The sequence below is a fragment of the Lepus europaeus genome, chromosome 10 (assembly GCF_033115175.1).
Source record: "Lepus europaeus isolate LE1 chromosome 10, mLepTim1.pri, whole genome shotgun sequence".
Classification (NCBI taxonomy): domain Eukaryota; kingdom Metazoa; phylum Chordata; class Mammalia; order Lagomorpha; family Leporidae; genus Lepus; species Lepus europaeus.
In genome coordinates, this window is record NC_084836.1 from 103,138,325 (window position 1) to 103,245,391 (window position 107,067).

Below are 107,067 nucleotides of genomic sequence, written 5' to 3' on the forward strand. Positions count from 1 at the left end.
GCCAGCACTGCAGACAGCAACTTAACCCACTAGGCCACAACACTGGCCCCCACAAGTAATTTTTTTTAATTCTTTTTTTCTAGTGGTTAACTTTATTCCTCTAAATAATACTATGTGTATATGATGCTGGGAAGGGCCAGTATCTGGAACAAGAGGCTACAGTTTGGGGGTTCTTTGGTCTGGCACTGAGCTACCTCCTCTGTGGACACCCGGTGCACACACTGCGATGCCCTTGTCGGGGAGACATGGGGGGTGTGCTTGCAGTCTCATGAAGGGCGTTCTCGTTGCCTAGGTTATGTGTTGTTGGCAGCCAGAGGGGTGGAATGTTGCAGCCTCTGTATGTTTTAGATACCTAGCAATGGAGCTCACATTAACTCTTAAGGCTGTTCAGTTACCTTGAACTATTTCTACCAGAAAGGCTGGATAAATGTTCCCCTCACCGCACCTGCAATTGCCAGTTTTTACAGTGAGGGGCTGAGGTAATAGTCACCTCCAGTGAATGATTTCTTTCTGTGAGCATTGTTATATAGACTCAAGGATATTTTTTTGTATGTTCACTGTGATCCAGTCATGATAGTTGCTATTTTTGATGCTCAGATTATCCCAAGTGTGATGTCTAAGTTACTTGTCTTGTCCAGACCTGAAATCTTTTAGTGGAAAAAAGTACTTAGAAAACAAAACCTGGGGGCCAGGGCTGATCCCTGCTCCTGGGGTGGTATGGCTATTCAGAGGCAGAAAATGTATTCTGACAACGAGGGGTGGTTGTTCGGTGCGGCAGTTACGCTGCTGTTTGGAACACCCGCGTCCCATATCAGTGCCTGGGTGTGAGTCCTGGCTGTATTCCCGGTTCTTGCTTCCTGCTCCTGCATACCCTGGGTGGCCGCGGGTGATGGCTGAAGTAGTTGACTTTTGCCACCCATGTGGGAGATGTGGATTGAGTTCCTGGCTCCTGGATAGAGATCATATCTCCACCAGTGCCGCAGCTCAATAGGCTAACCTTCCGCCTGCAGCGCTGGCATACCAGGTTTTAGTCCCGGTCAGGGCACTGGATTCTGTCCTGGTTGCTCCTCTTCCAGTCCAGCTCTCTGCTGTGGCCTGGGAGTGCAGTGGAGGATGGCCCAAGTCCTTGGGCCCTGCACCAGGAGGAAACACCTGGCTCCTGGCTTCAGATCAGCGCTGTGTGCTGGCCGCAGCGGCCATTTGGGGGGTGAACCAACGGAAAAGGAAGATCTTTCTCTCCCTCTCTCTCTCTCTCTCTCTCTCTCTCTCTCACACTGTCCACTCTGCCTGTCAAAAAAAAAAATTCATATTTCTCCCTCTCCTTTTGAAATAAACAATTGATTAAATGATGAATATGGTATTTCCAGTTTGAATTTTATATCACAGGGCTTTTACTTTACCTGTCTGATTTTGTGTTTGGTTCCTAATAATAGTAATATAATTCCTTAGTTACTTTATTAAATGATATGTATTAAATAATATAAAAAATACAAGTTCTATAATAAGTGTACTGAATGAAGTTTAAATTTTCATAGTTGTTTTTGTCCACCGGAAAAAATGTCCTACACAAGTATATTGTGTAGGATGAAAGTGCAGAGTGTATTGAGTTCATGGGAGCTTGAAGTCCTTCTCCGGTGGTTATGTTATCCATCTGAGGTACAGACAGGTCCACTTGGTTGGTTTCCAACTTTCAGGTTTCCCTTTCTCCCCCGGTTGCATCCCACCTTACTCTTGGGAGACGCGGGATGACAGCCCTGTGGTGAGGTGTCTGCTGTGGGGCTCCGTTTCAGAAGGCAGCCCTTTGAGGCCCCCCGGAGTCCAGCGAGAGAAATAAGCTAGGGTTTTATTTGGTAGAGGAGTGGTCTCCGTCCAGGCTCTGCTTGACGCTCCGGGTCCTCTTGGACACTCCAAAGTCCTCTTGGCTAGCCGGGCGCCTCCTGGGGCTTCCGGTGGAGCCAGCTCAGTTGTAGACATTACTCTTCCTCTCACAGTGCCGCTGATGGATGACCTGGGGTTCTGCTGGGAAATTCTGTGCAGGCTTCTCAAAGGAGTAGTTACGGTCCCAGTGATGGGACCACCTTCTGAGATGACCTCCCCATAACCAAGTAAGGCTGCCTGGCAGATGGGAAGGACAGGAAACGGCCTGCACAGGCTGCATCCTGCTCTGCCCCCTGGCACACCTGCCATTCTTTCAACAAATACTCAACACCTAGCAGGCAGGCTTCCTCTTGGGACTGGGAGGAGAATGGAGCTCCCCTTCTCTGGGGAAGAGGCCCTCTAAGAGAGAGGTCCCTGGGGAGACAAGGACATTGCAGGCAGAGTGAGCAGCATATCAGAAAGCGTAAGGCGGCCCAGCACGGGAACCTGGGAGAGAGGAGAGGCAGCTCAAGTGCGGTCTCCAAAGTGAGGCCTGAAGTCCCTAGAACGTGGGAACTAGTAATGGCACAGGAATGAAGGTCTGTGGACTGCAGAAGTCCCTTACCTGGTCACAGGTGTGCAAGGCGTACAACAGAGCCACGAATCACAAGGATGGATATTGACCGTGTTTTCCCAGCCATCATTCCTGGATGTACTTGTGGAAGGAGAGACTGATCACCAGGACCCGCAAAGATGGAAGAGGGTGTCGACCTGAAGCCCATCCGTGACCACCCACAGCCACGTCCTCCTCGTCTCCCTTTTGCTTCCTGGTTCCCTCACCTTGTCTTTCTTCTCTTTGCTTCCACCAGCAAAATCTGAAAAGGCATGAGGAATTGGATTTCAGTCATTTCACACAACAGCCTCCAAGCTTAAGTAAGCCTTGGGGTTTCCCTTATATTAAGCAAAAAGCTCTTTGGAGTCCTCACTGTCATCCTCCTATGCTGGCCACCCTCAGTGACATACCCAGGGTTTCTTGGCTTCTGGACCAAGTTCTGTTCATGCAGTGCTTGCCTGAACCACTCCAGACTGGATGGATTCAGTGGGAGCAGCAGCAGCTGGGTGCCAGGCTCCTGAGCACCGGCAGTCTCAGGGTACCGAATGCGTATGCTGGTCCTGTTTCCCACATCTGTCTCAAAACCTAGGACAGGAACCTGATTCGTCTTGGAAAGGAGAGTGGCTTCGTCGTTAGGAAAAGGAAGAGGATTTGGCCTGATCTTCCTCATCTCCGCTTCCTACCCTGCACCCACCTCAGGACCATGTCATGTTGGTTAATTCTAAAGCCGAGGCCGGAGCCCTGCAGTGAGCTTGAGTTTCCCACCACTGCACAGGTCAGACAACGGAACACGACACGACCCAGGGGGTGTCTTGGAGATGCATCGTTCAGCTGCTGCGTCTCAACCTCCTGCTCTGACTGGACTCTACGAAGTTCCTAGACGACCAGGAAGACTAAATGTAGCGGCTTAGCCCAGCTGCCTGTAGAATAAGGTTAGAGGCCGGCGCCGGGGCTCACTAGGCTAATCCTCCGCCTGCGGCTCCGGCACCCCGGGTTCTAGTCCTGGTCGGGGTGCCGGATTCTGTCCTGGTTGCTCCTCTTCCAGTCCAGCTCTCTGCTGTGGCCTGGGAGTGCAGTGGAGGATGGCCCAAGTGCTTGGCCCCTGCACCCCATGGGAGACCAGGAGAAGCACCTGGCTCCAGGCTTCAGATCAGCGCGGTGTGCCAGCCACAGCGTGCCAGCCACAGTGGCCATTGGAGGGTGAACCAATGGTAAAAGGAAGACCTTTCTCTCTGTCTCTCTGTCTGTCTCTCACTGTCTACTCTGCCTGTCAAAAAAAAAAAAAAAAAGAATAAGGTTAGAGCCCAATGCCATGAGAGAGAGAGAGAGAGAGAGAGAGAGATGGCCAAGCTATGGGGCTGGGGCATGGACTGGACAGAGCCCAAGAATGTGCACTGACCAGCCACGATATCAGAGCTTCAGGGGACATGGAGTCTTCTCACTGCAGGGGCTCAATAGCCCTTTCATAACGGCTGTCAAACCGCTTGGGCTCGCCAGGCATGTGGAGGCAGGCAGAGCACAGGCAGAGGCCGGGAAGGCAACCACACTCTTCTCCGGAACAGGGGCAGCGTGCTGGGGATATTCTGTCTGTGTCACGGAGACTGCTGAGGCTGGGTTTCTGGGCCAGGAGGGAGATCGTCAGCCACAACAATCACACAAGCAGAACCAGGCCCGGATTCCAGCGCTGAGTCTTCATCTCGGGCCCCGACGATAGTGGATAGTAGATCAGCTCTGACATTTAGCACTGGAATGAGGAGAGGCTGCAGCCACAGACACCCCGCACACCCTCCCTTGTGCCAGTGGCTTCCATCCCTCTCCTATCCCTCAACACCTCATCTCTGGCCTCCCTACTGAGCTACAGAATGCAAGGAAGGGAGAGGCGACACTTCTCGTGTCCTGTGGTCTCCTCGAGGAGAGAGGTGCCCAATGGGGCCTACTGCAGCAGGTGTATCAGGGCCCTCATCACAGAGCCTGCACGGTGACCTCCTGCACGCAGGCTTGCAGGCAGGGCCCCCTGCATCACTTTGGCAATCAGCTCAGAGCCCAGAGGACAAGGGAGGCTTGGAAGTCCATCAAGGGGACAGGAGGGCGAGGAGGGACAGGACATGTGAGCAGAAGGCAGAGAGGACCAAGGAGAGACCACATGAAACATCTTGGGTCAGAGAGAATTTCTCATATTAATGCAAGTGAAGAGTTGATACATTCAACCCTTAACACCTCCCAGGGGCCAGTGCTGTGGTGCAGCGGGTTAAAGCCCCAGCCTGCAACATTGGCATCCCATATGGGCACCGGTTCAAGTCCCAGCTGCTCCACTTCCGATCCAGCTCTCTGCTGTGGCCTGGGAAAGCAGTAGAGGATGGCCCAAGTCCTTGTGCCCCTGCACCCATGTAGGAGACCCGGAGGAGGCTCCTGCCCCTGGCTTCGGATCGGCCCAGCTCTGACTGTTGTGGCCATTTGGGGAGTGAACCAGTGGATGGAAGACCTTTCTCTATCTGTCACTCTGTCTTTCAAAATAAATAAAAATAAATTAAAAAAAAAAAAAAACTCCCAGAGTTTGACCTTCTTTTCTTTTTGAGAATTGTTACCAAACTGATTGTGTAAAGTTTTTTAAATTTATTTATTTTTGACAGGCAGAGTGGACAGTGAGAGAAAGAGACAGAGAGAAAGGTTTTCCTTTTCCGTTAGTTCACCCCCCAATGGCCACTGCGGCCGGCGTGCTACGGCCGGTGCACCACGCTGATCCAAAGCCAGGAGCCAGGTGCTTCTCCTGGTCTCCCATGCGGGTGCAGGGGCCAAGCACTTGGGCCATCCTCCACTGCACTCCCTGGCCACAGCAGAGAGCTGGCCTGGAAGAGGAGCAACAGGGACAGAATCCGGCACCCCGACCTGTACTAGAACCCTGGGTGCCAGCACTGCAGGCAGAGGATTAGCCTAGGGAGCCACGGCACCGGCCATAAATTGTTTTTTAAATCATGTAGTTCAGATATAGTTTTGTTGTTTAATAGGAATTTTCTTTTTTAAATTTTTAGTTATTTTATTTATTTGAAAGGCAAACACACACCAGAGAAGAGAGGGAGAGCAATAGACAGATCTCTCATCTTCTCGTTCATTCCCCTAGAGCCTGCAACAGTTGGAACTGGGCTAGGCTGAAGCCAGGAGCTGGAAACTCCATCGAGGTCTCCCACATGGATGTCAGAGACCCCAGTACCTAGTCCATCATCTGCGGCCTCCCACGGTGTACATCAGCAGGAAGTTAGAATTGGGTGCAGAATTTCAACTCAAAGCCAGGCTCTCCAATATGGATGGGAGTATCCCAAGCAGGGTTTTAACTACTAGACCAAATGTCTGCCAAAGGCATTTTTTTTAAAAAGATTTATTTATTTATTTATTTATTTATTTGAATGGCAGAATTACAGCGAGGCAGAGGCAGAGGGAGAAAGAGGTCTTCCATCCGCTGGTTCGCTCCCCAGACGGCCACAACAGCTGAAGCTGCACCAATCTGAAGCCAGGAGCCAGGAGCTTCTTTCGGGTCTCCCACATGGGTGCAGGGGCCCAAGGACTTGGGCCATCCTCCACTGCCTTCCCAGGCCATAGCAGAAAGCTGGCCTGGAAGAGGGGCAACCGGGATAGAATCCGGCGCCCCAACCAGGACTAGAACCCAGTGTGCCAGCGCCGCAAGGCAGAGGATTAGCCTGTTGAGCCAAGGCACCGGCCCAAAGGCATTCTTTAAGTTTCTTTTTTTCTTTAAAGATTTTATTTATTTGAAAGGTAGAATTACGGAGTGGGAGAGGGGGATCTTCCATCATCTGGTTCACTCCCCAAGTGCCTGCAATTTCTAGGAACTGGGCCAGGCTGAAGCCAGGAGCCTGGAACTCCATCCAGATATCTCTCATGGGTGGCAGGGGCCAAGTGCTTGGGCCCCCTTCAGCTGCTTTCCCAGGTGCATTAGCAAAGAGCTGGATTGGAAGTGGAGCAGCCAAGATTTATGGGATGCTGGCATTGCAGGTGGTGGCTGTGCCACAGAGCCAGCCCCAATAAAATAAATGTTTAAAATAAGAAAATGGTTCTTGGGGCTCACCTAACCTTAATCCTAAACCTAACTCTGAACCTAGGTGGGAGACCTGGAAGAAGCTCCTGGCTCCTGGCTTCAGATTGGCACAGCTCCAGTCATTGCGGCCATCTGGGGAGTAAACCAGTGGATGGAAGACCTCTCTCTCTGTCTCTGTCTCTGAATCTGTCTCTCTTTCTCTGTCTCTCTCTCCAAGCCTCTGTCTCTGTGTAAATCTGCCATTCAAATAAATAAAATAAATCTGTTAAAGAAAAAGAAAAAAATCACCATCCAGCATGGGGGAAAGGAGAAGGCTTTCCTGTCTCATCTGAGAGGAAAAGAGCTCCCCCCGGGTTATGCATGGAGTTGGGTCTACATTTACACCTCCTGCACGACCCAAGGGAGTCAAGCACAGACGTTAAGGTAAAGATTGTCCTGAGACCTGGAAGTCAAGTCTGGCCCTTCCTTCCCATACACTGTGCTCAACAAAGAGAATGAGGCCAGGATTTTATTCAGTAGCAGGTGGATCTCCATACAATTTCCTCGTGCCCTCAAAGGCTTCACATCCTGCTGCTGCTGGTGGTGCAATGCCAAGACTCTCCTTCCTCCAGGCCCAGACGACAAGGGCCTGTGTAGACTCCGCCGGGCATTGTGTGTGGATGCTGAGTCTGCCTGCACACTCTCGCTTACGGGTGCCGTTCGCTTCTGCTCCATCCTACGCGTGGACCAAGTCTCCTTGGAGCTGTAAGTCGGATTATCATCCTCTCAGTAATGGGACCACTTTCTTTGCTGCACTGGTCTAGATCTAGAGGGGGCAAGGGAGCAACCTGGTAGATGAGAGAGGGATATTTGTGTCTGTAAGCCGAATCCTGTCGTCACCCCACCTCGCCACCTCATTCTACATCTGGTGTGACAGGTTGCTGCACAGAGCTGGGAGAATGGAGCTCACCCTCTCCAGGGAAGATGGGAGTCACCCTGGAGCCCATCACCTAGCTGTTCACTGTATTTGGGATAAGAGAGGATTCCCCCCAAGAGACAAGAGAAAGGAATTCCAGGCAGACCAAAGAGCCCATGAGAGGCATGAGGCAGCTGCCGTGTTTGGGGAACCCCGAGGAGCCCCCGCGAATGGGAGCTTGGGAGAGGGAAGCTGAGGGAGGGGTCAGATCATGCAAGGTCTTGAATGCCAGGCAGAGAATGTCAGGCTCTGCTGAAGGCACCGGGGAACAGAAGTTTTAAAGGAGGGAGGTACAAGAATCGTTCCTGCTCGGGCACAGGTATGCAAGGCACAGAGCACAGCTGGGAGCCCGGGGGTAGACGCTGGCGCTGTGTATCCAGCCAGCTGCTCTGGTTGTACCTGGGAAGAGGGAAGAGGGCTGCTGTGGGGCCCTTGCCGAAGTAGCCCCAGCCGCATCCTGTCCCTCCCCCACCCCGCACCTAGTCGTAGCTCACTTCCCCTCCACTAGGGAGCCAGACCGTCTTCCAAAACCTACGAAAGCAGGGCAGGGACACCAGGGAACTAGCACAGGTCTCCCTGGAGCCCCTGCTGACTTCGCCTGCAGTGACCTCACCTCACCCCCACCCTGAGTCTGCGTGAGGACACATCTGTCACTTCGTCACTCAGAGCATCTGAAATCCACACCAGAGGGGACCGCTCCAGCAGCTGCAGTGCCGGCTGCCCCCAGGAACCCTGGTCACTGGCATTGCAGGGACAATGAGCAGTCCTGTGGTTTGGGTCCTCACATCTGACTCAAAACCCTGGGCAGGAGTCACTTTAAACAGCAGCTCCATGCCGTCCCAGGCTCGCTGGCTGAATTATTGCCCTGGAAACAGCAGGAGGGAGTTTAGCCCAGGTATCTGTCCTGGGTAGGGGAGACCTGCAGCCAGGGGGTCAGGGGCTGAGAGGCAAGATGGGTGGTGCACTAAGCCAGGGCAGAGGGTAGAGGTTTGGGCTGTAACGCGGGAAACGAACAAGACTCGCGGAGTCTGGGGGATGGGAGTGGGCCCAGTGCTGACCCCTGATCAGCCACCAGACCACAGGGTCAGAGGTCGTATGCTCGTTTGTCCTTATCAGGTACCCCATAGTCTTCTTGTAGCAGCCATCAAACCAGTTCCATTCTCCGACTGTGTGGCAGCAGGAGGAGCAGTTTAAGGTCCCGGGAGGGCAGCCGCACTTCACTTCCCAAATTTGGACCAAGAGCAGTTGCAACGCCAGGGTACCAAGTCCATTTGTTTTTTCTGGAGTGTTGATTCAGGTGACAGATCCAGGTAAGGGGCCATTATCCACAAGGTAAGCACCCAAAAGACCCAGAGGACAAAAAGCTGCCAGCGCTTCATGTGTGGCCCAGGTAGCAGAATGGTTTCTCTGTCTGGAAGGACGAGGGGCTGAGGCCACAGAGTGTACTAGCCACCTCCTGTCCTGTTGGCCTCCTTGGCCCCACAGCCTTGCACTCCACACCTCTTCCTGGCCCCTCGGCTCCTGCTCCCTGTCCCTTTGCTCCCCTCCAAGGAGGGCCCTGGGTAAGCCCGTGATGGAAGATGCTAGATAGCCTGTGGGGGAAGGGTGTCCTGTGTCCTCCCTGCAGGAAGGCGGGCTCACAGTCCCTGGGGTCCTTGGTGTCATCCCAGTTGTATCACAGATGGCATCACAAGGCACATTGTGACCTCCCTCCTTGAGCCTGCCCACCAGCCTGTCCTCCACTGAACGTAAGATCCACGAGGTCGAGGACCAACCTCGTCCCACTTCTGTTGCTCTGCACCCCCAGCCTTAGCGTCATTACATGGGTATTTATGGACTAAACGAGCAGGGGCAGAGAGGGAACTTAGATGTGGGTTACCCTTCTCTGGTTGCACACCTTCAGTTCAGTCCTCTTCGGTTCTATTGGGCTGCGACTTGGATCTGAGGCACCGCACCTGAACAAGCCTGAGAGTGAACTCGCAGTTTTCCCCAGAAACTGATCCCTTCTCCGGACTTCCCTATCTCAGTCCTGGTCCCACCATTCCCCAGTTGCTAAAGCATAGTCTACATGTTGGTTCTGATTCTTCCTTCTCCTCTGATACCCACATCCATTTTTAAGTCCATTTGTTTCTCACATGGGATGCCAGTGTTATGGCGGCGGCTCAACGACTGTGCCACAACACCAGCCCTGATAATTATATTGTTTCTGGTCTACCCTGGAGCTGCCCTGGGAACTTAGGGTATAGTCCATCAAGATCCCTCTTGGAATAGAGATCTGTAGGAGCCGTCTCTCTCCCTCTATTACCCAAAGAATACATGAATCCACCCTCTGTTTTGACAAGAATCATAAGGCAGGTACTCTGTGGTCACGGGGGAGTTTGAGCTATCTTGATCTAAAAATACACCGTGAAACCACTTACTTCCTATTTATTTGATTGCAATAAAAAGTCACTTCCTTCCAAAGCCCATGTGGCATCTTACAAAATCATAGCACCCAGTACATGTTATTTTCTGGTATATTTCTAGTATATTTGGTATTCATAATCTACAAATGTATTTATATGGATTATGATGTGGCTAAAAAAAAAAGAAATAGAAAAAACAAGCCAGTAGATCACAGACACACGAGGTCCAATCCCCATCTCCCCACCCCAGCCCCAGCCCCACAAGGTTACAGCTCTTTTCAATGCCTTTACTTTCAACACCTGGAGATTCCTCACACTTTCTGAGTCCACTCTACATTTAACCGGGTACTTGCTATTCATTTCAAGATGTTTCTCAGAAGATTCCAGCATTGTCTGGGACTTGCTGGAATTACAACCTTCATCATTAATTTTTTCACTGGTCACTTTTTTTTTTTTAAGATTTATTTGAAAGTCAGACTTTTTTTTTAAATTTTTTTTGGACAGGGAGAGTGGACAGTGAGAGAGAGAGAGAGAGAGAGAGAGAGAGAAAGGTCTTCCTTTTCTGTTGGTTCACCCTCCAATGGCCGCCGCGGCCAACACACCACACTGATCCGAAGACAGGAGCCAGGCGCTTATCCTGGTCTCCATGGGGTGCAGGGCCCAAGCACTTGGGCCATCCTCCACTGCACTCCCGGGCCACAGCAGAGAGCTGGCCTGGAAGAGGGGCAACCAGGACAGAATCCGGCACCCCAACCGGGACTAAAACCCAGTGTTCCGGTGCCGCAAGGCGGAGGATTAGCCTGTTGAGCCACGGCGCCGGCTGAAAGTCAGACTTACACAGAAAAGGAATGAGAGGCAGAGAGGGAGAGAGGTCTTCCATCTGCTGGTTCACCCCCTAATTGGCCACAACAGCAGGAGCTGCGCCAATCTGAAGCCAGGAGCCAGAAGCTTCCCCAGGTCTCCTACATGGGTGCAGGGGCCCAAGAACTTAGGCCATATTCCATTGCCCTCCCAGGCAATAGCAGAGAGCTGGATTGGAAGTGGAGCATCCCATATAGGATGCTGGCACTGCAGGTGGCGCCCTTACCCGCTAAGCTGCAGCACCGGTCACTGGTCACTAGTCTATGATTTTAAAAATTATCTAAATGGCCAGTGCCACAGCTCACTAGGCTTATCCTCTACCTGTGGTGCCAGCACCCTGGGGTTCTAGTCCCGGATGGGGTGCCAGATTCTGTCCTGGTTGCTCCTCTTCCAGTCCAGCTCTCTGCTGTGGCCCAGGAAGGCAGTGAGTGGAGGATGGCCCAAGTGCTTGGGCCCTGCACCCCATGGGAGACCAGGAGAAGCACCTGGCTCCTGCCTTCGGATCAGCACCGTTTGCCGGCCACAGCGCGCCGGCCGCAGTGGCCATTGAGGAAGACTTTCTCTCTCTCTCTCTCTCTCTCTCTCTCTCTCTCTTTCTCTCTCACTGTCCACTCTGCCTGTCAAAAAAAAAATTATCTGAATGATGTCCTACAAATATTAAAGTTTTCTTTCTTGAATGCATTTTACCATGGTACAAGTTGAAAAATATTCAGCTGCCATTTGCAACACTGGCATCCCGTATCAAAGCACTGGCTCAAGTCTTGGCTACTCCACTTCCAACCAGCTTCCTGCTAATGAGCCTGGGAAGACAGCAGAAGATGGCCCAAGTGCTTGGACCCTGACACCCACGCAGGAGACTAGGAGGGAGTTCCTGGTTCCTGGTTCCCAGCTGGCCCACCCCTGGCTTTTGTGGCCATTTGGGGAATGAACCAGCAGGTAGAAGATTTCTCTCTCTCCCTCTGCCTTTCAAATAAAATGAAAATGAACATTTTTAAAAACTTGCCTGATTTTCTTCTTAACCCAGCGCTTCTCAAACTTGATATGAGATGCAGGTGTCCTAACTGTATCTTAACCATTGTGCCAAAAGCCTGTTTCTAAAGGATAATTTTAATTCAAAAATGAAATCATCAGAAACATAGAATTTTACATTTTTTTAAAAACTTATTTATTGCTTTATTTGAAAGGTAGAGTTAGAGAGAGAATCTTTCATCTGCTGGTTCACTCCCCAAATGGCTGCACTAGCGAGGGCTGGGCCAAGCTGAAGCCAGGAGCTTCTTCTGAGTCTCCCACGTGGGTGCAGGGATCCAAGCTCTTGGACCATCTTTCCTTGCTTTCCCAGGCACATTAACAGGGAGCTGGATTGGAAGTGGAGCAGCTGGACCTTGAACCAGCACCCATACGGGATGCCGGCGCTGCAGGCAGGGTTTAACTGGCTGTGCCACACCACAGGCCCTGCATCTTGTTTCTCACCCTTATAAATACATTCTTAATGTACCTGCAGGAGAAACCCTTCCCTGTCCTTCTGAAAAGTGCACAGTATTCCGCAAACGGTTGTACCCTGATTTATTCAACAGTTCCCTTGTCAGGGGGCATTCAGTTTGGTTCCAGGTGTTTTGGCTTGTTTTTTGTTTTTTGTTTTTTTTTTGCCATTGAACAATCTCATGCATACATCTTTATGATCTGGTATGCCTTAAAAAATAAATCTTTACACAGATGGGAGATTCAAAACTGTGGAGTGCAACAACCCCCCGGCAACCTCAAGTGAGATTTACTTCATTTCCTAAAGCAGGATTCACGAACCAAAGAGTCTGATCGTTTTATTTAAAGTCACTGCAGCTGCCCCACAACGGAAAGCGCTCCCCCACGGCAGGTGCAGGGAGAGCCGGCCCCACAGCTCTGGAGTGTGGGCCTGGAGGGGTGGAGTCAGGAGCCGCTGGGAGAAGCGGTGGGGCGCGAGTTTGAGTAAAATCAGCCACAAAGGCCCTGGTGGGGCAGAATCGCCGAACCTGGGGGTCCTGCTGTTAACTGGCTGCGACCGCCAGCAAGTTACTGGACTGCTCCAGGCCTTTGGCCTTCAACCAACAGAGGTAAAGCCCGCGCGGCCTGTGCGGGGCGGGGATTCGCACGCTGCACCTGCCGGAGTTTCGGGGTCACAGGTGGGCACCAGTCACCGGCGCTTCCAACCAGTGCCCCGGGGCTGAAGGCGTGGCCGGCCTCGAGCTCAGAAAACACAGCTCCAGGGCGCACGGGAGCCTGCTCTGAAACGCCGGGCGCAGTTCCCGGCTCGGGGCAAGCGACCGGGGCCGCCACGGCGCCTTCGCCGTCCACTCCCGCCCGACGGCACACGCGGGCGCACCTGCGGCCCCGAAAACGCGGCTGCGGGGCGGGCCCAGACATGCGCACTGCTGTGCCCGCGCGAGGCGAGAGGGGGCGTGGCCCGACTCCGGACCGGAAGCGGGAGGCTGCAGGGGCGGGCCGGTGCTGTCCCCTTTCCGGCCGGTCCCCATGGAGGCGCTGGGGAAGCTGAAGCAGTTCGATGCCTATCCCAAGACTCTGGAGGACTTCCGGGTCAAGACCTGCGGGGGCGCCACGGGTAGGTGGCGGCGGGGTCGGGGTCGCGGGGAGGGGGGCTGCCCCGGAGCCCGGCGCGCGCGCCTGCTCTCCGACCGGCCTGCTGGAGTCGGAGGGAGCGGAACAGAGGCCGTCTGACCTCGCTCCCCGCCTTGCAGTGACCATTGTCAGTGGCCTTCTCATGCTGTTACTGTTTCTGTCCGAGCTGCAGTATTACCTCACCACGGAGGTAAGGGGCGTGGCGTTCCAGGGCTGGCAGCGGGGGAGGCGGGCGAGCGTGCAGGTCTCACTGAGGTAGCGCTGCCCCAGGTGCACCCGGAGCTCTACGTGGACAAGTCACGGGGAGACAAACTGAAGATCAACATCGACGTGCTTTTCCCGCACATGCCTTGTGCCTGTGAGTACCTCCCCAGGGGTGGAAGTTGCAAGCCCCAGGGTTCTCAGCTGGGCTGCCAGATTGGCATCGCCAGCCTTCGCTTCCGGTCTGGAGCCCGGGACCACCTCGGTCCCCTAAACAGTTCTCCCACCCTCTTGCCCTCCGGGACCCAGAGCCCCTGGCCGCTGCAGTCTTAGGTCCCTTAGCCCGACTTCCTGCTTCCAGATCTGAGCATCGATGCCATGGATGTGGCTGGGGAGCAGCAGCTGGACGTGGAACACAACCTGTTCAAGAAACGACTGGACAAGGATGGCGTCCCCGTGAGCTCCGAGGCCGAGCGGCATGGTAACCAGGGAAGGGGGCCAGGTCTCAGGTCCCAGAGCTGGGTGTGGCCGCCCTTCACAGGTGGGCCGTGCAGGGCTGTGATGTGCTAAACAAGTAGTGCCTAGAGAGGTCAGCTGGCTTGCCTGGGCTCCCCAGCTGTGAAGTCGGAGTGCGTGGGAACCCAGGCTTCTTGCATCTGTATGGTCAGTAGGGTACTCTACCTGCTTATCGTCCTCAGAGGTTGCCAGGCTCTGACCCTCACTGTTTCAGTAGCTAAAGTTTGAGGATGGCTCTTAGGTGTGGTTGGCTTGGTAGAACTGTGGTTGGAGCCACACTCCCCCACGTGTGTGTTTCTCCAGCTGGTGCTGCTTCTCTGCTCCGGAACGCGTTCAAGGTTAGGATAGGTTCTTGAGGCGGCTGCCTGGATTCAGATCTGCCTTTGTCACTTGTGGTCTGTGAGCCTCAGCTATAAGGTACCCGGCTCTTGGAATTGTAGGATGAAATCAGTATAGACGGTCCCCATTTTATGATGGTTGGACTCTGGATTTTTTGACTTTTGGTGGTGCAGAAGTGTACCTATGTAACTGTTTTTCACTTTCAGAATGGCATTCAACACATAAGATATCTAATACTTTATTTTTTTAAGATTTATTTTATTTATTTGACAGAGTTACAGAGAGAGGTTAGATACACAGAGAGAGAGAGAGAGAGGTCTTTCATCTGCCAGTTCACTCCCCAAATGGCGGCAATGACTAGAGCTGAGCGGATCCGAAGCCAGGAGCCAGGTGCTTCTTTGAAGTCTCCCACACGGATGCAGAGGCCCAAGGACTCAGGCTGTCCTCTACTGCTCTCCCAGGCCACAGCAGAGAGCTGGATTGGAAGTGGAGCAGCTGGGACTCGAACCAGCACCCACATGGGATGCCGGTGCTGCAGACTGGGCTTTTAACCTGCTGGACCACTGCACTGGCCCCAAATATTTTATTATTATTTAAAAATATTTATTTTATTTATTTGAGAGGCAGAGTTACAGAGAGAGGTATAGACAGAGAGGTCCTCCATGTGCTGGTTCACTCCCCAGATGGCTGCAATGGCCGGAGCTGTGCTGATCCGAAGCCAGGAGCTTCTTCCGGGTCTCCCACGTGGGCACAGGGGCTCAAAGACTTGAGCCATCTTCTGCTTTGGCAGGCCATAGCCAGAGGAGCAGCCAGGACTAGAACTGGTGCCCACATGGGATACTGGCACTTTAGGCCAAGGCTTTAACCCGCTGCGCCACAGCACTGGCTCCTACTTTATTATTATATAGGCTTTGTGTTGGATGATTTTGCCCCACTGTAGGCTAATGGAAGTGGTTTCAGAGCACATTAAAGGTAGGCAAAGCTAAGCTATGATGTTCCGTAGGTTAGGCTTATCAAGAACATGTTCAGCTTATAGTGGGCACAGAACACCATCGTAGACTGAGAAGCATCTATAATGTGTATAAAATACTGCGCAACGTGGGTGCTCACCGGTAGCTTCCCTTCTTTCCCTAAGCAGTGCTTCCGTGAACTCAGTTCTCACCTGCTGGAGCTTTCACACCTCAGGGATTTCTTTAGTGGTGAGCTTTATCATTCATTCAGAGTTATGCACTGCACACTAGAAGAACCAATAGAGGTTGCTGTAGTATTGGATGTCGGGTGTAAGAGGGCAGAGGCAGGGTTGATTCCAAGGCTTCCAGCTTGAGCAAGTCAGTGACTTGACATGGAGATGACCGGAGAGGAGGAGAACTTTCTGTGGTAGGGGTGGGGAACTATTAGACACCCGTTTCTATGAATCAAGCTGTCCCAGAACTTAGTGGCTTAATACAACAAGTGTTTGTCCGTTTCCAGTTGTGGGTCGGGTGTGGAGGTGCAGCTTGGCTGGGTGGTTCCAGCTTAGGGCCTTTCACAGACGGCAGTCACGCTGTTGCCCAGGGCTGCCGTCATTGGGAGGCATGACTGGGGCTGCAGGCTCAGTGTCTAACAGGGCTCGCTCGTACGGCGAGTGACAGGACACTGTGCCTTGCCGTGCAGGCCTCTCCATGGGGCTCCCTGAGCTCCCTCCGCACATGGCAGCTGGCTTCCCCCACTTGGTCTTGCGTGCAAGTGATCCAGGAGAGGACCAGGGAGGAGTGACAGCTCACTTGATGGCCTGGCCTCAGGAGCCGCACACCGTCGTCTCTGCCACGCGTTAGTGCGTTAGTGGTTCAGAGGTCAGCATGTCATCATGGAGGGGCTGCTTGAGGGTGTGGATACTGGAGGGAGGGGACCAGTGGGGACACCCCGGAGCCCAGCTCCCACAGGGCAAGATCAGGATTGGAGGGGTGCATGTTAAATTCGGGATGCCTGAGTTTACTGTGGTGATGCTAAGGAGGCAGTTAGGTATAGCAGTCTAGAATTTAGAGGAGGAGAGCTGCAGAAGTAAAGGTAGGGCTCATCAGCATGGAGATGGTAGTTAAAGCATTGGACTACAAGGGGACACCTTGGGTGTGAAGGTCGGCAGAGGAGAGGTGGATGGTAGGTACCCTGGGTCCCTCCTGGAAATGAGGATCCAGGAAGGAGGACTGACGGGGGTTAGCCATTGAGATAGAAAAGAGACAAGAAGTATTCCAAAGCCCAGGTGGAGAAAAAATTTCAAGAAGAGAGAATGAAGGACCGTGTTACAGTGTAGCGGGTAAAGCCACTACCTAAGACACCAGCATCATATGGGTGCTGATTTGTGTCCTGGCTGCTCCTTTCCAATCCAACTTCCTCCCAATGGTCTGGAAAATGGCTGCTGGTTCCCTCCCCAAATGGCAGCAATGGCTGGGGCTGTGCCAGGTCAAAGCCAGGATCCCAGAGCTTCTTCCAGGTCCCCCATGTAGGGGTAGGGGCCCAAGCACTTGGGCCATCCTCTGCTGCGTTTCCCAGACCATTAGCAGGGAGCTGGATTGGAAGTGGAGCAGCTGGGACATGCACTGGCACCTATTTGGGATGCCAGTGTCACAGGCAGTGGCTTAACCAGCCATGCCACGATGCCGTCCCCTCCAGAATTTTGGTGTCAGGAGAACGGAGATGGGAGGGGACTAAGGAGAAAGGGGTGAGTTACTGGCTTTGGTGGTGAGGTCCAGTGAAGTTCTGTGCTACTTTTTTCTTGGTGGAAGATGAAGTCTAGGATATTAGCTATTAGTTAAGAGTAAAGGAAGGGACAAAGGGTGTTGGAGGCCCACGGAGAGGGGAGAAGGTGTAGTCACTTCAGAGAGCAGGGAGCGGGCTGATGAGGGCGATGCCGGGATTGCCAGGCAGCCTTAAGGGAGGGAGAGGCTAGAAGGGGGCTCAGAGAGTTGAATCTGACTGGGCTTGGGTTTTGCTCGGGGGCTAGGCTTGTACAACAAAGGGAGAGAGGAGCAAAAGAACCGTGATGGTACGCAGGAGGATCAGTACAACACGGACCGCGGAACCTCAGACAGGAGGAGAGGACGTGACGAGGCGACTGAGTGGTGTCAAAGAGTTGGTGGATGCAGGGGCCAGAGAGAATGGACTGAAAGTTAGGGATAAAGGTAGTGAAGGCTCACATACCTGCTGTTGCGTTTTGGAAGGTTTGCAGTTTTTGGCGATGCCAAGGTCTACGGCTAAGCACGGAAGTGGGTAGCTGAGGTGGACTGACAAAATATATTACTGGAGATAAAAGGCCAAAGTATTGAATATTAAGACCAAATAATTGGCCGGCGCCGCGGCTCAATAGGCTAATCCTCCGCCTGCGGCACTGGCACACCGGGTTCTAGTCCCAGTTGGGGCGCCAGATTCTGTCCCGGTTGCCCCTCTTCCAGGCCAGCTCTCTGCTGTGGCCCGGGAAGGCAGTGGAGGATGGCCCAAGTCCTTGGGCCCTGCACCCGCATGGGAGACCAGGAGAAGCACCTGGCTCCTGGCTTCGGATCAGCGCGGTGCGCCAGCCGCAGCGGCCATTGGAGGGTGAACCAACGGAAAAGGAAGACCTTTCTCTCTGTCTCTCTCTTTCACTGTCCACTCTGCCTGTTTAAAAAAAAAAAAAAAAAGACCAAATAATTCTGACAGGGTAGTTGGGGGCAGGGAACCGGGTAGGAGGCAGAGATGTGGGAGCAGCAGCCAGGCCAAGTGGTTGCGGGTGTGAAATTAGAGCTGAAAGCTGCCGCTCCGTGGGTTGCCTTGGGCAGAGTCACTTCTCACGTGTGGGCCTCAGCATCCTCTCGGTAGTGACCTTTACCCTCACAGATCGTCACAGGCGTGCAGTGGGATGCAGAGTGCAGGTGACCCAGCTGGCGTTCAGTGGTGTTATTTTCTTACCATTAATTCTGTTAAAACAGTCACTCCAGGCCTGACTTGTAGACAGTGTCACTCTCAGTATTAGCTATTACAACTTTGATCATCCCCAAGCTGCTGGCCCAAGGGTGGGGTCAGGGACGTCCCTGTGTTGTCCACAGCTGTGCTTTACCCTCTCCCTAGAACTCGGCAAGGTCGAGGTGACGGTGTTCAACCCGGACTCCCTGGACCCTGACCGCTGTGAGAGCTGCTATGGTGCCGAGTCGGAAGACATCAAGTGAGCAGGACTCAGGGGAAAGGGGAATGTCCGTCAGCCTTGGCCTTGGGAGACTGTGCCAGGTTGGGGGGGTGGGGGTTGGACCGCACAGGGATTTAGAGGGCCTGGGACGTGTTCTTCAGCCGTGGAGCTGGTGCAGGCAGCAGGCTGTGTGACCAGGACCTGCCTAACAGCTGCAGGCCTAGGCCGAAGCTCAAGTGCTCCCTGCTTTTCAGCCCAGAGAAGTGGCTCCAGTGGGGTCTGCCTGGTGTGACCCTGGGTCATCAGACTGAGCCACACTTCTCTTAACTTCGTCTTTTTTTTTTTTTTTTTTAAGGGTTTATTTGAAAGGCAGCATTACAGAGAGGCGGAGGGGGGGAGGGTAAGAAGGAGAGAGAGAGGGACAGAGGTCTTCTGTCTGGTGGTTCACTCCCCAGATGGCCACAACGGCTGGAGCTGGGCCAGTCTGAACCCAGGAGCCAGGAGCTTCCTCCAGGTCTCCCAAGCGGGTGCAGCGACTCAAGGACTTGGGCCATCTTCCACTACTTTCCCAGGCCATAGCAGACATCTGGATTGGAAGTGGAGCAGCCGGGTCGTGAACTGGCACCCAAATGGGATGCCGGCACTTTAGGCGGCAGCTTTACCTGCTACACCACAGTGCTGGCACTATAACTTCCTCTTAAGAGGAAGCATAAGCATTAAATGTAAAAACACCGAGACAGCGGGCCCAGCCCAGGTTATCAAGCCCCCAGTATATTGTAATTGATGTGATGTTTCCTGAGCCCTGACCCCGAGCGGTGGATTCAGCAGCTGGGATAGGCCTTGGAAATATTTTATTTATTTATTTTTTAAAATTGATTGATTGATTTGAAAGTTGGAGTTACAGAGATTGAAAGAGAGGGACAGGCAGGGAGAGAGTCCTTCCCTCCGCTGGCTCACTCCCAGGTGGCCGCAGCGGCCGTGACTGGAAACCAGGAACCTGGAACTCCATCCAGGTTTCCTGTGTGGATGGCAGAGGCCCAAACACTTGGGCCATCTTCTCACTGCTTTTCCCAGGCCGTTAACAGGGAGCTGGATCAAAGTAGAGCAGCCGGGGCATGAGCCAGCACCCGTATGGGATGCCAGCATCGCAGGTGGCAGCTTTATCTGCTGTGCCGCGATGTCAGCCCCAGAAATACTTTGTTTTAAAAGGTTTTCATTAGGGTGAGCATTTGGGTAGCAGTTAAGACACCATGTGGGAGGGTCCAGCGCTGTGGTGTAACAGGTTAAGCCTCTTCCTGCAGCGCTGGCATCCCAGATGGGCGGCGGTTCATGTCCTGGTTGCTCCTCTTCCGATCCAGCTCTCTGCTAATGGCCTGGGAAGTCAGTGGGAGATGGCCTGAGTGCTTGGGCCCCTGCACCCATGTGGCAGACCTGGAAGAATTGCCTGGTTTCTGGCTTCAGATTGGTCCACCCCTGGCCATTGCAGCCATTTGGGGAGTAAACCAGTGGGTGGAAGACCTCTCTCTCTCTCTCTTGTCTCTTCCTGTCAGTAACTCTGCTTCTCAAATAAAGAAAAAAAAGACACTACATGGGATTCTTGCATCCCAGGTCAGAATGTCTGGCTTTGTATCCTCACTCTGCCCCTGCCCCTGATTCCAGCTTCCTGCTAAGCTGTGGGAGGCAGCAGGTGATGGCTGAAATGGGTGGTCCCTGCCACCCACGTGGTGATGGCTGAAATGGGTGGTCCCTGCCACCCACGTGGTGATGGCTGAAATAGGTGGGTCCCTGCCACCCACGTGGCCCATCTGAATTGAGTTCTTGCTCCTGGTTTTGGCCTGTCCCAGCCCCAGCAGAGCAGGCATTTGCAGAGTGAACCAGCAGATGGCAGATCTCAGTCTTTCTCTCCTTCTGCTTTCAAATAAATAATTTTTTAAAAAATTTTATTAAAAATAAAATGTTTTTATTGTGGTAACATAAATATGACATAAAATGTACCATGTTAAGAATTTCTTATTTTTTTAAAAGATTTATTTATTTATTTGAACGTCAAGAGTTACACAGAGAGAGAGAGGTCTTCCATCCGCTGGTTCACTCCCCAATTGGCCACAACGGCTGGAGCTGCGCCGATCTGAAGCCAGGAGTCAGGAGCTTCTTCCGGGTCTCCCATGCGGGTGCAGGGACCCAAGGACGTGGGCCATCTTCTACTGCTATCCCAGACCATAGCAAAGAGCTGGATCGGAAGTGGAGCAGCCGGGACTAGAACCGGCGCCCATATGGGATGCCGGCGCTTCAGACCAGGGCGTTAAGCTGCTTTGCCACAGCGCTGGCCCCAAGAATTTCCTATAATGCACATACCATTTACCACTCTAACCACCTGTGAGTAGCATTGCATACATTCACAGTGTTGCGCAGCTATCAGCACTTTCCCAGAACTTTCATCACTTCAAGTAGAAGGGGAATATATATGGTTTTTCTTTTAAATTTCTTCGGGAATTATGTATTTCTAAGAGTCTTCTTGCCCCTGAGGAAGCACAAGTGAACATTTGGTGGTCATGCATGAGACTGGCAGAGGCTTCATGTGCGGGCGGAATTCCTGGACTCGCTTTCCCAAGGCGCCTGCACTGGTCTCATGCCTCCTGGGCACTCGGCCTTGCCCCATTGGCTGCAGGTGCTGCAACACGTGCGAAGATGTGCGGGAGGCGTATCGCCGTCGAGGCTGGGCCTTCAAGAACCCAGACACAATTGAGCAGTGCCGGAGAGAGGGCTTCAGCCAGAAGATGCAGGAACAGAAGAATGAAGGCTGCCAAGTGTACGGCTTCTTGGAAGTCAACAAGGTATTGGGAGGGGCTGAGGCAGGGTAGGGCCAGCTGGGCTGAGCTGGACCAGGACAGCTCCAGGGAGAGCCGAGGGCCTGACCAGGCCCCGGAGCACAGGCAAGGCACAGCCGGCGAATGAGAGGGCTTATCCCTTACAGGTGGCCGGGAACTTCCACTTTGCCCCTGGGAAGAGCTTCCAGCAGTCCCATGTACACGGTGAGTGATCCTACTACAGCCGGGGAGTTTAGACCGTGGACACCTTGGCGGGTTGGAGTGCCTCTCCCTGCTTCCTAGGTTCTGTCTTGGCCCAGGACCGGCCTTTGTCTCAGGGCAGCCGTGGTTAAGAGCACAGGCTGAGGGGCAGACATCAGTTTCAAGCCTTACTGGCTGTTTGGGAAAGTTTCTCCATCATTTCTCACCAGGTTTTGTGCAAGTTAAAGATGATAGCCCGGGGCTGGCTTGTGGTAGGCGCCTGTTTAAATGGGAGCCCCATTACCAGATGACCTACGTGTGTGGCAGAGCTGGGTTGGGACACAGGTTCTGGGGCTCCTGGGCTCTGCTGTGTTTGAGAGTATTGAACCTACTCAGTTTCTCCCGTAAAATGGGGTTGATGCACTCATACTCGTTCATCCACTCTATGCATTCCCTAGACTCAGCAGTCACCCGCTCTGCCAGGTGCTGGTCTAGTGCCGAGAACACAGCAGTGAACCAGGTTGTGCTCTCAGAACACTCTGGTACAGACAGGGACAGTAACAAGGATGTGAAGTATACGGCCTATCAGATGCTATTAAGCAATGTGGGCCACAGCGAGGCAGGGGCTAGGAGGGGACGGTGACGTGTGCTGTGTTAATCAGGGTGGTCAGGGAAAGACTCTGCTGGGGTGGCATTTGAGCAGAGACCTGAAGGAAGCGAGGGGCCTGCCGTGGGTGTCTGGGCGAAGTTTCCGTGGAGAACAGTGCGTCCCTAAGGCAAGAACGTGCTTGCCGAGGTCGAGCCACAGCGGGAAAACCAGGCAGCTCAAGCAGAGGAAGCAGAGGAGCGTGCTTAGAAGGGCAGTGAGGGGGTGGCCGGGCCGTGTTCCGTAGGGCCTGGAAAGGCATCCGGGGCCTGGGCTTCCACGCTGTGTGAGATGGGAGGCCGTGGCAGGGCTGGAAGGACTGGTGTCTGACCTCACTTTTAAAAGGGAGGCAGTTGACCACTCTGAGCAGCCCAGGGAGGGAAAGGACAGGCCCCGAGAGGCTGGTGCAGGGGTCAGTGCAAGTGAGAGCAGCCGTGAGAGGAGCTGCCGATGGATGTGAGGGCCGAACGGAAGAGTTGTGTTCTGAGTAGTAAGAAGACGGAGTCGCCGTGTAATGAGGTGCGGGAGACTCCGAGGGGCAGGCTGGTGGAGGAGGCAGAGGGTGGGAAGCAGACACCAGGTCAGCTCAGCAGTCGGATACTCTGGCCTGGAGCTGGGGACAAAAGTGGTCTGGAGACAGAAATGTGGGAGCCAGGAGAATGTTTAAGCCAGGACTGGATGAAATCCCCCTGGAGGTGGGGGCTGGTGGGAAGAAGGGGGCTCAGGGGCTGCGCACGGGCCTCGTCCCCGAGGGGCCCAGGGCATCAGGAGGAGGACGAGGACGCTGGAGAGGCCGGAGTGCGTGCCAGGGGACTGGTGTCCTGCCGCCTGCGACAGGTGCTTCTGCGGGTCAAGAAAGACCGCAGCGTGGGTGATGGCGTGGTGAGCATTTGCGGGCGTGGCAGTGACAGGGACCACCGTAGAAGGGGTTCAGCAGGGGCTGGAGAGGAGTGGAGCGAGTATAGACAACTCTGCTGGGGAGTTTGCTCCTTAGGGAGGAGAGAGCAGGCCGTCCCTGGAGGGCAGTGTGGACCGAAGGGAGGCTTTTCTCAGGTGGGTGACGGCGCACAGTGGTAAATGCTGTCAGAATGATTGGCTAAAGAGTGCTGAGAGGGACCGCCACGGACTGAAGCCCTCGAGACAGCGGAAGCAGGCAGAGCCCTGTGCGCGGACGCGTGGGAAGACCAGCCTTGGCAGCGGGAGGAAGCAGGCCTGCAGTACAGCAGATGGGAGCGGGGGTGGTGGGCGCACATCGCCGGTCTCTTCCGAGTGTGTGTTTTCTCTGTGACGCTGAGAGAGGGAGGGGAGAAGGGGCTGCGGTGTGAGGGAGAAGACTGTGGATCTGGTGGGAGAGTGCGCACTGGGGAGCGGCGTGGGTTGCGGGTACCTTGAGGGCCTCCTGGAGTTGGTGACAGAGAGGGCAGGGGGAGCAGTCGGCGTGGCTCAGTGGGGATGGGCTCAGAGTGGACTGATTGGAGTTACCGAGGTTACGGGGTACCAGGTGCCTACTGAGCCAAGGGTGTTAAGGGGATATGTCAGGTGGTCCTGGTGCCAGGCCACGATGGTGAACGGGTAAAGAAGAGAGAGGATGTGGGGGTGGGGCAGGAAGCAGTGGGGCCTTGGTATAGTGGCAGAGCGGTATTAGGTTTGGAGGAAATGAGGAAGCTGGTGGTTGGAGCTCCAGGTGCTTGCAGTTGAACTAGCGAGGGGTGCACGTACTGTTAGGAAGGAGGGGCTGTCCCAGATGCCAGTATGTGGGAGGATTGTCAGGAGCCGTGGCCAACATTTGCTGAAGCCGCTGAAGAGTGAGGGAGAACCTTCCAAGGATCTGTGTGTACCTCTAGGTGACTAAAACAAGTAGGGGTGGCTGGGTGGGGGTTGCAGACTTGTTTATTTTTGTTGTTATTTTTAGATTTATTTTATTTGAAAGAGTTACAGGCGCCATTGCTGTGGCATAGTGGGTAAAGCTGCTGCCTGCAGTGCCAGCATCCCATATGGGCGCCAGTTCTAGTCCCGGCTGCTCCATTCCAGTCCAGCTCTCTGCTATGGCCTGGGAAAGCAGTAGAAGATGACCCAAGTCCTTGGGCCCCTGAACCTGCATAGGAGACCTGGAAGAAGTTCCTGGCTTTAGATTGGCGCAGCTCTGGCCATTGTGGCCAATTGGAGAGTGAACCAGTTGATGGAAGACCTCTCTCTCTGGCTCTCCCCAGTTGGCCACAATGGCCATAGCTGAGCTGATCAGGAGTCAGGAGCTTCTTCAGGATCTCCCACATGGGTAGGGGGCCCAAGGACTTGGGCCATCTTCTGCTTTCCCAGGCCATAGCAGAGAGCTGGATTGGAGGTGGAGCAGCCGGGACTCGAACCAGTGTCCATATGGGATGCCAGCGCTGCAGGCCAGAGCTTTAACGCGCTGCACCACAGCGCCAGCCCCAAGACCTGGGGGCTTTAGGGGGGCATGGGGACAGTGATCTGGAGGGGCAGGGAAGATCAGGAAGGGTGCCACTGTGGAATGGGAGTCGTCTCCCACCAGGGTGCACAGGGTTGAGGTCCTTGAAGGGAGATCCGAACCATGCTTAAAGCACAGGGTGGAGGGGATGTTCAGAGGCTGAAGATGGGGGTGTCACTGTGGACTGAGTGACAAGGGCCCAGCAGAAGGGCTCAGGAGAGACAGCAGTCGGAAGCCATGTAGCAGTGAGGGTCCAGGGGAGCCCCCTCTTCACTCTGGAGGTGGCTGAGGGGCAGGTGGTCTCGGTGGGATTGCAGGCAGATGAGCCATGTCACGCTGTCAGCCAGGCCCGTGTTGGCAGCGGCACCTCTGCTTGTGTGCCTGGGGCTGTTGTCAGACTCCGGGCCAGGAGTGCTGTGTGTTGGAAGCGTGTTCAGACACAAAGGTCGGGTTGCCCACAGGCGGATCTGGCTGAATTAGGCCTGGCAGCTCGTGTCTCACATCCTTGTGGATCGGGGCAGGGAGGGAGGCGGCGAGTCTGATCTCTTACCTGGTGAATGTCTCCAAGTGTCCTCCCATGTTAGGTCCTGCCTGTCTCCCAGGACACAGAGCCCAGAAAGGCCAAGTGCTTGGCTCAAGGGCACACAGCTGGGAAGCGGCTCTTGGTGCTCAGGTCGTCTTTCCAGGCCACCATAGTCTGTCTCCAAGCTCTCTCGCACTTTGCTGGCCCAGGAAGCGCTCCCGTGAGGAGGGGTCTGGGCAGAGGCGTGATGGGAGGCCAGAGCCTGTGGCTGGGCGGGATCCTTGCAGTGCCCTCCTGCCTCTCGCCTTGCTCCCCCGTTCCCCTTGTGACTGAACCTTGTTCTCTCCCTCCCTTCTCTCTCCTTGCCTCCCCCATGCTGCAGTACATGCTGTGGAGAGTAAGTGGACGGGGGCGGTTCGGATGGGTCTGTCCCTGGCACGGCTGCCGCCGGGCTGTAAAGGCACCGGGACGCGTTCCTCGCAGAAGGGCTTGGGGCGAGGGGCCAGGAAGAATGTGTTCTGGCACAGTTGGCACAGCGTCCCCGTGGGCTTTCCTTTTGGGGGCAGGTCGGGGGGCAGGGGAAGAGCTGGTGGCGGTCTCAGGCCCCACCTCTCTCTGGCGACAGTGACTTCCGTTGGCTTTAGTTAATGAGGCAGGCCTGAGTCCCTGTGTATGTCCGGGAGGAACAGGACCTGCGTGCTTACGACCCCCGTGAAGGGCCAGGGCTCACCCAGACCCCAAGGCAGGCCTTCTGGCTGTTCAGTGGGACCAGGGGGTCCCAGGCTGCAGGGGAATGGGGGTGTCACAGAAGAGCCAGGAAGGCTGCACTTCAGAGGGGGCAGCGAGGACTCTGGGCTAGCGCAGGTGGGCCTGCTCGCCTTGACGCCTTCTCCCTTTCCTCCTAGTCCACGACCTTCAGAGCTTCGGCCTCGACAACGTATGTACCGGTGGGAGCCGTGGGGGTGGGGGCACATGGAGAGACTGCCCCCTGTTCTGACAGGGGGTCCCGTCTGGGGCTGAGAGTGACTTTGGACTGGAGATCTGAGCAGGCTGGGGGCAGGGCTGGGGTTGGGGAGGAGCGTCCTAGATGAGGAAGGGCAGGGCGGCATCAGAGGGCAGGTGGCACCTAAGGACCGACAGGTCAGGTGAGGACAGGTGAGGCTGGAGGAGTTGGCAGGGATGGGAGCCCCAGGACACAGAGGCCATGCTGGGGAGTCGGGTCGTTCCTCTGGGAACAGTGGGAAGCTGTTGGCTGCCCCCAGCAGGATTGTGACACTGTCACGTTGGCACTTGTGAAAAGGCCCCTCAAGTGGCTGCCTTGGCTGTAAAGTGGAGCTGGGAGATCTGGGGTCCTCCAGCCTAGGCCTCTAGGAGTTGAGCCCTCCAGGCAAGGCTAGTTGCTGCCACACAGGATCCGTGCCCAGTCTGCATACCCAATGTGTGGACGAAGCCAGTGCCATCAGCTGTGCAGCCCAGGAGCCTACGGGCTGTGTCAGAGTGCCTAGGTAGGGAATGGCAGGTCCTCCTCTAAGGACAATGGCTTCTTCCAGACAGGGCCCCCCTGCCCCTTCCTTCTGCCCTGACTGCCCAGACAGGTCCAGGGGCCCCTGTGTGCCAGGGTCAGGCAGAGCCTGCGCTGGGAGGGCGGGCGCTGCAGGGCCTCAGGCTGTGGTGGTTGGTGCTTGCAGATCAACATGACCCACTACATCCAGCACCTGTCGTTCGGCGAGGACTACCCGGGCATTGTGAACCCCCTGGACCACACCAATGTCACGGCGCCACAAGGTACCAGCCCGGGAGGTGGCCCCCGCCATGGAGGCCCTGCCTGGCACCCTCGCCCAGCGCTGTCTTCTCCCTGCAGCCTCCATGATGTTCCAGTATTTTGTGAAGGTCGTCCCCACCGTGTACATGAAGGTGGACGGAGAGGTGAGTGGGGCCCGCTCGATGGCAGACGCTCCGACTGGGCCTCGCGCTGGAGTGCCTTCCAGCCGGGAGCCAAGTGCACCTGTGCTCCCGCGCGGCGGGGACAGCTGCGTCTCAGGCAGGTCTGGACAAGCAGCTGACCACTTGCAAAGTGCTTGCCCTTTCTGTTCTTTTCCCCTACGCGCCCTCCACCCCCCTCTGTCCCTGACTGGGGTCAGTCAGCCAGGACGGAGCTTCGCTGCTCCCCCTGGCTCTGGGCATCTCTGGGAGCATAGAGTGAGGCTCTGAGGGCTGCCGCCTTGTGGCTGCGGCCTTAGAGAGTTGCTTCCCGTCTCTGGGCCCCCACCAAACGTGGCCAGGACAGGCAAACTAAGGAGCCAGGATTGCACAGCTGGGAGGGGTCCCGGTGGTCCTCGGGTCTGCAGTGTTCGCTCCCAGCCTGGGCTCTCCCTCCACGGTGGGACCAGGGATTAGAGCGTAGGCACTGCCCAGCCTGCTCTCCCTCCCAGGTGCTCAGGACAAATCAGTTCTCTGTGACCAGACATGAGAAGGTCGCCAACGGGCTGCTGGGCGACCAGGGACTTCCTGGAGTCTTTGTACTGTACGAGCTCTCGCCCATGATGGTGAAGCTGACAGAGAAGCACAGGTGAGGGTGGCACATGGGTGTGGCCAGCGTCTGGGGGGAGGGGAGGGGATGCCCACTGAGCCCACCTGCTCCTCTGCCAGGTCGTTCACCCACTTCCTGACAGGCGTGTGCGCCATCATCGGGGGCATGTTCACAGGTAAGACGCCGCAGGACAGGGCAGTGAGGGTAGGCCCAGGCACCCCAGGTTTTGGATGGGGAAGAAGGGACCCCTTGAGGGCCAAGGGAAAATAGTGGCCCAGCTAGATGGGCGACAGGGCTCTCAGGGTCAAGACAGGGGCCCAGCTGGGCCACTGCCAGCTCTTGTCTCTCCCCCAGTGGCTGGACTTATCGATTCACTCATCTACCACTCGGCACGAGCCATCCAGAAGAAAATCGATCTAGGCAAGACGACGTAGTCACCCCTCCCCTCGGTCGGTCCCGCTCACCTGTTGCTCTCGGCCTGTGGTTGTGTCCCCAGCCTCCTCCATCACACCCCTCACTTCCTCGGAGACTCAGTCCCACCCCAGGTTGATAAATCTATGGATTGTGATAGTACCTGCTGTCCTCTGGTTCTTGGGTCTGGCTGGCGTCTGGCACCGACCCCCTCAGCTCAGTCACTTGCTGAAGCATGGCTGACGGGCCCGGGTGGCCTCTGGAGCCTCCTGCGGGCCTCCCCTGGCGACCAGACAGACATCCGCCCCACAGCCCTGTCCTCGTCCTGCCTCTGCTCTGGTCTTCAGGCCTTTCGGGGTCAGCCTCAGGTCTCAGATGGACCTTCCTAGGGGGAGCTTTCTGGAGCCACCATGGCCCCCAGGGCCAGCACCCTAAGTACCGGTTGGGGCTTGTCACCTCTTTAGGGACAGCTCAAGCTCAGGTTGCTCCCTGCCACCCTGGGCCACCTGAGCCTCCTGCTTGCTGACCCTGCCCGGTGCGAAGCCCCAGGCTGGCTCCCGGTAGAGTCCATGCAGGGCCTTGGAGTATCTTTGACAGAAGCAGAAACCACAAGCAGTGGCCACCCTGGAGCAGAGCCACCAGCAGACCCCTGCTCGGGACCTCCCATGAGAGCCCCCCCTGCTGGGGGGAACCAAGGCCCAGAGGCCTCTCCGCTGCCCGGGGATCCAGGGACTGTAGCAGCCGCTCAGGTGGCCAGATCCTGCCGCAGGGCATTCCCATGTAAGGCCACAAGGGGGCAGCAGCGGGGACAGAAGCCAAGGATAACAAAACCTCTGCAGTGCAACCTGAGGTCCAGTCACACAGGAGCCAAGTGGCCTTGGCCATGTGATATAATCTCCTCCGAGGATCTCAGGATCCCGAACTTCCTCTGGGGCCCCCCTGTCCACCCACAGGCCACGTGGGGGTAGGCCCCACCCTGGCCACGTGAGCCAGTGCAAGCCAGGCTCTGAGAGGAGCAGGCAGGCTCCCTTCCCGTGTGGCTGTGGTGGGGCGAGCTTGCTGCGGGTCCAAGGCCTGCAGGTGTCCCCGAGGGGACAGCAGGGCTGAACCAGAGGCAGCATTGCTGGTTTGGGTGGCAGTGTCTGAACCCTGAAGCCAGCGAGCCAGGCTCTGGGACTTGCAGGAGCACAAGCCAATAAATTCCCTTCTTGCTGCAGCCAACTTGGCTTGAGATTTGTTGTCACTTGGAACCCAAAGTGTCCTAACAGGTACGGCCACTCAGGTTGGTGAGGGACAAGTTGCAGTTCAGCGTGCTTAGCTGTCAGGGACAGTAGTGCCACCTGCCACCGGCAGGTGAGGTGAGAGGAACCCCCACGGCAGGAGCAGGGCTCCTCGGCCCTGGGCCTCCTGCACTGCCCCCTGCAGATCCCCCGCGCCCGAGGCCACCCGGGAACAGTGGGAACATCTGGGACCCGTACCACCTGCAGGAGGCGGAGTGTCGGGCAAGCGCCTGAGGTTTATTCAGAGAGCCCTGCTCTGGGCAGGCGCGGTGGGCGGCCGTGCAGGTCAGTTGGCGTCGGAGGCCCTGTGGAGGGGGCTGAAGATGGCCTGGCTGATCTGGCCGGGCATGGTGTAGAAGACGAGGAGGAGGAAGACGGTGACCAGCGCCAGCAGCAGCAGCAGCACCAGGACACGCCAGTAGCGGCGCCAGATGAAGAAGGCAAACGTCTTGAGCGGGTTCACAAACCAGTTGAAGGAGGTTTTGGGGCGGCTGTTGGGGGAGGGGTGTGAGATGAAGAGGAAGCCACCGCTGGCCGCTGCCCCTCCTCCCGCTCAGGCCCTGGCCAGCCCGGCCTCCCCACTGCACTCACTTGGGCTTCTCCAGGGGCTCCGGCTCCTTCCGCCCCTTCCCCACTGGCCGCTTCTCGGCCTCCTCCACGGTCAGCAGCTCAAACTCTGCCTCCACCTTGCCCTAAGGAAAGACCCTCCTGCGTCGCTGGGCAGAGGCCCTGCTCTGAGGCACTGGCCCGGCCCCGGCCCTCCTGGCTCCCTGGCACGGCAGCACCCACCGTGAGGATGTAGACGTTGCCGCCGGTGTCCGTGAACTCCAGGTCTTCGGGCCGGCCCTTCCTCCTCTTCCGCTTCCTTTTCTTGCCAGCCTGCGCCTCCCGCTCCTCCCGCTCCACGTCCTCGGCCTCCCGCAGCTTCACCACGGGCCACCAGCCCCGCAGCCGGCGGCAGCGGAACAGATTGCACCTGGGCACTGCCCCGTCGCGGGCCAGCCGCACCGAGCAGTGCTCGGCGTCCCGGGCCCCCCGCACCATGTCCGGAAGCTGCAGCTCCAGGGACCCTGCAGGGAGAGCTCGCTGGGTGAGGCTGGGGCGAGGAGGCAGCACACCAGCTTGGAAGCCAGAGCCTGCAAAATCAGCCTGTGCCGCGCAGGCCACAGCCCAGCCCCCAGCAGGTTGTCACGTCCCAGTGGGAGAGGGCCGAGGCCCGGGAACAGGTTCACAAAGCAAGTGGCCATGGGGTCAGGGTGCAGGGTGACGAGCTATCGTCACAAAGGTGCAATGAGGCAGGGACTCTGGGTGGAAATCAAGGTGACTGTGGTCAGGGCTCAGTAAACCCGGCAGGGCAGAGGGCAAAGGTGCAGGCCTGGTGCTGAAATCCCAGGATGCCAGCCATGCAGTAGAGTGGGGAACCAAGGACGAGGGTGGTGCGGGCCCGGGGCAGGGCAGGTGTGAGGTTGGGAAGGCTGAGCCGTACCCAGGAAGTCGTTGGCGGAGATGCGGTCGTAGTCCCAGACCTGCAAGACCAGCACAGCCGGCTGCCGGAACTCGGCCTCCTCCAGCGCGAAGGGTCCGGGCCGGCGCCGGACGCTCACCTCCCGCTCGGTGGGCAGGTAGTTGAAGCGGAACACGAAGCGCCAGTTGAAGTTCCCCTCCCCAGTCAGGGAGTTGAAGTGGACGTCGGTCTCCTGCTTGTCATGCTCCAGTCCCTTCACCCAGCTGTGGCCCGCGCAGGGGACAGGCCAGGGCGGGTGGGCATCAGGGCTGGAGCACGCCTGGTGCCCAGCTCCTCACCCAGCTCTAGACTCCACAGAAGGCATGGGGACAGGGCGCCGGCCTCAGCCCCCAGGCCTGAGCCTGTGTGCAGTGCCCCTGGGGCCACAGCCGTTGCGGCCTCACCGCAGCCCTACCTTTTGACATAGATGTCGCTTGACATCTCCCCGGTGAGCGGATTCACGTCGTCCAGAACCACGTCTTCTGTGTTCCAGATGACAACCCGGAGCTCGTAGCTGGGGGGTGGGTTAGGGTGGATCAGACTCTGGGAGGGGCTGCCAGCAGCAGGGACACTGACGTGCACTGGGCAGCGGTGACCAGGACGCCGTGGTCCCAGGAAGGTATCGCTGGCCTCCCCAGCCACGGAGCGTGGCACCAGCAGTAGTCTGCCGGGCCCACAGGGTTTGGAATTGGGACCCAGAGCTCGAGCCACTTTGAACCCCAGTGACGTGACGTGCAAGCTGAGGTTCTGGGGTGCAGGAAAGTGGGAGACTGGACATGTCTCAGGCACAGAGGGAGAGGCTGTGAAATTCTGGGTCCTGCCCTACATGGCCCCGCCCCTGGCTGGCATGGGGCAGCCGGGAGGCGCTCACTTCCTTGGACCCTGCATCAACTTCCACTGCTTTTCTGCTCATAACCCCCACTCCCAGGCTGGCCAGTCTGTGATTCTGGTGGGGCAGGTGCTACCTGGCCCCGGGAGGGTGGGGATTTCACCTAGGACTGGCCAGTCCAGGGGACTGCAGCCACTCCCCCACCCCCAACCACAAGGGGCACAGGAAGTCGCTCAGACGCCCGCAGGTCTGAGTCGGCCCTGAGGCTTCTGCTTGAATGGACCGGAGCAATCGTTTCTAAGAAGATGTGGACCGGGCGCTGTTAGAAGCCAGCGTGTCCCCACACTGCGAAGGCTCCCCGGGAGTGACACACAGGGCAGCAGGGCCCAGAGTCAGCATGTGGGCATCCAGCCCTGTTGGAAGTGGCTCCCCCGCTGCGGTGCGCCCCTCTGAACAGCTCACGTTGGAGGGGGCTTACTCAAAGGTGCTAGGACTCTCATGTCACAGGGGACAGACACCTGGCTCAGTGGCGGATGCCAAAGGGGAACCAAATGGCTCATCGACGAAGAAGCCGCAGCCCCCGGGGGTGCTGGGCCTTTGGGCGGGGCCCTCTCACCTGATGGGCTGCCGAGGCTTGATGTCAACTGGCGGCGGGGCAGGCACGTCTCGAGGAAAGATGTCAACCCACATGTGAAGGGATCCCTGGGGGCACAGGGCCAGCCCGGTCTCACCAGGGTCCTCACCTGCCCTGACAGCCCTGTGGGAGGGGAGCTGGGGCCACGGGGGCAGGTCCTGGGGGATGAGGGTGAAGGAGTCTGAAGTGGGGTCCCAGCGTCAGACTGAGGGTTCAAGGTCAAGGTCCCGGCAATGGAAGGTTGTCAGGTTGGATCCCTTCTGATTGGACCCAGATCTGAGCCTTAGTGGCTCAGGAGAGAGGCTTCCTGCAGGATAGGAGTCAGGCGTGGCTTCAGGGGTCCAGGATGCAGGTCCCAGGCTGGCACGGGGAGGCTGGGCACCAGCGACAGGAGCCAGCGATGTGAGCCGGTGCCAGTCTGGGGGAAAGGGTACCCTAGGGCCCAGGGTCCAGGCCACGTGGGGGTTCTGAGTCCTGGATTCCGCCCTGGGTGCGGACCCTCACCTGCAGCAGCCCTGGGCTGCGGGGATGGTAGAGGGGCCGCGTTTCCACGTGCTCGGGGACCAGCTGGAGCCCAAGCTCTGGCATCTCCTGCCAGCGCTGCAGCACCAGCAATGCCTGGGCCTCCTCCAGGGCGCTGCCGGCCCCGACACCTGAAACAGGAAGTGTGTGAGCGGGGGGTCCAGCACAGCTGCCACCTCTCGTGCCGCAAAAGGGCTAAGTGGAGGCAGCCTGCGTGGGCGGGCAAGGTCCCGCACACGCGGGGGCTGTGGTGGTAGCCAATTCACAGGGGCATGGGCCTTTGCATTGTCCCATCGTGGCCGGCAGAGCGCGAGACCGGCTGTGCCGGGTGCTCCATGCAGCGACCCTGGGTCCAGCGGCGTCACTGGGGCCCTCACGTTCCCCACCAGTTTCTCCACCACCCAAGAACCTAGTCACTGGAGGAAGCAGGCTCCAAGGGGGCCACTCTCCCTCCAGCCCGCCCAGCAGGGAGGGGCTGGTACCTTGGGGCAGGGTCTCAGGCGGCGTCAGGAAGACTTTGCTGCCCACCTTGACGGCCCCGGCTCGGAACTCGGGGGCGGGGAGGCCGCAGCGCTGGCACAGCCCTGCCAGGATCTGCGCCGGGCGGAAGGCATCCCGCCATGCGTTGTACCCCTCCCTGCAGGCAGGGAGGAGGTGGCTCAGCTGGGAATGCTCACAGCGGGGCCGGGGGTCCTAGGGGAGGCGGGCTAGTCCCCAGCCAGGGTAAGGAGGGACTTCAGAGATGCGTGCACATGCTTCTAGGAGACGCTGACATCACCTGAGAGGTCAGGTGACTCACTAGCGACTCAGGCAGCCCCAGCTGCCAAGCCCAGCTGGTGGCCACTGAGCTGTCACGTCTGGCCTGGAGAGGAGCCCCCTTCTAAGAAATCATGGGTTCTGCAGATGCACAGCTGGCCCTGCCCGACTCACACGTCGTACTGGGAGGCCAGCCCGCAGTTGGCCCGGTGGTGGCTGTAGAAGCGGTTTTCCACATCGATGTGGGTCTCTCCGATGAGGTCGTCAGAACCCACGAGGTCATGGTCAAACACAGCCACGGTCAGCTCGGGCTCAGCCGGGAGAGAGATGCTAAGCTCCAGGACCCTGGCCGGGAGGGGGAGTGGCTAAGGACACCTCCCTGCCCCAGGAGGCAGGCTGGGGTGAGGGGAGGGGTCGGCAGCCTCTTGTCCACCCCCACCCCCACCCTGGCCAGGCCAGCTGCCTAGGTGACAGCTCTTGGGCCACAGGGCTGGATGGTCAAGTTGCTCCCGCACCCCCAAGCCCCAGGGCCCAGCCTCACTCTCCAAAGATGGGGTTGAGCTGCTTGGGGATGTAGCGCTCCTTGGTGTCCTGCCGCTCCTGGCCGGCACTCACCACCACGTAGGGGTCCGCTTTGCCATTGGGGTCCGCGGGAGCCAGGTTGGTAGCCTAGGACAGGATGGAGTCGAATTGGGAGCAGCGTCATTGTCACAGCCCAAGGTTACCCTTGCTGGACCTGACCTCAGGTTAAGTGGAGGCCCGCTGAGAGGTGGGCAAATGACTTATTTCCCGTTCAGTTCCAGAGTCCTTAAGTCACAAATAAGTGTAAAAAAAGACAGAGTCGGCCAGCGCCCTGGCTCACTAGGCTAATCCTCCGCCTGCGGCGCCGGCACCCTGGGTTCTAGTCCCAGTCGGGGTGCTGGATTCTGTCCCTGTTGCTCCTCTTCCAGTCCAGCTCTCTGCTGTGGCCCGGGAAGGCAGTGGAGGATGGCCCAAGTGCTTGGGCCCTGTACCCCATGGGAGACCAGGAGGAAGCACCTGGCTCCTGGCTTCGGATTAGTGCAGCGCCGGCCCTAGAGGCCATTTGGGGGATGAACCAAAGGAAGGAAGACCTTTCTGTCTATCTAACTCTGCCTGGCAAAAAAAAAAAAAAAAAAGACACAGTGAAACCAGTGCCAAGGCACACTCCAAGCCTCTTCCTCTGGCTTGCTCGCTCCGTGCCCCAAGCCCAGAGTGTGTGCCACGTGCACAGCCCAGAACCCAGTACCCTGCCTTGCCTGGTTGTTCCCACAGTGCACAGGAAGGAGCCCTGACTCCCTCCGCTGGCTGCAGGCCTGGTGCTTGGTGGTGCGGCCCCTCCTCCTGGGAACTGGAGCAGGCCCCCAGGCGCGGTCAGCAGCTCCGTGAGCCTCCCCATCACGAATGAAACAAACCCAGGTATTTTAGGGCACTCTGGCCTTTGCCCCTCTACAACTCCTTACTCTCTTGGAAGCTCAGCACCACACTGAAGACGTTTCAGAATTTTCCACAGCATTTTTTGTGCCCAGGGAGTGAGGCAGACTCCAGCCCTCAGGAGTGGGCGTTCCCCTCCCCCAGGCCGGTGTCCCACCCTCACCCCTGCCTCCCTGGCCCTTGCCTTCACCCTCTGCCACTCACCCTGTGGAGAAGCTGCCTCTGGTTTCTGGTTGGCCTGCCTGCCTGCCTGTCACACACGTGCTTCCACCTTCTACACCACAAGCTGCAGGCGCCCCTGCCCTCGCTGTTTCTGGTTTCTAGCCCCTCCCTGCCCTCAGTTTCACAGCTGTGGTTGCACCGTGGTTCAGGAAGCCTTTCTTCCACGTGTGGGCGGTAGTAAGAGTTCACATTTAGTTGTCTTTCATTTTTAGGAATTATGTTTGTTTTTCCCCAAACTGCCCAATCGCTTTTGAGAGCCCTTGTGAAATGTTTGAAACAGCTAGTTTACATTCTAGTATTTGAAAGTTTTTTTTTTTTTTTTTTTTTTTGACAGGCAGAGTTAGAGAGAGAGAGACAGAGAGAAAAGCCTTCCTTTTTTCGTTGGTTCACCCCCAAAGTGGCCGTTACTGCCAGCGCGCTGCGGCCAGCACACTGTGCCGATCCGAAGCCAGGAGCCAGGTGCTTCCTCCTGGTCTCCCATGGGGTGCCATCCTCCACTGCACTCCCGGACCACAGCAGAGAGCTGGCCTGAAGAGGAGCAACTGGGACAGAATCCGGCACCCCGACTGGGACTAGAACCCAGGGTGCCGGCGCCGCAGGTGGAGGATTAGCCTAGTGATCCGCGGCGCCGGCCAGTATTTGAAAATTCTAACATCTGAAGTCCTCAGATACCTCCTTATGTTGTTTCTTTGGCTAATTTTCCCCCAACAGTTTATTTTCTGTGTAACTTTGAACCGTGAGCACACGTCCGCTTATTTACATCTTTGGAAATGGTGAGGCCCGGTCTGGGACCACTGTGCGCCCATCTCTCAGCTTTGAGCTTTCTGGATCTCTAAGCAGATCATAGCAATTCAAGCCTTAAATCAACGGGAAGGCCAAACGTGAACACCTGGTTCTCAGGACGACACCGCCTTCTGCCTCTTCCCCAGAACGGAGGCCGCTCTCCCTCGCCCACCGCTCCCGAACTCCTGCCGCACCCAGACCTACCCCCCAACCCCCCACCCCCGCAACTGGCACAGCCTGTAATGGCTGCGGCTCAGGCTCCAGGCAGCCTGAGCGCCAGGGCAAGTCTCCCGCCCGGGCTCCTGCTGCTCTTATTTGGAGCCTGTTGGGATTTCCCTTTCTTATGCGCTTAGCAGGCATTTCAGCCCCCACCCCCCACCATGTCTGCAGGGGTTCTATCCGGAGGTTATTAGAGACCGTCTGGGTGCCACACTGCTGGAAGTGTTTTTTTGCACTGAGGTTCTTAGACCGTGGTAGAGCAGTGCCAAAGGACGTTTCTTCAGCTGACGTCCTAGAATCCCTCCGTATAAAAGAGAGCCCAGCATCTGCTCTGATGGCGCAGGGCACAGCAACCCGCTCATGCCCCGGCGGCTGCGGTTCCTTTAGGGAAACTTCCAGGTGTGCCAAGCCCTGCAGGAAGACTGCAGCCGTGGAGGGGCTGGTGCCGAGGTCTTGGCGACAAGCACCGGAAGCTGGCGATTTGGAGCTACGCTCAGCCTGGAATGGTGCTCCCCCTCCACGGAACCGGAGCCACGGACAAGGGTCAGGGCACCTCCGCCCTAAATCCTGCTCCACCACGAGCTGCCCCAGGCCTCCCATTTCTGAAGAGGCAGAGAACGACTCTGCGGACCCTGCGGCTGTTTCCAGAGCCTCTACTCTGCGGGTCGCACGTCCGTCTGTCCGTCTGGTACCTTTGCTGGAGGCGGGGCTCACCTTCACGACGTACACTCTGACCAGGAGCTTGAGGGGCCGGTTCTGTGGGATCCCTCGAGAGATCTTGGGCTCAGAGGACACTGCCTGTGCCTCTGGGTAGATGAGGAAGGAGCCCTGGGGTGGGGACGACAGGAAAGCCCATGGTAAGAGTTTTCTCCCCAATCCCTGCTGTGAGGCCACACACACACACACACACACACACACACACACACGTACCTTGAACTTGCCCACAAGGCGCTCAGACCCTCCTTCTTCTGCATCTCCGTCCCCCTGACCCCCTTGGCCACGGTACAGGGGAAACACGTTCAGCCAGTCCTCGAAGTGATCAAACTCTTCCTCCAGGCACCTGTTGTAGATCTGGAGGGCCGGGGCCTCTGTGACAGCCACACGTGCCGGCTCCAAGAGCCCCACCCCCAGCACCCAGTTACCTTCAGGGTGGCAACAGCTTTCTTCCGGGGTGCCGAACCTTTGACTTCAGCCTCCCCCTGGTCTTGGGCCTCCCCTTCCACAGGAATGAGGTTGATCCCACCTGGAAGCAGCATAAATGCCCTGGTCCCAAATACCGGAGCGGGCAGCAGCCTGGACAGACGGAGCGAACGCAGGAAGGGGCGATCTCTGACCTGAGTCCCCCGGGTCGTCCATTTCATCCTCATCAACGCTGGGCTGAAATCAGAGGGCAGGTCAGAGTGCTCCCCCCCTTCCCCTCCACGGTGCACCTCCTGTCCGGGATGGGGGGGTGGGGACCCTAATTCATGCTCCAGCTCTGACAGGCCACGTGCATTGTCAAAGCTGAACCAGGACAGTACCCACGGGCTGCGTGTGGCTACTGAGTGTTTGCAGTGCACCTGAACTGAGACGTGCAGCGAGTGCGAAATACACAGCACATATGCGGACTTGGGATAAAATTAAAGTAAAACATCTCATTAATTTAGATAATGACTATTTGTTAAAAATATCATACTCTGGGGGGCCAGCGCTGTGGCGTAGCGGGTAAAGCCGCCGCCTGAAGTGCCAGCATCCCATATGGGCACCGGTTTGAGTCCTGGCTGCTCCACTTCTGATCCAGCTCTCTGCTATAGCCTGGGAAAGCAGGAAAAAAGATGGCCCAAGTCCTTGGGCCCCTGCACTCCCATGGGAGACCTGGAAGAAGCTCCTGGCTCTGGTTCTGCACAGCTCCAGCTGTTGCAAACAATTGGGGGGTGAACCAGCAGATGGAAGACCTCTCTCCCTCTCTCTCTCTGCCTCTCCTTCTCTGTGTAACTCTTTCAAATAAATCTTTAAAAAAAATCACTTTGAATAGGCTAAATAAAATATACTATTAAAATTAATTTCAATTGTTTTTAGTTTTTTTTGTTTTTTTAAAGGAGACTGAACCATCTACTGGTTCACTTCCCAAATGCCCACAACAGCCATGGTTGGGCCAGGCTGAAGCCAGGATCTCAATCCCGTGTGCAGCAGGGACCCAAGTACTTGGCCATCACCGTTGCCTCCCAGGGTGCACAGCAGCAGGAAGCTGAAATTGGACATGGAGCTGGGACTTGAACCCAGGTACTCCGGGACAGGTCGTGGGCATTCCCAGCCACATCTTCACCACGGCACTCAATGTCTGCCCCAGCCTTTTATGTTGTACGTGTGTGTGTGTTTTACATTGTGTCTGTCATTTTAACTTATTTGAAAGGTAGACAGAGATCTTCCATCTGCTGGTTCACTCCCCAGTTTCTTGCAACATTCAGGGCCAGGTGAAAGCCAGGCGCCCAGGAATTCAATGCAGTTCTCTCATGTGCATTCCAGGGACCCAACTCCTTGAGCCATCACCTGCTGCCTCCCAGGGTGAGGACTAGGGGGGAGCTGGAGTCGGAAGTGGAGCTGGTTCTCGAACCCAGGCAACTGCATGTGGGGTGCGGTGTCCCAAGCAGCATCTCAACTGCCTGCATCACACGCCTGCTCCCTTTTCTGTTTTTTTTTTTTTTAAATGTGGCTGCTACGAAAGTTGAAATGACACACGTGGCTCGCGTCCTGTGGCTGCCGGACAACAGGGCTCTGGATAACAGAGCGGACAGTTCTGAAGCTGAGAAGAGACGACCGCACTGAACAGCTCGGGGACAGCGCGGAGCTCTGGCTCCCGGAGGTCACCTCCTGGCCCTTCAGCCTCCACCCACCTGTCCCCGGAGCTCCTGCAGCGACGCGTAGTACTTGGACCACCAGTCAAGCTCCTCGGGGTCAGGGACGTCTTCCTCCAGCTCAGGGCCTTGGCTCAGGAGGCCTCCCAGCGGGAGCTTCTTCAGGGCAACAAGGGAGAAGACTCAGGGCTCCTGAGCCAGCACCGCCCCAGCCCCGGCTGGCCGCCCCTTCCCCACTCCCCCCCACACCTGTTACCTTCAGGAGCCGCCCGGATAGCCCTGCTTCAGCCAGCGGGGGATCTGGAGACTTGGATTCTGGGAAGGGCGAAAGGACAGCAGGTCGTCAGGCAAGCAGAAGGCAGACGCCTGACCCTGGGCACCTCTCTGCCGGGAAGCAGAGGGCTTCTATCTGGTGGTCCCTAGGGAGGAGGCCCCTAACCTTGAGGTCCTTTGGGCACCAGGTCCCCCGGGTCCTCCTCTTCTCCTTCCTCCTCAGGGGCATCGTCAGGACCCTGGAGTGTGAACCTCAGCATGTGGGGGACAATGTGGGAACCCACCAGGACCGTGCGGCCAAAGGCCCGGCGCTCGATCACCAGGATGCTGAGTGGGGGCTGCAGGTAAGGCTGCTCCGGCAAGTCCTGGGGGGCGGGGAGAGAGGAGGAGGAGGCGTGAGCAGCTGCAGGACTGGCAGGAGGAGGTGCATCCAGGCCTGCGTTCCAGGCCAGGCCAATCACCGGCTTCCGACCCTGTGTTCCAGCTAAGTGGAGGACACCATGCCGGACTCAAAAGACTGCTGCATCCAATGACGGAGCGGACAGAACAGCACTGCGGAGCCGACCAAGCGCTATCAGAATGGGGTGGGCGTGCTTATCCTTATGCAAAGAACCAATGTTCAACTTGCAAATATAAATTTAGACTCATAAAAATATGTATGGTCTTTAACACAGCAACTCTGTCTTTATCGATAGCTCCCAGCAGGGGGAAAAGCACTAACAATACTATTGTATTGCTGGGTTTATTTTTTCAAAGACTTGTTTTATCTATTTTATTTGAAAGGTGAAGTTACAGAGAGGGAGAGACAGAGAGAGAGAAAAGATCTTCCATCTTCAGGTTCGCTCCCCAAATGCCCACAATCATCGGACTAGGCCAGGGTGAAGCCAGGAGCCAGGAGCTTTTTCCAGGTCTCCCATGTGAGTGCAGGGGCCCAAGCACTTGGGCCATCTTCTGCTGCTTTCCCAGGCACATTAGCAGGGAACTGGATCAGAAGTGGAGCAGCTGGGACTTGAACTGGCGCCCATATGGGATGCCGGCATTCCAGTCAGCGCCTTAACCTGCTAAGCCACAATGCCAACCCCAGTTTATGTTTTTTATGTATGTGACACATAGGAGGTACTGGCCAGCAGTCGCAGCCACTGCGGCCTTTTGGGGAGAGAACCAGAGAATGGAAGCTCTCTCTCTCTCTCCCATCTCTCCCTCTGTCACTCTGCCTTTCAAGTAAATAAACAAATGCTTAAAACTAAAGGCACCGTCCATGAGGAACAGGTGCCCCACTAGACGTCTACCAAATCTGCTGGCACCTTGATCTTGAATCCCAGGCTCCAGACTGCGAGTGTCAATTCCTGTTCCTTACCACTTCCCAGGCCGTGGCGCACCCAGCCACAGCCCCGGGACTTCACGGAGCTTCCTGCTCCCTGTGCCCTCGGCTCACAGCACAGCCAGCATTCAGAGACGCACTGTGCATGGGACGGCGGGAAACAGCCCCGGGGTTCTGTGTTGTTGTCCCCCTGAGGTCTGGAGCCGCCATGCCTTGCCCCGGCCACCCCTCCGCGTGGGCTCTGCACTTCACCAAGGTCCTCCTCGTCCCTGGCTCCTCGCAGCACTCATCCTCCGAGGACCCCGGCCCTCCAGCCCCCTTTTTGTTTTGTTCCTTTTGTCACCTCCATTACACATATAGAAAAACTGAAGCTTGAATAAGGCAAGCGGCATTGCCAGACTTTGACTCCAACACCAAATAGAGTAATTGGAAATTACATAACGAATGTGTTGTTCGGGGCTGGTGCTGTGGCATAGTGGGTAAGGCCACTGCCTGCAGTGCCAGCATCCCATATGGGCGCCGGTTCTAGTCGCAGCTGTTCCACTTCAGATCCAGCTCTCTGCTATGGCCTGGGAAAGCAGTAGAAGATGGCCCAAGTGCTTGGGCCCCTGCACCCATGTGGGAGACCCAGAAGAAGCTCCTGGCTCCTGGCTTCAGATCAGCACAGCTCCAGCCATTGTGACCAACTGGGGAGTGAATCAGCGGATGGAAGACCTCTCTCTCTGTCTCTACCTCTGTCTCTCTATAACTCTGCCTTTCAAACAAACAAATAAATCTTAAAAAAAAAAAAAAAAAGAATGTGTTGTTCTTCTCAGACCCTGGCATTTCAGAGACTGAACAGATCCCTTGCAACTCACCCTTCACTTGAAAAACATCTTCATTCAGCAGAGCTGAGAGAGCACCCTCAGAGCACGGAGTAATTCAGGGACCCGCAAACTACAGCCCGTGGGCCTTGCCTGGCCCCACTGCCAGCTTTTGTAAGTGAAGTTTTACTGGGACACAGCCGTACGCCCACACACACCGTCTGTGGCTATGGTGGCATCTGAGACCACAGAGCCCACAAAACCTAAACTCATGCTGTGACCCTGAGCAATCCAAGAGGCCAGCAGGACCATCCTGGTGCTCCGCCCACCGGCCCCTCTGTGCAGCACTCCCTGCCCCACCCAGGCCCTCACCACCGTCAGATGCTTGACGAGCTCGGTGAAGTTGGGGCTCTCGCGGTAGCTGGCCAGGACCTCAGACTCCACCCGTCGCCCAGCCACCTCCAGCACAACCTGGGGCTGCTCCACCTCGAACAGGTGCACGCGCCCGAGGCCCCTCAGGCCCCAGAACAGCACCTACAGTCAGGAAGCATGGCTCTCAGGGGCCTGCATCTGACCGCCGGGCGCCCAGCGGCGGGGAGCGAGGGGGCCCTGAGGGCCTGGCGCTACCTCGACACGGAACTCCCTGAGCACTGGGCGCACGCTGGGTGGCAGGGACAGGCGTCCGGAGACGGGCTCCGCCAAGGGCGTCAGGTCCTGGGGCTCCACGTCACTGGGCACTGAGGGCTGAGGTGGGGAGGGGTTCAGAGGTCAAAGAGCAATCAGACTGAAGGAGGCGAGGGATGTGGAGCCGCTGGTGGGGCGTCGGCCAGGCGGGGTTGGGTGGGGGTAGGGGTGGGAGGATGGGGTGGTGTCAGGGAGCAGCCGTGAGCTGGACGGGAGGGCAGGTGTCTGAGGCATCGGGAACGGGTGGCTCCGGGTTGAGCCCACAGCCTGGGTGCCCTGGGTGGGAGGCCTGGCAAGGTGAGCCTAGAGTACAGGCACTGGTCATGTTCCCTGCAGTCAGGAGGTCCTAAGGGGTGACCCCAGGACAGGCCTGCAACCCGTGTTCTCAGGGGTGAGGCCCTGCAGGGACGTCCCCGGGACATGCCCACGCTGTCTTCCCAGGGCTGCGCAGCTGACCCGGGGGGTCAGACCTCAAATCGGCGGCTGTAGTCCAGTTCAATGAGTTCGAAGGTGGCGATGAGCTCTCCGGCCGCCCGGGGCCCCTTCCTCAGGGGAAAGAACTGCAGCTCGGGCCGCTGGTACGGGTCCTCCACCAGCTTTACCCTGGGCGCAGCCAGCGCCCTGCCCAGGAACACAGCAGGGCCCTGTGGGAAGCAGGGCGGTGGAGACGAAACAGGAAGAGGCTCAGGAGCCAGGGGAGGCGGAGGGACCCCCGGCCAGGGAGCCAGGTGGGGCCCAGGCCACACTCACAAACTTATTGTGGTCAAAGACATTGATGACCACCAAGGGAGGCTCCTCCTGCAGGTGCTCCCTCCGCCCGTCCACGATCAGCTGATCAAATACCAAGAGTTCATCCCACAGCGGGCTCAGCGTCTGCTCCAGGACCTGGGGGCAGGGGGCACGCAGGGAAGGGGTAGTTGTCAGAGGGCTCCGGACACAGGCCAGGTGAGCTCTCCTGCAGTACTGTGACACCTGACCTAGAGGTCGGCCCTAGGGAACGGGATGAAGGCAAAAGCAAATCCAGGGTGGCATTGGGCCCTGCCCTCCCGGTGCCACTGGAATCTGCGGCCCTCAGAGCCCTGGCCCACAGTGAACCCCGGAAAGCGACCCTCTGGCTCTACCACCGCACCCCAAGACAGACCAGTTCACCCCACATCCTGTCCTGAAAATGCAGAATGGGACTTGTGGGGAAGCTCAGGCCCACACCGCCCTGATCCCACCCGGGGGGCCTCACCCGCGTGGTCTGGCACTGGGTAGAGATGAGCACTCGAGCAAAGGGGTCCGAGAGCCCACTGTCGTCTGCGGCCAGCACACCTCGGGCCTGGTACATGTGAGCCCGGAGCTGGAAGTAGCTGAAGTCTGGGGTGAGGGGGAAGGAAGCAGCCAGGTCTGCTCAGGGGCGCACCCGGCTCCTGAGCCCACACCTCAGGAAACAGCCCACGCCCCGCACTCACCGTCCCGGTGCAGGCTGCGGGGCAGCCCAGCCGCAGGCTCGGGCAGCAGGTCCGGAGGCAGCTCGGAGGTGCAGGCCTTGGCTTGCTTGCCCAGCCCCAGCCACAGGAAGAGCTCCAGCTTGGCACAGACCTCGCCAGGGGCTGCTCCAGGGGCCTGCGGTGGGCAGGAGGCCTGTCAGGGCCCTGGGTACCGACACTGGACCCAACAGTCCTGCGGCCCCCAGGCACAGCCCACCTCTGCTGCTGAACCATCCCCAAGCTCCCTGATCCAAACAACACTCCCCGTGCCCCCAGCATTGCACCCCCTCCAAGGCCATTCCCTATACCTCCTGCTCCAATACCAGCACTTTCTGTACCCAGAACCGTACTCTGAGCTCTGCACGCCTTTGTCCCTCCATCCCTGACACACTGTTTGCAAGGGTGCCTCACGGAGAGATCTTGTGTGCAATCTGCAAGCCCTCACACTCGTAAGGGACTAACTACTCCTTCTGTTGCCATCCTGCCTCTGTCCCAGCCTGGGTTGCCAGGGGGCCAGGGCAGGCCCAGGGTTAATGACACTTGCTGCTCATGTCCGTTCAAAGCTGACCTGGGCAAAGACACAGTCTCCTGGCTGTTTGGAATTGAAAAGAGTTTGGGGCAGGTCTCGACCCCTGCAGCCCCGGGCTGTCCTGAGAGCCTGTCCTCCCCATCCCCCCACTCCTCCCCAGCACCCCTGCCCCTCACTGTGAGCAGCAGGCTCTGGATCTTCCCACAGTCCCGGCCCCGCTCCTCCTCCACCACAGAGAACAGCACATCCTGGGCAGGGATCCGGGCCCAGGCCACGCGGCGCCGCCCACTGAGCATCCAGACCAGCACGTCGGGCAGTGGCGGCTGGGGCTGTGGGCAGAGAACAGGTCACCCAGCTGAGACCCCTGCTCCCGCAGCCGGGACTGGGTGAGGGGCCAGTGAGCTCCCCACCTACCTCGTGGACCTCTGCCTGGATGCCCCACCCACCCCTCACTCAAAGTCCAAACTTCGTTTCACAACAGTGGTAAAATACACATAAGGTAAGGTCAGCTGTCTTAACCATCTCTTCGGGGCATGGTGTGGCGGCATTCAGCTCATTCACGGCACGGTGCAGCCAGCACCACCACCTCTGCCCCCAAAGCCTTCCATCCTCCCCAGCTGAAACCCCGTGACCCACTGGCTCTTCCCGGCCCAGCCCCTGACAGCCATGAACCTGGCCACACTCCAGGGACCACACAGCACTTGTTCGTGTGCGACTGGCTTCCATCATGCCGCATGACATCCTCAGAGCCCACCGCCCGTGGTGCAGCCAGCCCGACTTCCTTACCTCGTCCTCCTTGCCGCCTGGTCCTCCCTTCTCTAAGCAGGTCCCCCCCACCGCCTAGCCTCTATCGCATCTTTCTTAGTAATTCCATCCCTGTAAGATGCTGAGTTTGTCTCCCTTACTAGGACGCTTCAGGGCCTGATACAGCACGAGCCACATCACAGGACTTCAAATGTCATTGGGTAAGCAACAAACACAGCAGGCAGGGATCTCTCCCTCCAAACGCAGACCCGACCCTCTCCTCCTGTTCAAACCATCCTGGTATCCTGTTTCCTGATTCCCAGCTTTATCTCAGGCATTCGGGGAGTGAACCAAAGGATGGGAGCGCTCTCAATATGTCTCTCTGCCTCTCAAATTAATTAACTTATTGTAAAAAATTTTTTAAATGTTATTTTATTTGGGGGCTGGCATTGTGGCGTAGCTGGTTAGGCCTCCACCTGAGTCCCGGCTTCTCCACTTCCCATCCAGCTCCCTGCTAATGCACCTGGGAGAGCAGCAGAAGATGGCCCAGGTGCTTGGGTCCCTGCACCCATGTGAGAGACCTGGAAAAAGCTCCTGGCTCCTGGTTTCAGCCTGGCTCAGCCCTGGCCATTGCAGCCATCTGGGGAGTGAACACACAGATCAAACATCGATTCATTCTCTTTCTCTCCCTCCCTCTCTGTATCTCTGCCTTTCAAGTAAAATAAATGAGTCTTTTTAAAAAAGATTATTTTATTTGAAAGAGAGAGAGAGAGAGATCTTTCATCTGCTGGTTCACTCTCCAGATGGCTCCAAGAACCAGGGATGGGCCAGGTTCAAGCCAGGAGCTCCATCCAGGTCTCCCATGTGGGTGGCAGAGACACAAATATATAGGCCATCTTTCATTGTTTTTCTCAGGCCATTAGCAGGGAGCTGGGTCAGAAGTGGAGCAGCCAGGACACGAACTGATACCAATATCAAATACCAGCATCACAGGTAGTGGCTTACCCCACTATGCCACAACGCCCGCCCAAGTTGTATAAAATTTTAAACAATAGCAAAAGCAATTTTGCAATAAAATTGAATGTAATAAAGTCTGACCTCTCTCCAACATTCTTCCAGCTGCCCTGGCCCCCCAATCCCGGGCTTGCACACGCTATTCTTCCTTGCTTGCCAAACTCCAACTTATCCTTCAAGATCAAAGACCAAGATCAAAGATCAAGACCAAAATCCAGCTCCTCAGGTTGACCCTGGCCATACTGGGCCCCCGCAACCTGGGCACCTGTGCCGTGAGGGCGGCCTGAGCTCCAGCGTCAGCAGAGCTGGCTTTGAAGTCCAGCCCAGCTACCTACCTAGCTACACCCAGAAGCTCCGCTCACTCTCCCTCTCCAAGCCTCAGTTCCTGCTGCTGTCAAGATGGGTGACCTCTGCCCGAGGGGACTGGAGGGCTCACACATGCTAACACACGCAAACGCTTAGCGAAGGGTCTTCCAAAAAGGTGAACTGCTGTCCCTCTCCACGCAAGTCCTGCTCAGAGCCGGAAGGCCACGCCTAGGCGTGCTCTCAAACCCTCCAAAGAGGTCCCGAACAGCCCCTGGGTCCCTGACAGGCACTGCTCTCATCCTTGCTCTAGTGGCTCCAGTGGGTCTTGGTCCTGTGCCCACAGCAACAGAGTCCAGCCCTGGCATCGGTGCCAGGCACAGCTGTGACGCTGCACCTGCCTGGATGCCTCTGGGGTCTCCGGATGCTGGCGAGAAAGGGATGCGGGGTAGGGGAATGGGGCAGTGAGGCATCACCTCCTGAGCCAGGAAGCGCAGTTTCTCCAGGAGCTTTTTCGCCAACATCATCTTCTTTTGCATGGTGCCCTGTCTCAGGCCCCGGAGAAGCCACAGTCCTTGCTTTGCCAACAGGTTCTGGAAGCGTAGGCAACAAGCATGAGAGCAGAGCCCCAGCTAGGCGCCCCTGCTTCCGGTCCCCGGCCCCTACCAGGCTGTGAGTCAGCAATTTTCCCCGGCAGCGATCCAGGGCGTTGGGCCGCGTCATGGTCCGCTGCTCCGCGCCGCGGGTGAACTGTCTGCGGCAGCAGGGCATGCAAAGTGGCAGGGAGCGAGAGGAGAGAAGGTGGGCCCTGGGGGCACCTCCCTGCAGCCCCCCCCCCCCAGCCCTCAGTCTTGTCCTCATCCCAGGAGGGCCTCCCGTGTCTGGACCACTCGCCAGTGCATCACGGCTGGCCTCACTTTGGAGCCCCAGAGCTCACTGCTACTTCACTATCTATTGCCCTGGGTATTCCAAGTGTGGCCCAGGACCAACATTGGTGTCACCTGTTTGTTAGTTAAAATGCAGAATCTCAGCCTCCCCCCAGACTCCACTGCAGAATCTTTAGGTTTATCCCGTAGGGGATTCCATGGCATTAAAAAAAAAAAAAAAAAAAAAAAAAAGACTTAGGTATACATGTATTAGAAAGGCTTTAAAGTGATAGAGAGGAAGAGACACACAGAAGACTTCCATCTGCTGGTTCACTCCCCAAAAGGCCACAACAGCCATGTGCCAGGAACTCCATCCGGGTCTCCCACGTGGGTGCAGGGCCCAAGGACTTGGGCATCTCCCACTGCTTTCCCAGGCCACAGCAGAGGGCTGGATGGGAGGCGGGGCAGAGAAGGCCACCTCCAGCCTGCCTCACTGCCTCTCCCATCAGTGTCCGTGCTGATGCCTCTTCCCCCAGCCTTCCCTTAAATGTGGGGCCCCCCGGGCCGTCAGGTTTCTCTACTCCTGAGAGGGCTTTACCTAGCCCAGCTGTGTCATGGCAGCTCCCAAATTTACACTCCCAACCCAGAATTCTCTCTGGCAGTCACCGCACACAGCTGACTACCTACCAGACAGGTCCATTTATATATCTCATAGGCACGTCAACGTTAACATGTTCAAAAACGAGCTATACACACACACAACACGCACGCACACACACACCCCTGTTCCCATCAGACCTCCTCCTCCTCTCGTCTTCTCCACTGCTCAGTAACAGCTCCCCCTGTGTGGCTGTGCAGGCTGAAACCCCAGGAGCCGCTCAGGGCATTCTTTGCTCGTTGTCCTCGTCCCTTATACCCATCGCCAAATTTCTCGTGAATCCGCTCGTGGCGCTGCCCCTCCGCTGCAGGTACCCTGAATTCCATTCGCCATCTCCTGTCTCCTGGGCTCGCACAACGCCCGCTTGAGGAGTTCCCCCGCTTGCTCTCCGACATCCTCTCCCAGCCCTTGATCCGTGTTGAGGCTAAGTCAGAGCACGGCTCTTCCCAGAACCTTCCGTGGCTCCCCATCTCACACAGGGCCGTGGCGAGGCTTCCCTCTGTCCGCCTCCAGCCTCTTCCTCTGCTCGCTCTGCCACAGTCGCACTGGCTTCCTGGCTCTTCCTCAAGCCTGCCGCTCCTGCTCCCTGACAGACCCGGCTTGCTCCGGTCACCTTCCCGGCGGCTCCCCGTCTCCCTCCTCTAAAACTGCAGCGCCTCTAATGCTCCCTGCTTTTATTTTCCCCTTGACACTCCTCCTTCTTATTAGACACGCTTCTCTTCATTTACATGTCTCTTAACTGTGTGCCTCGTCACCCCCACCCCGCCCCCTCCCTGCAATGGAAGCTTCAGGGGTCTCCGTAGACAGAAATTTCTGTAGACAGAATTCCTGTGCTTAAAACAGTGGCAGGCACATGGAGTGATCGAATAAAGAGAAACAGCTGTTTCCAGAACAGCATCAAGTGAGAGACTTAAGTATCTACAGCAGGTTATGGGATTCAGGGCAGGGAGGGTCAAAGATCGAAGTGACCAGAACATGTTTATGTGGTTGCAACAGTGATCTGGTAAGTGGGGATCAGTGGACGGCGCTGGAGAGAGCGAATTCCTGCAGCAGGAGAGAGGGGATGCAACCAAGATCCCAGCTGTGGCTGTTGGGGCGGGGACTACCCCCACTAGGACAGGCAGGAAGAGAGCAGACGGATACAGAAGCCGGCAGGTGCAGAGTGGATGGAGGGAGGTGAGGCAGCTGTGTCCCCCATAAAGCGGGAGAGGCCACTAGTGGGAACAAGCGTGGAGAAGGTTATCAGCCTTTAGGAGCCTGGAAAAGGGAGCCACTGGGAGCCTCTCCCATCCACGCTGTCGGCCCCAGGGACAGGCAGCAGCCAGGGCTGGCTCCCGCTCACCTGCTCCCGGCCACCAGCTCCTCCAGCGCCTGCTTGAGCCTCGTGCAGGCGCCAGGTCCTGGTCTGCGCTGCATCTTCTCAACCTCCTGCAGCCCCAGGTCCTGCGCACCCGGGCAGAGGGTCAGGGAGCATGGAAGGTGTCTGACACCCAGCCCCTCACACCCTCACCCCATCCACTGGTGACCACACCTCTTGGCCAGCCCTTCTTTGGCTGGTTGAACCCAGCCCTGTGGGCCCCGCCCCCAATAGCTCTGCCCATCTTCACCCAGCCCCTTCCTGGGTGCAATTCTGAATCTCTGTTCACCCAAAAGCTTCGCTCCTGTCTGCTGCCCTCTGGCCTGGCGCGCACAGGGAGCTGGAGCTCTGCCCGTCAGCCTCTCTCCAGGGCTCCATCAAAGGCCACGGCTGCCCCAGCGTCCCTATGGCCCAGGGCCTCCCTGTGCGCACCAGCCTTGCCCTCACCAGCCGCTCAGCCACTTTGCGCACGCAGTTGCTGCTGTGCAGGCGCCACGTGTAGTCTTCCCAGCGGCTCCACACGCGCACGCAGGGCTTGCGGTGCCGCAGGGGCAAGCAGAGGTATGGCCTGGGTCGGTGGAGACCAGAAGAGGCTTTGCGGGTGTCCTAGGTCCCTGGAGACCCCCCCCCCCTTCCAGTTGCCCGGTGGGCTCACCCACTGCCGTCCATGGGCTCAGGCCGCTGAGCGGGGGTCCCCAGCTCCTCCTCCTTCTCCTCCTCATCCTGCCCAGCCCCCACTTCTGACTCCAGCAGAGGCTGGGTCTCTGCCACGGCACCCTCGGCTTCCTCTCCGGCCCTGGGCCCTCGGCCCAAGTGCTCCTCCTGCCGGCCGGCGCGACCTGCCCCAGAGCAGCAAAGGTCCAGTTGAGGATCAGACCCCTTCCTGAACCGCCTCCGCCTCAGCAGAAGTCAGAACAGCAGAGGCCCCAGGTCTGATTGCCCTCGACCCTCGACCCTCGACCCTCGACCCTCTGGGGTTTCAGGACGCCACATACCAATAGAAATCTCGAAGCTGATGGGTTGGGAGGCCACGGCAGGGTCAATCATGGTGGCCTCGAAGAGCACACCAAAAAGCAGGAAATCTTGGTAGGGCGCCAGGGCGTTCTGGGGAAGGGAGGCAGGCTGCAGGGGGCCCCTAACCCGGCCTGTGCTGTGCCCGACCACAAAACCCACAGAAAAACTTGCACAAGGCCTGGAAGTGGCTGTGGGTGCCCTCCCTCCCTCTCTGTCGCTGACACTCCCTGTAACAGGTGCACGCACACTCGCACCCGCCTGCAGCCACACTGTCCCACTCAGGCCCCCAGACTTTCACCCTCCGTGGCCCATGCTGTTTGATGAGGAGGAGGGGACCCCACCCCCTTTGCTGTAGACCCAGCTCCCACCTCTGGCAGCGGCAGCAGCTCTTCCACCTCCACTTCCATGGCGCTGGGAATCTCAGGTCCATCAGCACCGGTGCCGGCGCCGGCGGCCCCCGACTGCGGAGCCCCTGTTGGGGCCTGGCCGCGCCTGGCTTTCTTCTTCTTCTTTCCGGTCAGTCGGGACAATCTGGACCCCTGTGGGGCCTTGGGGGCCTCAGGCTCAGCTCTGCCTTCGAACACCTCCATGGACACAGCCACCAGCAGGCGGCCGCGGTACCAAATGCCTTGGCCAAAGCCTTCGTTGAGACTTTGCAGACCATCCCGGAGCCCCGCACTGGGGAGCGAGCCGTACAGGGGCACCCAGGCCGGGCCGAAGGTGGGGTTAAACCCCGCTGCGGGGGCCAAGAACGGGGTTTTGGAGAGGAGCACGGGGCAGGTGGGTACCAGGTCAGTCCACGCGCCGCACCCTCATCTCCGCCCAGTCCGGGGCGGGGCGGGGCGGGGCCAGGGCCGGGGAGCCAGCGAAGTGTCGCGGACGCACAGCTTGGACCACACCTCCTGGCACCGCCTCCAAAGCAGTGGCCGAAAAGACCCCGGGGCGGAACCAGCGCCCTGGAGGCGGAGCCACCGGCAGAGGCGCTAATAGCGACCGGGAGAGCCAAGGGGGTGGCCAGCAGCGTACCCCGCGGCTTGCAGTGCGTGGAGGAAGGGCGCGCTGGGGCGGTCACGGGATATGCGGCTAAGGTCGGGGTTCATGCTCTGGGGCCAGTAGGGCAGGGCCATGTGTGCTATGGGGTGCATCGCAATCGCTACGTCGAGCTAGTACCCGCGGATGGGGTTCGCCGCCGGGGGTGAGACCTCAGGGGCAACCGGGGCTGCGAAGGAGAGGCGGAGCGCGGCTCTCACCTGCGCGGCCTGCGTGGGAGATCTGCCTCAGGTCCAGCACGTGCGTGGCGAGGGCCACGTCGCCGAGCGGCGCGTCGTCCCGCAGCTGCACGCGAAGGCCGCGCGTCAGCGGCGGGAAGAGCTCCACGAAGCTCAGCTGCTCGTTCCACTCGGGCGCCGCCGCCTCCTCGCGCACCGACGTCTCGCCCTGCAGGCGGCGGCGGGCACAGGTGGTCGGTGCGCGTGGGCTCAGGACCCGAGACGCGGCGGGGAGGGCGCGGGAGCCCCTTACCTGCTGTCCCAGGAAAGACACCCTCACGTAAGGGTCCAGGAGGACGCGCTGGTCCTGCAGGGCGCGGGCCAGGCTTCCCAGCAGCCCGGGGCGCAGCGCCGGAAGCCCCTCGGCGCGGAACACGCGCACGCGGAGCCGCGCCCACGGCCGCTCGGCCGGCACCCGGCGAGGCAGGAGCAGGTTCCTAGCGGAGCCGGGCGCTGAGAGCGGAGCCGCGGGAATCCGGGCCCCGCGCCCGCGCCCGCGCCCCCTCCCCACCCCTTCCCTCCTCGGCCCTGTCCTGCCCTCGGTCCCCGGCAGGGCTCACTTCTCGATGTCCGCGCTGTGCCCGGGGCCCGGGGCCGGCAGTGAAGCGGGCAGGTCCCCGCGCGCCCTCACGGACAGTGTGACCTTGACAAAGCCCTTGATCCCGGCGCGGGTGTCCCGAGGGTCGTGCAGCGGAGCCCATTTCTGGTAGAAATGGCCATCTAAGGGCAGCAGGGGTTGGGGGCGGCCCGAGTCAGGGGACCCTGGCTAGGCGAGCGTCGGGTCGCGGCCGGGTCCCCGTGCGCGCGAGCCGCGGTCCGGGCTGGCCACTGCGCGGAGGGCCGACTGCGGGTCCTGGTCGGCGCGGACCGGTCTCCTAAGGGGAGCGCTCGGTACCTGGCTGGTCGAAGACAATGCCCAGGTCCATCCTGAAGGTGCCTATCCGGGTGGCCATGAAGGGCAGGGTCTGCGAGTGGAAAACCTGGGGGGGGGGGGGCGGGGGAGGCGCTATCAGCCCCGGGGCTTCCGCATCCCCTCGGTGGGACCGAGGCCTCCCCGTGCCCGCTCACCACTCACCGTGATCTCCAGCAGCAAGTCCTGGAGGCGAAGCCGGCTCTCGTGAAATTCGAACAGGAAGTACTGGGTTGAAGGAGAGAAGCGTAGAGATAAGGGCTTTTACGCCATCTGGCCCCCTCCGGAACCGTGCCCACCTGGGTCCTCCCATCCCCTCAGACCCGCCCACCTCGTTGTAGAAGGGGCAGTTGGTCCCGCGCTGCGTGGCCGTGACTCGGCGCTGCTCCCCGACACGCACGGCCACGTAGGGGTTAATGTTGACCCCCACCAGCTTCTGCGCCTCTAGCACGGTGACCCCCACCTGAGGATGCAGAGGGGGAGGAGGAAAAGACCAACCTGCCTGGGTGCGCGCAAAACAGGTGCGGCTGCAGCGAGCCAGCGTGAGGGGCGGGAAAGAGAGCAGTACCTGGAAGTCCTGGGCTCTGGACAGCTGCAAGGGATCCCCGCGGGCCGGGCCCCGAGCTCGGCTGTGGAGAAGCCTAAGGTCAGCTCACCTCCCTGGCCACCTTGCTTGGTGCCCCTGGGAGGGCTCCTCACCCTCTGAGCTTTCTGAGTTCCCTGGCCTTGCCCCTATCTCAGCCCTACACGAGAATCTGACTCATTCCTGAAGCCCTGAAACCACATACGCACTCCACGAAGATGTGCTGAGCACCCACGGCGTGCCCGCCGCATTCTAGGCCCTGGGGCACTACAGTAAGCGAGGCAACGAGGCAACGTGGGCCTTCATCACGCTTTCATCGCACCTGAGCTCGGCAGTGGCTGGGAGTGGTGACCTTTGACCCCAGGAGCTCCACCCTTCCCCCATCCTCTAGGTGTTTGTGAGGCTGGATGGGCGTGGGGCCACAGGTGTGAGTGGTGAGACTGACTCACGGGTCAGGTGTGGGCACAGGTTACCTCTTCAGGGGGCTGAACACGACCCCGGAGAGCTCCACGTCAGGTTCATCCTCCAGGCCCAGCTCCAGCTGCAGCTCCAGCTCGTCGTCATCATCATCGTGCTGGCCTAGGCTTCGGGCAAGTCTGCGGCCCAAAGCCACTGCCCGCCGCTCCAGCCGGGCCTCCTCAGGCCTGGCGGGAGAGGCCTTCAAGGCCAAGCCTGGGACCTGTACCCACCCCAGCAAGTCCCTTGACAGACCCCTGTCTCTCGGACCCTACTGATCCGACTCCTAACCCTGCAACCCTTCTAATTCCAGAATTGACTCCTGACTCTACGGGACTGACCTCTGACCCTGGAATTGATTCAGTATTGATCCCAGACCCTGGGACACCCCACACCCCTTGCTGCTGAACCCAAGACAGGCCCCAGGGACTCCAGGTCATCTCCCACATACTTACTCTAGCTCCTGGAAGCCCACATTGGGGATGATTAGCTCTGAGCTGGAAGGGAGAGAAGGGAGAGGGCCAGACCTTAACAGAGATCTACAATCCGGGCAGCACACACCCAGGGGTCCTGGTATTGCAGAACCAGAGTAGAATTGGGTACCACTTCCAGGCCTTCCTTATGATGTGGGGCTGGGGTACCTGTCCCGGATGGGTGCCCCAAAGTCCTCCTCTGCCCAGTCCCCGGCGGCACCCTCTGGGGGCTGGTACTTCAGGTCAAGCTCCACCTGGATCTGAACAGACACATAGTGTTCCCCAGGGCCCTCACAGTTCCCGGGCCTAGGAGAGGCCCAAGGACAAGGTCTTTTGTTCCATCTGTAAACAAAGACAACTCTCCTGGCCTGGATCTGTGGTGGCTTGTGGTGCCTCTTGGATGATCAATAATGTTGGATACATACACCCTATTAACCATGGGCAGCTTATCTCTTGAGGAGGTCAAACACAGCTCCAGAATTCCCTCGTTGCTCTTGGAAACCCCTTACTGCAGACTCCACAGCTCTGCATGGTCTGGCTCTCACCAGCCTTCCCAGCTGCACCTCATTCCAGGTCCCCCTTTCTGTTGAGCACCCCAGCTACGCCCCCTCTGGGGAATAGGCCTATGCACTTGTGAGTTTCTCTGCCTGGAACTCTCCCCCCAGCCCAAGTCCCACTTGATTGACACCTACCAATCTAGGCCCAAGCACTAATTCCTCAGGGAATCTTTGTGGGAATCAGGGAACCTACAAATAGGTCCCACACCCCAGTGACGCACTCTCTCAGCCCCCACCTCTCCTCTGTAACCCCCGCTGATTGCAATTTCACTCATTCCTGTAGTATTTGCTTCCTGGTTGCCTCCTTCTTTATACAGGGCTCTACGAGACAGCACATCCTTATCGGGCTTTGCTTGCTGCTGACTCTTCATTGCTCAGCAGAGAGCCCTCAGCTGTAATAAGAGCTCAACAAAGGGTGACAGTCTGAATTAAAACCTCAATATTTGGTTTGGTTCCACATTATGTAAATGACCAAACCTCTTGAAGATACTAAATGACTTGTCCAAGTTCTCAGATGGAAAATAACAGACCTGAGATTTGAAGCCAGGTCCATTTCTAAAGCTAGGCTATTCCACCCTCCATGAAACACCAGAAAAATCCAGCCGGGTCTGTCTTTGTCTTCCACAAGCATTGAGTTTGCTGCAGTGGGGGAGCAGCACAGAACTCCGTTTCTCCCCCATTGCCACATCCCTGGGCCTCAGAGTTGAGCTTGAGTCTTGACCCACGTGAGATCCAGGCAGATACTGCAATGAGAGGAGCCCTGGCTGGGGGCCTTGCTACCAACCCTGTGTAGATCTTGGCTTTTCCCTTCCATGAAGTGGAACCCTGTGTCCTGAGTGGGGCATGCCAGGCACTGGGTGTGCTCACCGGGGACACGCGCAGGTGTTCATCCACTAGAGCCTCTCGCAGCACCAAGTGCCCAGCACTCTGCAGCTGCTGCAGGGAGATCACCAGGGTCCCCAGAGGCCTGCAGGAGCAGCACGGAGCGGAAGAGTGACCCAGGGGAATGGCACCAAGCCACCCCACCCCCACCTCCATCCCTGTCTCCCCCAGACCTACTCACCTGGGCCTGAACACACGGCTGCAATTGACAACCCGCACAGACAGACACTCCCCGGCCAGTGGAGCCCCATAGTGGGGCCAGCGGAACAACTAGACATGGGAGGAAGCTTGTGACACCCAGTGCTGGGCTGACCCCGGCTCCCAGTCCAGAGCCTATTCCCAACCCTGAAACAGAAGCTGACCCTCCAGACTTGGAGCTGACTCTAGAACTGACTGCCCAAACCTGAAACTGATCCCCGAAAGTAGGGTTGACTCCAAACTACAGGCTAAAAGCCTTGGGACTAACTTTTCCCAAACTGAATCCAATCCGACCTCTTGGTCTTCAGACTGACCCCACCTCCTCAGAGTGTGCTTCCAAAACCCCAGAACAAGCCCCTGAATCCCAGTGTGGACATGGTCAGGTCCCCATCTAGGAATGAACTGTACTGACCTCACCAATGTCAGCGTCTCGGCCACAGTGGATTTTCCTTGTTTTCTGGGTATAGCCTGCTCAGAACTGAAACTTGTCATTTATCAGCTCCTCCTCACACACCAAAACAATCATCTGCTTCCCTTACCCTTGGCCTGCTGTCCACCCCTCCCTGGATTGACCCTTAAAAATGGGGCGGGAAGGAGGCAGTAGGTTGGAGAGATCCCGGTGGGAGAGAGAGAGGAGAGGTGACAGAGGTGGTGAGGGGTTGGGTTGCAGGTCTAGGGCCTGCAGGTTCTAGAAATCTCCAGTTCTGAAAATCCTTAGAGCACTCCCCACAAAACTCACCCCGAAAGCTGAGCCTGACTTGCCGGTCATGGATGCCTGGCAGCCCTGTTAGTCGCCGCACACACACGGTCAGAGCCATGGTCCTAGCGCCACTGGCTCGATCACGGTCTGCTTGCCCTCCTGCCCACCGGAATCGCCTCTGACTCACGGGACTCACCCAGCAGGTTCAGCAATCCCTGCCCTTTAGTCAAACACATGGGCAGCAGGCCTGGTGGTCATGGGTGAAGAGGGAGGGGGGACTGAGAGGTGGGGAAGGTCCCGTGGTCAGCCACATCCTCCTTGCCTGAGCCAGCTGCAAGTGGGCAGGACCACTTTGGCCTCCATCCTGCATCCTTGTGGTGATGGAGACAAGGGAAGAGGCAGGATTCCAGGCTACAAGGCCTCAAGGGCATGCACTTCACATTGTTCTTTGTTCATTTCTCTCTCTTCGATGCCCAGCTGAGGTGTGGCACATATTAGGCCCTCAAAACACTAGCTGGATAAATGAATGGGTTAGTAAATGAATCTCCTAGCCCCAGCATTGGTGCTGTAGGCATTTGACACATTTATTGAATTAATTAATGATGATTAAATGCATGTCCCTCACTTGCACATAGTAGTTATTCAATACACCAGTGCCCAGAGGTCCTTAACTCTGGGTCCTAGGATGCTCATGGGAGCACAGTCTGTAAAGTATGCATGAATGTTTCTGGACATAGAGCTCCTCGCTTGGTTAATAACCCTTAAACAGGTGTGCAGTTGTTGTGCCCATTGAAAGCGTCAACGTATGCTAGGTGACAGTACTGTGTGTCGAGTGCCTTCCACAGTCACTGACTCGATGATTTTATTTATTTACTCCTATGAGCAGGACTTGGGCTAGACCATCTGGGCAAGGGGAAGGGCAGCAGAGTTCAGCCGCAGAGAGGCGAATCACACGTGTTCTGTCTTCCAGCAGCTTCGTGGTCTCCATCCTATCACAGCCAGGAGAGACTGCAATTACAGAGAGGAAGGGGTCGGGGCCGAGGATCTACGAGGGAGAGCAGAGGTGGAAGTGTTAAAAGAGGCCTGGGGTTGAGAGCAGGGAGGAATGCAGGGTGTGTTCTGAGACATGTGATTCGTTCAGTTTGGCCTGATTACAAGGCATGTGTTGGGCAGCAGCGGCAGATAAGATTAGGCGGTCAGAGGAGCTGGATCTTGACATGGTCCTTCCTTGTGCGTCAGCTTTTCCTGCTCAGTGCTGGAGTTGGGAAGCCCTGTGCTGCCTACATCTCAGGCATTGAAATGAGCTTTGGATCTATGAACCATTAGACAAGACGGATGGGTCCTTTTATTTCTAAGCAAGGCCCAGTTTGGACCTTGAGACCCTCTGATGTTAGGGGAGGGCTTCGTCTCCCCCTTTAGATGGAGGAGGACACTGGACCCAAAGGAGTTCACAAACTGCAACAGGGCAGGGTGGGATGGGGCCTGGGGAAGGGCCAGAATTCTTAGTCTGAAGGGCCCTGGGTTTCCCCTCCCTACTCCTCCTCCTGGACTCTGTGAGCATCTCATCAATCAAAGGGCTGACTTTACCCCCTGGAACCTGGCATAGGCATCTCCCCTCTGGCCTGGACACAGCTGGACAGATTGTCCCTGTGCCTCAAGCCCTCTAAGAACTGCCACTTGCACTTTCTAAAATTCTAAGGGAGGTACGATGAGGCAGGAAGGGTACTTCGGGGATTCTCACTGTGAGCAGTGCATGGTCTCAGGGGAGCATCTGTAACGTTCCCAAGATTGCCTTCGCAGTGCGGCCCTTAATCGGGCCCGGGCATGTGGTTGATCAAAATTCTGGGACAGGCATTTAGTCTAGCAATGCAGATGCTGGTTCAATGTCTGCTTCCACATCAGAGTGTCTGGGTTTGACACTGGCTTGGGCTTCCTGCTAATGCCCCTGGGAGGCAGTGGTGATGGCTCAAGTGCTTGGATTCCTGCCGCCCACACGGGAGACCTGGGTTGAGTTCCCAGCTCTTGGCTGCAACCCCAACCACTGTGGGATTCCAGCAGATGGGGGAACTCCTCTCTCTCTCTCTCTCTTTTTCTTCTTCTTCTTCTTCTCCTTCTCCTTCTTCATTCTTCATTCTTCATTCTCTCTCTCACACAAAATGCACACTCCTGGGCCCACTGCAGAAGTACCGAAGTAGAATTTCACAATGTGCTTGGGAACTTGAATTTCTGTAAGTTGCCTTGGTAAACCTCTGATCCCCCAGCTCTAACCATCTGTGAGTCCTCATTCTCTACAGCAAGTGTCACCCCACAGACGACCAGGGAGGGACCCAGAGACCCTGAGTCAAAGCTCTCTGGCCTGAACGCTGTGATGAGAGGAGGGTGACTGAAGGGCTTGCAGAGCAAAAGGGAGGACTAAATGTTTGTTTAGAGGTGCCCCGGGGGCCAGCGTGGTGGCACAGCGGGTTACCAGGATGGAGTTCCAGGCTCCTGGCTTCAGCCGTTGGGGCCGCTTGGGGGGAGTGAACCAGAAGATGGAAGATCTCAGTTCTCTCTCTGTGTCACTCTTTCAGATAAATAGATAAATGAAATATCTTTTTAAGTGCCCTGGGTATTGCTGCTCCTTCTTAACATTCGTTCACCGACAAACGTCTGAGCACCCACCCAGACCTAGTCAGATACACTAGTGAACAAAATAACCATCCCTGCCCTAATAAAGTTCGTGTTCTAGGCATGACCGGTAACGAAATAAGTAAAATACACGACGTGTTAGCGACAGGTGCTAAGAGAAAGACGCAGAGGAAGGGGACAGAAATTCCGGGTGCAATTTTTAGGGACGTGCTGTGATGTCACTGCTTGCTTCAGACGTCAGGAAGAGTGACTGCCATGGCTCCCGGTGACGTCACGGCCAGCTCTGTGACGCGCGCTCAGGAGACGTGGGCTCCTCTATGACGTTGGCAGCCGGGTTCAGACACGGGCGAGAGTGCTGGGTCGGGCCTCAGGGCCCGCCGGCTGCACGCAGGGTCAGCTGCTGAGGGCGGGGGGCCAAGGGCCTTGGCGGCGGCGGCGGCGACTTCGGCGTCCGGTCAGGATGCGGCGGAGCCCCCGCCCGGGCTCGGCCGCATCCCCACACCAGCACAAGCCCAGCTTCTACAGCGACAACAGTAATAGCTCAGAGAGCGCCATCTCGGGGAACAGCCGCGGGCACCGGTCAGCTGGGTCGGGGCCCGGGGAGCTCGAGGGCAGAAGAGCCCGGGGCTCGAGCTGCGGTGAGCCCGCCCTGAGCGCCGGAGTGCCCGGAGGAGCCACCTGGGCAGGAAGCTCTCGGCCGAAGCCTGCGCCTCGGAGCCACAATGGGCAGACAGCCTGTGGCGCGGCAACCGTGAGGGGCGGGGCCTCGGGTGCGGGCGGGGTCGAACCCGGGCGAGTGGCGGGAGGAGCCGGGCCTACTGGGCGGGGCGTGGTGCGCGGAGGGCGGGCATTTTGCCGGGACGCCCCGCTGGGGTCGGCGCCTCCGTGGGAAGGACCGCTTTGGGAAGGGCGGGGAAACCCTGTGATTGGACAGCCCTGGGAGGCGTGGCCTCAGCGAGTGAGCCCGAATGGCTCCTGGGGAAATGGAGGCGCCCCGGTGCCTCAGCCTGGGGGCGGAGCATTCGTTTGGGGGCGTGACCAACTCCACGGCACTCCCCTGAGGGGGCGGGGCCGCAGAATGCCCAGCGTACTGGGGTGGGGGTGCCGCGGGACCAGAGCCCGTGTGAGGCTGCCCGGCCTTGTGGCTTCTGGGCTGGGGGCCGGGGGACGAATGGGCCTGAGGTGCGCAAGGCCCCAATGGAGCCCCTGGGCTCCCGCAGAACCGGCTGGGGCTCCCGCAGTCCCTGAAGAGCAGCTCGACCTTCTCTCGACCCTGGACCTGAGGCAGGAGATGCTGCCCCGGCGGGTGTCCAAGAGCTTCCTGAGTATGGCCCAGGCCAGCCCAGTGCCCTCCGACCGTGCGGCCCTCCCTCCCCAGACTCGGCTCCCAGCCCCTTCCCCGAGCCTCAGCTCATCCGTCAGCCCAGCCCCCTTCCCTGCCCCCTCCCGGCCCCCTCCCCGGCCGCGGCCCGGCCTGAGCCCCTTCCCCCGCCTCCAGACCTGCTCTTCCAGGTGTTGAGCGTGCTGCTGTCCCTGACGGGAGACGCGCTGGTCAGTGTGTACAGGTCAGAGGGCGGGGCGGGCCGCGGCAGGGCCGGACCCGGCTGAGGCCTAGCCGATTCCGACCTGGTCGAGTCGCGTCGGCTGGAGCTGGGTCTAGGGCCCTGGGGTGGGGGCTGCGGGGTTGCCGGGGTCTGGACCTCAGCCTGCCTCCGGTTCCTCAGGGAGGTCTGCTCCATCCGCTTCCTCTTCACGGCTGTCTCCCTGCTGGGCTTCTTCCTGGCAGGTGAGGGGCGTGGGAGTCCCGGGCCCGCCCTGGATGCTTTGGAGCCGAATCTTGCCCGCTTTCTCCCACATCCCACAGGCCGCGGGGTTCCCTGAGCCCCCCACCCTCCCCGGCCTTCACCCCACGCCTCGTCCCTGTCCCCTCAGCCGGGGAAACCCCTTCCCTTCCCTTTGCCCCTGCCTGAGACCCCTCCTTCCGTCTCCAGTGCTCTGGTGGGGGCTCCTGTACCTGGTCCCTCCCCTGGAGAACGTGAGTCGGGCCTGTCCCGGGGGTGCTGCAGGCTCTGACCTGCAGGGTGGAGGGCTGAGCTGGGGGCCGGGCAGGGCCAGGAACGCTGGATGCAGCGTACTGGGGCGGGGGTTTTGCCCAGAAGCGCTCTGAGGCCGTGATGCTGGGTGGTCAGGGGAGAGGCATGGTCCCCCAAGAGGAAGCTTCTGGAGCCCGGTTGCCCTCAGGCGACAGCGAGCTGAGCGGAGCTGTGTTTTGTCCCCCTCCCCCCACAGGAACCTAAGGAGATGCTGACTCTAAGGTGAAGGAGGGCACCTAGGGTGGGAAACTAACGGGGCTCCAAGGGGCTTTTGGGGGGGACTCAGGGGGACAGGGAGCCAACCGCCGGCCGCCGCCTTCCCGCCTGCAGTGAGTACCACGAGCGCGTGCGCTCCCAGGGGCAGCAGCTGCAGCAGCTCCAGGCCGAGCTGGACAGACTGCACAAGGAGGTGTCCAGCGTTCGCTCAGCCAACAGCGAGGTGAGACCCATCGGTGCCTGCGGGCCTCGCGGCTCGGCCCGCTGCACCCGGGAACCCCCTACCGGATCCCCGCTCCCGGGGTCTGGGGGCTCCAGCTCTGCCTCCAAGCCCCGACAGGGGGGCTCCTCCCCCTGCCCCCATGGGAGCCCCCCGAGAACCCCGCCCGCCCCGCCCTCTCGCCTTCCAGAGAGTGGCCAAGCTGGTGTTCCAGAGGCTGAACGAGGACTTTGTGCGGAAGCCCGACTACGCGCTGAGCTCCGTGGGTAAGCGCCACGCGCAGACGCGCTCGCCCGCCGGCCGCGGCCCTCCCGCCGCCGTCGGTAAGGTGACTGCTCCCCGCTCCAGGAGCCTCGATCGATCTGGAGAAGACGTCCCAAGACTACGAGGACGCGAGCACTGCCTACTTCTGGAGGCGCTTCAGCTTCTGGAACTACGCGCGGCCGCCCACCGTCATCCTGGAGGTGGGCCTAGCTCAGGGTCCCGGCGGACCCAGGGGAAAGAACCTGATCGAGTCCTGGAGGCGGGACCCGGCGGGCCGGGGGTGTGGCGATGGGCGGGGCTCCGGGCCAGGCAGGGCGGGGCCGAGTTGAGGTCCTCTCTCCATCGGCCGGTTCTGAGCACCTGTCCGCCCACCTGCAGCCAGACGTGTTCCCTGGGAATTGCTGGGCTTTCGAGGGCGACCAGGGCCAGGTGGTGATCCGGCTGCCAGGTCGTGTGCAGCTGAGCGACATCACCCTGCAGCATCCACCGCCCAGCGTGGCGCACACTGGGGGAGCCAACAGCGCCCCCCGAGACTTCGCAGTCTTTGTGAGTGGGGCTAGGGCCAGGATGGTGCGGGAGGTTGGGCGCCTTGCTTAGAGAGCGACAGGCGATTGTGACAATTGGTGCTCGTGTCCGAGCCTTCGCCTATGAACTGGAGATACTCCATGTGTCTCCGGGCAGCTGAGGGTTATAAACGATCGTAACCGTATACAAATATTAGTTATGACTGACCGAGGGTTTCCTCTGTGCCAGCCACTGCATCCGGCAGCATTCTGCACCCACATACTGTCCTATCGAGTGATTCTAATAGTCTTCACAGAAGAGCAAAGTAATGCCCCTAGAGCGACATTATATGCTAAGGTCTCATAGCTTGGCCAGACCAAAACTTAGAACTTGGTTCCTTAGTGCCCACACCTCCTATGGTCAAAGCACAGGAGAGCACACACACGACCCTCCACCGGGGCCTCACTGGCCCCTCTCATCCTCCACCCACCAGGGCCTTCAGGTCGACGATGAGACTGAAGTTTTCTTGGGGAAATTCACCTTTGATGTGAAGAAATCTGAGATTCAGACTTTCCACTTGCAGGTGTGCTTGTCTGGGGGGGGGGGGGTAGAGCTGGTAAAGGAGCGGGCAGTGGTGGATGACCGGGAGGAGGGGTGCCCTTGAGAACAGGTCTTATCCATTTGTCTCCCCAGAATGAACCCCCCACCGCCTTTCCCAAGGTGAAGATCCAGATTCTGAGCAACTGGGGCCACCCACGTTTCACCTGCTTGTACCGAGTCCGTGCCCACGGTGTGCGAACCTCGGAGGGCGCAGGGGACGGTGCTGCAGGGGTCACTGGGGGGCCCCATTAAAACATGCTGACAAAGAAAACAAAACAAAACATGTTGACAGAATTGAGCTCTGTGCTGGAGGAAGCTGGATCGGTGCCCAGGGCTGTCTCTGGCTTAAATTTAACTCTATCACCCGACAGCAAAACTGCTCAGGGCTAGAAACTTGCTCACAGACACACAGCTGGTGAAGAGCAGGACTGGAGTGGGACCCAGGTCTGCCCCCTGCAGAGCTCCAGGCAGCCGGAAGTCACACCTGTAATCCTAAATTCTTACTTCCAATGTCTGGGGAAGTCTCAGACACCTGCTAGGTGCAGGTGAAGGGGAAGTTAGCCTGCTTTTCAGGCAAAGGGCACATGAGCCTTTCTAGGAAGCCTGGGTCAGGGCTGACGCAGGTCTGGGGGCCCCTACTCAGGTTGTCTCTATGAGCCTCCAATGCTTGAATCTGTGCTAGGCTTGGTGTAGGTGACCCAGCGCTCACCAGTCCCTGCCCTCAAGGAGCCTGACAGGGGAAGGAAGATGTTCAAGGACAAAGGACAGACCCAAGAACTCTTCACGACAAGGGTCAAAAGTAGAATCGGAAGAAATATGGAGACAGGCAAACCAAAAGGATTAGAGGGTTTTACCTAAGGGAAGAAAAGGGGGACAAGCATAATGGTTTCCCAGTGTGTTCATGTGTCAGAAGAGCAGACCATTAAGTGGCCACACATCTAGGAAGTGAAACGGAGTGTCTAGTACACATGTGAGGGTACAGCATTTATCCATCCATTTAAATTTGATGGTTATTATTTCTGTAATTGAAAAACAAGGGGAAAAATACCACCAAATGCTCTCAAAGCCTAAGTTACAGAAATGAAAACTGCTTTTCTGGAGGGCACTTTTAAAATAGGAACCAAAAAGCCTTAAAACGCTTTATACCTTTGAGAACATTTTGAGAGGACACAGAAGTAGAACCAAATTCCATCTGCTAGTCCCCTCAGTTCCCTTGAAGGGCCAGGGGACCAAAGCCAGGAGCCTAAATCTCAGCCCAGGTCTCCCATGTGGATGGCAGGAACTCGGTTACTCGAGTCATCACCACTTCCTCCCAAGGTCTGGATTAGGCAGCTAGAATGAGGATTGAATCCAGGTACTTCAGTGTGGGATGCGGGTATCCTAATTGGTGTTTTAATTGCCAGACTAAAATGCCTGCCTTTTTATATTCTTAAATTACAGCAATTCCTTTTCTAAGACTGTATCCAAATATCATTTTCTAAGACTGTAATATAGATGTATGTCCCCAAAGGTAATACTCACAATGCTAATTTATCACACGAATGCTAGCATTCAGTTCTACATATCAAAGGAACACAAACTGGTGCCCACATGGGATGTTGGCGTTGCAGGCAGCAGGTTCACCTGCTGTGCCACAATCCCAGCCCCTTAAGTAATTTTAAAAAAAATATTTATTTATTTATTTGAAAGGCAGAGTTACAGAAAGGCAGAGAGAGAGGTCTTCCATCCACTGGTTCACTCCCCAAATGTCTGAAACTGGGCCGATCCAAAGCCAGGAGCTTCTTCTGGGTCTCCTACATGGGTGCAAGGGCACACACAGAGCTGGATCCGAAGTGGAACAGCCAGGACTTGAACCGGCACCCATATGGGATTCTGACATTTTAGGCAGAATCCGCTATGCCACAGCGCTGGCACTGGTAAATTTTTTCATCTAGTATTTCTACTTCTAGGAACAAATCCTTTAGAAATACACATATTAAAGTACACAAACTTAAACATACAAGTATATCCATTACAGCACTGTAACAACAACACTGGAAGGGACTCAAGTCTCCATGAATAAGGGACTAGCTAGATAAACTATGGTACACTCAAACAAGGGAATTTATGGTCATTAAAAAGAACAAGCTGAGGCAGGACATTCTGATGGATAAGACGCTCAGAATACAGCAAATATATGGGGGCTGGTGCTGTGGTGTAGCGGGTAGAGCTGCTGCTTGCAGCGCTGGCATCCCATGTGGGTGTCGGTTCTAGTCCTGGCTGCTCCACTTCCGATCCAGCTCTCTGCTATGGCCTGGGAAAGCAGTAGAAGATGGGCCAAATGCTTGGGCCCCTGCAACTGGCCATTAAAGCCAACAAGGGAGTCAAACAGCGGATGGAAGACCTCTCTCTCTCTCTCTCTCTCTCTGCCTCTCCTTTTCTGTGTAACTCTTTCAAGTAAATAAATAAATAAATAAATAAAAGAATACAGCAAATACAAACAAGGTGGAAATGTCAATATCTTTTAGAAAAAAAATTTGTCAGACAAAGGAAAATCAGGGGCCCTCACCTGTTGTTCTATTTTCTAATTTGCAGGATTATTTCAAATTTTTTACTATCATTTTAAAATTAGAAAAACAATTTTAAAGTATGCTAAAATACAGACTATAAATATGTACCAAATTGTGTTTTACTGGGACATGGAATTTTGTGTGAATCTTTTTTCCATATTTTAATACTTTTCTACAGTGAATATACACATTCTGTAGCAAAAGAAAAAAAGTAGCTATTTCTGTAGGATCAGAACCACCATGCTGTCTACTGCAAGAGATCTAACAGAGCCCTTGCTATACCTTAGAACTCATCCCTAGTATTTTGCAGCCCCTTATCAGGCCTAGCACTTTCCAACCTGTTTGTGTTCCCCACTCACCTCCACCCTGCGAGAGGGAAAGCTGGGTGTCTGCCTGACATTCAAACTGTATTTTCAAAAGTAGTGAGCCTTGTCTCTAGACTGAATAGATACTGGCCAGGAATACTCAATCACTGTGAGTGGTGCTGTTATACCAGTCAACATGGCCAACAAAGCTTCCCAGCCCAAACACACACAGACTGGGGGCAAAGCCGTGGTCTCCCATGGTCTTTATTAGACAAGGGGTACTGGGGCAAGGAGGCAGCATCAAGAGCAGCAGCGGCATAGCAAGTATAAAAGTATCAAATATAAAGTGCAAGAGCGCCCTAGGGCAGCAAGTACAAAAGTGTCAAATACAAAGCGTGCAGGACTGTGTTCAGGGACACAGAGCTGATGACCGGTCACATCTGCCCTCCAAGGAAACCTAGGCCTGGGAGGGCTGTGCAGGGCCCTTTGCTGGGGGTGGAAGTGGCTTGAATGGGGGCCAACCCTGGGCCTTGAAGTAGGAGACGAGTTGTGTGGGCACTTCTGCAAGCACAGTCTGCGCCAGCGCCTCCCGCGGGGCCTGCCGGGGGGGGGGGGGGGGGGAGAAGGGCGAGGTCAGTGAAGACCACAACAGAGAGGGTGTAAAGCCCAGCATCCGACCCTGCCAGTTCCCACCGCGCCTCAACCCCTCTGCCCCCAGGTCACGCCAGCTAAACTCCCAGGTCCACCTGCCCCCACTCACATTCTGGAATCGGCGGTAGGGCACAAACTGCACTATGTCACGGGCAGCTGCTTCTCCAAAGTGCGTTCGCAGGGGCCCACCGTCCGCGTCCAGCTGCTCCATGGCCTCGAAGTCAGCATTGCCCACGCCCACAATGATCACTGACATGGGCAGGTTGGAGGCACGCACCACAGCCTCACGTGTGGCTTCCACATCTGTTACAGCACCATCGGTCAGCAGCAACAGCACGAAATATTGCTGGGGAAAAGGCCATTCATGTACTGAGGCAGAGCCTCCCTCCCACACCCCAGCTGCACGTTTCCACATTAACAGACATTCCCAGGGGAGCCCCTGACCACCCCATTGCTATTGCTGTCCATGACCCTCACCGAGGCGGTCCCCTGATGTGCAGCCTGGGCTGCAAACCTGGCCACGTGGTTGATGATGGGTGCAAAGTTGGTGGGGCCATAAAGACGAACTTGGGGCAGAGCTTGGCGGTATGCATCCACAATGCCCTGGATGCCTGCAAAGGAGGGCAAAAGACATGGTAAAACCTTGGACCTCTCAAGACCAGGCCAGTCTTGAAATCACCCCATCCTTGCCCAAATCATTTGGGAACCTAGATACATTTCATTCGATGGTATTTAACCCTATGTGAGAAGAGAAAAGCTTTTAAAAGAACTTGCCCTTGGCTGGCGCTGTGGCTTAACAGGCTAATCCTCCGCCTTGCGGCGCCGGCACACCGGGTTCTAGTCCCGGTCGGGGCGCCGGATTCTATCCCGGTTGCCCCTCTTCCAGGCCAGCTCTCTGCTATGGGCCGGGAAGGCAGTGGAGGATGGCCCAAGTGCTTGGGCCCTGCACCCGCATGGGAGACCAGGAGAAGCAGCTGGCTCCTGGCTTCGGATCAGCGAGATGCGCTGGCCGCAGCAGCCATTGGAGGGTGAACCAACGGCAAAAAGGAAGACCTTTCTCTCTGTCTCTCTCTCTCACACTATCCATTCTGCCTGTATAAAGAGAAAAATTTTAAAAAGAAAAAAAAAGGCTGGCGCTGTGGCTCACTAGGCTAATCCTCCGCCTTGTGGCACCGGCACACCAGGATCTAGTCCCGGTCGGGGCACCAATCCTGTCCCGGTTGCCCCTCTTCCAGGCCAGCTCTCTGCTGTGGCCAGGGAAGGCAGTGGAGGATGGCCCAAGTGCTTGGGCCCTGCACCCGCATGGGAGACCAGGAGAAGCACCTGGCTCCTGGCTTCGGATCAGCGAGATGTGCTGGCCGCAGCGGCCATTGGAGGGTGAACCAACGGCAAAAAGGAAGACCTTTCTCTCTGTCTCTCTCTCTCGCTATCCACTCTGCCTGTCAAATAAAAAAAAAAAAAAAAAAAAAAGAACTTGCCCTAAATAACTGTCTGAATTAAAACCTGTATTAAGGGGCTGGCACTGTGGCATAGTGGGTAAAGCTGCTGCCTGCAGTGCTGGCATTCCATTTGGGTGCTGGTTTAAGTCCCGGCTGCTCCACTTTCAATCCAGCTCTCTGCTATGGCCTGGGAAAGCAGTAGAAGATGGCCCAAGTCCTTGGGCCTCTGCACCCGTCGGGGAAACCTGGAAGAAGCTACTGGCTCCTGGCTTCAGTTCAGCACAGCTCTAGCTGTTGCAGCCATCTGGGGAGTGAGCCAACAGATGGAAGACCTCTCTCTCTCTCACTCTCTCTCTTTCTTTGTGCAACTCTTTCAAATAAATAAATAAATCTGGAAAAAAAAAAAAAAAAAGACCTGAAACTATGAAGCTGTTGGAAGAAAATGTAGGGGAAACACTCCAAGACCTTGGTGTAGGGGATGAATTCTTGGACAAGTCCACCAAAATACAGGCAACAAACGCAAAACTAAACAAATGGGACTATATCAAACTCAGAAGCTTTTGAACAGCAAAGGAAATGATCAACATAGTGAGGAGAGATCCAACAGAATGGGAAAAATATTTGCAAATCACCTATCTGAAAAGGATTAATATCCCAAATACATCAGCAACTTTAAAAACACAGCAAAAAAAAAAAAAACAAAAAACAAAAAAACAAATGCAGTTGAAAAATAGGCAAAGGACTTCAAATGACAGTTCTCAAAAGAAGAAATACAAATAGCTAGCAAATATATGATAAAAAAAAAAATAAAACTTTTGTTAAGGGACTGGTGTTGTGGCTTCTGCCTATGACACCAGCATCCCATATGGGCACCTATTCAAGACCCAGCTGCTCCACTTCTATTCCAGCTCCCTAATGAGCCTGTGAAAGTAGCAAAAGGTGGCCCATATGCTGGGGTCCCTGCATCCATGTGGGAGACCTGGAAGAAGTTCCTGGCTTCAGCCTGGCCCAGCCCTGGCCACTGTGGCCATTTGGGGAGTGAACCAGTAGATGGAAAATATCTCTCTCTCCCTCCCCACCCCTCTCTCTTTGTAATTCTGCCTTTCAAATAAATGAAAAATCTTAAAAAAAAAAAAAAAAAAAAGACATACTAAGGGGATTCCCTGGAAAAATTTAGGACAATTTGAACATCAGATTATAGCCAATTTAATATAATCCATTCAATAAAATAATCATACAGATATTAAATAATTACTAAGGGAGAAAGAAAGCTCTTAAGGGAGGATTTACAAAATCATCAGGCAGTCATCAGAAATGACTCAGACAAGGATCATTAGTGATGCGAAGACCAGAGGGTGAAAGTTAGGAACTGGCATTTTTATAGCTTCCAAGATTGCTCCCAAAAGATACCTTATTAATTACAAAGGGAATGACAGGTTTTCTACAGCGGAGAAACCTACCTTAATCAAATGTTAGTTAATATGATTAGTATCAGGACAAGTCAGTGCCATGTGTGTCCTGATACGATGCACAGAATCACTGTGTGGCTGTTCCTGGCAAACACACACATATATAACACCTGCGTCCCATCGTGACAATAAGACACACCCAAATTGAGGGTCATTCTAGACGTTCACTGGTCTGGGCTCTTCAGAAATGTAAATAGAATGAAGCAATCTTCCTGATGAATGCAATGTGTGGTCTGAGATTCCCTTTTGCTTAAGGACCATTAGGATAACTGGCAAAAATCTGAATAGGTGCTGTGGATTGAGAAGCAGTATTTTACTGATATTAACTTTCTGATTTTGAGAATTGTACTGTGACTGTGTAAGAGAATCTCCTTGATTTTAAGAACGCTGAGCTCCAATGACCTGAACCACCATGACTATTCTAACTTTTCTTTATGTCAAAATAAAAGTTTAAATTTAAAAACCCAGGTCAGATGAAGTCAGGTCAAATTTTCCATGCTTTTACGTGTTGCCCACCTGGGATTGATGGGGAGCCACAAGGTTTGGTCTTTGATTAAAGGGTTTGGGAAACTCTGGCTAAAAACAGACCCAAAAACCCCACAGGGAGGCACCAAAGATTACACTGATTCCCAAATAAGTACCTGCAAAGTTAACATCAACCATGTTTTGGAGAGCACTTAATGTGAGCCAGGCTTGCTGCTTCAAATGTATGGCTTTTCCTATGCCCTCTCTGGCTGCTCGGTATTCTACAGTATTTAGTCTTATTATGAAACCAAAGCACACAGAGGCTAAGTAACTCACCTCAAGTCACATCGTTACCAAGTGGCACGAGGAAGGCCTGACTCCAGAGGACTGGCTCTAAGACTCACTGGTCTGGATGACACAGGCGGGCCTGCCCCCACTCTCCTTTGCCTGTGTGGGCCTGTCCCTCTAGGTGTGGACAGACCTGCTTCACACTGCAGCATGGGGGAACTTACCTGCACAATAGGGGTTCCTGGGGTTGAAGTTCAAGGCAAACTCATGTGAGACCTGAGGGCAAGGAGGAAAATGATCGTTGTACAAAGGGGCACTGTTGTGTGAACCAAGACCCTGCAGGAGTTGTTTCACCCTGAGCAGTTGCTATGCACACTTCTACAAGGACATTGTCCCTGTATTTCCCATTAAGGCTGGGCACTAGGCAGCAAGTGATTTTACTACATTCCCCAAAATGAGGATCTTGAACCTGAAAACTAGAGTCGGGGAGAGAACAAAGAGCTGACCTGCCAGTCAGGTGGCACCTGGGCCCCAAATCCAAATGCTGGGAACAGCTTGTCCCTGTGGGAAGACAGCGAGTTTTGAAGAGGCACCGTGCGAACTGAGAGCCCAGAGGCTGCAGCATCTGCAGGGAGCGGGGTGGCCACGGGAGCCGGTTACTCACGAGTCGTAGTCCTGAACCACGCTGCCCACGCTCCACAGTGCTGTCAGGTACTCGTTGACTCCTGTGGGACTCAGGTAGTGCAGGGAGTCAGGTGAGGAGGGGTCTCCATTGGAGCCAGTGAAGTCTATGCCCACCTGGGAGGAGGCCAGGAAGTAAGCTGACGGCCACCTTGAGCCCTGAACCTCCTCCCTTGCCCCTAGGAACGCAACTTACAGTGAAGTTGATTTGACAACCTCCCATCACATAGTCCAGGAAGGAATACTCTGTTTCTACCTGCAGACAAAACCAGGATCATGGCTGGGGTGAGACGGTTTGGGGCTGGGGAACCCAGGAATCAGAGCCTGGGTCACAGGAGCGATGGTCTCACCTGGCAAATCTTGACACAGATAGTTCCAGAGTTCTTGTAGCTTTTCTTTTTCTGCTGCTTCTCAGGGTGGATGCATTCAAACTCAGCCTAGAGAGGAAAGAAAAATTAGGGCAGGAAACTTCCAGAGCACCTGCTGAGGACTCAAGCTGCCCTCTCTTCCCGGGGCTGCAGCCATCTAGGCCCACTCAACACCCCTGGTCAGGGCCGGACCTTACCGGGACATTCTGTAGCTGAGACAAGCTGGTGTAGAAGGCACCGATGAGATCATGTGATCCATCACTGTCATAGTCTGAACACCGCACCTGAGAGAAGGGTGTGGGTGGGTGCAAGCACAGAGGAGGCAGGTGAGAATGTGTCCCTTCCCGGGCTATCTTTCCTTCTCCGTCTATTCAGGAGACAACCTCCTTACCTGGAGGGGTGTGCTGGGGTCCCCACCGCAGAAGTGCTGAAGGGGAACTGAGAAGCGCTTCCACGTAGGATTCAGGTTGTTCTTGATTACCTGAGGGTGAGGGTCAAGGCTTCCTGTGAGCTCTGACCAGGTGTAGGAGGATCTGCCACCCCTTCCCTACCCACCTGCAGTATTTTTCCACCTGTGTTCCAAACCCTGCAGTCACAAGGCCCCAAGGAACATCTCCTACTCCATCCCACCAATCCCACGGGCCTCACACCTCTGATCTGTAGGTCAGGTGCCACTTCCCATCACCCTGGCGGAAGAACTCCAGGAATGGATCCGATTTTCCCAGGAAGTCCTGCCAATGCCACAGACACTCGAGTTACAACTCAGGGAGAAACAACTACCATCCCAGCTCCCCTAGTTCGTGGGCCCCCAGGACCTCCTTCCAGTCACACCTTCTTGTCTAGGTTTCTGGCTGCCACCTCCATGGTGACCACACGGCTGTCTTTCAGTTCCTGAGCTGAGACCTAGGAGAGGAGGCTGTCATCACTTCATGAATTCTTCACTGATGTAGAAATTCTTGCTCCAGCCCTCGCTGGGACTTCCTTACCGTGATGGTCCCACGCCCAGCAGGTTTTCCAGGCTTCATCATCAATGGTAGAGACAGCATCTGGCTCGACACGATCTGGAGAAAAGCAAGGGGGATGCTAAGATCTCTGGCAGCGGGTGCACGCTCCACCTCCAGGCAGACTGGGTTGTCTGACAGGGCTCTTACAGAATCTGTTGGGTTTGTGGGGGGACCCTCAACCCTGGCCCTACATACCTGTCCTAGGGAACACTCAGCTCCCCCTAGGAAGTCATCATCTCCCAGCTCTGGTGTCTTGTTGTCTATGTCGTAGATTCCAAAGCGTAGCTTCTGGACTGTCTCAAAATGGTATTCAAGCTGTAGAGTCTTGGCGAACTCCGGGCTTGAGCAGTTCCGCACTCTCTCAGTCCGGCCAAGCTGTGGGCAGAAGCCAATAAGCACCGCACAGACCCTCCATCCAAAACACAACCCTAGCCTCCCGCTACAGTTTTAATTTCCATGGTCCACCTCACCTCTGCCCAGTTGCCCCCTCCCACATCCTGAAAAAGGACGCAGAGTGGGTCAGACTTGGAGCCGATGTCCTTGTCAATGAGGTGGTCACAGGAAATGGAAAGCTGAACCAGGGTCACACAGTGGGCCATCTGGAGGGAAAGGAACTGGGTCAAGCACGAGGGTCCCTTCTCTGCAGGTCCCAGCAAGCCCAGCAGGCTCTGTTTAGGCATGGCTGAGCCTGTGTCCACCCTCTAGGAGGAACAAGACTTATCCTTGCCATACCCCTCCACCCTCTAGGGAGAAATCAATGCCACAGAACATGGTGGTACAACCAACGCTAATCCAAAAGAGTATGCTGGGAAAATACCGAAATGAGATACTAGCCTCCAGCTGCACCTGTGATCCAAAACGAGTCCTAACCCCTAACAGTGCTGTCCAGACCCAGACTCCAGCCTGATCTCTGCAGAGACCAGTGCATCTCACTCTGACCCTGTTAGTTCCAGGCCAGACCCTAACGTAAGTTCTAATTCCAACACTGCCCCAAATGCAACCATGATCCAAACGCCGCCCCCATAAAAGTCTATTTCTCTAGTGATTACCCACTAACATTGAAGCCCATCTTGGAGTAGAACTGCAATCCATCCACTGATTCTCAAACCTCTAATCACTTGCTCACATCCATCTCCTCAATATTTCCACTGTTATTACTCAGTCCAAGCCATTGTCATTTGTTACATTAGCCTTTTGAACTGGTCTCCCTTATCCCATGCTATCCCACCTTCACTCCCCCAACTCCTCACCGACAGGCTCAATGTGGCAGCCAAAGTAATCGTGTTAAAGCCCAAGTCATGTCAAATCTGCTTGAACTCTATTGATTTCCCATTACTTAGGAAAAAAAAAAAAAAAATCAACCATACCATGACCTCGTTTTTGAACTATCTAGATCTTCCTAACAGCATCTGCTAACACCTTTGCTCTTGTTTATTTCAATCCAGTCACCTGGGTTGCCATTCCCCAAAAAGCCAACCTGGTTTCTATCCCAGAGCCTTTGAAATACGTGGGATGTTCTAAACCCCATATTATGTACATGGCTTGCTGCTTCCTCTCACTTTCCAGGTATTTCTTCAAAATCATCTCTATTTTTCTAGCTAATCTAAAATGTCAACCTTACTGCCACTGATGTATCACATACCCGTTTCTTGCTCATTTTCTTTATGATTTATCAATATCTGATACATTTACATAATTTGTCTCTCCCACTTTAAAGTAAAACTCTGTGAGGGGAGGAATACTTATCTGTTCATTGCTCCATCCCAAACATATGGACAATAAATATTTGCTAAATGAAATCTAAAAGGCTATGTCTAGGCCCAGCTCCCAGTCCAGCCAGCTTCTAACTCTTGCCTCCACAATCAAGTAGCATCAAAGTTCTTCATCAATTTCCTCTTCTGGAAACACTCTGCACAGATTACTTCCTCGTGTAGCCACCATACCGATCAGCCTTGGATTCCTACACTATTCTTGTTTTGGCCCTGGCCCATACACCTGAAGACCATACAAGGGCACATGGGTCAGACTTCTCTCCCTGGACTTCATTTGCCATGCCAGGTTTCCCAGCAAGATTCCTAGGGATGCTTCCAGCCTCAGTCTCCCCTCTACTGGGCCTCAATCAATCCTGCCTCTACCCAGGCACAGCACTCCATCCCTGCTCGTCATGATCCCCATCAGGAACATGGCCAGCACCCAAAGCTGGAATGATTCTTAGGGCTGAATGTGTTTCACACACTGCCCTTCATGGCCACCCTCTCTCTTTAATATTTCCAAGGAGGCAAAGCGCACCACCCTATACTCTTCATGGCAAGTCCAGCTCCACGGAATCATACCTTCACGGACCCAAGTCTCTGGAGTTCTCAGTTCCACCCCTCACTTAATTCTTCCCCGGTCTAGCGCTCCACAGGAAAGCCTTACTTCCATGTCCGCGTGAGAACCCCTCTGATACCTGGAGCTGCTTACAATCCCAGTTAAATAGTGTAGAAACCACCCCCTTCATCTGACTCCTGCCCCTAGCATGTGGCCTGCAGACTCATGACCACCTAGATCACTCCACTGTAGGTTTCCCAGAGAAAGCGCCAGAACAGAATACACAGGCCCCTAAGGGATCCGAACCACTGCTTCCCCGAGTCTTACCCTGAATGAACCCCACACCTGCCACCTCACGTTCTCTTAGGCGGTGTTTTCACAGTGCAAAGACAAATGTAAACGGATGTTCATTTCATTACTGTAATAGTAAAATTCCCAATCTGATCAGTTGGGTGGTGACTAAGTTAATTCTGGTATATTCAAACAACAGAATGCTGAGTCAGCCAAAACAGAAGACAGAGGGGCTGGTGCCGGGGCATAAAGGGTTAGGCTTCCACCTGCAGGGCCGGGATCCCATATGGCTGCCAGGTTTGAATCCCGGCTGCTCCATTTCCGATCCAGCTCCCTGCTGGCATGCCTGGGAAAGCAGAAGCAGATAGTCCAAGTGCAGTGCTTGGATCCGTGTGCCCATTTGGTAGACCCTCAGGAGGCTGCTAGTTCCTGGCTTTTCCACCTGGCCAAGCTCCAGGCCATTGTGGCCATCTGGGGAGTGAACCAGTGGACGGAAGATTCTCTCTCTGTGTGTCTGCCTTTCAAATAAATAAATAAATAAATATTTTTTTAAAAGACAGAACTCTGAAAAAATAAAACTGTAAAGACTGTGACTGTTAACCTTAAGTTGCATGTGTGTAAACATATATAATAGATAGGAATACATAAATACACTGAAAAATGAAAGGTAACACTAAATAAATGTGACTAGGTATTGTGGAGTGGCATGGCGGTTTGACTTTTATATATCATATACACTTTTGCATTCTATCAATATTTTATACTTTTACTTTGTAATTTCTAAAGGGCCTCATTAGCTTTGGCCTCAATCCATACATCAAGTTCTCATGACTATTCACTCTAAGCCCAAAGGCTCCATTTCATTTTAAACAAACTATTTTCTCTCGCCTTCTTCCCTCGTTTCTCTTTCCTAGCCAACTTCACACAGTCATCCTATTAAAAATATATATATATATACATATGGGGGCTGGTGCTGTGGTGAAGAGGGTAAATCCGCCGCCTGCAGTGTCGGCATCCCATATGTGCGTCCTCTACTTCTGATCAGCTCTCTGCTCTGGCCTGGGAATGCAGTACAAGATGGCCTAAGTCCCCTGAACCTGCAGGGGGAGACCCGGAAGTCTCCTGGCTTCGGATCAGCACAATCTGGCTGTTGCAGCAACTGGGGAGTAAATCAGTGGATGGAAGACCTCTCTCTCTCTCTGCCTCTCCTCTCTGTGTAACTCTCTCAAATAAATAAATCATATATATATATATATGAAAGGCAACGTGACAGGAAGAGGGCGAGCTCCCCTCTGTTCATTCGATCCCCAAAAGCCCACAGCAGCCAGGACTGGGCCAGGCTGAAGCCAGGAGCCCAGAATTCTGAGTCTCCCATATGAGTGGCAGGAACCCAAGCACCTGGGCTGGCCTCATCTGTTGCCTCCCAGGCACACTAACAGGATGTTGGATTGGATGTGCAGAGTGGCCAGGACTCAAACCAAGCACTGCAATGTGGGATGTGGGCATCTCAGGTGGCAGCTTAACCTGCTGCCCCACAGTGTCCACTCAGGTCATATTTTAAAACAAAAACGACCAAATACAAGGCAGTGCAATAGAGGAATCAGTGGGAACAGGTGAGTGAGATAGAGACAAAGGACAGAGGTCTTGTCAGCATTGCTCCTCAAATGCCTATAATGGCGGGGCCAGGGCCAGGGCCAGGGCCAGGGCCAGGTCAATACAAGGAGCCAGGAACTCGACCCAGGTCTCACACATGGATTGCAGCAACTCAATTACTACCTCCCTAATTGAAGCTAGGCACTCCAATGCAGGGTGTATTTTAACCACTACACTAACTTCCCACTCCCCACCTCATCATTCTTGATGCCAGCTTCCAGAGTCTTTAATAAAAACTCAAGCATGGTTACCCATGGCTCTTAGGTTCAGAATCCAAACTTCCCAGTAAGACTACCAGAGGACACAGCTACACAGAATTCAGCCGCTGTGCAGTATGGTAACTGCACCCCTAATTAAACCCTCAGAGCCTTTCTCAGTCTGCCACCTGCCCTGCACCTCCTGCCATTCATTCACCCACCCAAACAGTCATACAAAGTTATTTCTGGTGACACACAGACCTCCAACCGTCCTGCCTAGCAGATGTCTCATCCAAGGTTCTGTAGGATGTGACTCTGTTACGAACACTTGCCCACCTTTCCCAGGCAGGCTTTCATTTTCTCCTCCGTATGACTGCAATGGCTTCCTCGTCAGTCCTCTGAAACAATTCTGTGTTCTTACCCAAACAAAATGCAGGTCATATCATTTCACTTCTTAAAACACTGGAATGGCTTCGGAGAGCATTCAAAATAAAATCCAAAGTTTTACCACAGTCTACAAGGCGCTGAAAGCCCTGACCTTTGCTTAACAAGTCGTCCAGCCAATATGCTTCAGACAGGCAGGCTTTCTGATCCACAGGTACACGTTCTCCACCTCAGAGCCTCTGTCCATGGCCATTGCCCCATGGCCAATAAACAGTCAAGAAAATAAGGTGCACAGGTAGAAGCCTTGCCTGGTTTGTCCCTATCTACATCTCCCTCCAGGACTTCCAACACTAACTATACTATAGCAGGTAATCAGTAAATATTTGGTGACTTAATGTTGAAACCTCAATATAAGAATTTTAACTTTTGCCGGCGCCACGGCTCAGTAGGCTAATCCTCCGCCTTGCGGCGCCGGCACACCAGGTTCTAGTCCCGGTTGGGGCACCGATCCTGTCCCGGTTGCCCCTCTTCCAGGCCAGCTCTCTGCTGTGGCCAGGGAGTGCAGTGGAGGATGGCCCAAGTCCTTGGGCCCTGCACCCCATGGGAGACCAGGAGAAGCACCTGGCTCCTGCCATTGGATCAGCGCGGTGCGCCGGCCGCAGCGCGCCTACCGTGGCGGCCATTGGAGTGTGAACCAACGGCAAAAGGAAGACCTTTCTCTCTGTCTCTCTCTCTCACTGTCCAATCTGCCTGTCAAAAAAAAAAAAAAATTTTAACTTTTGTCCACCTGCCCCATAAACTACAGGTTCCTTGGAACTAGGGCTGGGTATCATCTGTGTATCACTAGTATCAGTGCTTAGTACATAGTTGGTACCTATAACTGAACAAACGATTGATGTATTTTTGTTCAACTCACACCTTTAGGCTTTTTTTTTATTTAAATGAAATGTCCATCAATAAATCTTCCCTATCCTGTGCACAATTGAGAGTTAAAATTTAAATGTAGGATTCCTACAACTCAGTATCAAATGAGAGTCAATGTTAAAATGGGAAAAATATATGACCAACACTTCCTATGAATCAGGAATAAGCAAAGTGATACACAGCACTAATCATTAGGGAAATGCAAATCCGACCACGACGAGAGACTGCCCCACACCCACCACAATGGCTGGAAGGACTGACCACGCCGAAGGCGGACAAGGATGTGCAACTCTGTCACACTGTTAGTCCAAGTGTTGTGTGTGCCACTCTGGAAAACAGTCTGGCAGCTGATCCGAAAACCAATCATACACCTAGCCCAAGAGTAACTCCACAAGTAAATTCTCATCCTAAAGAAATGAAAATATTATGTCCACAGACGTTTGTACGATCATGTTCACAGCAGCTTTATTCATAATAACCAAAAACTTCAAACAGCTCAGGTGTCCATTAATGAGGACAAGTAAACAAACTGTGATGTTTTCTATGAAATCTATTCAGCCACAAAAATGATTAATATCTGTAACATGCATGAGGTTGCAGCACAAGCACAACTAATCTAGACGGAAAGGTTCCGAGCAGCAGTTGCCCTCCCCTCTGCCAGGGGAGGTGCAGGCATTGACTGAGACCTTTCTGGTGCCAGGATCATGGGTCACAGGGATGTATGTACACTCATCATTTCCTCTAACGGTATACTTAAATTGTTCACATCTGACTGCACGTAAATTCTACAAAAATGCAAAACACCATACACAAATGCTGAACTCAAGACACATTGTAACTATGCCTGCAGCTTTGAAATGCACCAAAAAAAAAAAAAATCATTGTTGAATAGATATGTGGTGAAACAACTGGAGAATCTACATGGATGATGCTTTTTTCCAGATGCATACGCCTTCCTCCCAGTAAAACTTTGTTGTGACTCACAGAAGCACTGGCAATGACGACTTAAAGTGGCGAGACCATGGGCAACTGCAGCTGCTGTCATCTCACTCCATGACTTCACTGAGACCCCCCAGAAAAAGGCTTTTGATTTGGGCCAAATCTATGCAGTGGGCCAGGAGATTCTTCCTGCGTTAGGTCTGTTTCTGGTGGACTAGAACATTCTTAGTCATTATCATTACAACATACTCCTTTGCAGCTGGCCCTATGCTATCTTCCTTGTTTTTTCTTTGAACCCAAACTCAAACCTCACCATGCCGTTGGCCCCCACGTCTCCGGAGCCTGTGGGGCTGGATCCCTTGCTGGTGTGATGCCTTACTAGGGCGGCCTGGCTTCCACTCACAGAGGTTAGAGCTTTTTAAATAACTATACCAACCCCACCAACACATACCAACCTACCTCCTTGTCTCATGGAATCAGGAATTCTTTATGTACAAACCTAACATTTACAGTGTTCAACTTTATAGCATTTGAGCCATATTCTCTATAAATCATCTATAATAAATGGAATTATTCTCTTCCAAATCCTTTTTATCTCCTTTAAAATCCATCCCCAAGACTACTCTCCTTAGAAATCTTTTGAAATTAAAACTGCTAGTCACTCTTCTATCCTTTATCTCCTTCCTACACAGTTACATACTTTAAACCAAACTCATTTACTTCTCATATAGTATAGTGCCATTATAAATAACCCAGCAGCACTGATGGTCTTCTTACGACAGAGACTTGTGTGAAACTATGAAGTATCAAGTTAAGTGAATCAATAAATGGGAAGAAGCATCACTTGCTCTGGTTTTCTAAAAGATGTCTGGCTTTGTGTACTGTCCTCTGAACCAGAGTACCCTGCCCGGATGGTTGTAGTGGTCTCTTATCATCTTCACTTGAAGTCTCTGATTTGTTCTCTGTGGACGTCAGAGATGTTCCCCAAACCCAACCGAACATTCATTTTCTCATAAATCTTATCAAAATGTGTGATGTGATTATATATTTCCCTATTAGACTGTAAATTCAACAAGGGTGGGGACATTCACCTTGTTTCCATTCCAGTGACTGGCAAACAGGTACTCTGTTAGTACAAAGGCTAGGAAAGTGATGACCCAAGGATCCTCTTCAATCTAGCCCTGACCCGCTGCAAAAGCCATCAAGGGGGAGCTGAGCTTTCTAGGACAATCCAACACAAAAGGCGCTGTTATCTCCATGTGCCATCACTGCACTTTTCCATTTTGAACTAGTCCAAAACTGCAAATCAAACAGTTGCCTCTCTCTCCACTGCCCTTGGAATTTCTTTTGTTTATCCCCATAGCCAATCTCAATGTTTTCCAAGCCTTTTATCCTGGAAGGGAACATTCACCCAGGCCCTTAAAAACCACACTCATGGGGGTAGCATTCTGGTGTATCTCTCTGCCTTTCAAATAAATAAATAATCTTCTTAAAGCAGTGGAAGACAGTCCAAGTGCTTGGGCCCCTGCACCTACACAGAAGACCTGGATTAAGCTCCTGGCTCTGGCCTGGTGCAGCCCTGGTTGTTGGGGCCATTTGGGAGTTGAACAAGCGGACGGGAAGATCTTTTCTCAAGTAGATCTTTATTTTTTTCATTTTCATAACTTAAAATATAACTGTCCGAAATAAAAGGAAGTGAGTGATCATCTATGTCCCTCAACCCAAGGCAACTGGGGAAGAGGTCACATATAAGGGAAATGTGGACTAGAACTCAAATACTTGGGACTCCCAGCAGTCTGGAACTTTGGATTAGTTATACTCTGCTGAAGGAACCTCCGTTTTTATATTCAATAGCAATCTGATGTGATGGGCAGACTGGGTTCTGCAGTGAAGGGATAAGACTCCAAACTCTGGCCTATTCCTTCCTAGCCATGATCAAGATACTACATCAGACCAGTGTTCTAACCACATCTAATTACCAAAATGATCTAAACCTCAGGCATAAACTAGAGAGTATTACTATTTCCAGAAATTAATGTAAATAGCATATATGAGGCGGTTAGTAGTCTGCAACTGTTATGAGCATGTGTTAGCTGTTAATATTTGCCTTCAAGCCTAGCTCATGTCTGCCTTCCCTTTCATACTTTGTACAGCACTCAACTTACTCTGGGGTACTAGACTCACCCCTTACCATACATTGTATTCTGTCAGTTTCGCTGCTCCTTGACAATTAAATGACAAGTTTTCTTCGGCAAAAACAAGGATTCGGTATCTCCTGCCCCACAACATACACCAGATCACAGAATAGGAATTTAAAACACCTCAGGGAAGCCTGCAGCAGTGTGCTCAAACAGGCTCAATGGCTTACAAGAGCCATGGAAAGTGTGTGTCATTCATTAAGTTTAAAACCTTAGAAATTGGGCAAATGCTCGTCAGGGCTTCCTTTGCCATGGGCCACTCTGCCAACATACCATTCTGCATGGAGAATCCCACTCTGCTCAGCAGTAACGCCCTTCATTTCTCATGGCATCCCCTACCCTCCCTTGGGAGATTCTAAATCTGCGCTTCAGAAACCCAAGAACAGGTCTTTTCTCCAGACGCTGGATCCAATTCAGATGAACTGAAATTTACCCATCAGACGTTTAAGCTCAGGAGTTAACACTGCCTTCTTCCACATTGTAAAACGTAAGCAGGAAGGACGCCAGCCTGCAAGCCTTATTTCCTTTATTCTCCCTTGGTAAGGGTAGAGGGGCTGCAAGGAGACACAAAGGACTGCAGTGTCTGGTGGCAGGATTACTCCTTTACCAAACCAAAGCCAGGCTCACATCCCTCCTGTTGCCTACCTTGGCATGTGGGAGCAGCTCACAGATGCTGGATCAAGGCTTGAAAGCCAATCAGGAAATCCTCCACAGGCTCCCAATGGAGGGAACACCACCCATTGAATACTCTTTCCCAGTAGACTGAGAAGACGAACTGCTCTCCCCCCCCCCCCTCGAGGGACTGAAAAGGTCTACAAGCTTTCTTAGCCCTGCTTCTCCTTTTAACTTATACATTCTCCAATTTAAGTCAGCAGCCCCAAGGACATTCCTTGTAGGTCTCAAATAGAACCAAAAATACAAGTTCTCACCATAAAACTATGCATTCTTTACTCATATCTATGACTAAGGGTTATTAGAATCACATCAATAAGCTGAAAATTTAAGCAATAATTTTGGTTTAGATCCATAAGCAACCTGGCCACCATAGGACCTGGGAACACCACAAAGTTTACAATGTCCAGAGGCACACTATTAGTGAAAAGTGGGAAAAGATGGCAAGGCAGACAGATGCTGGGTTCCCACCCTGCAGTGCTACAGAAAGGTCAAAAACATCGTGAAAACATCGTGAAGCCATTGTTCCAACTCTAACAGCCTCAAAGATTTATCCAAAGTCAAACAAATCTAACCTGTACCCAAGTCTTCAAGAATTTGAGGTCAGGATTGGGTACAGGGAGGGAAGCAAAGTAAAAACACATGGCTTTTAAGCAGGTTAAGACTGTAGTGGTGGGCAGGATTTCCCTTGCACGGAGACTCTGAACATACTTACATAGTCTCCACCTGCCTACTTAAAAATTAAGGCCACCTCCCACTCTAATCATGAGCTTGTCCGTGGTGACTGAGAAATCTTGCCAACAGGTGATACTTCTACCCCTCTGCATTATGCTTTGATGCAGGGACCGGGCTGCTGCCAGTGGTCTCTCACATTTTCCCATGTCAGGGAGAGGCAAGGGATAGCTGTGGGAAGCGCTCTACCTCTAGAGTCACCTAAGATTAGCAAGCCTTACTGAGACCTTAAGCTAACTTACCCTACTTTACTTTGTCTGGATTTCTCCATCTATGAAGTGGTGTAATAAAATAATGCTGGGGCCGACGCTGTGGTACAGTGGGTTAAAGCCCTGGCCTGAAGCACCAGCACCCCATATGGGCACCGGTTCTAGTTCCTGCTGCTCCTCTTCCGATCCAGCTCTCTGCTATGGTCTGGCAAAGCATTAGAAGATGGCCCAAATGCTTGGGCCCCTGCACCTGCATGGAAGACTAAGAAGCACCTGGATCCTGGCTTTGGATCAGCAAAGCTCCAGGCATTGCGGCCATCTGGGGAGTCAATCAGTGGATGGAAGACTTCTCTGTCTCTAGCTCTCTCTGTAACTCTCTCAAATAAATAAATCTTTAAAAAAAAGTTAATGCCAACTTTACAGGGTTATTGTAAAGATTAAGCGACACCAACCATATAAAGTGTGCCCTGCCCAGCACAGACTAAGTGCTCAATATGATTGTACTGTTCCTCCATTCAGTGCTCGCAAGTGGGTAAGTATTGCTTTGAGTCCTTTTAGAGTACCACTAACTCCTTTTTGGTTCACAGGACACGCAGAAGGAATGCCTCTGGTCTCCCTGCTCCAGAGGACCTGACTGACAACCCCTGAAAGGAAAAGAAACACTGTTCCCCTATGGTGTTCCTCAGGTTGCAGTGGAGACACTACCACACTAGAAGCCAAGCAGCAGCCAGACCAAAGGTTTGAGTTCCATGCATGGCCTCTCTGTGGTTTAAGGTACAAACTTGCTGCAAATTTCCACAAAGACATAGAATGGCTATGCAAGTATCAGTCTAGAGGAGGAAATTACTTGTCCTGGATCACAGCAACTGATAGAACCATGACCTAATTCTCTCAAAATGTGACTTCATGAGCCCCCATTTTAGTAACAACTCACATCTTGTAATCCATTCTGGTCTATCTGGCCATTAAGAGCAGCAAACCTCATGTGGCCTTCCACCATGACTGGTCTTACACACACGGAAAGTAACTCCACATCCACTACAGTTCTTATTCTGAGTGGCAGGGCAGGGCAGGGCAGGAGCTGATGGGCTCCACTTTCATGTGATCTCATTCAAGGACTAAGTTTTAAATAGCAAGATGATTAGTGCAAATAAAGTAGAATTATTACTTTCTAAGGAACATCAATGCGGTGGTCAATTCTGGCTACATCCGGCCGTGCTGGAATGTACATTTCTTTTAATGCTTCTCTACCTACTATAGGTGGTCTGAGACAACAGTACTAAGCCATCTTCCTGAGCATCTCACAGGTAGAGGCACTATCAGTGCCATTGTCCAGTGTTTAGTGACCTATGGCATAAAAGGAGCCAAGTGAATGAACCAATGCAGCAGAATAGAGATCACAGGAAAAGAACCACCTACCTATTTACCATAACAAGAGTCTGCCTACCCCTCACTAGAACAAATTCAATTGGGATACTTGGGAGACCTTAGGATGTCACTTTTCAGAATTTGTATGTTATAGTAGAGAAATAAAATATTTCAACAGGGAATCTATACTAGTTAGACTGCTTTACACTTGTTCCTGTCTCATAGTCCATTACTTAACACTTGGCCAGGAAAGCTTTACCTGGTTCTTGTGGTACCCAAGTGTACCTAGTACCATCGAGCAATGTGTAATCCAAAACTCAACATCTTATTTTGCTTCCTTCCACCACTGTGAAGTGCTAGTGCACATTAGTCAAAAAGTGGTCAGGGATGGGATATAGCTACAGTTATGCTGTACATTCATTTCACATACAAAGGCTTGAAGGTAACAGATGTCCCCAGTCCCAAGGTCACTGAAGCAGAGCAGTATCTACTTTATTAAGTAGCAGTTGCAGGAGAGGGACTCTCCTGGCCCCACAGGCCACACCACAGAAGAGTTATCTATGAAGATTGTGTCACCCTACTACTCCACTGCAACCCAAAGTGTGGAGGGATGTGGTGAAAGGTGGCATTAAGTCACTTTAAAGCAGAACAAAAGAAAAATGAGGAAATCAGAACCAGTATTAAATTGATGCTATTTTATCCTTCTTGTACCTTTCCCACTTAGCTTAACAGTGGTAGCACAACATGGCTGTCACCATTTTTGGGGTCACTACTTGATATGAAGCAAAAATGGGTGACAGGTCTTATTTACCAGTTAAGAGCCATGTGTGAACTACCACTGCCCATTAGGACAGAGCTATAGACAGCAGTAAGAAGGCTTCAGTGTGAGACAAATTCTTAGTCCTGGTCACCAACAAGCAAGCAGGATGGACAGGGAATGAAACACATAGGGGTGGTTGTATATGGCAGAGCTCACTCTTGGGATGAGTAAAGCTGAGTGAACACTTGACTACTCATGTGTTATCTTGCTGGCCATTACTCTTTTTCCCTTAAATAGTCACCTCCTTCTCTCAATGTAAGAAAGATGACTTGAAACTATTAGCGTCAATGTCTGTGACATTGGCTGCTTGCAAATCCACTGCTCTGCTGAGCCTCTATGCCCTAACATTCAACATTTTTGTAAGATGTGGGCCCCTGGGTCTCCTGTCAGAATTCAAGGGATATAATTAATAAGATTTCCTGCTCCCAAGTGGGGCTGTCCTCCTGTACCTGGAACTGGAATGTCCCCATCAGGTAGCTTTTTATTCCTCTGGACTTTTCAGTAGTACAGCAGTATGTAGAAAACACCACCTTGGTTGCTTGCTATTTATCGTTATGTTGATACAGAAAAGGAGTTATACTCAAGGATGCTTTAGAAACTGACACAAAATAGCCCAAAGCACCAAGAATAAACTCACCACACCACAGTGAAGAGTAACTTTTACCTGAGTAGGCACCAACAGAGGAATCTGCTTATGTTGTTGAAACAAAGTTTTTCCCCGAAAAGTCACTACAGCATCAGAGAATTGTGCTACCATCAGAGAATACTTTCCAGAACATTTAACCATAAGTCAATGTGACCTATCAGATTTTTACTATACAGATAAAACAAATCAAGCAATTTTTAAATAAAGAAATCAAAGTCATAGGCTTAGGTTCTATCCTATCTCAAAAAAGCCCTACCAAAATAGTAGGGAGAACAGTGATGATGTGGATAAACTATTTCTCTGTTGAAAACACTGGACAGCAAACAACAAGGAATTGTAGAAGTGATCTCTCAACAAGAAACACATTATCACAAACCCCCTTTTCTGTTGGTAAAGGACATTCTGGATATCTGTGGGCAGCTGATTTTATTCAATGATTTTTCAAACACCTAGTTACACCTTGGTCATTTTTAAATGGCTCAGCAACTACCTAGAATTATCTGTATACTCTACGCCACTTTAGAACAAGCTGGACCTTCAAATTCAAAGTCAGGCTAAACTCATGACAAAGTTAAACATTTTTCAATCACCTTGGTTATAAGGAACAATCAACCCATGGGTTTCACTCAACCCCAATCCAGATTTTTTTTTTTAATGAGCTCTGTAGCTTAAGCTGATTTTTCACTTTCTTTTCCAGAAGTTGAACAAATGTGGAAGGGACAAAAGCCAGAGCCATCAATGTAAGAAAGCAGTATTTTCCATTTCTCTCCTTTGTTTACCACCTCAGATATCTAACATACTAATACAAAAACAAAGCCTAAGAGGTGTGTGCAACTGAGATCCTAAAGATTTCTGTTCCCTTTCCTACTGTAATCATAATTTTTAAAGCAGTAGTTCACAAACTCCTTTAAGACTCCTGCGAAAATGAACACTTTGTTCTTTTTGAGTCCACATTATGAAGTAATTTGCTAGCAAAAGAAATGGATAAAATTCTGAGAAGGTGAATACCATGGACTTGATCCAGAATCAAGTTTTCTCCCTGCCACTCAAGTATCCTCTTCTTACCACATTTCAGCATAAGCAGACAAGGATAAGCAACAATCGTTACTTCCAAGATCACCAAATCCACCTTCCCAAAGGCACAAAATATTTTCAGTTTAAAAAAGAAACCCAAATCTGATGTTATTGCTCAGTACTTTTGTGCAGTTAAAGCATTAAAAGCATTAGCCTGTTTTATTTTGTGACAACTTTATTGAACAGTAGTATTCAATACTTCATCTTTATAAACAAAAACCTTTGCTGAATGATGCCAAGGCAGTATTTGCTGGCAATGTTGTGGCCATACTGTCAGTGAGCCATTTTACTGTGTTTGGTTACTGTGGAATTGCTAGTAAAGCAATTTACATGTGGCAATTTTGGAATTTTTAGAGGGATTATTGCCAGAAACTCTTTCCAAAAGATTCAACTAGCAGCACTTTTGCATTTTCTTTACTCATTTTTCAAGTGTTCTTAAAACTGATGAGTAGATTTTATTTTTACACACTTGACCAACACCTGTACATAAATCACAATCCAGTAAAAAGGGAGTTTTGAGTTTGGTTAAGGCTTTCATGCATTCTTATTTTTATGCAAGGTGATTATTTCCATCTAAAAATGTATTATTTGCTTACTTCCATACACAGTACCCTAAATTTTCTTCTAGTGAGTTAAGACTGACCTTAACTTAATAATATTACTACCTGAAATTTTGAATTAAGTTTTCTAGTAGAATTTTTGTTGTTGCTTTGACAACCTGGAGTACAAAGCTAGGAACTACATTTCACTTAACACCGTGTTGCATTAAAAATAAAGCCACTAGTAACTGCACATCCAAACTAACATATAAACACAACACACACCTCCAAATTATGCTTAAAAACCAAACGTTTCACTGACGTTCAGAAAAGTTTACAAATTGCTTATTTATAAAATACATTTGTAGATTTCTCTAATCCTTTAAACCAAAAGAAAAGCAAACACCAACAAAAGCTCAGTAGAAGGAAGAGGAAAAAAATTAAGAGAGTCTCTTCCATAAATGTTAGCGTTGCCAGAAACAAGGCAATAAAATTTACACATAGGATTGAAAGCAAGTATCATGATAGCATTTACAAAAGCACACAACTTTGAGCAAACCTTTACAAATCCTTAAGACCATACAAAGCAAATGAGAAATAATGTAAATTCATTTCCAACCCAAACCTAGGATCTTAAGAGAAAAATTTCAGAAGAGGTATGAATAGTTTCACACAATACATTTTCAAGAATTTTTTTCAAAAAACTCCAATGCCCAGAACAAGATAAACAGAATGCTTAGCAGTTAGTACTAAGTTAATAAGTCTCAGATACACAAAAATTAAGTTCCAGAATGCAAAGTATTTAATTACATTCACAACAAGACGCGCTGTTGTGATTCAACGAATGAAACAGTTCTCTCCAATTTCTACACAAACCACTATTTTCTTAATTTATTTAATTTGATGAACAATGAAATTAAGTTTTCCTTTTCAGCATTTAGCTAAAATGTAGAAATAACAAAGTAGTTGCAATAAAGTATATGAATTATTTAATAAGAATGTATAAACATATAATCAAAATAAACTGCAAAAAAAGATAAAAAGACTTTCATATCCAACTCATTTTTCTAAAATGAAAAGTCAGCTTTTCAACGGGGAAAATATAATCTGTGGTTGAAATAAGACTCCCAAGCAGTGCTGATGTGTTTTGCATTCTCTTTGGAATGAGAAGTGATGACTTAACAGAAAACGTAAAATTGAACAGCATACACAAACATATTGCTTTTTAAGTTGAGGAGGCAGTTATCTAGTGAGCTGTCAAAGCAAATTTATATTTGTGAATTACCCAAAGACCCACACCACAGCCACCTCTTTGTCTAAACAATCCTCTCCCTCAACAAAAATCCTGTACTGCCAATCCTCTAAGAATGTAATGATGACAAAACTTTCCAAATCTTATCACACAAATGAAATTATTGCCATTCTTAACTCTGAAGTACACAACGCTATATTTCAGTGGCCCACTGACTTGCAAAACCAAAAAGGCACTATATATAGATAAATATATATATACACGTAACAGCAAATACTTCTTTTAAAAGGCTGACACCATTGTAAATACATTAATTTGTAGGAAATGTTGAGGATGTTTCAAACCAAGGCAAGAGGATCATGTAGAAGACAAAATTTGCTTTTCATCATATCTCACCAATCTCCCATTCTGTATGCTTATAGTATCATGACACATCTTTAGAGCATTTTAACTAAGAAAAGTAAACCTAAGTAGAGCCTTTTTGAGGCAGTGAACAGGACTTTGTAAGGCAAATATTTTCATGACAAGGACATTTACCAACCAGAACCCATGTGGTCCTCCTGCCTCAGTGTCCTGAATGCTAAAGAAAAAAGGATTTGCAAGGACAAGGAGCCGCAGTTCTCGCTCCTTTGGCAGCTGCATCTGCATGAATGTTTTAACAGACTACTCATTGAAATATACCACCAAACCGTCTCCAAGTAACAGGACTATACACACTATCAATCTATGGACCAGTTTATGGATCTTTTATTCTATACTACTATTGCTAACAAAGCTAACAATTTCAACTTCAGTTCTGTGAAAACCTAGATACAAAATTCTCTCATGAGTGAACCCCTCGTTTAGTTAAAGGCTACATAAATTGTGTCAGAAGGAAGCTGCTAGAATAATTAGGCTCATCATGGACAGGACTTCAGATTAAGCATCTTAAACACTGATCATTACAAGTGGTTTCTGTTTTTTCTTTTTTTTATATGCCATCCAAACAACATGAACAATTTTTAAACTGACTATACTAAAACTCGGCGGTCAAACCAAAAAGGCTCTGGTAGGTAGAGGACTTCATAGTTTATTTTTATGGCAAAAGTCTTATTCCACAGAGTTTTAAGTGTGACATTAGAAATCAAAATTCAAGGTTATAGCACAAACCAAGTGTGGAGTTTTGTATTTAGGAAAAAAGACCCAACAAAACAGTTCTGCTCATTTACAAATTAGTCAAATAGGCAAACAAAGCAGCAACTTCTAAAGCAGGACTGTCTATACAGCAAGAACCCTCAAGAAGCAATAAAAGTACATACAATGAATCTGTATACAGAGATTTTATTCAGTTTTAAAAGAAAATGAGGACTTTAGACAAAGCTTTGACCCTACAAGGCAAATCTGTCCAGCTTTAAACCAAATTCCAGGAGTAGCCAACTTAATATTTTTCCGCAGCTGGCAAGAGCACCCTCAAACAGCTCTACTGACATTTCTATTTTCTTCATCCCATATGGTATAACACAAAGCCAATCTAGACTCCTTGATAAGCTTATGTGGTGGCTTGAGTTTTACAAATGGTTTCTCTAATGGTATGTCAGAATCATTTTTTGTTCTCTCCAGAGAGCTTTACAGTAACATACAGCAATGTTTATCCCGATCATGAGTCTTCTGTAAACAGTCAACAATGCTCTATGTTATAGAAACCAATCTATATGCAATTGAAATAATCCACAGGTTCTAACCTGGAAATGCTAGGAAAACAATCTGGATGCATTAATCACAGCAATATGAAGATCTACCCTATAAAGAGTTGATGTGAATGGCTATCCTAATATAAGTTTTACTTTTCTTGAGCCTATAGGTCTGTCATTTAGGTCAATGACAGCAGCTGTGGCTTCATCTCGAGATTCGAAAGCCACCATGGCCTCACCCGTGGGCATACCTTTTTCATTGTATTTTAAACACACTGAGCCTGGGATTACCTGATAGCCGTAAAAGAAATCTAAAATCTCATCAATAGACACAGTGAAGGGCATGTTCTGCACTTTAATTACTGTAGGTCCTGGTTTTCCAGAACTAGATCCAAACCCAGGGGGACCACCAATATGGATTGGGCCAGGCCCAGGCCCGGGCCCGGGCCCAAAGGCTGGTGGCCCACTCAAATGCCCAGGGGCACTTCCAAGACCAGGAGGGCCACTTCCAAAGCCAGGAGGGCCACCTAAACTACCAGGGCCATTTCCAAAATTCTGAGGACCCCCTCCAAATCCTGAAGGCCCACTTAAATTATTTGGTCCACCTCCAAAACCGGGAACATCCAATCCTAGACCAGGCAAACCACTGCTTCCAACTGAAGGCATACCAGGCCTACCATCACCAAAGGCCCCTCCTAATCCTGGAGGAGGGAGTGGTGGCCCAAAGGTATTCGACCCACCAAAATTACCAGGAAAGTTAAACGGAGGCCCATTGTTGGCCTCCTTTGATCCTACAGTCAAGAAGGGATGCTCTTCACCTCCTGTACTAGGCATTCCTGCACTGGGCAATCCTCCACTGGGCACTCCTGAACCAGGCATTACCGCACCAGGCATTCCTGCGCCGGGTAGTGCCGTACTGGGCATTCCCGCGCCAGGCATTCCCGCACCAGGTATTCCCGAACTGGGCATTCCCGCACTGGGCATTCCTGTACTGGGTATTCCTGCACTGGGCAATCCTGGTACTGTAGGATTACCTGGCACAGGCACCTTTAACCCCTTTTTTCCTTGGGCTGGGGGATTTTTCTCAATTTCTCTCATATCTTCTAGGGAAACTACATGAACAAAAGCTTCTCTCCCATTAAGTTTTTTACGGTGTAAGTGTTCAGACTTACGTGCATCATCTTCATTTTTAAATTGAACCAATGCCTGTCCTAGACCTTGCCCATTGTTATCAACAAGAACATGTACAGCATTCTCATCCACTGGAATTCCTTCTAGGAACTGAAGAACATCCATCTTGGTAATGCTGAATGGAATATTTGTTATGTGAGCACAAACTTTGGCAGAGTTGACATCTCCCTCCGGATTTAACAGTATTTCCCTCTGGTCATAGCTGAAGTTCTGCAGTCTTTTTCGAATCATATCTATCTTTTCTAGCATACCTTTCTTAGTAATTGGATGAACTTGAATAAAGCGATTGCCCATGTATTGTTTATGACGACACAAAGCAGCCTTATAGTCAGCCTCATTTCTGAACTCTACAAAGCCTTCACCAGTTGCTTTCCCGTTGGGTCCGTAAGCTATATAAATACTATCTTCTACTATATCCAACTTTTTAAAAAAATCAATGACATGTTTGTTCTCCGCTTCAAATGGCAGCCCTTTCAAATAAACACAAAAACCAGCCTCGTGCGGTGATCTTGACCTTGACCTTTTCTGCCCACTGGGCGATTTTGACCTGGGAAGTGTCTGAGGAGGGGGATGAGTTTGTCCAGAAGGTCCCATACTTTGCTTAAAAGTGATATGGCCTCCAGCAGCTACCCACTGTCTCTCTGTGGCAGGGCTAACTTCCACATAGCGTTGAATCATCAGCATTCTGTTTCGTTTCAAAGCTTCGAATGTATCTTGAGGGGAGAGAAACTTAACCAATCCATTCCCATTGTTTCGACCTACGTGATCTTTCAACAAATGAACTGCATCAACACGGAGCCCATGGAAAAAATCTCTAACATCATTTTCCATCGCAGAAAAGGGCATTCCATGCACACTGACATACAGATCATCAGGGTTGATGGGAAGTGGCTTCACACTGCTTTGAGAGTTCATCTGGATAGGATTAACAGGATTCAATGGACCCAGAAACATAGGGTTCAGGTTATTGTTCAGATTCATAGGTGCTCCAGAGCCATTCATTCCAGCAGGTAGAGGTGCTACTGGTGGCGGGTTCAAGGGTGGCATGCCAGACATGGGTGGCAGCGGGGTCATGGGTGGTACGGAAGGGACTGGGGGAATCGGGGGCACAGGAGGCACGGGAGGCAATGTAGGTACTGGAGGAGGAACTGGTATTGGAGGAATGGACGGCATCGGTGGCAAAGATGGCATCGCTGGGATTGGAGGAATTGGTGGTGGTGGGACTGTGTTCATTGGAGAGGCTGTGCTGGGAACAGTTGAGCTAAATGTTGGGCTCCCAAAGGAAGTCCCCATATTTGGAGGAGCAGTTCCTACGCTGGCTGTGGAAAACGTCTGTATGTTTTTGTTGCTTTCATGAACAGAAGTGGTGGCAGTAACTACACTGGGTGAGGGATTATTAAAGCTGGGTACTGTTGTAGGCAAGTTTACCCTGCCACTGATTCCTGAGCTAGGTGGCGGTCCTGATCTATTAGCATTTGCTGGTGGTATATCTAAGTTGGCAGTTTCAAACCGCCTACGACTCAGTTCAATCATATTCTGCATTTCCGTTTTACTACTCAACAATAGTGTTACTTTTGACCCTTTAATTGTACCACCTGTGCGCATCATACCAAGCCTTGCATCTTCATCAGTGGCAAAAACGATGAAAGCCTCACCCAGTTCACCCCCTACAATATGCACGCCCCCATCGGGGATGGTCAATCCAGAGAAGAAGTGGCGAATGTCCATGGTCCCCGCCACAATTGGGAGACCTTGCAAACGGATGACCACAGCCATGCTGCGCTGAAACCACACACACCTGCAGATGAGAAAAGGCAACGGCCAGGTCAGACTCCTGTTTATCACACCAGGTTTTTAGCTACAAGAATGACCAGCTACCACAGTAAGCTCTCAAATGTTCCCTCAAGCTAGCACAGGCTTTCTTTTTAAAGTTAGATACTCTAAAAACTGAACATTATGTGTTTTACAATGTAACACTAAGACAATTTCAACTTCCAAAAGGCATTAATTCAGGAAACAATTAGAAATTCAGTTCCAACACTCAACAGTTTCAGGAAAAAAATTACCATAGGACAGTGAAACCACCAAATGCATCATTCAGACCACTGATCACTCACTAAGAGTAAAAGAAATACGCATGTCAAATCAGGAAACAAAGTTTAATGGATTTATAGTAGGAAAACATGCAAGGATGCATCAAAGTTTAGAATATTATCTATAAACTTGATAACCTCACAGAATTGTAAGTGTTGATTTACAGGGCTCAGTCTCAAAATCCAACAGAAACAGAAAACTAGAATATGAATAGATTACAAACAATGATTTACATTCAAGTAACTTCCAATTCTCAAAATCGATTCCATATTTCATTCTAAGACTTTTCACTCCTCATAGTTTAAGCTACACAGGAATTATTATAAACCAAGAAACCGAAAGAAATACTAACCAGGATAGCCAAAATCTGAATTACTTATATTTAGGCTGTCTGAATTAAAACAGAGCCAATGATTCATCCCCCCCCCCTAAAAAAAATTGTCATTTAGTATAGGACTGATGATAAAAGGGAGGTTTCTGTTTCACAAGAACTAGAGCATGAACTTTACTTGGTAAATGCTATATCTAGGATACAATGTGATTCCTGTGGGATCTCCGGTTGCTTACTGACCCCCTCATAAAGAAATGTTTCTTCTATATTTAAGTCAAATTTCAGTATTTCAGTTCTAAAAACTTCTAAGAGCAAATGCAAGTGCAGCACCTTGCAAAGTAACACTAAGTTTTTAGACTGGAAAACCAAGCCATCTTTGAAACCAACTTTAGGGACTGCACTGTGGCATAGTAGGCTAGGCTTCTGCCTGCGAGGCTGGCATCCCATATGGGTGCCAATTGGTGTCCTGGGTGCTCCTCTTCCAATCCAGCTCTCTGCTAATGGACTGGGAAAGCAGTGGAAGATGGCCCAAGCGCTTGGGCCCCTGCACACATGTGGTGGACCCAAAGATGCTCCTGGCTCCTGGCTTTAGACTAGCTCAGCACCAGCCGTTATGGCAATTTGGGGATTGAACCAGCAAATCAAAGACCTTTTTCTCTGTCTCTCCCCCTCTCTGTCTTTAAGTCTCTCTCTCAAATAAATCTCTTTTTAAAAAAATTTTTTTAAAATATAAGCCTATTGGCCGGCACCATGGCTCAATAGGCTAATCCTCCGCCTTGCGGCACCGGCACACTGGGTTCTAGTCCCAGTCTGGGCGCCGGACTCTATCCCGGTTGCCCCTCTTCCAGCTCTCTACTATGGCCCGGGAAGGCAGTGGAGGATGGCCCAAGTGCTTGGGCCCTGCACCCGCATGGGAGACCAGGAGAAACACCTGGCTCCTGGCTTCGGATCAGCATGATGCGCCGGCCGCAGCGGCCCCTGGAGGGTGAACCAACGGCAAAGGAAGACCTTCCTCTCTGTCTCTCTCTCTCTCTCACTATCCACTCTGCCTGTCAAAAAAAAAATATATATATATATATATATATATATATATATATATATATATATAAAGCCTATGAAACTGGCTCTTTGAGTTGGTGTTGCAGCACAGCAGGTTAAGTCTTACTGCTTGCAATGCATCTTCTAATTCACCTGGAAAAGCAGTACAAGATGGCCCAGGTGGTTGGATCCCCGTCACTCACATGGGAGATTCAGAAAGAGTTCCTGGCTCCTAGCTTCAAGCTTGCCCAACACCAGCTATCACTGCCTTTTAAGGAGTAAATCAACACACGGAAGATCAATCTAGGGCCGGTGCCGTGGCATAGCGGTTAAAGCCGCCACCTGCAGTGCCAGCATCACATATGGGCACTGGTTAAAGTACCGGCTACTGAATTTCCGGCTCTCTCCTATGGCCTGGGAAAGCAGTAGAAGATGGCCCAAGTCCTTGGGCCCTTGCATCCTTGTGGGAAACCAAGAAGAAGCTCCTGGCTCCTGCCTCTGGATCAGCGCAGCTCTAACCGTTGCAGCCAACTGGGGAGTGAACCAGCAGATGGAAGACCTCTCTCTCTCTGCCTCTCTTCTCTGTGTAACTCTAGTTTTCAAATAAATAAATCTTTAAAAAAAAAAAAAAAGAGAGAGACAGACAAATCCATCTCTTTTTCTATCATTTTGCCTTTCAACTAAATAAATCTTAATAAATAAATAAACCAACCCTGTAACCTCACAGAAGTTTTAAGTAATTTGAGGCTTGGTTTCCTGATGTATGTAAGCTCTAAAAATACTGTAACCCTGTGACAGAAGTTCTGCAATGTCAAGTATTTTATGAATACTGAATCAATGCAACAAAATCTGTAGCTGGGGCTGGTATGGTGGTACAGTGGGTTAAGCTGCCACCTACAATACTGGCATCCTACATTACAGTGCCAATTTGTTGCCTTGCTTCAGATTCAGCTTCCTGCTAATGTGACTGGGAAGGCAATGGAAGATGGCCAAAGTGCTTGGGCCCCTGCCAAGATGTGGGAGACCAGGATGGAGTTTCTGTCTCCTGGCTTCAGCCTGGATAGACCTGGCTTTTCTGGCCATTTAGGGAATGACCACAGGATGGAAGTTTGAGTTTTCTCTTACTCACTCTCTCTGTTGCTATATATGTCTTTCAAATAAATAAATACATAAATCTTCTTAAAAATGTGTAATTATATTTCAGTATGATTGTGCTATACAAGAGAAATATAGCTTGGTTTTCACGGTTTTCAAGCCAGCTTTCAAATTTAATCCAGAAAAGATGGACTGGCAAACAAAACGCTCTTTGTGAGACCACCATAAAACACTAGTAACTTAGGGGAGACTAAGGGAAGCTTTTTATTTAGAAACTTCCAGTCAACAAGAAAAATGAGCACTAAAAAAAAAAAATCACACACCAACACATTCTTTTCATTTACTATTTAGCAGCCTATAAAGAAATTTCTCAAGTAGTTTCAAAGTCATTAAATCAAATTCACATTCCTTACTAAATCTAGAATATGTGGGTATATGCAAAATTGAGATAGCATTCCAATTCAACTTCAAAAAAAATTTTTTTTTAATTTTTTTTTTATTTTTGACAGGCAGAGTGGACAGTGAGAGAGAGACAGAGAGAAAGGTCTTCCTTTGCCGTTGGTTCACCCTCCAATGGCCGCCGCGTTTGGCGCACTGCGACCGGCGCACCGCGCTGGTCCGATGGCAGGACCCAGGTGCTTCTCCTGGTCTCCCATGGGGTGCAGGGCCCAAGCACTTGGGCCATCCTCCACTGCACTCCCTGGCCACAGCAGAGAGCTGGCCTGGAAGAGGGGCAACCGGGACAGAATCCGGTGCCCCGACCGGGACTAGAACCCGGTGTGCCGGCGCCGCAAGGCGGAGGATTAGCCTAGTGAGCCGCGGCGCCGGCTTCAACTTCAAAAATTTTAACCACTTTATTTGGGGAAAGCATTGTAGGGGTCATCCAGGTACCCAAAACAACTTTTGAGAAAGATATTAGTTTGCATTGGGATAATGAAACAGAAACACAAAAATTAAACACATGGCTAAAATTACATACACAGTAAGTCTTCTACCATTTTCTCTTAAGAGAGGGATTTACTGAGTCTGTACAAGATATACATGAAAACATGCAACTGAAAATCTGCCTCAGATTACCACCTAAAAAGAGGCGAGGATTATACCAAAGTAGAGCACAAGATTTATTCATAAAGCCATCAGAAGAAGGAAATAGTTTTTAGGTTCTAAAGAGTAGGAAGTAACATCTTAGATTCTGCTTACTAAGTATCTGTTTGTCAGCAAAGTGATTCCAAACTATTTTGAGCGTAGCTTTGATACTAAACAAAAGCGTCAGGTTCAGCTGCTAAGGTTCCACCTAAAATCTAAAATTTGTACTGAAAAGGATATGACTTAATACCTATAACTATACCTCTAGGGAATTTGAATAACCATATCAATAACAAGCACCTGTATTTGTAATTAGTCTCAGATGCTATATAAGAAAAACCACGCAGCTATTACTGCCTAACGATCAAGAATGCAGCAGTAAAAATGTATATAAAACCCCTAAAGAAAGCAACAACTCTTCAAGGCACCCCATCCACCCCACCCCCATACCTCAAATAAGCTGTTCACACACACACACACAAAATTTAATTACTACCCACATTTTCTTGTTTCTTAATAAGCTATCTAATTTTACTTTGTTTAAAAACAAACCCTCTATGCAAAATCTCTTACCTGATAAAACAAGAGATGTATTTTCTTAACAAGAAGTAGAGGCCAAGTCAATCCTGTGGGCAACCAATTAAAACCAACTTTTAGACTGCAATAGAGAATAAACGGAGGCAAAAATCAATTCAGGAAACACAAAACAACACGCACAGGCCACACTGAACTGTACATTACGAAGGCGAGTCTGAAACCACCAGAGCAGTTTAAAAAAAAAAAAGAAAAGACAAGACATGTACCAAAATGCCACACATGCTTTCACTTGGTACTATTTGCAAATTTGAGTATCTCTCAAAATACCTATATTTATGTACATTAAGAAAATGTTATAAATTAGCCCAAGAATGAATCAAGTGAAAACCAGAACAGTCAAAAAAGCTCAGTTTCAGTTTCTAATTGCTTTTTATCATTTGAAGATTAAATCAGTACAGAGAACTTTGTGGCACAAAATTCAATGGTCATTTCCCCAGGTTCCCACCAAACTTTTTATGAAAAAGTACAAGTTCAACAATAGTAATTCCTAGACAAATTAAGTCATCAATTCAAAGGTACTTGTGGAAGTGATTGTCATTATTCTTTCAACTTATTTTCCTTTGCAACAAAATAGTATCAACCACAAAGTGTAAGTGAAGTTTTGGCTACAAGAACTAATTCCACTGGCGTTATTAAGGAAGGAATAACACCACAACAGTTCTAAAAAACTCACAAGGGCAAAAAATCCCCTCCTAAACACTGGTATATTAAAAGTATTTACCAAAGAAAAATTTCTTCCACACTGGTGAAATTATGAACTCATAAGCAATATATATTACCAACTGATTAAACAACTATTCAAAAGGTCATTCTTTATTCAGAGAGAGAAGAAAACTGCCACTGTAGGGCACTGAGGTTACCAACAGAAGACAATTTATCCAAATGATGCTCAAGTCAATCTTTCAAGGTCAAAATACCACTAGCGACGTTAATATTCACCATCAAAAAGTAAAACGTCTTTTAAAAACGCTAAGTATTACTCCAAAATTTTCTAAAGGATCAAATAAACATCTTCCAATCACTCAAACTACTTAAGAACTATGAAACCGTCTAACACAAAAGCTATGCAAATGTTATAAACACACTTGCAAAGTACACAAAGCTCATATTAATCTCGTATATGTTATACAAACATAAGTCTAAAAAATTTAAAACTCTTCATTTAGGGGCCAGCACTGTGGTTCAGCGGGTTAGGCCAGCATCTGCATTCCACAGAGTCCTGGCTGCTGCTGTACTTCACACCCATTTCCCTGCTAACTCGCCTTGGAAAACAGAGGAAGACAAAGCCTGGTTGTTGTGGGCACTTCAGAAGAGAATCAGCAAATCGAAGATACTCTCCCTCTCTCACTCTGCCTCTCAAAACAATGTCGTTAGGGGCTAGCACTGTGGGCAAAGTTTCCAGTCCAAGCTGCTCCACTTCTGATCCAGCTCCCCTGATAATGCACCTGGGAAAGCAGCGGAAGATGGCCCAAGTGTCTGGGTGCCTGCCACCCACATAGGAGACCCAGATGAAGCTCCTGGCTCCTCCTGGCTACAGCCTGGCTCAACTCCAATTACTGCGGCCATTTGGGGTGTAAATCAATGATTGGAAGATATCTCTCTGTCTCTGTGCCTTTCAAATAATTTAAAAAAAATTTTTTTTAAGTTGTCTTTCAAAAAAGCCATCATATTTGGTGTTTTAACTGGTCACAAACTGAAATGTAAAACAAAAACAAAAATAAAAAAATATTTGCTTCTAGTAAAGCAATGAAGGGGATACTATGAATTTCAATATTTGTTTTAAAATGTATAGGTTTGGGCGCCACGGCTCAATAGGCTAATCCTCCACCTGCAGCGCCAGCACACCGGGTGCTAGTCCCAGTCGCTCCTCTTGCAGTCCAGCTCTCTGCTGTGGCCCAGGAGTGCGGTGGAGGATGGCCCAGGTCCTTGGGCCCTGCACCGGCATGGGAGACCAGGAGGAGGCACCTGGCCCCTGGCTTTGGATCTGGTGCAGCGCACCGCCGTAGTGGCCATCTGGGGGGGGGGGGTGACCCAACGGGAAAAGGAAGACCTTTCTCTCTCTCTGTCTCTCACTAACTCTGTCACCAAAAAAAAAAAAAAAAAAAGTGTAAGTTTGACTCAGAACCACAGAACCTTGTTAATTTTCTAGTTAAGCACTTGTGGTAAGCATTCGACCTCTACTGAAGGTATCAATTCAAAAAGTCTGGTATGGAGTCAGGCATGTTCCCCAAACATGAGAGAAACAGGTTCCTCAGCCTCTTCCCTCCCAGACCCAAAAAGGCACTATACATCTATCTGGAAAAGGACAAATTCAAGGCTAGCCACTTAAGCCCAAAGAAAACTTACTAGCTATCTTCTCAAAAATATTTACTAGGTTGCCAGAAATTACAAGGAAATGTTGAGTTCCAGTTTTATGTGTTTAACTTAAAGTACAAATCAATCCAGATAAACCTTGTGTTTCTTTTCTAGTTCAACCACGAGGAATCCCTATCCCCAGGCACACCAGGGAAATGTATGCAGAAAGTCAAGATTACAAGTCAAAAACTAACTTCACCATCCTTGATGTCAGATGTCTTTCTTCAAAATGGAAAGGTAAATGGAAACTGAGAACTTAAGCACTCTTTTGTTTGCAACACCCCACTTTGTAAAGACCACAATAATTTAACAGAGCCATCACTTTTTTCCAGGGTCCTATTTATTTCTGTGTAATAAATGTCAGCTAGCAAATGAACAGAGAATCAATAAATCAAAGTCCACCCCACTCATCTTAACCTTTGAAAGAAAATAATCCTAAAGAATAAATTATCTAAAAATATTTCATCTCTAAACAGAGTTTAACAGTAGGGCAGGAGAAAATGGGCCTGATCTGCCACTGAATATACTAGAATACTTCAGAAGATCTAGGACAAGAAGTTTGTTTTACTATACTATTTACTTCATTTTAGAAATTAGTCCTAACATACAGGTTTTGCTTCAGCCTGAAAAATACCAGACTGATGCACAAATTATAAATATATGCTACAGGGGCCAGTGCTGTGGCACAGTGGGTTAATGCCCTGGCCAGCATCCCATATGGGCACCGGTTCGAGACCCGGCTGCTCCACTTCCAATCCAGCTCTCTGCTATGGCCTGGGAAAGCAGAAGATGGCCCAAGTCCTTGGGCCCCTGTGCCCATGTGGGAGACCCGGAAGAGGCTCCTGGCTCCTGGCATCAGATTGGCACAGCTGCGGCTGTTGTGGCCAACTGGGGAGTGAACCATCAGATGGAAGACCTCTCTCTCTCTGCTTCTCTTCTCTCTGTGTAACTCTTTACTTTTTTTAACTCTTTCAAATAATAAATAAATCTTTAAAAAGAATTAATAAATATATGCTACAAAAATTGAGCATATTATCAAGAGTTTCCTATGTACTAGCTATGCCAATCACTTGAATTTCAGAATAAAATGTCTGACAACAAACCTCTTTATCAATATGTTATGGCACAAACTAGAATTTGATCATTTGCACTCTTCAACTGGTATTAAACACCCAAAAGTGAAATTCAATTTTGTTTAGTCATCATTTTTTACATGACAGGGTGCTACAGAGCTAGGTTTTTCAGATCCAAGAGAAAAAAAAAAAACCAGCAACCCTTCAAATGTTCACCTCAGAGATGAATAACAGAGATTGAGAATCAATCCCAATGGGCACAATGCTGTAAGCAGAATGTTCACATTATGGCAGGTATCACAAAACTACCACAGCTTATCCACTTTACTTTGTCCCCCACCCCCAAATGAACACATTTCAGATTCTGGGCTCACCCCTGATAAAAAAATTCTTCTGACAGTAATGGAGATATGTCCTTTTTATAACATATCACTAAATTTTCCCCATTAACCTACTTTCAGTCCTCAAAGGCAGCAAATAAAAAGATTTCTAGGTAAGATAGTCCTTCTGCCAAAAAGACATATTATCTTTCGATACTTCCAGATGCCAACAAAAATGTTCATTATTCATCTAAACTTCAAAACAAAATTATTCTAAATTAACCAACTACACTCATCCTCACTACAGTTTTAAGACTTAAAAGCCAGCTTTAAACTCAATGAACTAAATTCTGTGCAAACTGAAAGGTATAAAAGTGGCGATAGTACCTTAGGTGAAATTATTCTTGCTTAGCTGATCTAACAGTTAACAATACTCATTTACTCCATAAGTGCCAAGTAGAAGATAAAAAAAAAAAAAAAAAAAAAAACAACAACTGGACAACAGTCTCTATATTTTAGGGTATCTTTTGTGCAAACAATTTTGATACTTAGTTCTCCCTACAATGTTTACAGAAGAAAACATTCATCCAAACTGAATGACAGAATGGCTCTCTGCAACATCATCACTGGATTCCAGCACCCTGGACACACTGGCCCACAAAATCAAAAAATCAAGTTTTGTATCTAAAATTCAACCAAAAAACCCAAGCTCTCAATATGCAACCAAGACATTTAACATGTCAAAGAAAGGGAAAGAAACCTAAAGTGTACTTGTATTAGCACATAACAATATGTTGCAAGTAACTACCAAAATGGTTTCTTAAGTTTTACATGTTTCACCTAGCAGAAATGAGTATAAGAAAAACTGAAATTATGCATTACAACCCATAAACAAAGTAATCAACATTTAACAGAGCATACAAAGTGATATAATAAAGATGCATTTCCTACTTCATTAGAAAAAACTGTCCAATAAGACATACTTAGCACATCCTCATTAACTCTTTCATAGAAACACACCAAACATTTCATTTTCTCCAAAAATTAAATTGCCATAAATTCATTTATAAAGCCCGCAAAAGTTCTTTCCAACTCTTTGAATATTCCTGGAAAACGCCTGAACACAATTACTTTACACTAAAAACAAAATCTTCCATTCTATCAAAACCATCAGATTTCAAAAACAAACAGAACCAGTCTTGTATTTCCATCACTTAAAAAAACAAGATTTTCCACTACATGTCCAAACGTGCAGGTTTTTAACTACAACTGCTCTGAAATGTATTAACATACACTAGTTAACAAGATCCAAGGCTGCATTTCACAAAAATTCCACCATTTCAAACCATCCAAGCAAGATTAAAAAGAAACACTCCAGTCCCAAGCCACTTCCTTCAACAAACCTTCCGTGGCCATCGGATTAGCAGGTTACGTTGACTGACACCAGCCTGACTCTGATAACGCAAGATGATTCCTGCCAACCTCCCCCAACCTACACTGGGTCAGCTCTGGAGACCCAGGAGCCAAGGAGGACGGCCCAGAACGCGTAACAGGTTGCAGATCTCAAAATTCATCACCAGCTCAATGAATGTTTCGTGCTCAACAAGCCCGAGTAAGGCTCACTGGAGCCCCTCAGCTTTCTATTAAGTATACATTTGAGGCACACAGAAGTCCACGCACTTACTACCCAGCAGCTAAGCGCGCTGCGCCAGCGCCCCCCAACCCCACTAGCCAGTAGATCCTCAAAGGCCCGCCCACCCACCTGCCTCACGTGGCTGCAAACTAGCGCCACCAACCTTCAGGGAAACTCCACTCTCCACGAAAAGCACGCACCCTCCACAGCCCACGGAACCCCTTCCTGCCTCGGGGAGGGTGTCCTCCTCGCCCAAGGCGCCCGGGAGGCGCGGCTCACAGCCTTCCCTTCGTGGGGCCCAAGAGCCAAGGGTCTCGCTCCAATTCGGAGCCGCCCCCTACATCCCTGAGGCCGGGAAGGGCTCCTCGTGTCGCCCACACCCTGGAGTCCCCTCCGCAGGGCTGGGCCTTGGATGCGTTCCTCTGCAACTCCCCTGAGGGAGCCTCTTCCGAGACTTCCTCTCCCGAACTTCCAGGAGGGTCCGACTGAGCCTCCTCCGCACAGGTGTGTCCACACTGCAGACCCCCCTTCCCCCCTCTGGGTGGAGGCAGGGTCCTCACAACGATTATCTCCCCCACGTCGGGGGACAGATGTGTAGCAGTGACTTCTACCCCACTGTGCGGCCACAGGGCGTCTTCCCCAGGCGGGATACAGCTGTGTTTTCACTGCAGTCCCCGTTAGTTCGCAAGCCGCCGGGCCACCCCAGCTCTGGCCTCCTCCCTCAGACCACGGGGGCGTCCACGCTATGGCCTCGTCCCCACGTCGGTACACAGGCTCATCCTCTGGCGTCCTCTTTGCCTTCCCTCAGACCGCACAGGGTCAGCAGCGACCCCGACCCACCGCAGCCTGGCCCCGTCCCTTTGTGTGGGGCGCTCGCTGCGGCGGGCTCGGGAGGCCTCCGAAGGCCCCGCCCCGGGCCACCTAGGGGCGGCTCGAGCCCCGCACAGCCCCGCCCGCTCCGGGGCTGCGGGAGTCTTACCGGGGAGAGCTGCTCGGCACCAGAACCCAGACCCGAGTTACCCCCCGCGCGAGTGCCTCCGCCCCGCGGCCGACAGCCCCAGCCCGGATGGCTTCCCGGAGCCCACCGAAGCCACCACCTCCTTCGCCGCTTCACAAAATGGCCGCCAGCCTGCTCAGCGACTCCGCGTTCCAGAAGGGGGCGGGACGAAGTGGCTGACGTCACGGGGCGGGGCAGCGCAAGCGCACGGAGGCTTTCGCGCGCTCTCCCGGAAGTTGCCGGTGTTTGGCGTGAGTAGGGTATACAGTTGGTGCTTGCGACCTTAGGTGCGTGACGCTGCGCAGTGGCTACAAGTGTGCCACTCAGCCCGTTACTGTAGTATTTTATGCAGATTGCTTCACTTCTTGAGTCTCTACGAAAGGCGGGAAACAGTGTCTGGCTTGAGCTGTTTGGGATATTAAATGGACCAGAAACTGGTGTTTGCTTCTATTGATAATGTCAAGTGAAAACCTGATTGTCTTTTCCCTGCCGCCACTTATGACGCCAGCGACCCATATCAGGGAGCATGTTCGCGTCCCTGCGGTTCTGTTTCCTCTCCAGCTGCCTGCTGGGAAGGCAGCAGAAGATGGCGCAAGTATCTGGGCCCCTGCCACCCACGTGGGAGACCAGGATGGATTAGCCTGGCCTAGGCCGGCTGTTGTGGCCATTTGGGGAGTGAACCAGCAGACAGAAGATCTCTTCCTCCTAGGCCCCAGTGCCATCGCTGTTTTTCAAAAAAAAAATACATCTTTTCAAAAATGCAGATGGGGTAGGCATTTAACATAGTGGTTAAGATGCCACTCAGGATGCACGCATTCCAAATAGTAGTACCTGGGTACAAGTCCTGGCTCTGCTTCCAATTCCAGCATCTTTCTAATGTGCACTATGAGGCAGCAGGTGACCGATGACTCAAGTATTTGGGTCCCTGCCACCCGCCTAAGAGAACCGGACTGAGCTGTGAGCCCTTCAGTTTGGACCAGCCTTGGCCGTTGTGCCCATTTGGGAGATGAATCAACAGATGGAAGATCTCCTTCTCCCATCCTTCTTTCAAATAAACAAATAAATCTTTAAAAATGCATTAAATCCTGGAAGACTACCAACTGTGCACAGCTGCACTTTATTTATTTTTACTTATTTATTTGAAAAGCAGAGGGACAGAGGAGAGAGTTTCCATCTACTGGTTCCTGGAACTCCATCAGGCTGCCATGATGATGACAGGGTCCAGAAGTACTTGGACCATTGTCGGCAGCCTTCCCAGGAAGGTTAAAAGGAAGCTGGATCTGAAGCAGGGTAGCTGGGACTCAAACCGGCACTTGGCTATGGGATGTGGGTTTCCTGAGCTGCAGTGCCGCAATGCCCACCCCAGATAGCTGTAATTTAGTATTATTTCATTGTTAAGGGAAAAAAAACACAAAACTCTACCTATTCCCAAGCCTCTTAGGTCCTACTTTCCTTCCCCAGACTATTACCCCTCCCTATTATATCCCATTCCGTGATAAACTGTCCCATCATTGAACACGCAGTCCAAGTCAGAAAGTCAGGAAACAACTGTCAAAATCAGGGCCTAAGTTCTCAAAACTCCAGCATGCTTTTAGGAAGGCAACTCAACACACCAAAGATGGCAAATTAAAAACAAACATCACACTTTTTTTTTTAAAGATTTATTTATTTATTCGAAAGTCAGTTACACAGAAGAGAGGCAGAGAGAGAGAGGTCTTCCCTCCGATGGTTCACTCCCCAAATGGGCCCCAACGGCTGGAACTGTGCCGATCCAAAGCCAGGAGCTTCTTCCAGGTCTCCCACATGGGTGCAGGGGCCCAAGGACTTGGGCCATCTTCTACTGTTTTCCCAGGCCATAGCAGAGAGCTGGATGGGAAGTGGAGCAGCCAGGTCTTGAACCTGCTCCCATACGGGATGCCAGCACTTCAGGCCAGGGTGTTAACCTGCTGAGCGACAGCACCCATCCCAACAGATCACACTTTTTTTTTTTTTTTTTTTTTTTTTTACAGGCAGAGTGGGTAGTGAGAGAGAGACAGAGAGAAGGGTCTTCCTTTTTGCCATTGGTTCACCCTCCAATGGCCGCTGCAGCCGGCACATCGTGCTGATCCGAAGCCAGGAGCCAGGTGCTTCTCCTGGTCTCCCATGCGGGTGCAGGGCCCAAGGACTTGGGCCATCCTCCACTGCCTTCCCGGGCCATAGCAGAGAGCTGGCCTGGAAGAGGGGCAACCGGGATAGAATCCGGTGCCCCAACCGGGACTAGAACCCAGGGTGCCGGCGCCGCAAGGCGGAGGATTAGCCTGTTAAGCCACGGCGCCGGCCCAGATCACACTTTTAAACCAAATCTAGGAGCCAATGCTGTGGTGTAGTAGGTTAAGACTCCATCTGCGGCACCGGGTCAATTTCCAGCCGCTGCACTTCTTTTTTTTTTTTTCCTCCAAGATTTATTTACTGGAAAGGCAGTTACAGAGAAGAGAGGCAGAGAGAGAGAGATAACCACATCAGCTGGAGATGGGCTGATCTGAAGCCAGGAGCCAGGAGCCTCTTCTAGGTCTCCCACGAAGGTGCAGGGACCCAAGGACTTGGGCCATCTTCCACTGCTTTCCCAGGCCATAGCAGAGAGCTGGATCCGAAGTGGAGCAACCAGCAACCGGGACTTGATCTGGTGCCAGCACTGCAGGCCATGGCTTCACCCGCTATGCCACAGTGCCAGCCCCTGCTCGACTTCTAATCCAGCTCCCTGCTGATAACCTGGGAAAGCAGTGGAAGATGGCCCAAGGGCTTGGGACCCTTCTTCCATGTGGCAGACTTGGAAGAGGCTCCTGGGTTCAGATCAGCCCATTGTGGCCATTTGGGGAGTGAAGCAGTAGATGGAAGACCTCTCTGGCCGGCCCCGTGGCTCAACAGGCTAATCCTCTGCCTTGCGGCGCCAGCACACTGGAGTCTAGTCCCGGTTGCCCCTCGTCCAGGCCAGCTCTCTGCTGTGGCCAGGGAGTGCAGTGGAGGATGGCCCAAGTGCTTGGGCCCTGCACCCCATGGGAGACCAGGAGAAGCACCTGGCTCCTGTCTTCGGAGTGGCACGGTGCGCCGGCTGCAGTGCACCGGCTGTGGTGGCCATTGGAGGGTGAACCAACGGCAAAGGAAGACCTTTGTCTCTCTCTCTCACTGTCCACTCTGCCTGTCAAAAAAAAAGAAAAAAGAAAAGAAAAAAGGAAGACCTCTGTCTCCTCCTCTCCGTAATGCAGTCTCTCAAATAAAGAAATCTTTTCAAAAGTAAATAAGTCAAACCTATACTTTATATATTGCTTGTAGCTATAAGTTAAAAACAAAACTTACTGGGACCTGCACTGCAATGCTGTAGGTTAAAGTTCCAGCCTAAAGTGCCAGCATCCCATATAGGTGCCAGTTCAAGTCCCAGCTGCTCCACTTCCAAT

The 107,067-nt window shown here is 52.6% G+C and overlaps 5 protein-coding genes across 13 annotated transcripts; 2 read left to right on the top strand and 3 right to left on the bottom strand.

Moving 5' to 3' along the window:
- Nucleotides 1–7,977: 7,977 nt before the first annotated feature.
- Nucleotides 7,978–8,852, bottom strand: C10H20orf173 (chromosome 10 C20orf173 homolog). Its single transcript, XM_062202553.1, is given in 4 exon segments — nt 7,978–8,004; nt 8,128–8,264; nt 8,532–8,691; nt 8,694–8,852. Coding segments are annotated over 4 exon segments (483 nt in total).
- Nucleotides 8,853–13,198: 4,346 nt separating this feature from the next.
- On the top strand, nt 13,199–29,319 carry ERGIC3 (ERGIC and golgi 3). Its single transcript, XM_062204110.1, has 13 exons — nt 13,199–13,332; nt 13,469–13,539; nt 13,620–13,707; nt 13,912–14,031; nt 18,486–18,579; nt 21,209–21,374; nt 21,515–21,572; nt 26,069–26,100; nt 26,852–26,948; nt 27,025–27,089; nt 27,596–27,732; nt 27,813–27,868; nt 28,048–29,319. Exons 1-13 carry the CDS (start codon nt 13,245–13,247, stop codon nt 28,125–28,127), a joined length of 1,152 nt encoding a protein of 383 aa, XP_062060094.1. The 5' UTR covers nt 13,199–13,244; the 3' UTR covers nt 28,128–29,319.
- A 321-nt stretch (nt 29,320–29,640) lies between these two features.
- On the bottom strand, nt 29,641–56,322 carry LOC133767904 (fer-1-like protein 4). The gene is given in 45 exon segments (XM_062202348.1): nt 29,641–29,875; nt 29,976–30,076; nt 30,174–30,454; nt 30,871–31,112; nt 31,304–31,402; nt 32,334–32,419; nt 32,856–33,004; nt 33,335–33,510; nt 33,804–33,974; nt 34,171–34,298; nt 37,020–37,133; nt 37,236–37,376; nt 37,448–37,548; nt 37,640–37,682; nt 39,179–39,331; nt 39,396–39,454; nt 39,579–39,777; nt 41,909–42,070; nt 42,164–42,280; nt 42,691–42,864; nt 42,971–43,105; nt 43,455–43,579; nt 43,675–43,828; nt 44,398–44,550; nt 46,759–46,875; nt 46,949–47,036; nt 49,149–49,249; nt 49,611–49,731; nt 49,819–50,002; nt 50,159–50,267; nt 50,546–50,913; nt 51,428–51,614; nt 51,699–51,882; nt 52,006–52,165; nt 52,341–52,425; nt 52,521–52,583; nt 52,687–52,818; nt 52,924–52,984; nt 53,412–53,582; nt 53,850–53,891; nt 54,036–54,127; nt 55,292–55,391; nt 55,488–55,576; nt 55,917–55,972; nt 56,244–56,322. Coding segments are annotated over 45 exon segments (6,057 nt in total). The 3' UTR covers nt 29,641–29,670.
- A 3,607-nt stretch (nt 56,323–59,929) lies between these two features.
- On the top strand, nt 59,930–65,211 carry SPAG4 (sperm associated antigen 4). Its single transcript, XM_062204120.1, has 11 exons — nt 59,930–60,157; nt 60,331–60,397; nt 60,557–60,618; nt 60,824–60,867; nt 61,122–61,147; nt 61,256–61,364; nt 61,552–61,627; nt 61,710–61,825; nt 62,004–62,171; nt 62,623–62,712; nt 62,823–65,211. The coding sequence occupies exons 1-11, from the start codon at nt 60,004–60,006 to the stop codon at nt 62,979–62,981; spliced, it is 1,071 nt and encodes a 356-aa protein (XP_062060104.1). The 5' UTR covers nt 59,930–60,003; the 3' UTR covers nt 62,982–65,211.
- Nucleotides 65,212–65,829: 618 nt separating this feature from the next.
- On the bottom strand, nt 65,830–103,800 carry RBM12 (RNA binding motif protein 12). Of its 9 annotated transcripts, none has more exons than XM_062204116.1 (17): nt 103,619–103,767; nt 97,235–97,287; nt 72,419–72,547; nt 72,144–72,323; nt 71,931–72,005; nt 71,776–71,847; nt 71,595–71,675; nt 71,336–71,425; nt 71,142–71,228; nt 70,927–71,013; nt 70,773–70,832; nt 70,560–70,693; nt 70,402–70,456; nt 70,120–70,171; nt 66,712–66,845; nt 66,344–66,580; nt 65,830–66,181 (listed from the first exon to the last, which is right to left on the bottom strand). In XM_062204116.1, the coding sequence occupies exons 3-17, from the start codon at nt 72,545–72,547 to the stop codon at nt 66,041–66,043; spliced, it is 1,614 nt and encodes a 537-aa protein (XP_062060100.1). In that variant the 5' UTR covers nt 97,235–97,287; nt 103,619–103,767; the 3' UTR covers nt 65,830–66,040. The 9 variants fall into 9 exon arrangements, with proteins under 9 accessions (XP_062060100.1, XP_062060098.1, XP_062060101.1 ...); XM_062204114.1 differs by having other exon boundaries at nt 97,235–97,319; XM_062204117.1 differs by lacking the exon at nt 97,235–97,287 and having other exon boundaries at nt 103,725–103,800.
- Between the last annotated feature and the right edge of the window lie 3,267 nt (nt 103,801–107,067).

Excerpts from the sequence above, each read along its gene's own strand:
- RBM12 (XM_062204112.1), bottom strand. The coding sequence starts at position 92,793 with ATGGCTGTGGTCATCCGTTTGCAAGGTCTCCCAATTGTGGCGGGGACC.
- ERGIC3 (XM_062204110.1), top strand. The coding sequence starts at position 13,245 with ATGGAGGCGCTGGGGAAGCTGAAGCAGTTCGATGCCTATCCCAAGACT. Across the intron at positions 13,540-13,619 it reads AGTATTACCTCACCACGGAG|GTGCACCCGGAGCTCTACGT; the intron begins GTAAGGGGCGTG and ends GCGCTGCCCCAG. Across the intron at positions 27,733-27,812 it reads AAGCTGACAGAGAAGCACAG|GTCGTTCACCCACTTCCTGA; the intron begins GTGAGGGTGGCA and ends CTCCTCTGCCAG.
- SPAG4 (XM_062204120.1), top strand. The coding sequence starts at position 60,004 with ATGGGCCTGAGGTGCGCAAGGCCCCAATGGAGCCCCTGGGCTCCCGCA. Across the intron at positions 61,148-61,255 it reads AAGGAGATGCTGACTCTAAG|TGAGTACCACGAGCGCGTGC; the intron begins GTGAAGGAGGGC and ends TCCCGCCTGCAG. Across the intron at positions 61,365-61,551 it reads TTCGCTCAGCCAACAGCGAG|AGAGTGGCCAAGCTGGTGTT; the intron begins GTGAGACCCATC and ends CTCGCCTTCCAG.